Source organism: Saccopteryx bilineata, chromosome 8 (assembly GCF_036850765.1).
Source record: "Saccopteryx bilineata isolate mSacBil1 chromosome 8, mSacBil1_pri_phased_curated, whole genome shotgun sequence".
NCBI classification, from domain to species: Eukaryota; Metazoa; Chordata; class Mammalia; order Chiroptera; family Emballonuridae; genus Saccopteryx; species Saccopteryx bilineata.
The window spans coordinates 1,737,047-1,880,011 of record NC_089497.1 but is presented as its reverse complement, the minus strand read 5'-3'; the positions used below and the strand labels follow the sequence as shown (position 1 = coordinate 1,880,011).

The window sequence follows — 142,965 nt, the reverse complement described above, 5'->3', positions numbered from 1 at the left end:
TAAACTGTATATCCGTGATGAGTGGCCCGTGAGGTGTGGAGTGTCCGGGACAGCTGGCTGGGCCTCTGAGCGCAGCTGTCCCCGCGCTGAAGGGCCCGTCGTGGGGCACACGTGCTGAAGAGGGACAAGCTCGCAGAATGGAAATACCGCCCAGCCCACGCTCTCCGTGGCTCCGACCGCGGGAGTCTCCAGCGTGGGGGCCACAAAGCGTCATTCAGCCGAACGTTTCAAACCAGCGGCTCGCTGTGTTCTTCCTGAGCGTCCTCGTTTTCACCGACCGAAACCGTTCTCTGCTGACTCTCCGTCTCTGGGTCCGGGGCTTGGATCGGGGAGGCGGGGAAGGGGAATAAAGTCCGCCCTGGGGACTTCATAAACGGTCCAGATAACGAGCTCGGCTCTGCACGGAAACAGAAGTCATTCCTCTCCACACGGCTGTTCTTCGACCAGAAATAATGAAGGGAAACTGCGCTGCACCACGCCGTGCGGCTCTTGATGGCGTTTTAATAGCTTGAATTAGGAGCAAAAGGCTTCTCAGGACGCGGTTGTGCATAAACATCGCCCCTCTGTGATAGTAATTGGGGTGAGGAGAGACTTCAGAGGGCTGGCCTCGAGCCTGGCTCCCTCGGTGAGGGGGGCGCCCAGGGCACAGACTCCTCAAGGCCCTCAGAAGAGGCAGTGGGACCCCGAGTGTCACAGGAAAGCAAATGCTCTCTGCACCCCCCCCCCCCCCCCGTGATGGCGTGACTTACAGTGTGAAGTACATGTCACACACAGCTGACGGCTCGCTGGCCTGCATACCTGAACTGTGCTTAACTTCCAGAATGTTGACAGTAAGAGGAGAATGACTCTTCCCCTGCCACGCCCAAGTCATCTTTACTAATCTCTACAAAGAAGGTGATCGTAACAACGAAATTCCAAAAGACGGCCACAAGGGCAGGCGGAGTAACAATTTGGTGACGTACCTGAAGGCCACACCGGTGAAGGAGCCACATTGTCTCTAGTGAACGTGGATCCCTCTACATACACTTGACCCTGAGAAGACTACACCAGCCAGAAAGGACTCCGTGTGGCTCACTGGGCAGAGTCTAACCACCATTATTTGCAGAGAGGTCCCTCCTACACTGTGCTCTTGCCATCTGAGTCCATTTTTATAAGCGAGCTCCTAGGATCAAAAATCGACCAATAGGACTGAGATTTGCCCCCATCCAATCAGAGCTGCACAGCTATAGTCTCATTTGCATCTCCACTGACCAATCTTAGCGGCTCCATTCTGACCAATCAGGATGGTGCTATTTGGACCAATCAAACTGTGAGGATTTGGAGTCCTTATTTGTGTGTAGAAATTGACCAATCTGTGAAGGGGGGGGCGATCCTCTTCTATATATAAGTCAGCTGCACCCTCAGCCTAACCCAAGCACACTTCCAGCTTCCCTGGCTGGAGGGCAGTACTGGCCTCCTCTCTCTCTTTGCCCAAGAGACCTCACAACTGGGCTGATTCACTGTTGAGCTGCTTGCACTGAATAAAGTCTTCCCCCCCCTCTCAGTACCCCAAAGTGGGTCCTCCTGTTGGCCACTGAATTGGCAGCAATGACCTTTCGTCCACAGCATGAGTGGACACAGGCAATGACAAATGCTTTGAAGAAATAAAGCAGGGAAATGGGAAAGAGTGCCTGTGTGGAGAGGGGACACTCTCTGAGGAGGGTCGAGTTAAGCTGAGGCCTGGATGGTGACAGCCATATGAAGGACTCAGGAAATCGCCTTGGAGGCAGAAAGTCCGTCAAGGTCAAAGGCCCTGGGGTCCGTCAAGGAAGGACTGTGTCCTGTCTGGTCTTCTCCCTGCAGCATTCCTTGGGCCTGGCTCTCCTAGGCAGAACAGAGGCGTGTTTCTGATACAAGAAAACGACCACTTTATTGGAAAAGGGACTGTGGAGCTAGGGGACCATAAAGGCTCCGAATGCCAAGAGAGGGAGAAACTGTAAGTGCTGTTCTCTAAGTGTCAGAACTGGTTGGTAGAGCCCCCCTGGGAGCCCCCCTGGGAGCTCTCTGGGGCAATTAACAGGAGCAACAACACATGGAGTCAGAGTGGGGCATGGGGAGCGTCCTGAGAAGGTGTTGGAAGAACACCAGGGTATTCATTAGGCTTTTAAGAAATTCCGAGGGATAACATACTCTGCGGCCACGCCAGCCGAGCTGGGGCAGTCACGGGGCTTCCTCTGCTGTTCTCGCGATGGCCACAACACCAGCGCCGCGGGATCATCCACAAAGGAGGGTTGGAAGTGAGAACCGGCCACTGGAGCCGCAGGAACCCACAGGAAGACACGTCCGGTCTCTTGGGCGCTGGGATGAGAGAAGTTGGCTTTCTCCCCATCGGGAGCTCCGATGGAACAGAACACGTGACGCTCCCAAGTGGCATCAACATTATATCGTGTTGTGGCTCTGGAGGCGAGGATGGAAGGCTTGAATGGGTCTCATTTCTTCAGACTATAATCAGAAGAGATGAACTACTCATAGGAAGCACTCTACGGTTGAAATCGCCCCCTGAACCTCCCCAGGAAGGAACAGCGATATCTAGAGGTCCCCTCCAAGCCAGTTGGGGTGTCCTTCTCTCTGGAAGGTCGGTGCCCTTGTAAATTCTCGTACACATCTTACTCAGATGTAGCTCTTGAACAGTAACTCCTTTTATACTAGCAACCCACGTGTGATCATATCAGGAAATGCTCATCTTTGAAGGAATTGGCTCTGGGGAACAGCAACCCAAAAAAAAAAAAAAAGCATTTTTATGAGAAGAGTAGGTGAAATTCCTCCTCGTTTCTCTCTGGAAATCTTACCGTGTTTCCTCCCTAATCTATCATTTGCTACCCAATGCATCAACTACAATGGAGAAAAGTCTTTGACATTCCAGATAAGAAGAATGGGGTGTTTTGATTTATACGATTGCTCTAACAGCATTACCCAGGTAGGAAACTGTTGGCTAAATCGACATGATTGAATTGTGTGCCAAGGTTTCTTCATTGCCGTCCTGTTTGATCTATAGAGTAAATTTGATAAGAAAACCATAGAAAATGAAATAAAGACATTCTTCACCAAAACAGAGCAGATCAGCTCCTGCGACAGGGTTATTTGGCTTGAAGTTCATCAATTGCCTGTGGGCTATGCATATAATTCTACAGCATCCTCCGGGGAAAGAGGTGTTCCAGAGTGTCAGGTATGCGAAGACTCGATATGATTCAACCATCTTGGCAAATGCAGTAACAAACTGGGAAACTGAATTTCTACTAAATTTGTATCTGCACAATAGCACAGTTGTTTTTTAAAAATGGAAAAAAATGTAGTTAAATAGTACCTAAAAATGCTAAACAACTAGCCAAGCTGATTTTTGCTCCACTAAGTGGATCAGTAGCATGAGCTAGTAAGCTGAGGTAACCAGATGATAAGTAATTAAACATAGGCCCTGTCCAGTTGGCTCAGTGGATAGAGCGTCAGCCTGGTGTATGGACGTCCCAGGTTCGATTCCCAGTTAGGGCACATAAGAAAAGCAACCATCTGCTTATCTCCCCCTTCTCTCCCTCCTTTCCTCCTGCAGCCAGTGGCTCAATTGGTTCCAGCATTGGCCCTAGGCGCTAAGAAAAGCTCAGTTGGTTCCAGTGTGTTGGCCTCAGGCACTAAAAATAGTTAAATTGATTCAAGCATTGGACCCAGAGAGGGGTTGCTGGGTGGATCCTGGTTGGGACGCATGCAGGAGTGTATCTCATTATCTCCCCTCCTCTCACTTAAAAAAAAATAAAATAAAAAAGGATATCAGATTGAGGGAGAAAAGTGAGTAGATGTCTAGATTGTACAAGTGTTGTGTCAATGTTAATTTCCTGGTCTTTATCATTTTACCATGGCTATGTGACACATTAACCTTAGGAGAGTCTGGGTGAAAGAGGTACCAAAATTCTTTGTGTATTCTTGCAACATTGTTTAAGTCTGAAATTATTTGAAAATTAAGCATTAAAAATAATTAAGCAAATGTTTGTTATGGTTTTTGGTTGGGATAGTGGTTAGAGTTGGCAAGTATGGGGGGGCACCAGCTTTGTGGAGACCCAACGATGTGTGGGGTCTGTCAGAGAGCTAAGAAGTCAGCCACCAGCAGGAGGCAGCGGTGATCTGGAAGTGCATGGGTCAGTTCAAGCCTGAACCCTGCACTAACCTACTAACCTACTAACCTTAACCTAAACCTTAACTACAGTGTGTCTGTAAAGTCATGGTCAAAAGTGCACCATGACTTTAGGGACACACTGTATTAACACCCACGGATGCTTCCAAGGCCATCCTGCTCCTGACCCTTCTCAAAGTGGAGAACAAACTCCTTAAGGGGGTTTTGGACGAGTTACTTCACCTTTTCCTTCTTCTTCTGTGGAACGAGGCCGAAACAGCAATAATTCATAGGGTGGTTGTAAGGGTGGCATGAAAAAAAAAAAAACCCAAAGAAAAACGTGGAAAGTCCTCGACGTGGTGTCTGACACGGAGAAAGCTTGCGGTGCTCTGACCATTATCTTCTTCATCATCATCATTACCTTCTTTTGTTTACAAAGCCCTGAAAACTGCCTCACTGGAGTCTAGTTCCCGGGAAATGGGGCGCCATCTCGGTCCCCCGCGCAAACCCCAGCACGTCACCCAGTTCCTCGGACAGAGCGGGTGCGTGGTTAGCACGTGACTGAAACGGGAGGAAGAAACCTCTGGCTCCCGTTTACCTCTTGAATTATTTTGAACAAAAAAATATATAGCTGCTGGAACAGAGACCCGAGTCACCAGAAGGTGGCTTTTCTTCCCCGTCACCATCTGTGCATTTGCAGCCCAGGACTGCAATGTGTCCCCCAGGAACAGGTCACAGATCCTCTCCTGGGGGGCACCATCCCCGGCAGGCTCATGTTCCCGCCCACAGGAAGCAGGGCCGGCCAGGAGGGAGGAAGGACACACCCTCTCAGGGCGCTGCCCAGAGGACATGCACGTCACTCCGGTCTCCTCACGGGCCACAATCCCGTGGCAAGGGAGGCTGGGAAATGCGGTCTTTACTCCGGACAGCCACTGTACCTCGCTGAAATTTGGTGGTTCTGTTACTATAGGTGAAGTGGGGAATGCTCTTGGAAAGCCACCAGGGGTCCTGCTGACCTCCTCGGCCTCCTCGCCCACCTGCTGTCCGCCCGCCCTCCTGCCCTTCTCCGGGTTTTTACACCCACTGCCCCCTCGGCCGGGCGCCCTGATTGGGCTCAACCCCGCCTCTCAGACCCCAGGAGAGACCTCACCCACTTCCTATGAAGCCCTCTTCAGCACCCTACTCCCATCCAGTGGCGACTATGTCCTCCCTCCCTGCCAGTCCTCTCTCCCTGCACATGCCCCACAGTGTCACTTGTCACACGGCATCGGAACTGTCTCTCCAATCACCACGCACCCGCCGAGAGGGCAGAGGCTCCGCCTCTGTGTCCCCTGCCTGTGAGCACCCTTTATATTTCTGCTGAACGACTCAGACACGCTTCTGAGAAGCTCTTATTGAATTTCCAAGCCCCTGCTGTGTTGCCCAGTGGAAGAATGTTCTTCACATCAACACGACCACCTTGCCCTGGACCCAGGCGGAGAGTGGAGACCGGACCGGCGAGCTCCGACCCAAAGCTCAGCGGAGAAGGGAACCCGGAACCCCCCGGGGGACGCTTGTCCTGCTCCTGACTGTGTGGGCACGTGGCCTTGGTGAGCGGGAGGACAACGGAGCCCCATCAACAGCACACACACTCCCCGCCAGACTGGGGGGGCGAGTCTGGACTCGGGGCAGAGCACGCGGGCTTCCTGGGCAAGGAGAGCTGTTGTGGCAACATCAGGACCCCGCTGGCTGAAGTCGCAGCCCAGATGGCGTAGGAACATGAAAGGGCTGTTTCATGTGAAAAAGCCTTTGATTTCTTTTTTTCATTTTCCAGATTAATTCCTTTGGTGCCCTGTGAGTTTGTAGGCACCACTGTGTGAGCCAAGGAGAAAGGGCATTTCAACCAAAACACGCAATGTTCTTGCTTAAAAATCCTGTCCGGGAGTTCCAAGTCCGAGTCTTAAACGTCTGTTTGTGGATTCAGGGTTGTTTGTTTGTTTGTTTGGGGAGAGAGTGAAGGATAGGGCTTTAAACTGTTTTTTCATTGTTATTTTTGTTGTTGTTTTGCTTTGTTTTGTTTTTTCTTTGCTCGCCCGAGTTTCAGCAAAGAGGAAGAGAGAAAAATATCAGGTTCAGACGGGAAAAGTTACCATTTGCTAAGGATGTTCTACAAAAGGAAACTTAACCTTTAAAGCTCACCCTTGATTCCTGGGGTGAGAATTCCTGTTTTGGCCCCTGGGCTCACGTGACACCATGTTGCTCCCTCCCTTCCAAGTCAGAGTTTTAAACAAGAGCTCATGGATCCAGGGTTTGCTTTTTCTGTTGTCGTTTGCAGAAGAAAAGAGTGCTTTCGACATCAGACCGCGATGCCCTCTGAGCATGGGGCTTTACGAGGCTTCATCTCATTTCGTCCTCTTGCCAGCTCTATGAAGTCAGTAAGAGCTGGGGTTCAGAGCAGTCAGTCCCCAGCTGGTCAGTGCCAGAGCCTTGCCGTCGGAGACCAGCACCAGAAGAAAGAAGCCAGGGGTGCAGTGTTCTCTCTATCTACTTGGGGGGAGGGACCCAAGGGCTCTTTCACGAGGAATTTAATAAGCCACAGATCTTTCCAGGTCCTTGGCCCATACTTGGCCGTGGCGTCACCAGCTGATCACACCACTTGCCATCAAAGACTCCCTGACTCTTGCCTCTTTCTGGGTGCTGACCCGGCCAGAGTGGCTTGTGTGTGTGTCCTGGAAAACCAGGATGCAGTTCAGCCATCATCTCTGTCAGGGGACATGGCGACATGCAACACATGTGACAGTTGTCACACACACACACAATGTCTTGAGTCTTAGATTCAAGCACATAGCGCTTGTGGAAGGTGACAGGTTCAAGGGTTCTCTTCTCAACTCACTCTGAACATCACAGGATATCGTCACAGAAACTTGACAGCCCAGTCTCTCAAAAAACCAATCTCCGCGTGTGACTAAGTGGTAAAGATGTGTCTTCATTAACAGCGGGGTCACCGAGGTCCCCTGCTTGCACTCCTGGTTAAGAGAGCACGTCAGCAAGTCCCCCTAACTCGTTATGTGTGCACTAATTCTAAGCGCCACCAAATCAGACTTAACTGCTTTCCTCCTGCACCCGGATAGGACACGGCCATTAAAACCGTTCATTGGATCCAAAATAGGGACGATGCCTAATAATGATTCAATCCAGAAATTAGATCCTCATTGGGCCTCTAGATCAGGGGTAGTCAACCTTTTTATACCCACCGCCCACTTCTGTATCTCTGTTAGTAGTAAAATTTTCTAACCACCCACCGGTTCCACAGTCATGGTGATTTATAAAGTAGGGAAGTAACTTTACTTTATAACATTTATAAAGCAGAGTTACAGCAAGTTAAAGCATATAATAATAATTACTTACCAAGTACTTTACGTTGGATTTTTGCTAAGTTTGGCAGAATAAATCTTTATAAAACAACTCACTATAGTTAAATCTATCCTTTTATTTATACTTTGGTTGCTCCGCTACCGCCCACCATGAAAGCTGAACGCCCCCCTAGTGGGCAGTAGGGACCAGGTTGACTACCACTGCTATAGATTAAAAAACTTGAAGCTTTCTTTGAAAAAAATAAAATAAACCTGAAAAAGTGAAAAACCAAGACTCCTCGGTGATGACCCACAGCTAAGGAAGGAGGTGGTGTGAGGATGTTGTCCCCTTCTTGGCAAATCTGACCTGTTCTAGGCTTTGAACTTGGCAGAAAGTAGCCCTTTCGGTCTAAAATCAGAGAAGACCAGCGAACTCCTTGACTGGGAAAAGGAGCTGAATGCCGAGACCGTGGGGTCGGGCGTGAGACCGCTGGCTCTACCCACCACTCTCTGGGGTCTTGGCAGTCACATCTTTGAGCCTCATCTGTGAAGAGGGTTATGACCCACCGCAGGGGGTCTCTGCGTGCATGGAGTACACGCACAGCACAGCGGCTGGGACGGTACGTCAGTCAAGGTCAGTCGATTCCCGTCCTCTGGAGGTCAGAGGACGGGGGGTCTTTTCTAGCCATTCATTGCAAATGTCCAGTTGCTTTGGAAAAGTGAGCCAACAACCCCAATTCGGTAAATCTAAGAGGAGAAGGCAAGCTCTGCACCAGCTGTCTGTTGGGTGCACACACACAAGCTCTAACCTGTTAGGTTAGGGACCACCTGCCAGGTGCACTCAAGCCCAAGGTGGGGTGTCCACCATACCTTGCTCAGCTCTGATATGTTGAAATGCTACTTGTCCATGAAGTAGCTTCCTGAAAAATACACACAAACATGGATGGATGAGTGGATGGATGGATGGGTGGGTGGATGGATGGATGGAAATGATAGAGATAGAGATGATAGATAGATATAGATAGATAGATAGATAGATAGATAGATAGATAGATAGATAGATGATAGATAATTCATAGTGACCCATTGCCATGTTCTGATTTTCCCAGGCTCCGAGTTTGGTCCTCAGCCTCAGAGCCAGGGTGGCCAACAGCACAGACCGCTTGCCTAGTGCATGTCCTCCAGGTGAGTGCAGGTTGAATGTGTCCCACCCGGTGTCTTCTCTGGTCTGGGGAGGGGTTTGGTTCTCCACCACTTACTCCACTGGAGTTGCAAACCAAGCCGGGTGTCAAAATTGTGTGAATGAAGACACCCAACCCGCCACAGACAACAGCTGAGTGACACGTCGGCTATGGAAGCGCAAGCTGTCACATGGGGACATGCTTGTCAGCGAGGCGAGGTGACATGCTACAGGCAGCTGGACGCTCTCCAAAGTCCTCTCCTACGGTCGGTCGTCCGGCATCATCACATCCCTGCAACCCCGAGACGTGATCCACAACCAGCTCAGAACCGCGGACCAGAGACCGGGGATGACGGCCAGGGTCTGGAATCATCTCAGGTGGCTGGAGAAGCCGCCCACGGCAACGCCAGCAGCACATGGCCATCGGGGTGGACGTGAGTCTGTCCCTGCCTCCTCCCAGGAGGGCGGACCACAGCGAGGGGTAGCCGTGAGTCCATCCCTGCCCCCTCCCAGGAGGGCGGACCACAGCGAGGGGTAGCTGTGAGTCCATCCCTGCCCCCTCCCAGGAGGGCGGACCACGGCAAGGGGCGGATGGTTGTGTGTCCCCCACCCCCACCCCTGCCTGGCATCTCCTGACAAACAAATGCTTAAGTTACAGAGAAGAAATGACTCATTCTTTCTGCCCTGCGTTACTCAAAAGTTATGCAAATCACATCACTGGGGCACGTGTATAAAACACACATGTAAGATCCTCGGACCAGACCCTGTCTGTACAAAGTCATGCAAGATGCATGTTCTGGCTGGGTGTGAAACTCTTACAGTAGAAGCAGAGTCTCACTAAATGGGGCAAGAAAAAAAAAAACAGGAGGAAAAAAAAGGGGGGGCGGGCAAGACCCGCTTGGTGATTCAGGGCTAACACGTAACTTTCAGGGGGTCTGGCAAGCCGGACTTCCTCATGACCTAACACGAGCCCAAAAACGAGAAGAGTCATCGTTTTTGTTTGTTTGTTTATTTACACAAGGATTGTTTACCTTTCAGTTCTGCTCATAATCCGTGCTCAAGGTGACTCCAGAAATCAAATCCGTGAGCCAGGCATAGGGCAAACTTGCTGTGGGCTGGGAGCCCAGGTCAGAGTCCCCCCGACTGCGACAGACCCAGGCTTCCATTAGCCTTCACCCAGCTCCCCCAAATCAAGAAAAACCTCGTGAGTTGTTGGCATATTCCTAAGTAAGCAGATGCTCCGTTCCTGCGCCAGGCTGCCAGGCTGTGGTGCCGGAGAGGGGGCGCCCCGGGCGGGCACCCATGGCCAAGCCTGGGGGCTCACTCACCTTCCTCGCTCTGTGGGTTCGGACCTGCAGCAGAGCCTCTCCCGTCACCCTGAGCGTCTCCGTCTGTGCCTCCCTGGAACCCCGTGAGGAGCCTGGAACCCCGTGAGGAGCCTGGAACCCCGTGAGGAGCCTGGAACCCCGTGAGGAGCCTGGAACTCCGTGAGGAGCCTGGAACCCCGTGAGGAGCCTGGAACTCCGTGAGGAGCCTGGAACCCCGTGAGGAGCCTGGAACCCCGTTGAGGAGCCTGGAACCCCGTGAGGAGGGTGCCCGGCGACAGGGTCCCTGAGCTGAGGGGCGCTGGCTCCTCCTGCAGGACCTCTCTGGGGCTGGGGGTCTGCACACACACGAGTGTGCACACGGGTCCCCCCGGGGTCCCTATTCACCCGCATGTCCCGACCTGGCGGGACCGTGAGGGGCTAGTGCTGCCCGTCTGCGGCCCCCACTCGGAGTGGCACCGCTGTTCAGTGAGCTCAAGGCCCTCCCATTCACAATTAGACAGTTATTGGAGGCGTCCCCGGCCCCGGGCGCTGTCCCTGCTGCGGACAGAGCCCAGGAAGGACGGCCCCGGTGTTGAGGACCTTGGCGGACGGGAGAACCCGTAACACGCGGGGTGAGTCCAGCGGGTGTTTGGATTCTCTGCACCACCGGGAGGAAACGCCCCTCCAAAGCGGCTGACACACGTTGGGGCTGTACCCGGTCCCTGTGAGGGCCACACGGGGTATGGTGACTTCGGCGGCGGCAGTTGGAAGCAGGGCTAAAATGGTGTCTCCAGGGCCTGGTTTCTCCCCGTGGCCTTGGCTCTGCGTCCCGTGGCCGCTCCCTCCTCCTGGAGGCAGCAGGACACCAGCCCCCACGTCTTCTCCCGCTGACTGAGGGTAGCGCCCGCTGGTCCCCCAGGTCTCAGTGGAAACCTCCCGGTGGCACCTCAGGCCCTCTAAGCAGGTCATGGGCTCAGCCTGTCACCAACCGCCGTGTCCTGGGAAGTCGGTCAGACTTCCAGTGTGGCAAACCCGAGAGTTAGGGGTGAGCTGTGTGCCCTGCGCTGTGCCTGATGTCCCCGTGACCATGTTGTCACTGCCCATCTGTGCCACTTAACCCCTCCCCCTTTCTGCCCGCCCCCGCCCCCCTCTTCCCCCTCTCCGCCCGCCCCCACCCCCCTCTTCCCCCTCTCCGCCCGCCCCCCCCGCCCCCCTCTTCCCCCTCTCCGCCCGCCCCCTCGCCCCCCTCCTCCCCCTCTCCACCCGCCCCCCCGTCCTCCCCCTCCTCCCCCTCCCCGCCCCCTCCCTCCTCCCCTTCCCCGCTCCCCCTCCGCCTTCCCTTCTCCCCCTCCCCGCTCCCCCTCCTCCCCCTCCTCCCCCTCCCCGCCCCCTCCCTCCTCCCCTTCCCCGCTCCCCCTCCGCCTTCCCTCCTCCCCCTCCCCGCCCCTGCCCTCCCTCTTCCGGCCGTGTTCTGTCCGTTTATTCTGCTCTTCAGGCTCCACATATAAGTGACATCGCAGGGTTACTTGTCTTCCTCTGTCCGACGTGTTTCATTGAGCATGCTGGTCCGTCCATGCTGTCACAAATTCCATCCTTTTTTATGACAGAGTAGTATTCCGAGGTATAGACGTACACCACAGCTTTTTTTAGTCACTCGTCTATTGACGGGCACTTGGGCTGCTGGTGTGTCTTATGTGGTAAATCGAGCCCCAGTGAACACAGGTGCAGATAGTCTTTTGAATTGGCGTTCTGGGTTTCTGAGGATATATTCCCAGAAGTGGAATTTCTGGGCCATAACGCAATGCCATTCTCAATTTTTGGCGGACCCTCCGTGCTGTTTTCCACAGCGGCTGCACCAGGCCGCATTCCCTGGAGCAGGTCATGGGGGTTCCCTTTTCTCCACAGCCTCACCGGCACTTGTCTGGGGATTTATTGATGACAGCCATTCTGACAGGTGTGAGGTGACACTCACTGTGGTGTTAATGTGCCTTGCTCTGATGATTAGTGCCATTGACTGTCTTTTCATATGTCTATTGGCCATCTGTGTGTCCTCTTCAGAGCAGTGTCTACTCAGTAAATGGTCCTCTGCTCGTTTTCTAACTGGATGGTTTGTATTACGGTGTTGAGTTGTATGAGTCCTTAATAAAGTTTGGATCCTAACCCCTTAGGGCAAATACGTTCCCCCATCAGTGAGTCATCTTCTCCTGCTGTTGATGGTTTCCTTGGCTGTGCAGGAGATGTTTCAGTTTGATGGAGTTCTATTTGTTTAGCTTCCCTTTTGTTTCCTTTTGCCTGAGGAGCAAGGCCAGAAAAAAGCTTTGCGAAGAGAAATGCCAGAGACTCTGTTGCCTCTGTTTTCTTTTAGGAAATTTACAGTTTCCTGTCCAACATTTAAGTCTCTAATTCATTTTTTAGTTTATCCTTCTGTTTGGTATAAGAAGATGGTCTCAAGGAATTCCAGGCACGGTCAGGGGGTGCCAAAGATACCCCGAGAGAGACGGGGTTTTGTGGCTTCCGCACGAGGGCCATTTTTCCCGTGTGCCCGGCCAGCGCCACCATCCCCGTTGGGCTGGCCCCCTCCCTGTCGCAGCGTTAGCCGGGGGGACTGCACTCGCTGAACCCCTGAAGCCCCACCATGCCAAGCTCAGACGGAGCTGTGGGATCTGTTGGCAGCGGTCAGCCTGAGTCCACATTACAGTCTTTCTTTAAAAAAAACTGCAGAAATAGTGCGCAAGCCCAGGAGATGCCCGAGAAACACAGGGAGAGACTGAGTTGTGTGGCCTTTTCCTCCTGCACCTGACAGGTAGGTACCACCTTCCCTGGACAGAGCCCTCCTTCTGCATGGCCAGATCATCTGCTTCAGCCTCATGAACTCTGCTGGCTCCCTTCTGAGACCCCACCACACCACGAAGCTCCACCCTGGCAGGCAGCTGGCCTTGGTATCCAGGGAGTACTCTTCCAGGGTTTTGAATTCTAAATGAGTGAAGCAAAGGGGGGGAAGGAGAGGAGAAGAAGAGAGAGAGGGAGGAAGAAGAAGAAGAAGGAAGGGAGGGAGGAAGGAAGGAAGGAAGGAAGGAAGGAAGGAAGGAAGGAAGGAAGGAGGGAGGGAGGGAGGGAGGGAGGGAAGGAAGGAAGGAAGGAAGAGGGAGGGAAGGAAGGAAGGAAGGAAGGAAGGAAGGAAGGAAGGAAGGAAGGAAGGAAGGGGGAGGGAGAGAATAACAGGAGAAGGAGGGAAGGAAGGAAGGAAGGAAGGGAGGGAGGGAGGGAGGGAGGGAAGGAGGGAGGGGAGAGAGGGAACCAGAGCTCCCCACCTTGCTCTTTAGCTGTTCTTTGATTCTGTGGCCTCGCCCTACCTGTTTATTCCAGTTAACTTCCTGTTTTGCTCAATGTACTTGAGTCCCTTTTACAGCCAAAGAACCTTGACAGATGCCAGATAGAATCACACTTACAGACCACCCAGGAACTCAGCTGTCTGCTTTGGTTTCAACCTCTCGTCCGACTGAAGACTGACCGGAGTCCCAGTGGGCACTCCTTTGATCCCCAGCCACTCTATAAAGACACTGAGAAATACTGTCGTGGCCACAACACTGCTCGGAATCAAGGAAATAAGAAAGGTCTTGGGGTGAGAATGGACCCGAGAGCCCCAAGAGGGAACCGGGAGCTGTGATATCTAGCCTGTGCTCTTCCTCTAACTAAGCACCGATGGCATCTTCGGCCTTTCTGCGTCTCTGTTTCCACACTTGTAAATGACCGAGCTGACTCTTGTCACACAAAATTTTAGAACATGCCAATATTTCTTAACTAGGCTAGGTCTCCGCTCGCCCACTGGAGTGCCTGCCTGCATGGCGTGATATTGGAGCCAGAGATCAGCCTCCTCCACAACTCTGACCTATTCCCTGAGCCGCACTCTGACCACCTCTTCATCAAGATCTCAATTGCACTGCCTAGAAGCCCCGTCGCTCAGTTGAAGAGAAATTTCTCTCCCTCCAAACACCTCCGGGGACTCCTGAGAAAAGCCAGCACTTCCTCTGGTCAACGTCCAGTTCTCGCTTTCACTAAATCTGCAGCGGGCCCTCCTACCCTTTGCCTCCTGTGGTTTTAGCCCCGTGCCGTCCTGGCTAGCAGAGCTCCGATCCCTTCAGCCTGTACCACCTGCTCACGGCGAAGCGTGTAGCAGCCTTTCTAGAGGTTCGGGCAACTCGACCGAACAAAACAGCTCCAAGCTGAACACTGTTCTTCCTGTCCCTGGCCACTGTCGCCCCTTCTGGGGAGCATTCCAGGGGTGTCTCCTCCCGGGGCTCCAGCACCCTGTCACGTTGCTTATCTCTGATTATTTCTCCCTGTACCTCTTCCCCTCTCCTTTCAAACTCTCTCCTTTCCAATCCCCACATTTCCTGTTCAATCTTTTAGACAGAGCTTCTTCCTCCCACCAAAATGGCCTATTACGTGTTTTGCTAAACAAAGGTCATCCTAAGAAGAATTTTGACCAAAAGTATTTATGCCAACAATTATTTTTTTCTTTCTGAAAAAAAAAAATGCAGAGGTGATCCAAGATGGTGGTGGTGTAGTTGGAAAAGCTATGCTCACCTCCTCCCAGGAGCCAACTGGAATTACAACTAAATTATAGAACAATCACCCTGAATAACCAACTGAAGACTTATAATGAAGGATTTACAGAAGAAGACACATCAAGACTGGTGGGAAGGGCAGAGAGATAAAAGAAGTGGTGGCTAAGACTCCAGAGAGATAGCTCAGCTGTGGGGGTGGGGGGCTCCCCCTGAGAAGTACTACTCAAAGCAATCTATAGATTCAATGCAATTACTGTCAAGATACCAATGGTGACTCTCACAGAACTAGAACAAATATTCCAAAAATGTAATATAAAACCACAAAAGACCCCCAAATAGCCACAGCAATCTTAAGAAGAACAAAGTTGGAGAAACAACACTACCTAATATAAAACCATCCTACAAGGCCATAGTAATCCAGACAGTGTGATGCTGGCACAGAAACAGACGTGTAGATCAGTGGAACAGGGCACCTTTACAGTCAATTACTACTTGACAAAGGAGGCAAAAACAAACAATGGGGTAAAGACAGTCTATTCAATAAATGTTGGAAAAATCGGTCAGATATGTGCAAAAAATACTTGGCCATCTTCTTACACCACACACAAGAATAAACTCAAAATGGATTAAAGACTTAAATGTAAGATTGGAACCCATAAAACTCCTAGAAGAAAACATGGGCAGTAAAATCTCTGACATTTCTCATACCAGTGATTTTCCTGATGTAGCACCTCTTGGAAAGGAAACAAAAGAAACAATAAACAAGTGGGACTTTGTCAAACTAAAATGGTTTTTCTCAACAAAATGAAAAGACAACAACCCCTTTATGGTAGAACATAGTCACCAGTGATACATCTGATAAGGGGTTAATATCCAAAATTTATAAGAAACATATAAAACTCAACACACACACACACACACACAAGGCAATCCAATTAACACAAATGGCAAGGGGCTGCATAGACACTTCTCCAGCCAGGACACACAGGTCAACAGACACATGAAAGGATGCTCAACACCACTAATCATAAGAGAAAAGCAAATAAAAACCACCATGAGATATCACACCTGTCAGAATGGCCATCATCGATAAATCAGCAAGCGAGTGTTGGCAAAGCTGTGGAGAAAAGGGAACCCCATGCACTGTGGTGGGAATCCGGACTGGTGCAGCCACTGTGGAAAGAAGGATGGAGTTTCCTCAAAAAAAAAAAAAATTAAAACTGGGTATGACCCAGTGATTCCACTTCTGGAAATACATCTGAAGAATCCCGAAACACTCATCGGAAAGCAGATACGCACGCCGTGTTCACCGCAGCATTGTTGACAGCAGCCAAGATCTGGAAGCAGCAGCCCCAGTGCCGTCAGCAGAGGAGAGAATTCAAAAGCAGGGCTGCATTCACACAAGGGAGCACTACTCAGCTGTGAAAAAGGAGGGCAGCTCACCCTTTGCGGCAGCGTGGGTGGTCCCGGAGGGCACGATGCCGAGCGAGACAAGCCAGAGAACAGCAAACAACAAATTTCGTATGAGCTCACTTATGTGCGGACTCTGCTGAACAGAACGAACAAACGAAATACAAAATACGCACAGACGTGTAACCAGAGAGCAGGCTGACAGCCGTCGGGCGGAAGGGGGTGGCGAGGCTCGGCGAAAACGGTGAAGGGGCCAAGCAGAGGGAACACCCACAGACACAGAGTACAGGACGGTGGTTCCGGGAGGGGGAGGGCGTGGGGAGGTCGGAGAGGGTCCAGGGGGTGTTGTGGAGCTGTGCACCTGAAACCTAGGTCATCTTATTAACCAGTGTCGCCCCCCATAAATTCAATAAGGAAAATAATAAAACAAAATAAAACCAGGAGCATAAATGAAAAAAAGCTTTAAATGCACCTCTAAAGGTACGGAGAACACGTGTTCCCGGCTGAGAGAAGACTGCCTCAAACATTCAGGATGCGCTTCTCAGAAAGAGAATGGCACTGGGAGGGGGGGGAGGTTGCTATTTTATCAGTATCCCTTAAGTGGAAACAGTGTCGTCTCCTGATGCTCCAAGCAACGAGAAAGAGGCTTTCTCCCTTCCTAGCTGCCTGACCTCAGGAAAACTGCCACGAGGTGTGGTCATCAGCCACATTAGCCCTCTGCCCGTGTGTTTCCTTTCTATAAAATGGGGACAAGAATAACAATACCGACTCCAAAGGACTGTTATGAGAATCGGAATTACAGACCCAACATGCTTTGTGCAGGGAGAAGCACACCATGGCTGTTCTGCAAAGGGTCAATGGCAGTCCGATGGCCGCCACCATCATCGTCACCGCTGCTGAGGACACTCGGAAGTGAGCATTTAAAATGGTGATAGTGACAGAGCACACAGCACATCAAGCAGTCACTTGGGAAATGTGAAGATACGAATGAGAAACCAGGGATGGCCCAGAGTGACCCTCAGCCCCTCCCCTGCCCCCGCCCCCCCGAGCTCCTGTCTCACCAGCCAGGAGGGCTGGATAATTAACAGACCCCAAAAGCTATAAATGTGAATGCCATTATCTCGGAAAGAAAATGTGTCTCGTTTCTATTTTTATTTTTTAAATGAATAACAGAATACCCCTTTTTTCATCTGAAGATCACTGAGCGGCACTCTGAGAACAAATCTTTTCATGCCTCCCAGGAACTAGTTCAGTCCTAGAGAGAATAGGCGTCGACCACAGTAAGTAGGACGCCTGGACATGGAAGTGTCATCGTCAAGACTGCTGCGGAGGCGTCTCTTGGAAATGTTCCAGTCCTCCTCCAAAAAAGGTGGAGAGAGAACCATACTGGGAGCCAGCTCCCCACGCCAAAAACAAATACAACAGCCTCCCCTGAAGTTACAGTAACACATTATTACATTTTTCTATGGGGACCCTTTAAAAAAATTGTATCACTTCTGCTTGACTGCCCTTCGGCTGTTACCTTCCTTTTGGAGGGCTCTGATTGCTTCTGTTTCAAGCCTTCATCTGGAAAGACCACGTCTGGGGCCTTCCCCGGGCATGATTTGGGTGGTGTTGTTGTCTACAGGAATCTCTGCCTGCTTTTTACAGCTTGTCCGCCACACAGACGGAGTTGAGGACACTGTGGGCTGTCGCTGCAAGCGAGGTCTAAAAAAGCCTCTTGGACAAAGTGCCCGCCCCTGAATCCCTTCAGCTCCGGCTTCTGGGATTCTATCTTTTCGTTAGCAGCCCCCTGGGAAAGACCAAGCCAGGTGCCCCCACCGCCACGGTATTTGGGGAGACCCCGTCCTTTCCCGCCTGGGAGACAGATGTCAGCTCTATACAAAGGACCCCAATCCCGGGGTCACTGTCCCCAGGAGACCTACGCGTGAGGCAGGAAAGGGGGAGTTGGGGGCAGAGATGGGACTGAGTCTTGGAGCTGGCCTGACAAATAAAAGCTTGAGAAAGATCCGAGGTCTCTTCACAAAGTACAGAAGGCCTGGGAGCTGAGGCAGGGAGGTGTAGACAGGATGGAGAACAGTCTCCCAGAGGAGAGGGGCAGCGGATGGGGGGGTCACACCAATAATACAAACCAACCTAGCTGACCCTGAGGGGCACCCCGAGGGCGCACGCCCATTGGCTTAGCCCACCCCGCCCTGTGGTGTGGTCCTTGCGTTGGTTGTGACGTGGCCTTCTGCTTGTCCACACACAGGCCCGCTCTCTCTGTTCAGCACAGCACCAACAGAATCCCACGGTGGGGACATTAGCACCGGCAGGCCTGGCCGGCGTCCACCCGCTGAGGACCAGGGGGTGGTGCCCTCCGCCCTCAGGCAGAGACGTCTGGACTGTCCCTGGGAGAGGGATTCCCACAAAATCTCAGGCTGTCTGCATCCCCTGACCAGGATCCAGGCCCAGCAGTGGCTCGGAGGACGCTGCCCCTCACCCGCCACACTCACCGCCTCCGCATCCCGTCACGCAGAGCACCCTGGTCTTGCTCGCCTGTCTCTGCTTGGATGAGGGTCACACACAAGCGTTCGTCCTTTGATACCCACTCTCCAGTCACCTCTAGAGACCGGTGTTTCCTCCCTCCTGGACCAAGGCATTGCAGAATCTGCCTCTGGATGCAGGACGGCCCCCACCGTGTGCAGCCCCTGCCCAGGGCAGGCCCCATGCTCAGAAGGGCCCCGCTCGGGTAATTCCCTGCTGTTGCCAAGTTGAAGCACTTAGTGACTTTTGAACAAGGGGTTCCCCTTTCCATTGGGCACCGAGCCCGCCACCAGTCATGCAGCTGGGCCTGTCAGAGGAATGACCGCTTGAAGGTGCCTTCCCCTACACCGGGGACAGGAGCCATGGCCCAACGGCTCCAGCGTGGCTCTGGGTTACCGCGATCATTTCCACCCTCACTCGCTTGGCAGGGTGACCGTCTCAATCCTGAAAAACTCAAGCGATCCAAAAACACTTTGACATCTGATTACAAGCAACCGGTTCAACCCAACGTGAAGCGCCAGTGTGGGCCACACTTTGTCACCTGCACAGACAGGCTCCCGCCCCTCCATGCCACCTCCTCCGAAGTTTAGAAACTATACTGGCCCCAAACTCTGGTTCATAAGGTCTCCTGTTCTGTGAACGTAAAGTGTTACTCGAAATGTAACAATTTCCCTGGCGTTGTTTCTTTAAGGGTGTGTGGCATCAACTCGGAGGTAATAAAAGTCAAGCCTTGTACCTTCAATTATACACTGGGGAACAATTATTTTTTTCATTTTCTGTTGCATGAGGTTTTAGAACTGTCTCTATATATTTCTGAATCGCTAATTCCAAGTCTGAAATCCGTTTTTTGGTGCATGCTCTAGTTTTTATGCAATTTTAATTTCTTTTTGTTACAGTTAATGGCATGCATTGGTTTTTAAATTGGAGTTAAAGGGCAATGACTCTTGGATTGAACATAACCACAAGGCAAAAAATGTTTTACAAACATCACTTTTACATAATTGTATTTCTTTTTAACTGTAAAAAATTATTTTCTGATAAAGACACCCTCTTATTTTAAGATTGAATCATGGCTTCTTCAAGTAGGCATAAACGTAAGAATAGTCCTGACACCTTCTGTTATATATGTGGCTATTACACACTTCAACGTCAAAGGTGCAATATTTCATCATTTGTGACATGTGCATATATTGCCTATTTTCAGTGGTTCCAATTGGTTATTCAACTCACTTGCGAGATTATAATGACATAAAAATTGTCCTCCACTTTCTGAAGTATGAGGAGCATAACTGGATCATTTGTGTGGATCTTAAAATGGTAAATTTCCTGCTAGGACAACAGGGAGGTTTCACGAAGTATCCTTTCTTTCTGTGTTTGTGGGACAGCAGAGCTCGGAAGAAACACTGGACACAGAAGGAGTGGCCAAAACATGAAGCTCGGGAAGTAGGGATGCAAAATATTGTGAATGAACCTGTAGTTAATTAAGACAGAATCATTTTCCCCCCACTTCACATCAAACTTGACTTCATGAAGTAGTTTGTTCAGGCTTTGAATAGAGAAAGTGAATGTTTTCAACATATTATTTCTGCTTTTCCTGCCTTGTCTTTCAAGAAGATAAAAGCAGGTGTATTTGATGGACCTCAAATTCAAACCCTCATACATGACAGAGAATTTGCCAGGAAGATGAATAAGGATGAGAAAGCAGCATGGCAGTCTTTTGTGGCAGTTACAAAGAACTTCCTTGGCAACAAAAAAGCAGAAAACTATGAACTTCTGGTTCAAAGGATGCTGTTGGCTTTCTGCGACATTGGATGTAACATGAGCGTTAAGATTCACTTCCTGAACAGTCACCTTGATCAGATTCCCGAAAATCTTGGAGCTGTCAGTGATGAGCAGACTACTGCTGGAGCATCAAACGAGATTGTCCTCAACAAGTACACAAACACGAGAGCTACAAATGCAAATTTTTACCTGAATAGAATTTAAATAAGTTTTGCACAAATTTTATGATTAAAATAAGTGTTTTAATATGTTCTATTTCAAAATTGTAGACAAATTCTGATGCAATCATATCTTTTAGTGTGTTTACTGCATTATATAAATTATTATATTTTCACAAAGATGATGCTCAAGAAGACATTCTACTTCATTATGTTAAACTAAATGTTGAAACTTTTACAATAAGATGAAAACCTAAAATCTTGAATTGCAAAAGAACTGTAGCTTACAGAGAAAAACTAATGTCAGATTTGAGATCAGCACACTCGAATTAGGTAAGAACAAGTGTTTTTGTGGATGCAACAAAAATTTTGTTTCCCCGTGTTATTAAACACTGGTGCCAGAGCCTGTACCCACGCAGCTCTGGGGCTCTACCTGAACCACCAAAGTCGCAGCTGGGATGCCCGGCAAGGAGGGACACTAGCCGTGACAGATTTAAAGGGCCTTCCCTCCTCAAGGTGAGTGACACCTTGGCACACCCCAGCCCGCACCTCAATCCCTCCTCACATTGCGTCATCACTGTCTACCTGTCCGCCGCAGACCCGGACAGAACTGTCACGGGCCACCTGCTCTCCAGAGGCCTGAGACCCAAAAGTGTCCATCGCCACATACTCACTCACTGTCTGGACTCTGGAACCACAGTGTGTTTTCCAGACCCGCGGACAGTTCCGACACTCAACCACGTGGGCAGGTATGCAGGTGGGCTGTGCGCAGGGAGGGGAGGGGAGGGGCGCTGGGGGATGTGGTGACGTGTCACTTCCCTCCGGGTCCTTCTGAAGTCACCTGTAGAGACCGGGCTTCAGACATCATCACCCTTATCTGTCATGGCTCAGGCCCAGAGAACACGAATCCTGCAACAGGCCTCGTTCAAACTCACGCTCATTTCACACCCACAGCCTGACCCAGCCGCAGCAGCGGTGTGTGCCACCGAAATCCTGGCCGGAGCTGGCCACGGCAGGCAGGCAGGGGCGGCCTGGGAATGGGCAGCCCTGGCCTCACCCGGCGCCCACACCAGCGCCAACTCCTGGGAGCCACCGTGCCTACGCCCCCAGCGGTCACCGTGCCTACGCCCCCAGCGGTCACCGTGCCTATGCCCCCAGCGGTCACTGTGCCTGCGCCCCCAGCGGTCACCGTGCCTACGCCCCGCCCCGGGCGAAATCCACCTCCCAGACCTTCCAACTGCGCGTTCACGGCACCCAAAACAATAACTAAGTATCGCGTGGCTTCCGCGATAAGGAACAGCTTTCTTGCCCTCCCTGAGGCACCGGGGCCGCCTCCTTCCTTGTGCGGGTGAACCCACTCTGGTTCCTGCTTTTACTTTGTTCCTGCAAACTGGGAAAAAGATACTGCGCCTCCAGCCCCTCCCCCGGACACTGTACCCCTCCACGCTCAGAAAAACCCGACTTTCGGCTTCTGGCTCATCAGTGGGAGATACCGGTCTCTACCAAGTCGCCCTGGAACCGCTGAAGATGTTTCCATGGCCCACCCCCACCCCTACATCCGAACAGAACCCAAGACCCACTTGCGTCTGCAAGTTTCGGGGGACGGCCTGGCACGCTCTCCCCAGAGATCACACGTTCTTCCTCTTTCCCTTAGGAGAGCTTCCAAATGTTGATAGTTACCTATTTCATTCACTGGTGTAATCAATAGCCGTCCAGCATTCACTCTGGGGCAGACACAGCAGGGTACAGGGTTTGCCCAGCCCCTGCCTGCCAGGTACCCCCCGGGGCCGGTATGAATGAGGCCTTTGAGTGCCTCTGAGCTCCCTGAAACTCAAGCACCCAGCCTGTGCCCACGGTCTTGTTCCAAATGCATATTTGTTGGCCAAATGCAATGGTGAGCCTTCGTTTGTTTTTTGGGGGGGGTTTTATAAACAGAGCTTTCTAATTAACAAAGGCATTCCAGGGTCAGAGGGAAAAGCCGGGCTTGCTATCAACTGAGCAGAGTTTGAAAATAAAAATCACTCTGATGACCTGCTCTGAAAAATATTTCCCCCCCTCCCCGCCAACAGACATATTGCCAAGTTGGGGGGGGGGGGCACAGAAGGCTCTCTCTTTCACGTCTGCTGCCTCAGAAATGGTCACCGGCTCTGTTGCCATTTGTTGAGACACGGGGCTCCTTGTACCAAGGGCTCCACAGACGCTTAGGAATGCCAAAAAAAAAAAAAAATGCTTCTCTTTTCAACCCTGTGCACGCCGACATGTCACTGATGTGACTCTCTTGGCTGGGAGTGGGAACTACACCTATCTCACCTTCCTAGAATGCAGCTAGGGACATACACGTCTCCAGGAGTGACAGTTCACCTTTTCCACCCACAGAGCCCAGGAGTGGCAGAGTGGTGAAGAGCACACAGCTGCCGCAGGAGAGACCCACAGGTGAACACCCCCCCCAGCGCAGCAGCAAGGGGGGGGGGGGCTGGGGGCTGTTTTGCTCAAACATTGCATCTGAGCAAGAGCTCGAGGCAGCGTCGGATGTCGTTTTAAATGCGAGGCCCCAAAAACGTTGTACTTCCACTTGAATGCAATCCAAGTCCTTCCGTATACCAAGGGATGAACCACTCAGCCGCTGAGGAATCCTCCGCTCAGAAGCTGGCCATGACTTCTACTGCGATGAAGTGAGGGGGGCCGAGTGCCCCGCGAAATAAATGTGTCTGTGAATGGTTATTCTTGCCCAGTGTGGTCGCTCCGTAATGATGCTGTTTTCATTCCCTCGTAAACCTGTTTCATCTCTGCTCCTCCAACATTAGTATTTGTTTTAATGGTTCACTTAAAAGTATTCTTAAATTACAGCTACCGCAAATATTCTGCTGCAGATAATTTCTCTACCATGAACATACCGTAGAAAACATGACCCGTGAGACAGCTGTGCCAGGGCTTTAATAAAAACACGATACTGTTAACACCAGTTTAGTCAATTAACAGTCAACCACTCTGTAATGTCTTATAAAGGTCACTGCTAACGACGTGTTTTTAAAACCCCTGTGCTTGTTTACCTTGGAATTCTTCACAGCGTGGATTCCACGCAGTCCATGAGAACTCGACTTCAAGAGTCATCTCGTGTTAACGTATCTCCCACGTATTCTTGTTTTACCATTCTTGCCCTAAAATCAGATCCTCAGCATTTGCCTTACACGACGTTAGCCTGCCCAGACCTGCCAGTACCTGATTAACAGTCTTTTATACTGAACTTGTATCCCACTTCACGTACTATGTTACCACATGGTCTCCTGCTTTTTTTTTTAGGCTTCCTACGTTGCTGCTGTAAGATGACATTCTGCAGCGCTGTGCCCATACATAACCACGGGCTCAGAACAGCAGCAACACGCCCTGACCGCTGCAGGGAAAATCTCAGCAGGTTCCTCCCTGGGCTCCGCTCGCAAAATCCAACACGCTCTCCCCTCAGTCATTCTCACGTCTAAAAGAAGCTCTCAGCTGGAGCGTCCCACTGTCCGCACCTGGGATAGCTCCTTTGCACCTTTAGGAAACCCAACAAAGAAAAAGCAACATGCCCTAACAGGCACCCCAGGTAAATAACCATTCTCTTTCTGCACAAATCTGGGGGGCGGAGTGGGGAAGAGAAAAGTCTGGGAGCGCCCTGAGAGTTCCCAGGTTTCGCAGGCTCTGTCCCAGGCAGGGAGACTCTCCGGACACGCACCGACTTCTCTCTTTTCTGACCCAAGATGTTCACGCCCCTGCCAACTGTCTTTTCAGACAAATACTTAAGGTTTGTGTGCTCATCGTCTGAAGTCTTTTTTTTAACAGCATACTTTCCTTTAAATAAAAAATAAAAATCCTGTCTCTAAACTAACCTCAGGACCCAAACACGGCTTCTCTGCTTCCAGGTGCCCCTGGTTTTAACTCCGTAATCAAAACCGAAGGCCCCTGGGTTCTCCAGGGGCGGCCTCTTCCTTTCTGAGCGCAAGAACAGCAAGAGCGGTGTGCTTTCCGCTCCTCTGCCCGGCTCGGCTTTGAACTTGGAGGACTGGTTCCCTTCCCCAGGCACCCGACAGGTTGCGATTCACTCCTGAGAAAACAGCTCCCAGGTGCTTACCAAGGATTCAGAAGCACCCCCCCCCCAGCTGTCCTCTGGGAAACACAGGGTGGGAGGTGGGAGAGGGATAGAAAGCAGATTCTGTCTGAAACTACACAGGTAAACCCAAAGTAATGGAGGCGACTATAAAAAAAAAGAATATTATTTATTACCTTCTTTATTAATACTCACATATAACTTTTTGGGTTTTTGTTGTTGTTTTTTTTACAAGAAAAGTCTACTTTGAAAGAACGCCTCTTCAGTGTATGGTGCCCAGCAGAGCCATCTGCTCCCGGACCAGGTCCCCTTTCCTTTCCCCACCCCCACCCTCCACATCCAAATGACTCTAGGACACGTTCACAGATACCACAAAAAATTTTGTAAACAAGATTTTGGGTTACTGGATCCTGACTTCATCAGCATCCCACTTCCAACCGAAGGGCAGGTGAGGGGGGGGGGGACAGGGGAGAAGGCAAAAAAAAAAAAAGAGAGAGAGGAGAGGCAGAGGAGAGGAGGGGAGGGCAGCTGGTCAGAACTTTTCAAGTCTTGCCTTTTCTGAGATGGGTGTATGGACTGACTGTTCCTGGAAATTCAAAGACTCAGAACACTGACAGCGAGCGTCCCGGTGGTTATTTATATTATAGGTCTATAATAGGATACGTGAGCTTCCTCAGTTTGGGTCCCGGCTGTGTTTGTTTACACGCACCACAATCTTCCCGTGGGTGTCTCCCCCCTGGAGCCAGGTCTCCCGGGAAGCGCGCTCAGAGCCTGGGCTTGCGGAGCAAGGTCTTGCTGAGGTCTTTGACCTCCTCCGGGCTGTTCACCCGCTCGTAGCCGAGCACAGCCATAGGCTGATAGCAAAACTCCTCCACTTGTTTGATCTGCTGAAAGGTGAGGGCAGTCCGCCACGCGTTGGCGGCCTGTGTGGCGTTGCGAGCGGACACCACGAAAGGCTTGGAGGAGGAGCCGGAACCACTGGTCATATTCAAGGCAAACTGCTCCATTTCGGGGCTCACCAGCAGCCCCACGAAGTCGTACACCCTCCGGAGGGTCTTGACGGGGTCTCCCACCAGGTCCTCGTACCGAACCACCAGGTAGTGACCTTGCAGCCAGTCAGGGGGCTGCAAAGCCGTCTGCAGCGTCTTGGCCATGCTGTTGCAGATGACCTCCATAGCGCCAAGCGCATGGTAGTCCGCTGGGCCGCCCACACCCTCCTTCTTGGCACCCAGCTTGTGGCCAGCGGCCTCCAGGAAGGGCATGCGATGGGCTCGCGGGTCCCGGCTCCGCACCACCTGCAGGCTCTCCCGGATGAGACCGTGGCGCGAGCGGATCCGTGAGCTGGCCACAGCGCGGGGATCGCGCACCAGGTGGATGACCTTGAGGTCCAGGGACGGATCGCGCAGCAGCGGCGCCAGCACGGCCACATCGAAGACACGCACGCCCTTGATAACCAGCGTGCGGTACTTGCGACACTCCTCCTCGAAACGCGCCAGGCGCTGCGGTGGACACTTCTTGCACACGCGATCGTCCACCAACCCCACGACCTCCTTGCGATAGGCCGGGCAGAGCGGAGACGAGCACACGACCTTGTTGGTAGCGGCGCCAAAAATGCCCAGCGTGGTGAGGTTGCGCCCCCCGCTGCCGGCGGGGCTGTAGAGTTGGAAGACCGACAGGTCGCAGCGATAGAGAGCGCTCAGCATGTCCCGCGCCGCCCCTTGCAGGGACACGGCGTCGCCGGGGTACAGTTTTTGCCACACGTGCCACACCGGCTCGTAGAGGAAGAACACCTCGGGGTTCTGGTTGAAGAGTTCGCCGAAGAAGGACGAGCCCGAGCGCCACGTGGTGAACACGTACACCAACTGCCGCTTGTCCTCGCCACCCCTGGTGCTCCGGGTGCTGTTGCCAAAAGGGGCTGCGGCCCCGGCCGCGGCTGCCGGAGCCGCCCCGACGGCGACAGCGGCGGGAGGACGGTACGGAGCGCGGGTGTCCAAGCGGGTGTGTGCACGGCGCGACACGGCCGGCGGAGGCCCCGGGCGCCCCCAGGCGTCCCCAGCCGCCCCCGCCGCGGCCCCTAGCGGCCCGTCGGGGCTGCACGGCTGTAGCGGCTCCTTGTGCCACTTGTAGTCCAGGAGGTTGAGCATGGTGAGCACAAGCAGCAGCGCGTAGCCCGCGCACAGCACCAGCGCCTTCCTACGGAACACCTTCATTCCGAGCGGCGACGCGGGCCAGCGGCGGCCGGGGCGCCGGGGCCACGGCGGGAGCAGGGCGCGCGCTGAGGCGGGAGGCGCGGCCGGGAGCAGCCGGGGAAGCTCGCCTGGGGGCAGGGCTCCCAGCGGGCTGCGGCTCATCACAGGCACAGCCCGGGCCCGCGCCGCGGCGGAGGCGGCCCTGCCACCCGGGACGGGGACGCAGCGGGCCGGCTTCGGGCGCGAGGGCAGGGGCCGCGGCTCCGAGGCGGGCGCGGCGGCAGCGGCGGCTGGTCCCCGACGCCCAGGACTGGCTCTCCCATGGCAGCGGCTCCAAGAAGGACCTGCGAGGGTAAAGCGGAGGGAGCCGGTGAGACTCAATCCTCCTCCCGGCCGCCGCCTCCGCCTAAGAAACTCCCACCCTCCGGTCTGCCTGGCTCCCCGGCTCACCTGGAGCCGCGGGCGCGACCCGGAGCGGCGCCGGATCGCGGCCCGGTGTTCTGTCCCGCTGCTCCTCGTTCCTCGATTTCTCGCGCGCTGCCTTCCGCTGGGGGTCCCCGTGCCTCCGAGGGAACCAGGGGACTCGGCAGCCGAAGCCGCGGGCAGAGTTTCCGGGCAGCGGGCGCCCTGCGGCCGGGGAAGGGAAACTTTCACCCGGCCAGGAGCTCTGCTGGGCGCTCCGCGGAGCCCAGGGCGCCCGGCTCCAGCTGCGTATCCCCCGCCTTCTCCAGACCGCAGCTTCCTTCCTCGCTCCGGGGGCCGAAGCCCGCTGGGGGAGGTTGGGGGGAGGGGGCTTAGACGAGACCTAGCTCTCGGCACAGCGGCTCCGCCTCTCTCGCGCTCGGCCTCCGCGCCCTGGGTCGGCCCATCTCTCCGGCGGCGGCGGATGGGGCGCACCGCGACCTGCAGCGGCGGCGGCTTCTTCCATCACTCGGAGGATGCTCGGGCGGGCATGGCCGGCAGCCCCCGCCGCTCAGCCTCCGACTAGCCCGGAAGGACCCTCCACGCGCTGCTCTCGGCTCAGGACGCCCCGGCCTGCAGCGCTCCCCTGCCTGCCCCGCTCGCGGCACCCGGCGCTGCTGGCCGACGAGGTCTCGGGGCAGGAGAAACCCCCACGGCCGCCGCCGCGCGAAAGCGGAGCCCGGGAGGACGATGCTCGCAGACTCCCCTACGCCGAGCGGCTGCAGCGGCGCGGGACCAGCCTCTGCGCGGCTCCTGCCAGGCGGCGCCGGGTTGGTGCGCGCCGCCGTCCGTCGCCGCGGCTCCGCCCCTCCGCGCGCTCCCCTCCCCCGCCGCGCGCCCCGCGCCCGCCCCCTCGCAACCCGGGCTCCCGCCGCCGCCGCCGCTGCCGGGGACTAGAGGGCCCTGAGCCGCGGAGCCGGGTTCCTCGCGTGCCGCTCGGGCCGCTCTCCGCGCGCCGGGGCTGCAGCAATGCGTGCGCAGCGCCCGGCGCGCGGGGTGCAGTGGTGGCGGGGCACCGGGGCGCCCCGAGCTCTGTGTAACCTGGATCCTGTCGGGCTCGGCCGCACGTCTTTTCTCTCGGAAAAAGGAGGGGATGAAAGTTTGGCCAGAAATCCCCCCGGTGGCCGCCCACTCGGCTCTTTCCCCAGGGGGGTCGCAGCCGCGCGGCCGGTCGGGAAACCGAGGACGCAGCACCCGCGGCCGGGAGGGCGCCGCGCGCTGCTCGCGGGGCTTTTTGACCCTCGCCTTTCGGATTCCAGCCGGCCTGAGGTTTTCCTTTTCCCCCGTCACCGAGGAAGTCGTAAATCTTCCCGACCCCGGGGTCCAGGGAGAGGTTTTTCCAGGGACTGCGCCGCGGGGCGTCTTCCCAGGCTTTCCTCCAGCGCTGGGCAGGGCCGCTCGGGCTTAGCGCGCCCCCAGCAGGTGCTTCTCTTCCCGGCTCGGCCGCCGCCGCCTGACGTCCTCGGGAATGGGGCTGCGGGGAGGTGACCCTTTGTTTCCACTGTCAAGACATTTGCCTTGCCTCTTGGTTTCCGAGATGAGATCAAACGATTTGACCCTAAAGGAAACACCGTGGTTGAAGTCGATCATTTTTGAGTTGTTTTAATACTTTCTTTAAAGATAACGAGGAAAAGTTTCTCTCTCTCTCTCCATCTCTCCCTCTCTTTCTCTCTCTCTCTCTCCCCAAAGAAGACTAAGCCATAACCTCAATTTCATCCGTAAAATGGGACAATTCTAATAGCCTCCAGTACCCAGTGGTGGTAAGGTGTTAGATTAAACCCCCGGCCTGACCAGGCGGTGGCGCAGTGGATAGAGCGTCGGACTGGGATGAGGAAGGACCCAGGTTCGAGACCCCGGGGGTTGCCAGCTTGAGCACAGGCTCATCTGCTTTGAGCAGAAAGCTCACTAGCATGGACCCAAGGTCACTGGCTCGAGCAGGGGTTGCTCAGTCTGCTGAAGGCCCGCGGTCATGGCACATATGAGAAAGCAATCAATGAACAACTACAGTATCGCAAAAAAAAAACCGATGATTGATGCTTCTCATCTCTCTCCGTTCCTGTCTATCCCTATCTATCCCTCTATCTGACTCTCTCTCTGTCCTGAAAAAAAAAATTAAAAAAAATAATAATAATAATAATAAACCCCCGTGGGGAGGCGTTGGCTGCATCACCCGGCTTCTTGAATGTAAATACGGCAATCTGGAGACACTGTGTTGGCCTCCTGTCCCAAGGAGTTCTGGGGGAAGTTTGACTGGAGTTCATGCAAATTTATTTTTGTGTCATTTTGGACAGCCTTTCTCAGCCGGAAGAGCCTGCTAAATTTAATTTTTTTTTCTTTTTTAGCGTTTGTGCCATTCTTCTTCAGTGAGCCTCACAGAATCTTCTAAATGCCGGAGCTCTGGAAAGTGCCCTCATGGGGGTGTCCGGGTAGCACAATGTGCAGAGAACTTGACTTCACCCCATTTTCCGGAAAATTCCATGATGTCGCCAGGCAGTGTTGATAATCCTTTGTACCCCCTGGGTGGTCCCTGATCGCATGAAGGAGGAGGCCTTCCTGAGACAGGTTGTATGCAGGTAGAGAGAGAGTGGAGCTGGAGATTTATACACAGCGCTCTCCAGTGGCCGGGCATTACCTCCTGAAGCAGGTCAGCACACACACATTTCTTCATCCCTGGGTACAGATGAAGGTGGTGGTACCCTTTGAGTGACTGCCCACCTCTTCCTGTCCGGACCCACCTGCCACCCTCCCTACACTGCCTCTTCTTCCCCCTACCCTTTTTCTTTTTTTTTTTTCTGTTTTTTTTTATAAATAAATTTTTATTTTAATGGGGTGACATCAATAAATCAGGGTACATATATTCAAAGAAAACATGTCCAGGTTATCTTGTCATTCAATTCTGTTGCATACCCATCACCCAAAGTCAGATTGTCCTCCGTCACCTTCTATATAGTTTTCTTTGTGCCCCTCCCCCTCCCCTTCTCCCTCCTTCCCCTCCTCCACCCTCCCCAACCAGCACACTCTTGTCCATGTCTCTTAGTCTCGTTTTTATGTCCCACCAATGTATGAAATCCTGCAGTTCTTGGTTTTATTTTTTCTGATTTACTTATTTCACTCCGTATAATGTTATCAAGATCCCATTTTGTTGTAAGTGATCCGATGTCATCATTTCTTATGGCTGAATAGTATACCATGGTGTATATGTGCCACATATTCTTTATCTAGTCTTCTATTCTTTTTTTTTTTTTTTTTTACAGTGATTAAAGCCTTTAAGCAAACTCTTGGCCAATTCAGCAAGAATCCATAAAAGAGTAGTGTCCTTAACATGTTCACCAAGTCCAAGTTGGCCCCAATGCAACCCAACCCCAGTCCCCTACCCTTTTTCCACAAACACTAAAGTTCTGTCGGGGGAACATCTCAGTCTTACTCTTCCGCGTGACCCTAGAAAAATCACATCTCATGTTTTTAAGTTAGTCTCTGGCTGTGTGATTACTTGAAAAGCACATGAATTTAAGTTCTTTGATGTAAGGACACCCCCCCCCCCATTTTTTTAAATGATTGTTTGCATAGAAACAGTTTTGTGGCAGTTCTGTAACCCTGGATCACAGCTGGCAAACTAGTAAATCCACTTGCTAGGCGCCCCCACCGCAAGGGCTCACCTGACGTAAATCTGCAGGTTCCCCTGTCCCCACCCTCCCCGGGGCTGGCAGACCTCTCACCTCCTTTGTTCATAAACCCCTTTCGTGTTCCCGCCCTCCTCCTCTGGGCACCGCCCTCCTCCTCTGGGCACCTTAAGGACCCAGACCTCTATTAAGTCCCTTCATCATTGCATCAGCCAGGAGCCGGTCACACCCCAGGGCCGTCCTTAATTTTCAGCTCCCTTCTCCCATGTCTGTGATGTAGACAGGAAACTGCTGTTGGGGGGGGGGGGCGTTCTGGGGCTTTTTCCAAATCCGACACAAACAGGGAACCTAACACCTTGGGGTGCTGCAGGCCCGGGCCCCGGCCTGTTGGGGGGCAGCAGAGTGGTCTTTCAAGGCCTTCCCAGTCGGAATTGGGACAAGGTGCGAGGCTGAGAGGCTTGGGCAGTTGTCATCTCAGCCTGTCTGTGTGGCTGGGGGCCTGCAAGGGGCACCTTTGAGGGGGGGAGGGAGGTGAGTGTGCCCCTGGCCGCCAAGATAGATTTCGTCACTTATTTCAAAAAAACAATGCATCTTCAGTGGAACTTGAGGACACAGGATTGGATTTGTCATAACCTTCGATTTATCATACGTGCTCACCACTAGTCCAGGGGTGGCCCTTCCGTGTTTCACATGATTGAACGTCGTGTAACGAATACTGATCAACCCGTGAGAGGACACAAGAACTCCAGAGACAACCACTCTACTCAATTTTGTTTAAAAACTCCAGTGAGGCCTGACCTGTGGTGGCGCAGTGGATAAAGCGTTGACCCAGAACACTGAGGGTGCTGGTTCAAAACCCTGGGCTTGCCTGGTCAAGGCACATATGGGAGTTGATGCTTCCTGCTCCTCCCCCCTTCTCTCTCTCTCTCTCTCTCTCTCTCTCTCTCTCTCTCTCCCCTCTCATAATGAATAAATAAAATCTTTAAAAAAAATAAAAACAGTGAAATGGTCAAGTTCCGAGGGGGTGGGGGAGAAAACTTTCCTTACCTGTCAGGAGGAGAAGTCGCCTGCACAGTCTTATGGTTTTATTAAGGAAAAGAAGCCGTCCTTTAAAACCTTCCCATAAAGGAAAAAACGGCCGGCCCGGGGGGCTCTGCAGAGGGCTCCTCCAGATTCGACGGTCTGATCATTTCTATCTGACAAACTCTTCCAGAGTGAAGAAAACAAAGGACCACGTCCCCAACTCACGGGGACTGGACAGGTAGGAAATAGGTCCTTTACACTGATTAATATAGACACAAAACTCCTGGACAAAAGACCAGCAAAACCAATCTCATTGAGTGTGGGAATAAGAGAGCACGCCACCACCACCAAGCTGGTTTATCCCAGGAATAGAATAAGGGTCACTGAACACTAAGAAATACTAACTGGGCGCCTACAAGGTGCTGGGTGCCGGTCTAACTCCGTGGGGTATGGAAGTGAGGCAACCAGCCTGGTCTTCCCCCCCCCCCACCCCCGTTCATGGCATTGACACTCAAACGTGGGAGACACTCAGTACAATAGGTTTGAACGGATGAGGTTATTTTACAGAGGGGGTAGGGCAGAGCGAGAAGTATCATCAGCTCATTACTGCTTCACTTCAGTTGTTCATTGATTGCTTATCCTATGTGCCTTGACCGGGTAAGCCCGGGGTTTTGAACTGGCGACCTCAGCCTTCCAGGTTGACGCTCTGTCCACTGCACCGCCACGGGTCAGGCTATTTTTCTTTAGATTGTTGTGAGCTACTCCAGATGCATCCACAAATCCCTCCCTCCTCCCCATGAAATCTGTCAGTCCATTTCTGTGGCTCACGAGGAAAATTCCCTGGTTGACGCGGTGGCTTACCGCCTAATTACAGATGTGGTTTCACACATGCGCGCTGTCATGGGCGCCTTCATCCTCCATCTGCCCTCAAAGCAGGGCTTTCTTTCCTCGGTTTCCACCCTGACGGTCTAGCAGCCAACCAGCCAGTGAACCCCCGGGCACCCCAGCCCGGCCCCCCACTTCCGCACCAGCGACCTCACCATGCACACCTTGGCCAGGCCCTGTTGCTTACCAGCCCTGGCTGGGCTGCTCGCTCTTAACCCCTGACCCCGTTACCCACACAGCCGGGACACCGCGCTCCCACGCTAATCACTCTTCCTTCTTAGTCAAGACGGCTAATGAAAGACCGCATCTGATCATGAAGATCTTCTAACTTCTGGTCCCAGGAACCAGCTGGGCTCTTTTATGATTGTTTAAATATAGCTTCCTCCCCTACTTAAATACATAAATAGACCTATAGCTATAGAGATACAGAGCGAGATATATATGTATTGGAATGGGAGGTGGCGCACAAAAATAAATACAAGAAAATGATTCAAAGGAAAAATAACATGAAGCCAGGGGTATGTGTAACCACTCATATTCCATGAGGTCCTGGGAAAGTGCTAAAGGTGAGTCAAAAAGGAAAAAAAAAAGATGGTGGGGGCTCCAAGCTTCCTAGCAGCAAGAGGTAAGAAGGAAAGTTGCTCAGAGGATCGACAGCTTTGCCTGCCATAGAGAAGTTAAGAAAAAAAACTGTGCCCTCGATTTTAAGCTCAATCTATGTTGATTTCTTTGTTCACTACTTTATTCACACTACGAGCACAGTGTACAGTATCTGGCACGTAAGTGCCCGGTTAATATTTCAGCTGGTTTTCTGTGGGTCCTTATAAAAAGAATTAAGTAGTATAGGAAATGGACTCTAGAGTCCTTAAATACGTCTCCACAGTTTAGGATAAAAGCAACGACACAGTTGGAGCAGAAGGTGCCGGTTCTCAGAACCCCGGCCAGTGCACCCTCGTGTCACAGTGCCGAAACTCGGTCCACTGAGAGCAGCTTTTGTGTGGGCTCCATCCGGCACTCGGATGGGCCGGCCTGGTAGGCTCCTCCCAGCCAGCGGCCTGAAGCTCCGTATTGTGTCCAAGTGCACAGGGATGAGTAACTTCTGGGGAAAGGCTTCTTGGACGTACTTGCTGGGGAACAACAACAAAACAGAACAGAAGCAGCTTCCGCGCCCCTCCCCACCTCCCTGTGCAGTGAAACGTCTCCGCCCCACACTGAAGGCCGTCCGCGGGCTCCTCGGCTGGACAGTGGGCCCTACGGCACCTGGGGACTCCTCTCCCGTCCCCCGGAGCTCCCCGAAGAGCCCTGGCTCTCATAGGTCCTACGGACACTGAACTGGGGTTGAAGCTGGGAGCGTCCCTTTGCTCTGACCGCGGCCCCCTCATCCCAGTCTGGAGTTCAGCTTCCAGGAATTCCTGGAATTACCCCCAGGGGTAAACCCATTCTCTTCACGCAGGGCCTGTCTCCTGACAGGGGCTTAGAAGTCATGGCCCTGTGCCCGCTGAGACGGCCACCCCCTCCCTCTGCGGACCTGCTGGACACGTCTCCCACCTCGGCCTGATCAGTCAGGAGACGGGACTCGTGCTGTATTTTGAAACAGCGCTTGACATAATCAACCCTGGCCGCGGGCGGTTGGCTCAGACGTAGAGCATCGGCCAGGCATGTGGAAGTCAAGGCACACAGGAAAAGTGCCCATCTGCTTCTCCACACCTCCCCCTTCTCTCTCTCTCTCTCTCTCTCTCTCTCTCTCAATCCTGCACCCATGGCTCCGTTGGAACGAGTTGGGCCCTGGCACTGAGGATGGCCTCATCTCAGGCACTAAGAGCATGGTTGCTGAGCAAAGCAGCAACGCCCCAGATGTGCAGAGCATCGCCCCCTGGTGGGCATGTCAGGTGGATTCTGGTCAGGGGCATGCGGAAGTCTCTCTCTCTGCCTCCCTGTCTCCCACTGAATTAAAATAAAAATATATATATATATTTTCATATATATATATAATCATCAACCCTGTCACAAGGCAGCTGTCTCATGAGGATGTGGAGATAACATTACATTACTGGACACTCTACAGGACATCGCATGACTCAGCAGTAATGGAGTTCTGTTTAAAACAGATAAAGGGTGCCTCGTGTGGGACCCCCGTGCCTCCAAGGTGACTTCTCCCTCAGTCACCACAGCACCTGACGATAACAGGCTGTCAGCTGCCACATCCTCCCAGTATTGACGGGAGGAATGAAGTCCCTGAGATTTAGGAACGAGATACGGTCAGTGGCTCATCTGCAGGATTCGGAATGGGCGCCAGACTCCACGTCCTGCAAGTTCACTTCCTCGTTCTGGGCTCTTGGACAAGATGGTCAGTCTCCTGAGCCCTTGTTTCCCGCTTGCCACTCAGGGGTCACAGTCGCCGTCCCAGAGAACGGCTAGAAAAATAAAAGCCAGGCTGAGTGACGGGTGAGGCCCAGGGCGTGGCCCGGCGTGGCCCGGGGAGGCTGACCCCTGCTCCCACACCGGGGGAGAGGCTCGCCCCTGAGGGAGCGGTGACTCCAGGGAAAAGAACTCGGGGTCCTCAAGGAAGAGGGGGGCCCGTCGCTTTCTTTACCCCGTTTATGTTCCGGGCACTTGGGGATTTTGTTTGGTGAGGGCTTTTGATTTTCCTAGATGAGGGTTTAGGTTGAGGTTTGTGGGGACAGAGACAGGGGGAGGGGGTTCAGGGAGAACGGGGCTCATCCCAGCGGGAGTTCCATGGTCCCCGACGCCGGCTGGGCCTTGCCCCTCAAAGTGTGGTCAGCGGGTCAGCTGAGTGGAGGTTCCTAAGAGCTTGTTAGGGACGCGGAGTTTCAGGCCCCAGAACCTGCACTTTACAAATCCAAATCAAGTCAGCCGTTATCCACAGAGCTCTCTCCCCTGAGTCATCAGCCAGGTGTTAGAGCGTAACGATCAATAAAGGAACTGTAGGCAGAGTCCCTGGGCCTGAGGTGCTCAGCTGTGGAGGCAGAGAGAGAGAAGAAACAAAAGAGGTGACTCGTTTAACTCTGAAACTAGACAACCATAGAAACACACAGAACTTCAAGGCAGTGCAATATTCCCTCTTAAACGGAAAGAAGCCTACTTCTCAATATCAATTTCCTGCCTTCCAGGTGAGTGACCCAAGACTGGACACTTGATCAGAACAACATCTAGACAGGAGACATACTGAGAACCGAGGACAGTCCTTAAAGAGAAAGAAAAGTCCAGTAGGATCTTGGCCCAGCAGGAGCACGGAGATTGGCTCAGGAATGTTGACAACCACACACACACACACACACACCGGCATTGTAACAAGATTCCCCGGGAACTGGTCTGCGTGTCAGGTTAGGGAAGCATAGTAGCACACCCTGGTGGGTGAGTATCTACAATAAGTCACTCAGGGTGACCGGGGGGGGGGGGTGCTGGACACTGGTCCCCACCACCACCCTTTCTGTCGCATCAGGTCATCAGGTGGCTAACAGAGTCACTTTCTGAGTGGCTGCTAGCCCTCACGGTGTCGATTCAAAAGCGACCCCTGCCTCCCTCCTTCTGTCCCTGGTGCAGCCCCGTGCCAGGTGGCACAGCTACCACCCCCACTAACACAGGAGGGCACAAAAATCAACTACAATAACACATATTTCCAGAACCGGTCCATCACTCTCCACTCCGGTATTGACCAAGAACAAATAAAAAAGAGCTGTTCTGCTTGGATTACACAGAAGGAGAAGGAAATTATGGCCACACACTGCTCGGTGACCTCAGTCCTTCCCGAAGGAGGACGGGTGCCCCGGGCATGTCCTGAGTCTTACCGTTACAATGTTGCCGCGCACGGAAGCACGTTCCACTCCAAGGCAATGTTATCCCATCCCGGCAGCTTCTAGGAGACTAGGGTGCAGAAGACGCCCAGCCATCTTCCCCCGTGACCTCTGTGCCCATGAATTTCACTCCCACGGCGCGTTGGGGAAGGGCGTGGCCTGGGACAGCTTTCTGCTTGCGTAACTTTGATGAGTGTAAGAGAGGAAACCCAACAAGGATGGGGGAGGAGGGAGTCAGAGGAAGACCTGAATTAGCTCTCAACCTGAAGAGTTTCATCCTGCGTCTTCTCTGCTCCATGGGTCGCCCTCCCCTCCCCAATGTGTTACATCGACTCTTTTTATCTGTTGGCTCAGACCCTGCCTCCTTCCATGCTGAAAAGCTGGACAAAATTTTGGCTCAAAATGTAACACTTCTTACTTTTTTTATTTTTGGACGACATGTCCTTGTCCTTTCACAGATTTCTGCCTTCCCAGTCACGACGAAACGTGTGGTTTTACTTACTTCAAAGGAGTGACCTTTTCCATTCAAGCATGCATGGTGGTTGCCACGTCCGTTTCTAGAGCATAAATTGTTTTGTTGATTTTGTCGAACTGGGGTATTCTCCTCCGCCTTGTGGGCTGTCTATTTTTAATGCAATCTTTCCACTGTGAGGACACAACGTATTAGGTGAAAAAGTCTCTTCTGCAAATCCCTGCCTGGCTTAGTTTTGGCGAAGCAATCTGCACATTCATGTCCCAGGTTAAATTCCAATCCCATCCCTAGCTAAACTCTTCGTCTTCCTATGGAAATACATTGTTTTTTCTTCCTCTGAAGACAATGCCCCCCCAACCTGTCAGGTATTTCAGCATCTAAGGGACTTGGTGAAATTTTGGTACAACATAACAAATTAAAATGTTATTGTCCTGAGCTGTCTTGATTTTTTTCAACCAACACCTGGGTTAGTCCAGATCTATCTTATCATCTTTATTTTAATGATGGATATTTTGTTTCATTTTCCCCGCCCAAAACATTGTCTGTCCAGAGCGTAGTAGGAGACTGGCAGGCTTTGGACCTGCTGTTGGGGTTCACAGCTTTATAGTCAGGATGGAGAAGCGTTGTCCAGCCACGGCCACCGGCTGGACCCTGTGCCCAGAGAATGAAGGTTGTTCAGAGCATCAGAGCACATGGTGTTCTGCTTGACAAAATGGCAGCGTCACCAGAGTTAGAGTCACAGTCCCTAGTGACAGAAGGAAGCCATCTCCCCCAGTGCAAAGTAATTCTTCAAAGTTCTGTTAATGGAAAAAAAAAAGAATGTCCAGCCTAAGAAAAAGTCTTATAAGAGTTTGTTTGAGCCAAACTGACAACAGCTGCTGGGAAGCAAAAATCTCAACAGATGGAAAGAATAGCAGTTTTACAGCAGATTTCATGCACTAGACTCAGAGCAGGAGACACAGAGAGGGTGACATGGACTCCATTGGTGGTCGGTCAGGAGGCGGGAGGAGCAACGGGGGAAATCTCTGGGATTGGGTGAAAAGTAAAACGGACAGACACATCCTTCTTTCCCCTTGGTGGGCACGGGGTAGTTAGAAACGAGCATTCACAGCAGGTGGAGATGGTGGGCGGGAGAACAAGGTAACAGTGGGGGGTCCGTGGGCTCCGTTCTGCTGGGAGGCTGTGCCCTGAGGGGGTCTGGGAAAAGGGGGTTACCCTGACATCCTGAAGATGTGCTATGTTAGAGGCACGAGGACAGTAGACGGACTCAGTTAAGGTAAAGATTGATCTTGGTCAAGGAAGGCACAAGCCTAGGATATGACTACCTGCCAATGACTCAATTTTTAAATTATTTTTATTTTATTTTTTAAGTGAGGTGGGGAGATAGACAGACAGACTCTTGCATGCACCCCAATCAGGATTCACCCAGCAAGCCCACTAGGGGGTGATGCTCAAATCACTGAGCTCTCTCCAAGCACCCGGGGCTGACAATCGAGCCACTGGCTGCAGGAGGAGGACGGGAAGAGAAGCAGAGGGTCGCTTCTCGTGTGCCCTGACTGGATATCGAATTCAGGATATAGCACATGGGGCCGGCACTCGATCCACGGAGCCAACCAGCCAGGGCTTAAGTTTTTATTTTAATTAATTAATTAATTTGTTAGAGAGAGAGAAGAAGAAGGAAGAGAGAGAGAGAGAGAGAGAGAGAAGCATTAATTTGTTGCCCCACTTAGTTGTACATTGATTACTTCTCATACGTGCCTTGACCTGGGAATAGACAGGCGACCTGTTTCAAGTGGAGTCAGCAACCTCTTGCTCAAGTTCTTGACCTTCAGTTCAGGACAGTGACCTGGGATCCTAGCAACAATCCTCTGCTTGAGCCGGTGACCCCACGCTCAAGCCGGCAACCTCAGTTTTCTAACAGGTTATTTCAGACCATCCTGTGTGGTCACTTTCAGTCTCTGAGTTTGTGAGGTCACCATGCAGGCCTCCCCTGAGCTGGCCCAGTCTAGTATGTGGCCCCTTCTTCACACACAATTCACATGCATGTCACTGTCTGGAAGCTCTGTATCCATTTAACCTTGTCCATGATGAGGTGGAGGCTACAACATCTTCACGTACTTGTAGCATTTTTACTGGTTTCACTGAGAGACCATGGGTATCCATCTCTCAAGTTGTTGGGGTTTTTCTTGTTGTTGTTTTGTATTTTTCTGAAGTTGGAAGCGGGGAGGCAGTCAGACAGACTCCCACATGCGCCCGACCGGAATCCACCCAGCATGCCCTCCAGGGGGCGATGCTCTGCCCATCTGGGGTGTTGCTTCATTGCAACCGGAGCCATTCTAGCACCTGAGGCAGAGGCCACAGAGCCATCCTCAGTGCCTGGGCCAACTTTGCTCCAGTGGAGCCTTGGCTGCAGGAGGGGAAGAGAGAGACAGAGAGGAAGGAGAGGGGGAGGGGTGGAGAAGCAGATGGGCGCTTCTCCTGTGTGCCCTGGCCGGGAATTGAACCCAGGACTTCCACAGGCCGGGCTGACGCTCTACCGCTGAGCCAACTGGCCAGGGCCCATCTCTCAAGTTTTGATCTCCTGCGTGACGTACCGTGATGGAGAAGAACCCAGGAGGGACGGTGCCATTTGATGTGTCTTGGCTGAGTGGCATTGTTTCCATAAACAGCTGGATTTGTCCAACCATTGTGGCCATCAGCTCAAATGTTGATGGCCCTTACGAAAGTCCTCTATCACGTAAGCAGGCGACTGCTTCCTTAGCTCTGCTGGGAACCCTGAGAAATACGTACGTGGTCCGTAACTACAGATATGCCTACAGCCCACCCACAACCCAAGCCTAGACCAGCTACCTTTTATAGCTCTCTAAATAACAGAAAATACCCCCTAACAACTGTGTATCCATCTGCTAGTTCTAGGCAGAGCGCTGGGTAGGCCCTGCATGCCTTTGGGGCTCACGTGCAGTCTAATCCTCCGGCCTCTCCTGATTCAAAGTCTTTATTTACCGACAAGACTCCCACGTAGCTGATTCCTGCTGTCGGTGAAAAGTAAATAATGTCGTCTGCTTTCACAATCATGGTTCCCTGTCAAAACAGTTTACAGAAGTTTGTGTTTAGACTCTCCCATCAGAGAAGGAAAGAAATTTCAAAAAGACTGGCCACAAGACACGAAACGTGCCCATGAATAATAATAGCCAGGTCCTATAGAATTCTAGCAAACTTACTGCATGGTGTTCCCCGAGGACCCCTGAATGCCTGGCCCCGTAGGAGGCTTATACAGAAAGTATGAACTGAGAACACAGCCGGGGGGGGGGGGGTCTCCTCTCTTCCCCCTCCCACCCATGCAAGCATTCCCTCCCAATCTCTCTCTTGCAAGACCACCACCTCACTGGTAGCCAACAGGCACTCAGACTTGTGGGCAACGTGAAACTGTGCATGTGCCGAAACTGATCTCAGCCGTGGTGGCAGGGAACAGCAGAAGAAAGTGGACGTTTTGCAAATCCACGACCACACAAAAGAAATGCTACCAGGCGGTGTGACCCACAGCTCTGGGTTTATGCTCCAGGTCTGCAGGCCTTCTCATAGTGTGGTCCGAGGACCCTCTCGAGATGAGGCTTCCACACGCCCCCCTCCCCCTACCCACGGAATGACTACCCCCAAGGGCAGGTCCTGGGAGAGCCTCCAGCTTAGCTTACATTGGGGAACCCCTGTCACACGCCTTGACCCTCAGGCCTTCACAGTCATCTTCCCGTTTGCAAGGCTCCTCACTCCACTCCCTGTCTCCACGGGCTGAAAGCCTCCTCCAGGGAGCACTCCGTGATTACTACAGGAAGAAGAGGCAGCCCGTGCCCGGAGCTCCTGCCGTGACTCAGCCCGCACCGCAGACTCAGGCGAGTGGAGGGGTGTGTGTGTGTGTGTGTGTGTGTGTGTGTGCATGCGTGTCTCCTTGGGCCAAGTTTCCCAGATCCGCTCAGTCCCCCACCCCCTTTCCTGTCAGGGGGCCAGAACCACTTGTTCTATTGTTTCCTTTAAGATTTTCTTGCATCGCCTGACCAGGCGGTGGCGCAGTGGATGGGGCGTCGAACTGGGATGTGGAGGACCCAGGTTCAAGACTCCGAGGTTGCCAGCTTGAATGAGGGCTCATCTGGTTTGAGCAAAAGCTCACCAGCTTGAGCCCAAGGTCGCTGGCTCGAGCAAGAGGTCACTCGGTTTGCTGAAGGCCCGCGGTCGAAACACATATGAGAAAGCAATCAATGAACAACTAAGGTGTTGCATCGCGCAACGAAAAACTAATGATTGATGCTTCTCATCTCTCTCCGTTCCTGTCTGTCTGTCCCTGTCTATCCCTCTCTCTGACTCTCTGTCTCTGTAAAAAAATAAAAAAAATAAAAATAAATAAAAAAGATTTTCTTGCATCTGGCTCATGGTTTAAGACCGAACTTACCTTTATTTTAGATAGAAATTGTGTATCACCACCACCAGTGGGAAAAAAACAAACAAACAAACAAATAAAATACCATTATCATGTTCCAGAAATGGAAAGGAACAAAAATAAATAAATGTTAAGAAATTAACGCATGCCAGCTAGATTATAGCCTATAAAAAGGCTTAGACGTGCTAAACAGTGGGGAAAGGTGAGGAAGATGAGTAAGAAGTAAGAAGTGTTACAGACAGACCAGCCCCTGACGAAAACTGAAGACCATTCCTCACTCTCCTGAAAACCATCGGACATACTGTGAGGGGAGGGGTCCCCAGTGTGGAGGAAACAGGGCCCCAGAAACTGAGCTTCTCAAAGACAAAGACGGTATTTCGTGAGCAGGTGCCCCAGTGCCAAGGCAGACAGACTGCCCCTTAAGACGTCAGCCTAAATGCCTGCTAATAGCATCACGTCCATCTCTAAAGCCGCTTAAGAGGTCAGCACAGGTTGCTGGCCGATGGATTACTGCACTAGACGCACATCTGTTGGGCGAAGGCATGAAGGAGTGTACAGCGTGCCGGGGGGAACGTGGCTGTTGCAGCGTTCCTGGGTGTAACGGCCTCGTGAACCTTCCGCGGGTCAGTCCACGATCTCCCCGGTGCCCGCAGACGCGCCCCCTTCCCCGGTGTGGCGAGTCCCGGTGACACAGCTCGGGCAGACGCGCCCGGTCTGCCTGGGACCCGATTGGCGTCGGCGCGTCCAGCGACAGCAGCGGAAGTGGGGGTTTCTCGGCTTGTTGACTCCGTTCTCCACCTTGCGTGTCTCCCTCAGGCTGGGTCGGGAGCCACACGGTGTGTCTGGTGTCAGGCCGCCAGGCACTGGGGTGTCCGGGCCCCTCGGGGAGTGTCTCTCACCGCACCTGCGCTGTGGCTCGGGCTCAGGCTCCCTGAACGCTGTCTTCCTGCTGTTTTCTTGTTCATGGAAAGGTGGACGTCTCTCTTCCTGGCCTGTGAGCCTTGCAAAAGGCGGTAGCCGACCCCAGGCCCCCAAATCTAACACAGTCATGCCTTCAACATGCTTCTGTAAACGATTCCCAGTTTGCTTTTGCTGGTAAAGTCTCCAGTTTTGAAAAGAGCTTTGAAAACACTCGGGTTTCTGTTGAGCGTATCCAGGCCTACTTTTCAGGATAGTATAGAATCCGTCATTCGCCAACGTCAGGGCATGTGGGTGCCACACAGGCAGGGACAAGAATAAGGGCCATGCGTTCCACTTACCACTCCACTCGCTGTTGTCACTCGTCCAGAGACCCATACGTTAGACTCACACTTTTTTTTTTTTTTTTTTTGTGACAGAGATGAGAAACACAGACAGGAAGGGAGAGAGATGAGAAGCATCAATCCTTTGTTGTGGCTCCGTAGTTGCTCATTGATTGATTTCTCACATGTGCCTGACTGGGGGCTACAGCAGAGCGAGTGACCCCTTGCTCAAGCCAGCAACCTTGGGCTCAAGCTGGTGAGCTTTGCTCAAACCAGATGAGCCTGCGCTCAAGCTGACGACCTCGGGGTCTCAAACCTGGGTCCTCCACATCCCAGTCCGACGCTTTATCCACTGTGCCACCGCCTGGTCAGGCAGGACTTACACTTCTTAAGCAGCTACTAGAGGCAGGAGGTCAACAACAATGGTCTATCGTCAACCCAAACTAAAATCAGAAAACGTATCGTCTGGTCCTCTTCTGTTAGAAATCTTGTTGGGGTCCTGGCCGGTTAGCTCAGTGGTAGAGCGCCAGCCTGGCGTGCAGGAGTCCCAGGTTCGATTCCCGGCCAGGGCACACAGGAGAAGCACCCATCTGCTTTTCCACCCCTTCCCCTCTCCTTCCTCTCTGTCTCTCTCTTCCCCTCCCGCAGTCAAGGCTCCATTGGAGCAAAGATGGCCCGGGCACTGAGGATGGATCTATGGCCTCTGCCTCAGGCGCTAGAATGGCTCTGGTTGCAGCAGAGCGATGCCCTAGATGGGCAGAGCGTTGCCCCCTGGTGGGCGTGCCGGGTGGATCCTGGTCGGGCGCATGCAGGAATCTGACTGCCTCCCCGTTTCCAACTTCAGAAAAATACGAAAAAAAAAAGAAATCTTGTTATGACCTGCTTGTGGACAGACACACAGGCATCGCTTTTTCCAGGGTGCTGACTGCTATGACACACCCCAGTCCTCAAAAGTGTTCTATGCGGACGCTACTGCTTCCACAAACGTATCCACACACCCACGAACTGTACGAGTCGGTGGAGCCACAAGGTGGAGGGGCCGAGACAAGGAGAAAAAGAAGAAAGGCCCGCTCCCGCAGACAGCAAAACCTGGTTTTATAAAGTTCTCCTTGTAAGGCCCTGTGACATCAGTGCAGCCACAGAGAAACGGGACCACGGACTAGAACAGGCCAGGCAGCTCTGTTGGCAACTCAGGCACGTATGGACCCTGAGCCGTGACGAAGAACGTAAGAGAGATAGGAGGCTGAAAGACACACGCTCTGATTATCGTAAGACTTGTGCCACAAAATATGAGAAGCTTGGGTGTAAAGTTGTAGCTAAGCAACGTCACTACGGTATCGTTTTGAACAGCAAACACAGGGGAACAATCTGAAAGTGCCCAAAGAAGGAAGCACGAGTACCGAGTACCATGTGCCGTTATGACGTATCCGCATGGAACTGTTACCGATGACGTTGCAGAAACGCATTTGCTGACACGGTGGATGGTGCCTTGTGGTGGACGCAGTGATGGGAGGAAGGAGTGGCCGCCCGCCTGCGGGGAGGCTGTGGGCAGACCCCGCTCGCTGACAGTTACCGAGAGCCCCTGGGACAGGGACAGCGACTCCACCCTCAGGGACCGCAGAACAACAAAGGGGAGGAGCCTTGTCTGAGTGAGTGTGTGGAGCACAGAGGTCCCTCCACTCCCGACCCCTGCCCCACTGTCTTCTTAGAGCCGCTAGATTTTGAAGTGTTTCTGTTACAGAAACGTTGCCTTCTACCCTAACTGATACAGTGGTCTACATTGCAGACCAGGGCATTCCACATGCAAGTTCCAATTTCTGTTAAAAAAAAAAATCTGAAAACCTGGCTCCTCCTCCAGAGCTGGGCGGTGGCTGCCCCCTCCCAGAGGAGCCGTGGGTGGGGAGCTCACCATGCATGGCCCCCCGCCTGTGTGTCACCCTCCCAAGCCTGGGCTCCTGGACTCCTACCTCCGTGCCTTTGCTCATGCTGGTCCCCGTGCCCAGAAAATATGGCCACCTCTCTGCTCAGGCGAAAAGCACCCGCCCCCCCCCCCGCCCCCCCAGGAAAAGCTCCTCGGTGCCCAGTGATGCTCTCTCACCTGCAGGGACAAAGATTGCTCTCCTGCGCTTTCTCAAAGGAGCGTAGCGGTCCAGAGCTGGGAAGAACCGTAAGGAAAGGCGACAGACAGGGAGAGAGTGTGTCTGAAATGACGAAACTAGTGAATGGTCCGTTTCTGGAGACACTTGGACTCCCAACACCCACCCCTTCTCACCTCATCTCATTCATGAACCCCCAAACCAGAGTTTTAGAAACTTTTTTTTAATCACAACACACAGCAGAAAGCCAGGTTTTACACACACACTTCACAAAACACGAAATATATGCCGATATTTTCTGGTCTATTCTGTTTCTTTCACGCTGTCCAGAACCCCTGAGTTATTTTCAGGGCCCATTCCTGGTTCCCAGCCCCCCGGAGGTGAAGTGCAGCCTGCTCCCCTCTCCGTTGGGGTGTGACCGGACAGACGGCAGGGGCTCTGTCGTCGCTAACGGGGCCCGGCCGCGTGGGGGCTCGGACGGAGGCCGGGAAGAAGGCCCTGACCACTGTGGGTCTTGGGGTCCCATCTACAACACGGGGTAACGAGGCCCCCTCACCAGGCTGCGGTAGGGACTCGGGACAGAGGGCTGGCGGGCGGGGCTCGTCAGTCCTCCTGGGCAGCTCTGTCTCACGTTCCTCCACCACGAGGCGGTTCCTTCAGCCGGCCTGGTGCGCAGAAGACAGGCGCTGTGGACCCCGGTCCGTCCGTCAGGGACAGAGGGTCCTGCCACCTCGAGGACTCGGCTTCAGGAGTCGCTGACAGAGTCCGGACGGGAGTGGGGTGCAGGGAGGAGGCAGAGGTCTAGCTCCCCCGAGCCTGCGCGCACCCACCGTCCCGTCCTCCTGAGCTTCCGTTCGGAGGGAGTCGGAACCACAACCCGTCTTCAGAAAGCAAAACCAACAAAGGTGATCAGAACACACTCTGAATGTGGGGTCCAAAGGGAACACCACCTGGCGGGTTAGATCAGCGGTGCTCTAACCCACCAGGGGAGGGGACGTGTTTTGGAGGGCGGCTGGTAAAAATTACACACACACAAATACAGATGCACACACACACACACACAAATACAGACACACACACACACAAATACAGACGCACACACACAAATACAGATGCACACACACACACACAAATACAGACACACACACAAATACAGATGCACACACACACACAAATACAGACACACACACACAAATACAGACACACACAAATACAGATGCACACACACACAAATACAGATGCACACACACACACAAATACAGACGCACACACACACAAATACAGACACACACACACAAATACAGATGCACACACACACACAAATACAGACACACACACACAAATACAGACACACACACAAATACAGATGCACACACAGACACAAATACAGACGCACACACAAATATAGACACACACAAATACAGACACACACACAAATACACACACACACACAAATACAGACACACACACACAAATACAGATGCACACACACACAAATACAGACACACACACACACAAATACACACACACGCACACACACCAGGGTGGCCGGGGATGGGGACAGTATGAGGCCATCCACAGCCCTTCTGGCCGGGTGAGGGAACTCAAGTCCACAGAGCGGCAGGCTGAAGGTCGCAGGCGAACCCAGGCCTGGCCCAGGGCACAGCTCCCGAACCCAGCCAGTGCCTCTGCCCCCGCAGGCTCAGCCCACGCTTCCAAAGGCCCGCAGGTGCCCCGGGCCTCACAGGTGCCCACAGGTGCCCTGGATGCGGCCAGGTTTCCTACTGGTTTTGGAAAGCCATGGGCTCCTAACCTTCTGTTCTTATTTTTACAAGAACAAAGGTTGGTTTTCGGAGGGGGGGGGGTTAATTTGTGTTCCTAAATCTCTGGGGACATTAACGTCGATTATAAGATGCTGCAGGTAGAGCCACACCACTGGCCTCTTGGGCAGCAGCCCCCCCCCCACGCCTGGCTGGGGAGCGTCTCCAGCAGCGTGCTTCCCCGAAGGCTCCGCGGTGGTGGTGAGACCGCGCCTCTTCCATCCACAGGGGTGAGACCGCGCCTCCTCCACCCGCGCGGGTGAGACCGCACCTCTTCCATCCACAGGGGTGAGACCGCGCCTCTTCCATCCACAGGGGTGAGACCGCGCCTCCTCCACCCGCACCGGCGAGACCGCGCCTCTTCCATCGACACGGGTGAGACCGCGCCTCTTCCACCCGCGCGGGTGAGACCGCACCTCTTCCATCCACAGGGGTGAGACCGCGCCTCTTCCATCCACAGGGGTGAGACCGCGCCTCTTCCACCCGCGCGGGTGAGACCGCACCTCTTCCATCCACAGGGGTGAGACCGCGCCTCTTCCATCCACAGGGGCGAGACCGCGCCTCCTCCACCCGTGCGGGTGAGACCGCGCCTCTTCCATCCACGGGGGCGAGACCGCGCCTCTTCCACCCGTGCGGGTGAGACCGCGCCTCTTCCATCCACAGGGGTGAGACCGCGCCTCTTCCACCCGTGCGGGTGAGACCGCGCCTCTTCCATCCACGGGGGCGAGACCGCGCCTCTTCCACCCGCGCGGGTGAGACCGCGCCTCTTCCATCCACAGGGGTGAGACCGCGCCTCTTCCATCCACAGGGGTGAGACTGCGCCTCTTCCATCCACAGGGGTGAGACCGCGCCTCCTCCACCCGCACCGGCGAGACCGCGCCTCTTCCATCGACATGGGTGAGACCGCGCCTCTTCCACCCTCGCGGGTGAGACCGCACCTCTTCCATCCACAGGGGTGAGACCGCGCCTCTTCCATCCACAGGGGTGAGACCGCGCCTCTTCCATCCACAGGGGTGAGACTGCGCCTCTTCCACCCGTGCGGGTGAGACCGCGCCTCTTCCATCCACAGGGGTGAGACCGCGCCACTTCCATCCACAGGGGCGAGACCGCGCCTCTTCCACCCGCGCCTCTTCCACCCGCGCGGGTGAGACCGCGCCTCCTCCACCCGCACGGGCGAGACCGCGCCTCTTCCATCCACAGGGGTGACCGCACCTCTTCCACCCGCGCGGGTGAGACCGCGCCTCCTCCACCCGCACGGGCGAGACCGCACCTCTTCCATCCACAGGGGTGAGACCGCGCCTCTTCCACTCGCACATCTCCCGCGTGCATCCCAGCAATCGGGAGGAAACGCTGAAGCATTCAAAGTCTGTCCGCTCCCTGATCGACGGGAGACCAGGTAATGTCTGTCTGTCCTCGGCAGCTTGCCTGGCTGGCTTTCCGCCCAGCCTGGGAGGTGCAGACAACGTTCGGGCTGGGCCGGATCCAGGGGGTCGACAGACGCAGAACTTCTGTAGACGGGAGGCCCAACCACAGTGGCCGCTCAGGCTCCATCTAAGCCTCTCAGCCTCTGTCCGTTTCACTTAGTGCTCTAACGCCATGTTCGTGGGTAGTGATGTTATTCTGACCTCGTGAGATCCACGGAGCGTGAAAACGGACTCCAGAATTTGGAAGGCAATGAGTCTGCTCAGGGGGGCGGCAGCCCAGTCTGGGGACTAGGGGCTGGGGGTGCAGCAGTTCAGGCAGGAAGAACAGAAGGCCGGGAAGAGGCCCGGTCATCATTACAGCGGCCAGTGGTCAGATGGGCGGTTTCACCGTAGATCTAAGTAAGCAAGGACCGTGAGGCAGCGCACCTCCTTCCTGCGAGTGAGCTCCGAGAGGAGGCAGGTCAGCACCCTTAGGAGTGCGGCACGCAGACACGCGAGGGACGCTGTGTGGAAAGGTGTTCCACGCCAGGGATTTGTTTTGGGGGTTTTTATGAACAGAATTCTGAACAACAGAAGACAGACACTTGCCAGCCTGACATCTGATGTTGGGCCAGGGACGCCCGTCGATCTCTCTCTTTCTCCAGCGCCGGGAAGGCGGCGAGACCGCTGGCGGCACCTGGAGGGAACGAGGGTGGAGGAGGAGGCCGTGTCCACGACGAGGGTGGAGGAGGAGGCAGTGTCTCCGACGAGGGTGGAGGAGGAGGCAGTGTCCCCGACGACGAGGGTGGACGAGGAGGCAGTGTCCCCGACGACGAGGGTGGACGAGGAGGCAGTGTCCCCGACGAGGGTGGACGAGGAGGCAGTGTCCCCGACGAGGGTGGACGAGGAGGCAGTGTCTCCGACGAGGGTGGAGGAGGAGGCAGTGTCCCCGACAAGGGTGGAGGAGGAGGCCGTGTCCCCGACGACGAGGGTGGAGGAGGAGGCAGTGTCCCCGACGACGAGGGTGGAGGAGGAGGCAGTGTCCCCGACGAGGGTGGACGAGGAGGCAGTGTCCCCGACGAGGGTGGAGGAGGAGGCAGTGTCCCCGAAGAGGGTGGACGAGGAGGCAGTGTCCCCGACGAGGGTGGACGAGGAGGCAGTGTCCCCGACGAGGGTGGACGAGGAGGCCGTGTCCCCGACGACGAGGGTGGACGAGGAGGCAGTGTCCCCGACGAGGGTGGAGGAGGAGGCAGTGTCCCCGACGACGAGGGTGGAGGAGGAGGCAGTGTCCCCGACGAGGATGGAGGAGGAGGCAGTGTCCCCGACGAGGGTGGAGGAGGAGGCAGTGTCCCCGACGAGAGTGGACGAGGAGGCAGTGTCCCCGACGAGGGTGGAGGAGGAGGCAGTGTCCCCGACGAGGGTGGAGGAGGAGGCAGTGTCCCCGACGACGAGGGTGGAGGAGGAGGCAGTGTCCCCGACGAGGGTGGAGGAGGAGGCAGTGTCCCCGACGACGAGGGTGGAGGAGGAGGCAGTGTCCCCGACGAGGGTGGAGGAGGAGGCCGTGTCCCCGACGACGAGGGTGGAGGAGGAGGCAGTGTCCACGATGAGGGTGGAGGAGGAGGCAGTGTCCCCGACGAGGGTGGAGGAGGAGGCAGTGTCCACGACGAGATGACCTGTGGGGCGCAGGTCCGCCTAAGGGAGCCCTGGGGGGGCTGCAAGTCGGGCCGCACACCCAGAGGCGTCCCGAGGCCAAGCGTCCACTCACAAAGAATGCCGAGGTCAGCGGGGCCCCCGAAGTGCCCGCTCAGATGGAGCCACGACACTGACCACACCGAAGCCTGCACCCCAGGAAGAAAATTCCTAACGCTGGTTTCCCGGGCCACCCGCCTGCCTTGACTGGTCACCGCACCGGTGGGGCTGGCCTTTCGATGTGGCCCAGGCAGGTAAAGGAAAACGCTGGGCTCCTGCGGTCAGGAAAGGCCCCCTGCACAGGAGAGCGGTCAGTCAGGAGACCGGCAGAGGGCTGGTGACAAACATGACCACCAATACGGAAGAAGAGAGGGACCATGGAAAAGATCGAGGAAGATGTTGTTTATTTTAAAGGGCAGAGTCAAAATATCTCCCAGAATGCGTGGAGTAAAAAGACACAGAAACACACAATATATCACAGAAAAGTGGAGAAGAACATCTTCGAGGGTGACCTACGTCTCAGTCATTCTGGGGGGGTGGGGGGTCCAGTCCTGCCCGAGAGAAATAATGACCGAACTGGCAATAGGACAAGATGCCCCTGGACCGAAAGATGGGAATGTTCCGGCCGAGAGGGGTCCCCTCTTTCCACATAAGTCTAAAGCAAAGGGCCCTCATCTGGACACATTCTGCTAACACATCCTGGCTCCCAGGATAAAGACAAAGTCCAAACAGCTTCTGGGGCAGGGGGATGGTGGTCGTAGCGGATAAAAATCAGAGTGCCGAGAAGAAACAAACATCGGACTTAAGCAACGCCGGATTCCAGACGGTCATGCAGTTTGTTGAATTCTCTCCTACAAAATTATTTTCTACCGAGAATTTGACACCCTGGCAAATCAGTAAAACACTAGAGTAAAAGAACACTGGCAGCCTCACAGGTACTAAAAGATGGATCACCTCCCTACCCAACGTGAAAGAACTGAACAGGCAAAATTAAACGGAATAAAATACATCTACCTTATGTCAAGAAGAGTGGCCGGTGAACAGGATTTCAGAGAAGTGAAGGGCAGAGGGAGGACTTAAGGGAAACTCCATTCGGATGAGAGGCTTGAGAAATTCTTCGAGGCCCTGGCAGGGTGGCTCAATGGATAGAGCGCCTTCCCAGCACGCCGAGGTTGCAGGTTCGATCCCCAGTCAGGGCACGTATGAGAAGCAACCAATGAGTGCACAGCTAAATGAAACAACTAAGTGGAACAAGGAGTTGATGCTTCTCTCATCAATGGAAAAAAAGAATTTTTTTAAGAAAAATGCTTCCATGAAGAAAGTTTGTTTGTTTTTTTAAAAAGGATTATATTTTCCACCACATGGCTCGAATCTAAGCTGGCTCTCTAATGAGCAGCACTTACCTAACCACCTTATTGCAAATGCTGCTAATAGGTTTCTGGCTTTTAGAATGAACCTGAAGACAGGATTGGAGACTTAGATACAGTTACATGAACAGAATGTAGCTGTGGTTAAGCTGACACAGTAACTGTAACAATCTCAAACCAGGAGGTGGAGCAGGGGGCCCAAGAAGAGCGATGGAGGAGGAGGGAGTGAGGAAGGCATCTCTCCACAAGGGGAAACAACCGCTTGAAGAATGAGCAGCCCTAGCAGGTTGGCTCAGTGGATAGAGCATTGGCTTGGTGTACGGACGTCCCAGGTTCAATCCCTGGTCAGGGCACACAGGAGAAGCGACCATTCTCTCTCTCTCTTCCTTTCCCACAGCCAGTGGCTCATTGTTCTGGGCCTCCACCTCAGGCATTAAAAATAGCAGGGTTGACTCAAGCATCAGCCCCAGGTAGGGGTTGCTGGGTGGATCCCAGTCAGGGCCCATGCAAGAGACTGTCTATCTCCCCTCCTCTCACTTAAAATAAAAAAAAAAAAGAAGAAGGCAACATGACAGGCAGCAGGCCGCCCGTGTGGAGAGTGGCAGGGGCAGTCGTGTGAGAGGGCGGAAGTCTTCTTCCTCAACTGAGGGGAGGTAGAGACGCCACATAAAGATGGTGACTAAGGAACAGAGGAACAAGCACATGGCATGAGGCTATGGTGGCAAGTGCCGGAATGTATGACAGATGCTGCTCTCTGGAGCTGGGGGTTTCAGTTCCATTTTCCATTCTCCTGGGCTCGGAATTCACCATGAGGCAGGTGTTTTCATGGACTCTTTAAAATAAAAGGTGAATGTTCCCGTTGGGGCCGCTGTCACCTTCCACCCTGTTCTCCCCGCGCAGTGAGGAGGGACGGACTAATTTGAATAGCTCCGTGGCCTTCGGCGGATTTAAAAAACCCACTTATCTCTGAAGAAATTGATTTAGCTGGATGTTAAAGATCAAAATGAAATCTTAGGAATTTTCTTTTTCATGTGAAGAGAAAAAAAAAAGGAGTAGCTGTCTTATGAGAATGATGGAAACACACACACACACACACACACACAAATACACAGGTTTAGACTAATTTATCAGTCAGTCTATGGCTCCAAAACCTCCTGTTGCCCCGAAATGCGTCCCGCTGACATGAAGGGAAGCGTGTGCGATGTTCCATTCTTTCTTTGTGAGTGGTAAGCTCTTCAGGAGCTCAGTGGCGATCATGCGTCCTATGTAACATACAACGTGTGTGTGTGTGTGTGTGTGTGTGTGTGTGTGTGTGTGTGTGTGTCTCCTGACCGGGGTTGCTGAGGGTCTTGGAGACCATGGAGAATCCTAAAGACGCCCTCAACCCTGTGGTTTCTGGGGTCTCTGCAGCCAGCACGCCAGAAGCCCCTTCCCATGTTTCTCTGGATGAAATCGTGGGAGGCCGTTTCTTCTCCTTGGCCTCTACTGTCACCCCGGCACCATGGAGGGCCGGCGATGATGAAAATGGCTCGCTCTGCCTCCCGAGAAGGCTCTCTCGTCTCCCCGGTGTCAGATGGTTTTGGAGCCTTTCAAAACCTCAGCTCTGAAACCGCTCCCGGCCCCAAAGCTGGAGGCGTATATCCATTGCTCCCGCCCTGTCGGAAGGCATCGATCGATCGATCGATCGGTCGATCAGACCGGGGAGGGTTTGGCCGGGGAGGGAGTTACCGACATGGCTCGGCCGTCCGCCTGAGGAACTCACACACGGGCAGGGAACCCATCCGGTGTGCGCAGCACGGTTAGGAACACTCTGGTCTTGTCTTCTTCTTGGCAGCGAGGACCAGCCTCTGAGCGGCTGACCTCTGCTGTGGCCCCCATCGTGGCCCCAGAGGGCTGCCACGTTCTATTGTCTGAAACCCAGACAGACACGGAAAACCTCCCTGGGGACGCCTACCGCTCCCGGCACGCGGGCACCATAGTCCCACGGCCCCATGAAGCAGGTGTCTCTGGTAGGTGAGGTCACTGAGAGACAGAGAAGGAGAGCAGCTTCCTCGAGGTCACACAGCTAGAAAGCCATGGATTTGAGATTTGAACCCCCTTCCCTCTTAAGCTCTGCTCCCCCACCCCCCCAGAAGCAGGGCTGTTGTTCTCGCAATAGTGTTAAGTGCAACTGCTTTGGAGAATCACCGTGTGCACGAGAAGGAGGTTTAGCGAGCGGGCAGACTGTCACCATGATGCCCTCCCTCGGCCCCGCGATTCCCAGCCCCTGGGTCCACGTCCCTCTGCAACGCCAGTCAGACAACCCCGTCCTGAGCAGCGGTCCATCTCCCCACGATGTGCGTCCGGGCTGACCAGCTCCATCGCGGTCACCACGAGAACGCAGGGGAGGTCATTGTCACAGGACGTCAGAGCCGAAGCTTCCAGGGGTCCTGCAGCTTCCAGCACTGTCCTCTCCCAGGACCCTGGGGTCAGCACGGTGAGCAGCAGCTAGAATGAAAGGTCGTGCAGGGAGCAAGGACAGTGTCCCGGACGTCCCCGCTGGACGACGCGCCCCCTGAGCACGGCCTGTGAGCACATGTGGCTGAGACCAGCCAACGGCAGCCCGGTGAGCCCGCAGCACTGAGAAACCACCGTGTGGGGTCTGCAGGCATAAACGACGAGGGCACAGAGGCCAGAGAGCACGGCCCAGGAACGTCACACCGCGGAGCCAGAGGTAAGTGACGTACTGGGTCCGTAACAGCAGAGCTGGGATGGAGTCCCTGTGAACCCCGGCTGGCTGGGAACTAGGAAGTCACGAGGTGTCCCGGGGTTCGCACCCACCAGGCCCTGGGAGGGTGGGCCGTTGGGGGGACCGGAGCCCACAGGGGAGGAGACCCTCGCCTTACCCGCCGTGGCCAAGCCCCAGAAATCCTCCAGACCAGCGTGTGGGTGGGGGGTGAGGGCCGAAGGGAATGGGCACCGCCCGTGGGTGCTGGCAGGCCCCGACTCCGTCCATGGAACCGGGCGTCAGGCTGGCCAGTGGGGAGAACGTCAGGAATCCGAGGGGCCTGGCCTCAGCCGAGTCTGCAGAGCTGGGATTCCACTGCACATCCATCCGCTCGTGGGGCACAAGGGGCCTGGGAAGTCCCCACTCCCCACAGCTGCCATCCTGGGCTGCTTGGCCAGCCAGCCAGAGAGCCCCAAGCTTGCTGTCGGGGCATCAGGGGACACGGATTGGGGGCAGGGAGGGAGGGGGAACTGAGATAGAGGAGAAAGCCACACAGCGCTCCCACCTGCCCCAGCTGGTGTCTGCACCTGTGGGCCAGCGGCCAGCGCGGGGAGGGCCGAGGGGCAGTGGGCAGTCTCAGAGCAGGCCAGCCCCTCCTCCAGCCGGGCCGGGCCATGTGCCACCCCAGGTCTGTCTCCCTGGGGCCAGGACAGGAGCCCTCTCCTCACCTCAGCCCCCCCCCCCATAGCGGCACAGCAGCAACTCCCCAGAACTCAGATCTGCTGTCCCCTTTTCCAATAGAAACGTGACAGGCCGTCCGCACAACACTTTGGAGGCCCCCCACCGCCACCCCCACCCCACAGCCACAGAGACCTGTGCCGTCACCAGGTCGCGCCTGCCTTTCCCGTGACCCACCCTCTGACTTCCCTCAGCACATTCTCATTCTGAGCCATGACACCTGTCACACTGTGCTTTTGCTGTGCTGATTACAGTTTCCCCCAATACGCATTAAAATAATTACATGACTGGGCCCTGGCTGGTTGGCTCAGCGGTAGAGCGTCGGCCTAGCCTGCGGAGGACCCAGGTTCGATTCCCGGCCAGGGCACATAGGAGAAGCGCCCATTTGCTTCTCCACCCCTCCGCCGCACTTTCCCTCTCTGTCTCTCTCTTCCCCTCCCGCAGCCAAGGCTCCATTGGAGCAAAGATGGCCCGGGCACTGGGGATGGCTCTGTGGCCTCTGCCCCAGGCGCTAGAGTGGCTCTGGTTGCAACATGGCGACGCCCAGGATGGGCAGAGCATCGCCCCCTGGTGGGCGTGCCGGGTGATCCAGGTCGGGCGCATGCGGGAGTCTGACTGTCTCTCCCTGTTTCCAGCTTCAGAAAAATGAAAAATAAATAAATAAATAAATAAATAATTACATGACTGAAAATCTTCCGTTTTCCTCAGTCAGACAGGGACTGAGTCTGACCACTAGAAAAAAAAAAGGATTTTATTAGAAAGTTGTGGGGTGTGGGGGTGAGAGGGGCAGTATCCAGGACAGGGAGGGAGGCAGAGTGCCTCGCTCACAATGGACAGGGCCAGCAGGTCCGGTCAGTGGGTAGAGGTGCCCCAGGGTCTGGACAGCAGCCCCATCCTGCTCAGCCACTGGGGTGAGTGACAGCCAAGCACTTTCGATCTGTAAGTCACTCTGTGGTTCAAATGCCAGGTAAGGCTTTGGTGGGACCGACCGCCCAGTTGGGAAGAGAAGCGTCCCGAAGTAGAGGTTGCCGGTTCAATCCCTGGTCAGGGCACATACAGGAACAGATCGATGTTCCTGTCTGTCTGTCTCTCTCTCTCTCTTTCTCTCTCTGTCTTGCTAAAATCAATAAATGAAAAAAAATTATTTAAAATTCCAGGTAGATAGTGCCCATAAGCCTGCATGGGTCTTTGCCCACCAATAAGAGGGACAGTTACAGAATGGATGACACACCATCAAATCCCCCACCCCAACTGATCCCTTAACTGACAGTTGTCCCTGCAGCCGAGTGTCTCACCAGTGTCACACTAAAGGGAGAGCCAGTTTCGTCTGTTTAGGGCAGATTTGGTTTGGGGCGGGGGGCGTGTGTGTGGCATTTTTACGTTGTTGATTTGTTTGATGCTGAAGCTTTTTAGGGAGCAGAGTGGGATACAGGGGAGCATTCACAGCACTATAATCGTCTAGTGTTTAAAAATAAAGCCTGCTTCAACTAGGTTTAAAGTATCTTAATGATCATAATGGGCCGATGATCTGGGCTCCATGAAAGAAATTCTTCCTGGTTCACATTCCAAGCCCAGGCGGGCCCCTCCTGGTTCAACTAGAAAGCCGGACGTCCAGTTCTGACCAACAGAGAGCAACTGAGTGAGACTTCCCCCATAGCCACACTTGTTTTTTTCTTCTTTTCCATCCGTTCTTCCTGCACTCCGCCCACTTTCTTTTAGGCAATATATATATTATATATGTTGCATATATTGTACTGTATATATATTGTGTGTGACAGGCAGCCCAGTCCAGCTGCCCTTCTGCGGGCCCCTGGCCCTTATTGTGAACCCCACCACTACCCTCAAGTGTCCCATCTGCCCTGGATGGGCCCTGGGTCCGTTCCCTTTGACCTCGGAACCAAGGGCGGCCCACGCAGCAACTCCCGTGCCACGAGGTCCAGTGCCCACCGGTTCCAGCCGCTCTGCCCGCTGCCAGGATCAGCCGCAGCATTGATGGGGCCCCTGCTGAAAGACTATTAAAGAGTTTCAGGACCGCAGGGCATCAAACCCGGCAGACACGGACCTTCCCGAGCTCGGCCTCCCCCCCCCACACTCCACTCCCATCCGAACCAGCGAGGTATGGCGCCTCCTGGTGTCCTCACGCGAGAGCCCACCCTCCCTCCACGCCACGCCTCCTGGGCTCCACAAACCCCGCTCCTTGAAAAGGAGGCATCGGTCTGTTGTCGAAGGAAAATGTAAAAAACCCGTCCGAGTCATAAAGCGCAGTATTTTTATTACATTGTTTGATGCAGCATTTTCTCCCCAGGAGACGCTCAGTGTCCTCCAGGGACAGGTTCCCTCCAGAGCTCGCAGAGCACCCAGAGGGCGTTTGCGGAGACGGTGTTTGTAATTAAAAAAATACAAATGGGCACAGCTCTATCGTCTCGAGGGCACTGGTGCTGACAAGGAAGCGAACCTGGGAGCCGAGCAGGACGACGTTCAGGAAATCTGAACAACACACTCCTGGCCGTTCCCACCGGGGGTTCTGATTTTAGAATGCATGCGCTCGACATTAAAATTTTTTTTCTTTTATGATTTCTGAATATCCATAGAGCTAGAAACACTTAAGACCCCCACCCACACCAAGTTTCCACCCCGAAACCTGGGCCACCAGACGGGCGGCTCTGCCCAGCACCCCCTTTGCGCCCCGCCCCTCCTGCACGGGTCCCTGTCCCATCCCTGGAATGTCCACCCCGTTTCCCCTCTGCCCCTCCTGCACGGGTCCCTGTCCCATCCCTGGAATGTCCACCCCGTTTCCCCTCTGCCCCTCCTGCACGGGTCCCTGTCCCATCCCTGGAATGTCCACCCCGTTTCCCCTCTGCCCCTCCTGCACGGGTCCCTGTCCCATCCCTGGAATGTCCACCCCGGGCGCCCCTGTGAGAAGCAGCTGCGTCTGCTCATTCGCACCGTGAGCCCCCGTGGGAGACTTGTAACCCTGCCCTAAGAGACCAGGTGCAGCAGGTCCAGGAAACGGGCAATGTCAGACCTGCAGAATTTCTCAGTATGCGCCCCCTTGACTTTGGGGAAGGGAATAGTTGGGGGAAGGGGAAGGTAGAGAGAAGTCCTTCTGGCTATCACGTTGAGGTTTGTCACTTAAACCACTTCAGTCCGCACATGTTGACATGGCGTCACACACACACACAGTTTGCATCTGGCCACAGCGCCCTCCCAGGCATCATTTACTGGTCTCGTAATGGTCCTTCCTTCCAGTAAATTCTCTGCAATCTTACCAAACTCTGCTCCTACTTTTGGATGTTCTAGCTATGTCTAATTTTCTAATTTGCAAGTAAATTTTAATGTCTGCATCTTTCTCCATTTTAAAAAACAACCACACACATTTCCTAGCCTGACCAGGTGGGGGCGCAGTGGATAGAGCATCAACCTGGAACACTGAGAACCCAGGTCCAAAACCCTGAGGTCACCGGTTTGAGCATGCAATCATAGACATGACCCCATGGTCACTGGCTTGAGCCCAAGGTCGCTGGTTTGAACAAGGGGTCACTAGCTCTGCTGTAGCCCCCACGGTCAAGACATATAGGAGAAAGTAATCAATGAACATGTAAGGTGCTACATGAAAAATTGATGCTTCTCATCTCTCTCCCTTCCTGTCTGTCTCTCTTGCTTAAAAACAAACAAACAAACAAAAACACCCTTTCCTTCAACCAGGTTTCTAAAAGTGGGATTTCTGAGCCGGTGTACAAAAATATATAGGGAATGATACATTTGGTAAAAACTGCATTTTAAAAAGCTGCAACAATTTCAAGTGCAGCAAACAAAGGAAAAGAGTATCAAGTATACCGGAACATATTCCCGTTTCACATAAATACTTAAAAATCATTTCTGATACATCTTTGCTACTGTAACTGGCAAGGAAAGAGAGAACAGTATTTTGGAGTTGGGAATCCAACACGGCTGATCCCGGGCTGGACGTTCAGAATGACCTGAGCCATCCTTTAATTAAAGCTGGAGTAAAAACTGGACCAGATGAGCCCGCAGGGTGGAGACCCCGTCATCTCAGAGAACAAGGTGCTGTGGGAGACCAAGGTTAGGGGCCAGGGGCCGACCTGAGGAAGCTCCCACCGGCCAGAGAGGCATTCTAAGGGTGAGAACTGGGACGGATCACAGCATGTCGGAAACGCTAAGACCCACGAAGTTATGATGACAGTCAATGTAACAGAACTTCACGGGTCACTCTGGAGGATGAGTGACAGCTCTGCGTCAGAATGCTTTTGGAACCCGAGTGACCTGCGGGCCAGTTCCCCTGTCTGAGCCAGCCGTGCAGAGGGCTGCCCCTGGACCGACCACCTGGACTGACCGTGACAAGGGAACAGCACAGACCACAGTGAGTTCACGGAGGGGCAGCGACCATCGACGGCTGCCCAGGTCACGGACAGCAGCACCGCTGGACTCCGAGGGCCCCTCAGGGAGGTGCACACCACCCACCCTAGGAAGTGTTCCTGCCGAAACGTCTGAGCCCAGCTCAGGTCAGGTCACGGCTCTACAGAGCATCCACACTGGAGGGCAGGCGGGGGGCCGTTGGCCGGATCCAGACGGTGGTGAGGTCCTCAAGACCAAAAAAGGCTTCTTCGACAAAAGACTTAAAGGGGGAAAAAATTAAGCTGAGGGGCACCAGTGAATTAAGTTATTTAAGAGCCATATTAACCAATCATAATGTGGGACCCTTCTTGTTGTTCTTGTTGTTAGTTATTTTACCACTGACTGGGGGTGGGGGAGAGAAGTAAGGCAGAGAGAGAGGAAAAAAAGCATCAACTTACTGTTCCATTGAGTTGCTGCACCCAGCTGTGCACTCACAGGTTGCTTCTCACGTGTGTGTGCCTGATCGGGCATCAGCCCTGGGACCTCGGTGCACCAGGACAACATTGTATCCACGGAGCCTCAAGGCCACGGCCTGGGATGCTTTATCTGGATTTCAATTTAAACAAAGTTTTTTTAAAAGAGTCATTTTAATAAGACAACTGTGGATTTGTGAGCAATGACAGGATTTCTTTAGGATAGTAAGGAATCACTTCACTTCTTTCTGGCACACAGTGGTTGGTGGACCTTTTAAAAGTCTGTACCTTGTAGCGAAACATACTAAAAAGTGTACAATTACAATAATGTCTGGAATGTATCCAGATTCGAGTGGCCACGAAGGCAGGGATGGAAGCTGAGGGACGTATTCGACGGGGTTCATCATACGAACACTCCTAATTTTTGTATGTTTGAATTCTTTCTTTAAAAGGAATGTCCTGTTTTGGACCGGAGGCCCCGCCCAGACCTGCCAAACCGGGCTCTCCAAGGTGGGCACTGGAGCCGGGCGTGCCCAGGAGACTCGGACGTTGCTTGTCTGTGGGCTGCCGTCCGGGAAGCAGTGACTCGGCGGACTCCCAGGGAAACCGAGGCACAAGGACAGAACACGTCCTGCTCGAGCTCATGCACATTCCTGGAAGAACTCAAGCTGTCTGACTCCGGCCGGGGGTCCTTTCTCAAGACCACAGGCAGCCCCCCGAGAGCCAACGCCCTGGCTCACCAACCATTCCCCTATCAGGCACCTGGGTGCTCTGACCCGGGCCGTCCAGGTCCGCCCCCTCCCTGAAATCACCACCCTATCGGGCTACCCGACCTGTGAGGCCCTTGGTGTCTATGATGGCCAAGAAGGAGACCTGCGCGCACCTGCACGTGGGAACTCCACACTGAAGACCTCCGGGGACTGACAACCGAGGTTGTACACGAAGACCACAACCCCTACCCCCCTGGCCGTCCCTCAGAACTCACATCCCAACAGAGTCCCCTATGTCCTCAGCCACTTTCTGGCATGTTCCTCCCCCCTGCCCCCAAGGAGACCAGGACGCCCAATGCTGGCTGGCGAAGGCGCGCCGAGAAGCTCACTCCCCGTGACAGAAAAGTCTAAAACGGTGCGATTTTTGGAAAAGAAAGCTGGCAACGTGCATCCTATGAGCTTTAAAATGTTGACACCCTTGGACCCAATAATGACATGTCTGAGAATAATCCAAACATTTTTTTAAATGAACATGAAAATGTTATGCATCATGACGCTCTTCACGGCACAGTAATAGGCAGAACAGCCCAGGTTTCTAACAGGGTTCTCTGCAAACTCGAGTCAATGACTGCTGGTAGCCACTCAAGTTGCAGTTTCTAAAGGTCTGTAACCTGGAAAGGCAGGGCCATTGGTCCAGAGAGTTGATTTTCCCAGAAACAAATGAAGAATTTAACAAATCCTTAAAAAAATAAAAGGTCAGCATGGCCAAAAACCACCTGAAAAGGATTTCCCTAAACACTCTTATTATAAATCAACTGCGCACACCCGAGCGGCACTGACGCGCAGTCACACGGAGCATGCGCACAGGGAGCCCTGCGAGCGCGCGCGCCCCAGGGAGCGAGGCCCGTGCGCCCAGGGCAGGGCCGCCCCTCTCCAGCCGCCTGGCTCCCGGGTGGGCCAGAGGGAAGACCGAGTCCTGCGGGGACGTGTCTGCAAAGCCATCACTCCTGAGAACTGAACGTGCGATGCCCATGGCGAGTCCCGTCTGCCAGCGCTCCGCACGAGGTCGGAGGGGCACCGCCTTACTTCCGTGCGAGCTGGAGAGGAAGTCGGCTCGCCCCCACGGCCAGAACCCACGCTCAGCCACACGTTGTTAAACCCCTTGCGCCCCTTCTCCGGACACCATGCCCTGTCCTGTCCACGCACGCTGCCGCCCGGCTCTCATCACGCGGACACATTTTTTTCCTTTTTCATGTTGAACTCGAACCAGAAAGACCCCAGCGTGTCGTACTTGATACTGCATCCCAGCTCTTCCCACAGACCCGGTGTAGGCTTTTCATGCTGAGATCTGCTTTTATGGACTTCCTTTCAGGAACTGTGGTTTATGCAATTCTACAATAATAAAGGACAAGCAATGAAACGTTTCTTAAAAACCCACTTAAAATGTTTTTTATTCCCCAAGGATATTAAGAATTAAACGTCAGCTAGGAGACTGGGGCGGCGGGTTATCAAGTGGCATTCAGTGTGTAATAAACCACAATCGTCCCAAACATAAGTCTGTAAAACCTGTCACCTAAATACAAATCGAGCACGTACAAGGAAACCCTTCCAAGGTGCTAGTGCTGTGAGACTGCAGTGTTAGTTCTATTTATTGATGGGAGGGAGGGAGGGAAACATGGATTCCGTTGGCCCACCTGCTCATGCTGTCCTTGGGCGACTCTTGGCCGTGCCCCACTGGGAATCAAACCCACAGCGTTGGTGTCAGGACGATGCTCCAACCAACCAAGCTACCTAGCCAGGGGCTAGTGTTACCATGCTTCATTTACATGCATACTGCCAGTTTGTGAGTTCTGAACACCGCCGCAGGACAGCCACCCTGCCAGGGACTTCCACGTGACTTCACCCTCACACGGAACACACAGCGAGAACAGACGGTCCCACAGCTCACGCAGTGGGGTTGAGAGCCAGTTTCTAGTCCACACATGACTCCACGGCAAAAGGAGCATTTAATCCAAACAGTGAGCTGACTACATGCCAAAATTCTACTTCCCTTTCCAACAGACAATAAATAAAACTGCGAAAGCATTTGTGGGGTAGTCACGACGGAGGCCGCACAACTGCAAACCAGTCTGCGTCGAAAACACCTCTGTACCCCACGCAACGGGGTAAAATCCCGCCGCGGTTAAATCCCGTCATCGTAACCGCTCAGGAGAACGCGGCATCAGGGTCTTCAGAGGGCAGAGAACGTGGGGAGTCGGCAAGTGTGCGCTTGGTGTTCCTTTGTTTTCTACTGAAGATTTCACTAGAAGAGAGATACTGATGTGCCGTTTGGGAAAAGGCCTTTTCAAATTCTCTAAGTCTAAGGAAACACACGCTTCAAAGAGAAAGGGGGCTGGAAAAAGAACCCAGGCACAGGACCCCACGGACGCACCCGGAGCACACTGCGCCCCGTGAAACACACCAGTCCCCGAAAGACCAAGGCTCCTATGAATGACGCCCCTTATTCGAGGGACTTGGGACAGTCAAACTCACAGAAAGCAGAATGGGGTGGCCAACAATGGGCACATGGGGAGTTATTCTTAGAATAACATGATAAGGATGCTGTGGTTTTGCTTTCAATACGTGCAGACGGGTTGCTGCCCGCGGGCGGGTGAGCGCTCACCCCATACAGTATCTGAGGTCCCTCCCTGAAACAAAATGGGACAAAGGAGCTCCTCAAAAAAGAAGAACCAGTGAGGGAATAAAAGTTCCTACATCAAGAGAATAATCTATCAGGAAAATACTTCATTGAAGCTGAAACGTGTGACCTGCAGGAGCCCTTCAGCCACGACCAGGAGAGGGGACGCGTCACCTTCTTCTCCCCGAAGACGCTGCCAAGAACCAGACAGAGTTACTACGCTGGCATGGGGAGCCGTGCAGAACTCTGCGTGAAGTTGGGTTTGCCATGAAAACACTGTTTTTATTAAAGAAATTAAAAGTGAGAAGGCAACAGGAGACCCTACACCGCTGCTCGTGACTATGTCATCCCCGCGTGGAAAACAAGGGAGCAACAGCCCGGAGAGCAGCCCACGGCGTCCGTGGGCCCGGAGGACGCGCAGCACGGCCACACGCGGACACCGGCGAGGACGCCCCGGAGGACGCGCAGCACGGCCACACGCGGACACCGGCGAGGACGCCCCGGAGGACGCGCAGCACGGCCACACGCGGACACCGGCGAGGACGCCCCGGAGGACGCGCAGCACGGCCACACGCGGACACCGGCGAGGACGCCCCGGAGGACGCGCAGCACGGCCACACGCGGACACCGGCGAGGACGCTTCACCGCCAAGTCCACAAATGACAGGAGCATGTGGCTTGTGACCTGTCACCGCCCCCTGGCTGCGGGATGGGGCTCCGGGCCGCAGAGGTCCCCACTGGGAGCTTCCTGCACCGCCCCGGGGTGTGCACCTGTGTATTCGCTAAGTCCTGAGAGGGCACTAACAAAACTACAGGAAAAAAGCCAAAGGGATGATGAACGAAAGCCCCGGTACTCGACTCAGCAACACGCGTGTGAAATGGGAAGAACCCACACTCTGGGAGGCCTCCCTCACGCGGTCCCTCACACTCACATCACTGCCTCACCAGGGTCTGCATTTCTGTGATTCCCCTGTCACAGGGTCCCTCACCAGGGTCTGCATTTCTGTGATTCCCCTGTCACAGGGTCCCTCACCAGGGTCTGCATTTCTGTGATTCCCCTGTCACAGGGTCCCTCACCAGGGTCTGCATTTCTGTGATTCCCCTGTCACAGGGTCCCTCACCAGGGTCTGCATTTCTGTGATTCCCCTGTCACAGGGTCCCTCACCAGGGTCTGCATTTCTGTGATTCCCCCGTCACAGGGTCCCTCACCAGGGTCTGCATTTCTGTGATTCCCCCGTCACATGGTCCCTCACCAGGGTCTGCATTTCTGTGATTCCCCCGTCACAGGGTCCCTCACCAGGGTCTGCATTTCTGTGATTCCCCTGTCACAGGGTCCCTCACCAGGGTCTGCATTTCTGTGATTCCCTGTCACAGGGTCCCTCACCAGGGTCTGCATTTCTGTAATTCCCCTGTCACAGGGTCCCTCACCAGGGTCTGCATTTCTGTAATTCCCCTGTCACAGGGTCCCTCACCAGGATCTGCATTTCTGTGATTCCCCTGTCACAGGGTCCCTCACCAGGGTCTGCATTTCTGTAATTCCCCTGTCACAGGGTCCCTCACCAGGATCTGCATTTCTGTGATTCCCCTGTCACAGGGTCCCTCACCAGGATCTGCATTTCTGTGATTCCCTGTCACAGGGTCCCTCACCAGGGTCTGCATTTCTGTAATTCCCCTGTCACAGGGTCCCTCACCAGGGTCTGCATTTCTGTGATTCCCCTGTCACAGGGTCCCTCACCAGGGTCTGCATTTCTGTGATTCCCCCGTCACAGGGTCCCTCACCAGGGTCTGCATTTCTGTGATTCCCTGTCACAGGGTCCCTCACCAGGATCTGCATTTCTGTGATTCCCCTGTCACATAGTCCCTCACCAGGGTCTGCATTTCTGTGATTCCCCTGTCACGTGGTCCCTCACCAGGGTCTGCATTTCTGTGATTCCCCCGTCACAGGGTCCCTCACCAGGGTCTGCATTTCTGTGATTCCCCCGTCACAGGGTCCCTCACCAGGGTCTGCATTTCTGTGATTCCCTGTCACATGGTCCCTCACCAGGATCTGCATTTCTGTGATTCCCCCGTCACAGGGTCCCTCACCAGGGTCTGCATTTCTGTGATTCCCCTGTCACATGGTCCCTCACCAGGGTCTGCATTTCTGTGATTCCCCCGTCACAGGGTCCCTCACCAGGGTCTGCATTTCTGTGATTCCCCTGTCACAGGGTCCCTCACCAGGGTCTGCATTTCTGTGATTCCCCTGTCACAGGGTCCCTCACCAGGGTCTGCATTTCTGTGATTCCCCCGTCACAGGGTCCCTCACCAGGGTCTGCATTTCTGTGATTCCCCTGTCACAGGGTCCCTCACCAGGGTCTGCATTTCTGTGATTCCCCTGTCACAGGGTCCCTCACCAGGGTCTGCATTTCTGTGATTCCCCTGTCACAGGGTCCCTCACCAGGGTCTGCATTTCTGTGATTCCCTGTCACAGGGTCCCTCACCAGGGTCTGCATTTCTGTGATTCCCCCGTCACATGGTCCCTCACCAGGGTCTGCATTTCTGTGATTCCCCCGTCACAGGGTCCCTCACCAGGGTCTGCATTTCTGTGATTCCCCTGTCACAGGGTCCCTCACCAGGGTCTGCATTTCTGTGATTCCCCTGTCACAGGGTCCCTCACCAGGATCTGCATTTCTGTGATTCCCTGTCACAGGGTCCCTCACCAGGGTCTGCATTTCTGTAATTCCCCTGTCACAGGGTCCCTCACCAGGGTCTGCATTTCTGTGATTCCCTGTCACATGGTCCCTCACCAGGGTCTGCATTTCTGTAATTCCCCTGTCACAGGGTCCCTCACCAGGATCTGCATTTCTGTGATTCCCCTGTCACAGGGTCCCTCACCAGGATCTGCATTTCTGTGATTCCCTGTCACAGGGTCCCTCACCAGGGTCTGCATTTCTGTAATTCCCCTGTCACAGGGTCCCTCACCAGGGTCTGCATTTCTGTGATTCCCCTGTCACAGGGTCCCTCACCAGGATCTGCATTTCTGTGATTCCCCCGTCACAGGGTCCCTCACCAGGGTCTGCATTTCTGTGATTCCCCTGTCACATGGTCCCTCACCAGGGTCTGCATTTCTGTGATTCCCCCGTCACAGGGTCCCTCACCAGGATCTGCATTTCTGTGATTCCCCTGTCACAGGGTCCCTCACCAGGATCTGCATTTCTGTGATTCCCCTGTCACGTGGTCCCTCACCAGGGTCTGCATTTCTGTGATTCCCCTGTCACGTGGTCCCTCACCAGGGTCTGCATTTCTGTGATTCCCCCGTCACAGGGTCCCTCACCAGGGTCTGCATTTCTGTGATTCCCCCGTCACAGGGTCCCTCACCAGGGTCTGCATTTCTGTGATTCCCTGTCACATGGTCCCTCACCAGGATCTGCATTTCTGTGATTCCCCCGTCACAGGGTCCCTCACCAGGGTCTGCATTTCTGTGATTCCCCTGTCACATGGTCCCTCACCAGGGTCTGCATTTCTGTGATTCCCCCGTCACAGGGTCCCTCACCAGGGTCTGCATTTCTGTGATTCCCCTGTCACAGGGTCCCTCACCAGGGTCTGCATTTCTGTGATTCCCCTGTCACAGGGTCCCTCACCAGGGTCTGCATTTCTGTGATTCCCCCGTCACAGGGTCCCTCACCAGGGTCTGCATTTCTGTGATTCCCCTGTCACAGGGTCCCTCACCAGGGTCTGCATTTCTGTGATTCCCCTGTCACAGGGTCCCTCACCAGGGTCTGCATTTCTGTGATTCCCCTGTCACAGGGTCCCTCACCAGGGTCTGCATTTCTGTGATTCCCTGTCACAGGGTCCCTCACCAGGGTCTGCATTTCTGTGATTCCCCCGTCACATGGTCCCTCACCAGGGTCTGCATTTCTGTGATTCCCCCGTCACAGGGTCCCTCACCAGGGTCTGCATTTCTGTGATTCCCCTGTCACAGGGTCCCTCACCAGGGTCTGCATTTCTGTGATTCCCCTGTCACAGGGTCCCTCACCAGGGTCTGCATTTCTGTAATTCCCCTGTCACAGGGTCCCTCACCAGGATCTGCATTTCTGTGATTCCCCTGTCACAGGGTCCCTCACCAGGATCTGCATTTCTGTGATTCCCTGTCACAGGGTCCCTCACCAGGGTCTGCATTTCTGTAATTCCCCTGTCACAGGGTCCCTCACCAGGGTCTGCATTTCTGTGATTCCATGTCACATGGTCCCTCACCAGGGTCTGCATTTCTGTAATTCCCCTGTCACAGGGTCCCTCACCAGGATCTGCATTTCTGTGATTCCCCTGTCACAGGGTCCCTCACCAGGATCTGCATTTCTGTGATTCCCTGTCACAGGGTCCCTCACCAGGGTCTGCATTTCTGTAATTCCCCTGTCACAGGGTCCCTCACCAGGGTCTGCATTTCTGTGATTCCCCTGTCACAGGGTCCCTCACCAGGATCTGCATTTCTGTGATTCCCCCGTCACAGGGTCCCTCACCAGGGTCTGCATTTCTGTGATTCCCCTGTCACATGGTCCCTCACCAGGGTCTGCATTTCTGTGATTCCCCCGTCACAGGGTCCCTCACCAGGATCTGCATTTCTGTGATTCCCCTGTCACAGGGTCCCTCACCAGGATCTGCATTTCTGTGATTCCCCTGTCACGTGGTCCCTCACCAGGGTCTGCATTTCTGTGATTCCCCCGTCACAGGGTCCCTCACCAGGGTCTGCATTTCTGTGATTCCCTGTCACAGGGTCCCTCACCAGGGTCTGCATTTCTGTGATTCCCTGTCACATGGTCCCTCACCAGGGTCTGCATTTCTGTGATTCCCCTGTCACAGGGTCCCTCACCAGGATCTGCATTTCTGTGATTCCCCCGTCACAGGGTCCCTCACCAGGGTCTGCATTTCTGTGATTCCCCTGTCACGTGGTCCCTCACCAGGATCTGCATTTCTGTGATTCCCTGTCACGTGGTCCCTCACCAGGATCTGCATTTCTGTAATTCCCCTGTCACAGGGTCCCTCACCAGGATCTGCATTTCTGTGATTCCCCTGTCACAGGGTCCCTCACCAGGGTCTGCATTTCTGTAATCCCCCTGTCACAGGGTCCCTCACCAGGGTCTGCATTTCTGTGATTCCCCTGTCACAGGGTCCCTCACCAGGGTCTGCATTTCTGTGATTCCCTGTCACGTGGTCCCTCACCAGGGTCTGCATTTCTGTGATTCCCTGTCACATGGTCCCTCACCAGGGTCTGCATTTCTGTGATTCCCCTGTCACAGGGTCCCTCACCAGGGTCTGCATTTCTGTGATTCCCGTCACAGGGTCCCTCACCAGGGTCTGCATTTGTCATTCCCCTGTCACAGGGTCCCTCACCAGGATCTGCATTTCTGTGATTCCCTGTCACGTGGTCCCTCACCAGGGTCTGCATTTCTGTGATTCCCCTGTCACAGGGTCCCTCACCAGGATCTGCATTTCTGTGATTCCCCTGTCACATGGTCTGCATTTCTGTGATTCCCCTGTCACAGGGTCCCTCACCAGGGTCTGCATTTCTGTGATTCCCCTGTCACAGGGTCCCTCACCAGGGTCTGCATTTCTGTGATTCCCGTCACAGGGTCCCTCACCAGGGTCTGCATTTCTGTGATTCCCCTGTCACGTGGTCCCTCACCAGGGTCTGCATTTCTGTGATTCCCCCGTCACAGGGTCCCTCACCAGGGTCTGCATTTCTGTGATTCCCCTGTCACAGGGTCCCTCACCAGGCTCTGCATTTCTGTAATTCCCCTGTCACGTGGTCCCTCACCAGGGTCTGCATTTCTGTAATTCTCCTGTCACAGGGTCCCTCACCAGGGTCTGCATTTGTCTCCCATCCAAGTACTAACCAGGCCCGACCCTGCTTAGCTTCCGAGATCAGACGAGATCGGGCGCGTTCAGGGTGGTATGGCCGTAGACGGTCTGCATTTGTCATTTCCCTGTCACAGGGTCCCTCACCAGGGTCTGCATTTCTGTGATTCCCTGTCACATGGTCCCTAACCAGGGTCTGCATTTCTGTGATTCCCTGTCACATGGTCCCTAACCAGGGTCTGCATTTCTGTGATTCCCCCGTCACAGGGTCCCTCACCAGGGTCTGCATTTCTGTGATTCCCTGTCACAGGGTCCCTCACCAGGGTCTGCATTTCTGTTATTCCCCTGTCACAGGGTCCCTCACCAGGGTCTGCATTTCTGTGATTCCCCCGTCACAGGGTCCCTCACCAGGGTCTGCATTTCTGTAATTCCCCTGTCACGTGGTCCCTCACCAGGGTCTGCATTTCTGTGATTCCCCTGTCACAGGGTCCCTCACCAGGGTCTGCATTTCTGTGATTCCCCTGTCACAGGGTCCCTCACCAGGGTCTGCATTTCTGTGATTCCCTGTCACAGGGTCCCTCACCAGGGTCTGCATTTCTGTGATTCCCCTGTCACAGGGTCCCTCACCAGGGTCTGCATTTCTGTGATTCCCCCGTCACAGGGTCCCTCACCAGGGTCTGCATTTCTGTGATTCCCCCGTCACAGGGTCCCTCACCAGGATCTGCATTTCTGTGATTCCCCCGTCACAGGGTCCCTCACCAGGGTCTGCATTTCTGTGATTCCCCCGTCACAGGGTCCCTCACCAGGGTCTGCATTTCTGTGATTCCCTGTCACAGAGTCCCTCACCAGGGTCTGCATTTCTGTGATTCCCCCGTCACAGGGTCCCTCACCAGGGTCTGCATTTCTGTGATTCCCCCGTCACAGGGTCCCTCACCAGGGTCTGCATTTCTGTGATTCCCCTGTCACAGAGTCCCTCACCAGGGTCTGCATTTCTGTAATTCCCCTGTCACAGGGTCCCTCACCAGGATCTGCATTTCTGTGATTCCCCTGTCACAGGGTCCCTCACCAGGGTCTGCATTTCTGTGATTCCCCTGTCACAGGGTCCCTCACCAGGGTCTGCATTTCTGTGATTCCCCCGTCACAGGGTCCCTCACCAGGGTCTGCATTTCTGTGATTCCCTGTCACAGAGTCCCTCACCAGGGTCTGCATTTCTGTAATTCCCCTGTCACTGGGTCCCTCACCAGGATCTGCATTTCTGTGATTCCCTGTCACAGGGTCCCTCACCAGGGTCTGCATTTCTGTGATTCCCCCATCACAGGGTCCCTCACCAGGGTCTGCATTTCTGTGATTCCCCTGTCACAGGGTCCCTCACCAGGGTCTGCATTTCTGTGATTCCCCTGTCACAGGGTCCCTCACCAGGGTCTGCATTTCTGTGATTCCCCTGTCACAGGGTCCCTCACCAGGGTCTGCATTTCTGTGATTCCCCTGTCACAGGGTCCTTCACCAGGGTCTGCATTTCTGTGATTCCCCTGTCACAGGGTCCCTCACCAGGGTCTGCATTTCTGTGATTCCCCTGTCACAGGGTCCCTCACCAGGGTCTGCATTTCTGTGATTCCCCTGTCACAGGGTCCCTAACCAGGGTCTGCATTTCTGTAATTAGCTATTCCACTGAAATGAAACAGAAAATAACAACAAGAAAGGAAAAAAGCTCTCGTGTTAAATGCACAAAAGGGGAATTATCTTTTTTAAAGCACTTTTCTCTGCTCAGGAAACACACTATCATGGTCATGAGAAGAGGTTGAAAAGTCAGTTTGGCAAACAGATTAATCTGCTCTCATTTTTAATAATCAAAATAGTACACTCTTTTCATGGGCATATAATTTTTCAGAACTTACACCACCACGAGGTCAAGAATTATTTCTCATCAACTAAATTAGATCACAACAGGAACTTCTTTTAAAAAAAAATTTTTTTTTTTCAAGTGCTCAAGAAAATTCAAGTTTGGGGGGAAAATTACGGAAGTGCTAAGCAGTGTCTGCTCCCTCAGAGACTCTAACTGGGATAAGTCTCAGGGTAAGCCACAGGAAGTCTGCAATAAGGAGAAATGAGGTCAGTGTACAATCACTTCTGCACAACTTGAGCTGAAAAGCCAAAAGCATTGAGCCAAATAAGAGCCTCCTTCGGGGTCAGGGCTCTTTTGTTCAGTTCTTTAATCCCTAAATTCTCATCACATGACAGCTCAGAAAAGCCCATGCTCTTACCGACAGTAATAAATAGTGTGCAAAAACATCCCAAACCTGGTTCTTTCCATCACCGCCACCTCATGTATGTCCTCCCTCTCACCTGAGGAAGAGGGGAGACAGAAGGGCACTAACCTGGTAAGGAGCCCGTTTATAAACGTCAGGCTGGAGGGGAAATGGTCACGCCCTGCCCTGCCCTCTGTAAGGCAAGTGGACGACAGGATTTCTGCCCATAGGCAGCTCTGGCCGGAACGGGTAACTGACCAGCAGAGCCGGACGGGGACACTTCCTCCAACCAGAAGGCCCTGCTACTGATCTGAGTGCTCTTATATAGGAAACACGAACACTATGCAATTATAACATGGCAGACTACCTCCCCTTACTATTCACCAATTTCTCAACCCATTCAACTTTCACAGAATCTAAGGAGAATATTTTAGATATTTTCTCATTAAATAAAACTACAACTCCAGAAAAAGAAAAAATAATGCCCATAAAACAATCTAACACACACATTACCCAACCTGAGAGAATACCCCTTCTGTCCACCCCGCAGGAAGCCACTATCCCCACTGGGGGACTCTCACTGCTCCGGGTCGGGTCGCCCGGCAGAACAGCCAGACCTCATGGCAGCAGCCAACACGCCCTGGACCCGCACCTGCCCTCAGAGCCCCCTCACCCGCTCCTCCTGTGCGTCCTGAGACAGAGCAGGCTCTCCCTGCCCCCTGCTGCAGGGCCCCTCACGCCCTCTGACCCGCACCTGCCCTCAGCGCCCCCTCACCCGCTCCTCCTGCGTCCTGAGACAGAGCAGGCTCTCCCTGCCCCCTGCTGCAGGGCCCCTCACGCGCTCTGACCCGCACCTGCCCTCAGCGCCCCCTCGCCCGCTCCTCCGGCCGTCCTGAGACAGAGCAGGCTCTCCCTGCCCCCTGCTGCAGGGCCCGTGCCACCCTCTGACCCGCACCTGCCCTCAGCAGCAGCAGGTGCTCCACACGCGTGATGTGCAAAGAAAAGGTCATGATGTAAAAGTCCCTTCTCCCAGCAATAAACAGAAAAATAAACGTATTAACTTCAAAAATGACTGTTTGTGGGTTGTAAAAGCCCAGCACCAAACATCCACGGTTATTCCGAGCCACACTGAGAAATGACCACTCCGACACTGTGGATAAGAGAGTAACTTCCAAGCAGTGTCGCACGGTGGGAAGGCCCACGGGGTGACCCTGTCTGACCGCTCCCTCTACAGCAGGGGTCGGGAACCTTTGTGGCTAAAAGAGCCATGAACGCCACTTATTTTAAAATGTAATTCCATGAGAGCCATACGACGACCCGTGTACATTACGCATTATCCAATAAAAATTTGGCGTCCTGGAGGACAGCTGTGATTGGCTCCAGCCCTCCCCCCACCATGAACATGAGCGGCAGGAAATGGATTGTAATACATGAGAATGCTTTATATTTTTTAACATTATTTTTTTCATTAAAGATGTATTTGCGAGCCAGATGCAGCCATCAAAAGAGCCACATCTGGCTCGCTAGCCATAGGTTCCCGACCCCTGCTCTACAGCGACTGCAGGCTCGCCAGCCGGGTGGGCACACGCCTCCTGCTCAGCGACCCCCCCGACAGTGCAGCCCCTCTTACTCTGTGGCAGGGCAAGATTAAGTAAAACAACTTGAAAAAAAAATTTAAAAGCAAGCTATCACTGGAACAGTTTTCTACTCTCTCTTTTAAGAGGGGGACCCATAAATCAAGTGAAAAATGCCTGAATGAGAGACAGTGGCAGATTCAGAAAGAGCAGCGTCAGCTGGAGTCTTCACCGCCCTGTCACATGACACTCCAGCAGCGCTGGGACAGTGGTCAGAGGGTTCCGCCTCCGCAGACACAGCCATGGTTCCCGCTGCGAAACACATTTCAACTCCGTAAGTGGCTTCAATCAACCTTCTGCACCGCAAACTGACACACCATTGGACGCCGTTTCCTCAAAATGACTTTATTTTTAAAATTTACTTAAAGCTAAAAACGTTCTTTTTAAAAAATACAACAACAAAACAAAACTCTAAGGTGCCTGAACAGAACCTTGTGGAAAGGACACCACAGCCAGGGTTAAAAAGGCCTGCAGGGGGCACACGGCAGCTCCAAGTGTCCGTAGCTAGTTCTTGCTGGAAAACGTCTTGATCGAATACACTTGTTCCGTAACAGGTGACGTCAGGCCAGAGAGCTAATCTTTCCCTAGTAAGTACTTGCTCAGGACATAGGTGAGTGCACTGAAATTATATTGCTTCTTTAAAAAACCACAAAAACATCAGCCTGGCATTCCATGAAGAGAAGACCACGCCCAACGCACTCATCTTTTGACCTCCGGGGACTAGGAGCACCCTAAGTCTCATCGAAGACCCCGCTCCGCACACCTACCGGGCAGAGGCGTCTCGGCACCGTGACTTCCACGTCGTCTGAGAAAATGCAGAACTCCAGCTGCTTGGACGAGGGAGCCTGGAAGTGTGTCAGGTTCACAAACACAACAGACGGTGCAACTACTCAGAGGAGCTTTGAGGGACTTGATCTCACCAACAGGGCAAAAAACAACATTGTGGTTTTCTCTTCAGATTTTATTTGAAATCTAATTCCAATTGTCAAAACTACAAAACGGGGAAGACATGAACAGGCTTCGCGAGGCCTCGCATCCTGAGATGAGGCCGCTGCCCGGCAGGCCCGCTCTCCAGCTTCCGGTGGAGTTCACAGCAGAGTCCATGGTGGACAGGGCCACAAGGAGAGCTGCCGACACGGCATAGAACATAACAGGTCTACAGAGGAGTTACTCATGAGCTCACCATGCGTTCACAAACAGATAAACAAAACCCCAGGAATGCTTTCATTTGATTAAAAAAACAAAACAAAACAAAAAAAACCCCAGACCGTTCAGGCACAAAACAAAATCGCATTTCCAATAAGTGACAGCATCTTAAAACTCTATGTCAGTGTTTGTTTTTCTTAGACTTTTTGTGAGACCTGTGTGGTGACCGGGACTGGGATCTGGATTTCTTCCCTGATTTTTTGGGGGATCGAGACCGCGACCGCCTAGACCTTTTGGGTGTCCTTGAACCAGACGGTGATCTGAGGAAACAAACAGAAACACGTTATCGCAGCTCTCAGGGTGGCAGGGGTCCTGACAGTGTCTGCAGCGAGCTCGTCGGCGGACTCGACCCAGCAGCACACACAGGCCGCACGCTTCCTTCCCAGACTCAGGCTCGCCCGGCGCGCACACAGGGCCTGGGCACCCCGCCCGCTCAGCACAGACCCCTGATCTTCCTGCCGCCCTGCCCCGCGGAGCCACACTGCAGGCGGGCACTGGGGTGGGGTCTGCAGTCTTAGCAAGCCCCTCACTCACTGCCTGCGTTCCTCAGGCTCCCGCCTCCACAACCACGAGGTCAAGTTCAACATGGCCTCTCACACCAATCACAAAACTAGAACCACAGGCAGCTCTGCAGCCTCTCTTCCTGAGGGAAGAGGCCCCACTGCCCAGGGCCACGCAGGGGAACCGCTAACTAGCCAGCGCTGTTCTGTGAGTGCTGTTCAGAAGGCTAAACCAAACACAGGCACCCATGTGTGTGAACACACATGTAATTACTTATCTAGTCATAGAGATTTTACTACAAACGGTGACAATATGAAGTTTTAGCTCTCAGGAAAATAGCACCAGATAAGAAAAATTTCGGAACCACTTTTCTGGGACTACAAGGAAAAAAGCAGAGACTAAAATTATAGACTGAAGAGACATTTATTTTTACAAGTCTCTACCCAAGAACTTGCTGTCAGGACTGCTGGAGGAGGGGAGTGTGCTCTTCCCTCAGCCCAGACCTGAACAGACTGCCTGGAACCCTGAGCGGAGCGCAAAGGGAGGTGGAGCCGCAAGGGAGCCTGGGCCGTGAGCCCGCGGGCCTCTCTGCGCTGTGCGGGGCTTCCAAGGCTCGGCCGCAGGGCCCACCCCTATAACGACAGGGTCTCTGTTCTGTTTTCTAAACCCTTTCAAAAATGGCTACCAATCAAATTTTCAAAAGCTGGTGGAATGACAAGGAACACAGGAAACAGCGTGCGCTTACCTCTTGGCCTTCTTGCTCACGTCCCTAGGAGAGTCTTTGTGAGACGACCGGGACCGGGAGCTCTCCTTATGGGACCGCTCTGACCGCTCCGAGCGCTCCGACTTCGGAGAGGGGGACTTGGCCCGCCGGCCGCTGCTGCGCGAGGGACTCGGGGACGCACTGTGCCGCCTCTTCCTGCGGGCAGAGCCCCGCCAGGCAGTGAGCAAGGCTGGCACTGCGCTCTGAGCCCGACCCCACCAGCCTGCCAGCCCACACGGCCCTCCCCTCACTGTCCCACCACACCCACAGCCCTGCACAAGGACCAGGCGCGTTAAGGGACAGACTGATCGGGCCCAAAGCTGAGCCCAGTGACCGGGCCTCTCCTCGGCTGTGAGATGACCAAGACAACCGCACTTGCACTAAGCTCCAATCAGGGAAGTTTTCTTATGTTAATGTCACTGCCCTGAAACCGGAATTGTGGTTTACATATGAAAACGGGGCCCGTGTGGCAGGTCCCTCTCCAGCGGTGAGGAGAGGGGGGAGAGAGGGGAGGAGCAAGGCCATTTAACATTTGGGGAACACGCATGGAAGACCATCTGGAATTCTTTACACTAGTCTTGCAACTTTCCTGTAAAGCTGAAATTATATCAAAACAATAATAAAAAAAGAAGTAACATTTATTATTTATGCAAAAACTATGCTACCTGTAACTATCTGCAGTGACTAAGCCAGACTTTTTTATCCGCATTCACTTGGTTTTTACCAGGTTCACTGAAGCAACGTCCTCCACTAAACCAGAGTTAGAGACTCGAGTCGGTGACACTGACTAGAATAAAGACCAAGGGAGGGGCACGTCCTCACAGGCTGGGGAGGGGCTCAGCAGGAGAAATGCTTCTGCTGGAGACAAGGAGAACCGGCCAGCTGTGCGGTCACTTGGGCCGAGGTCTGACACTCGGCATGGTCACTGCATTCTCGGCTGCGCCACCACTAAGGCGCCGGCACAGGCAAAGGGGAAGACAGGGGGTCCTGGACTCCACGCTGACCCCCGCCTGTGCCTCCGCCAACCCTGCCTCTACCAGGGAGCCAGACGCGCTCACCAGGGGAAACACTCAGGCTTGTGGGAGTGTTGTAAAGAGGACCCCCAGAGCACCCCAGCACAGGGGAGGGGACAGAAACGCCTACCTCTCTTTCCTTGTTGGGGTGCACTCATCCTTCTCCTTCTTGTCTTTGGACCGGGATTCCAGTTTCTCTTTATCCTTCTTATCTCTTTCTCGTTCTCTTTCTAATTCTTTCTCTTTTTCCTGTTGTTTTTTAAAGAAAGAACAGTCATTTAAAAACATGAATCTTGGTTAATCGCATTTGTGTGTGTACTAACATTCTCTCCTCTACCTCACTAACTTTTAAACTACGACAGAAGAAATAACACCATGTAAGAAACACCACCTCATCTTCCAGGAAAACCAGCCACTTCTGTCCTGTGGCCAGCGAGCACACCCTGTGCCCCCCCCCAGGCAGCAGCCCCCATACCTCTCCTGCCCCCCAGACAGCAGCCCCCACACCTCTCCTGCCCCCCCCAGGCAGCAGCCCCCACACCTCTCCTGCCCCCCCCAGGCAGCGGCCCCCACACCTCTCCTGCCCCCTCAGGCAGCGGCCCCCACACCTCTCCTGCCCCCCCCAGGCAGCGGCCCCCACACCTCTCCTGCCCCCTCTGTCTCCCCAGGCAGCGCCCCCCACACCTCTCCTGCCCCCCCACCCCCACACCTCTCCTGCCCCCCGTCTCCCCAGGCAGCGGCCCCCACACCTCTCCTGCCCCCCCCTCCTGCCGCCCCCCCGCCCCCACAGGAACAGCACTTCTACACTTCTGCCCTCACGCTGCAGGGGACAAGGAGACGCAGAAGGCCCTGTGCCTCGCCCAGGGGGTCACAGAGCAGTTGGGGCTGAGGCCTCCCTGTGGGGGCTGTCCCTCTCCAACACAGCTGGACAAAGCCAGCGCCACACTGACCTGGCCACCCCACCCCCCACGGTGAGACTGCAGGGTCACTAGTCAGTCAGCAAGCTGACTTAATCAGCACAGAGCTGTTACCAAGGCAATAGGATAAAAAGGAAAAAGAGCTATTCACAATAATTGTCCATCAGAAAATCTTACTAGTTAGAGACACAAGTACCAGCTCTACAGGAAAGTTTAAATCCTAATTTATGGGCCCTGGCTGGTTGGCTCAGCGGTAGAGCGTCGGCCTGGCGTGCGGGGGACCCGAGTTCGATTCCCGGCCAGGGCACACAGGAGAAGCACCCATTTGCTTCTCCACCCCTCCCCCTCTCCTTCCTCTCTGTCTCTCTCTTCCCCTCCCGCAGCCAAGGCTCCATTGGAGCAAAGATGGCCCGGGCGCTGGGGATGGCTCCTTGGCCTCTGCCCCAGGCACTGAAGTGGCTCTGGTCGCGGCAGAGCGACGCCCCGAGGGGCAGAGCATCGCCCCCTGGTGGGCAGAGCTTCGCCCCTGGTGGGCGTGCCGGGTGGATCCCGGTCGGGCGCATGCGGGAGTCTGTCTGACTGTCTCTCCCCGTTTCCAGCTTCAGAAAAATACAAAAAAAAAATCCTAATTTATGAAAAGAACTGACTCTGTGGCTATGCAATTATATAAACCAGAAAACTTATTAGTCTGTCCTCAGATGTGACAATCGCCACTTCTGACTGAAGGAGCCCACAGAGCCAGCTCCCCACCAGCAAGAACCCGCTGCTCTCCGATGGGCATGCCCCTGGCGAGCACCCCGAGGGCTGGGGGGGTCACAGGCTGGCACGTACTTCCTGCCAGTGCCCAGACAGGAGACACTTTCTGCTCTGTGGCCAGTGACTGTCGGGCGTGTTCGGCTCTGCCACTGGCGTGACCCACAAGCTCATTCACAGCAATGAGGCGGTGGCTACCCTCTGCCGACCATCATACACTCAACCAGCACCCCGCCTGCCTGACAATCACATGGTGACACACGCCACCACCAAGGAACAGGGGGCGTTCTGATGGGGTCTTCTGTGCAGATCTGACCCCTGCCACCATCTCCAGGAGGTCCGTGTGGCACGGACACAGAGCGTGTTTCTCCATCAGCGCGCCAGCCCCAACGCCACCCTGTCTCTGGGCCACTCCTTGGGGCCGCCCGCCTCTCAGGCTCACCAGCCCTCTCCCGACTGGGTCCCCTGTGGGGGCAGATCTCAGCAGGCCCTCCCTCGGGGCCGCCTCTCAGGCTCACCAGCCCTCTCCCGACTGGGTCCCCTGTGGGGGCAGATCCCAGCAGGCCCTCCCTCGCTACAGGCGGTGCCTGTGGTAAAACACCCTTTTCCCAGTGGAAATTATACAACATCAAACTTCAAATGTTCCTCATTGTCCTCCGTACCCAGCATTCGTACACCAAGGATGCAGTCTGGAATCTATTTTCCTTACCACACAATACATCAGTATTCAAGGTAACCACACAAACAACTCCAGGACACAGTCGCTGCCGAGCACTCGCACTGCTTACTCGTTGAAGAAGTTTATCTCTGTAGTGTTCTACTTGCTCCTGAAAGCTCTGGCCTGGTTTTTTAGGTCTTTTTCCAGATTCCAATTCATCCTGAAACTTCATAACTTTGAGCTGTGAAGTAAGACATTCATATAATAAATTTCTTCATCACTAGCTTTTCAAGTATTGCTTACCTCTTTTATGTAATTCTTTTCTTTGCAACAAGTATGTAAAACAGAAGGGCAAACACAGCAAGCAGCAACAGCTAAGGGCATGGCAAGCAGAACCCCACACAGAACTCCGTGCGGGAGCACCACTGGGCAGACGGGCCGGCACTGTGAGCTCCAGGCCCAGCCCCCGGGAGGCCAGAGACCGTGAGAGTATCTCCTGCCCTGAGGAACTCGCCCTCTCAGCACAACGACACCTCTGGGGGGGTCTGGTTCCCGCACAGGCCCGGTATGGGGGCCCACAGGAGCAGCAGACAGCAGCGCGAAGACCCCACAGCGAGCACGGAAGCTGGGCTGTGTGGACAGAGGGGGAGCGTGTGCGTGTGCATGTGTGTGTGCGTGTGCGTGCAGGAAGAAGCAGAGACCACGGAGAAGGGGCAGCAGGCGAGGGCCTGAAGGAAGTGGCCGCGGGGACGTCCAGCGTGGCGGGATGTGCACGGGGAGGAGCCAGGGAATCCGGCGCAGGGGGATGGGAGGGCGAGGGGCTGGCAGGGCGCCCGGGCGAGGCCCACCTCGATCTCCCGCAGCTTGGCCCGCTTCTCCTCGCTCAGCTCCGAGTACTTGGAGAACTTGGCCTCCGCCGTCTCCTCCCGGATGGGGTTCGAGTACAGGTGGTGCTCCTCGGACTTGGAGCTCTGCGTGTCCTCCTCATCCTCACTCTCCTCCTCCTGACTGTGGGGACGAGCGGAACACACTGCGTCAGCGTCGGACAGTCCAGCGCAAATGGCCGGCAGTTTAAATAACGCTGACAAGATGTACGAGAACAGTGCAGCACTAAGCCTTTTTTTTAAACAAAATATATGTTTAATTAAATAAGAGACAATTGTACAAAACTCTATGTTTCCTCCACAGAAAAAGTCGGGGCTCCAACACCATCACCCTCTAAAAACTCTGCTTATGCTGACGCTGTGTGTGCCTTCTGCACTGCGACAAGCTTCACAGCAGTTCCGTGAGACCGCAGGGCAGAGAGCTCCCTGCGGCTTCCCGTGTCCCCTGCAGCAGGGCCTGGGGCCGAGAAGACACCCAGACAGGGTCAGTGCAGCACGCAGCCGGTCCGATCCACACACGCCCCTCGATACAGAGAGCAGCATGCAGATTTTAAATACTGGCACACTGAACGGTTCTGAAAGCTGAGCTGGCTCTTTGCAGATAAGAGGAAAGACCAGGTGCCTGGCTGGGGAAGGATACAAAGTAAAAATTTCCCCTGCATCCCAGAACCGTCCGGTGGGAACAGACAGGTGGGCAGCTATGTGGAGAGCGGGTCAGGCTAACGGAATGTTCCTGAAGGGCATAGAAAGCAGTTGTGAGCTGCAGGACTGGGCTGTGTGTGTGTGTGTGTGTGTGTATAAAACCACCCATAACAATATACAAGCAGTTAAAACCTAATTCTTCCTGAGTATTTTAGAGTCTGATAAAACTTGCACATAAAGAGAGAAAAACTTTAGCAAGACAGTTAATAGTCAAGTGCTGGGCACTTAGACTCAGGACACACTACTAAGAAGACTCATTTAATTTCTCACCCAGACGTCCCTTCCAGAACATTGCTAAAGCACCGTACAAACCCCATACTCCAGAGCCCACGGGCATCAGTACCACATACAGATAGAGGACAATACAACTTAGGGAAGGAGAAGAAGTCAAAATCAACTATTAAAAACAAAACAAAAAACTGTTATTTTTAGAAATAAACTTTTCACTTAATAGTTCGTTCATTTGTCAGAAAGCTCCTAAATGCACTTTTTAGTTAATATTTGAAACACAAGAATTTGTTTTATGGTGCATAAAATTTTTACAGGCGTTTCAGATGCTCTTAAACAGTTAGATGCATGTGTGCATGTGTGTGTAATAAGGCAGGTGTCTGCTGAAGGACCCCTCTGGAAAGGGTCAATCGGTAAGGACTAACAGCTCATTAAATCGTGGGACCTACGTGATGGGAATCACTTTCATTCCAGCCTGCTGCTTACGTTTGTTTCAATGTGTTTTTTTGTTATTTCTGACGTTCCCTGGTAAACTTCCTGTGAACTCATCAGGATGACTGTGTCCAAACACAGATGACCACAGAGCAGATCGCCGCGCGCTGACCGGGACTAACACCCACGGCACTGGTGACAAACGTGGGTCACAGGACGGTCTGTGTTCAGGAGACACACCTGTCCCTCTCTATGCACCAAGGGCCTCAAGGGCCGCACACTCCACACTGAGCCTGTCACTTCAAGTGAGCGGCTGCTCTGCAGCAGTTTAAACACAGTTGTTTAAACGACAACGCTGTGTCCGTGTGAAGGCCCCGGCAGTGTCCCCACTGGCTTGGACCTCAGCTCTCAAGGTGCCAGTTCTAGGCCAGATCTCATCACAACTCCACCTTGCTCTTCTCACAGAAATGGAAGTCAGGACTCTAAACCCACAGAACTCGTTACAGAGGAAGTTATATTATTAGCTGGAACTTTTCTCCAAAGTGGTCAAGGTGCTACGTATTTTTTAAATCACATTTCTGCCACAAATAATAATTCCTAGTTTGAAAAAACAGCTCCTTAGTAAAAAGGCACTTTGGATTCAGCCACTAGTGAGCAGTAGTGAAACAGAGAAAAATTTCAAGGACAAGAAAGCTGTATGTGAAAATCTTTCCTCCTTGCTGTGTGCTTTCATAAAATCATTTTTATGCTTTATTTAGAGCTCTTAGTAAAGTCAGAAAATGTAAATTGTATTTTCGGTGCTCCATGCTTTAACGTATGAATGAACGTATGAGTCTTCTACTCTCCACAGTAAAATGCATTCCCATTCCAAACAGTAACAGATACCAAACTTACGCAAAAAAAATCAGCCATTACCTTTAGCAACAAAACCAGCTGAGCAATAATACTGAAGCTCGGCGAGGGCTTCTGCCCATGCCTCTCCCTAAAGCAAACGGCCACAGTGCAGGTGCACACGCTCACACCACGGCATGGCTCTGCAGGGTAGGAGGTGTCAGTAACGGGACTGTGGATGTAAAAGGGTTGAGCACACCACTGTGTGAAAGCATAACTGTTCCCAGCGCCTACCCTCCTGACAGGCTCAAATCGCCTTTTCCATCAGCAGAACACAGCCATGTTCTGGAAACATGCCACAAGATGTGGACACGCTCCGCTCACACCGACAATTACAGAAAGGCCCCAGTGCTGTCACCTGTCCTCGTCAGACTGTGTCCCCACAAAGACTGGACATCTCAGCAACCTGCCTGCGGCCACCACCCATCCCCTGACCGCACGCAGACAACGCCCAGTCGTGCTGGGACCGTCCTTCCGCGCCCCCTGCGTCTGAGAGCAACGGCGCACGAGGCCCAGAGAGCAGGAGCCTGCCTGTGCGTCTCACGCCACCTCTTCTCCCGCTGGGGGAAACTAGCTTCCTTCGCTGCGACTTAAAAAGGTGTCTGATGCTATCTAAAAACTACAAATGTAAACTTGCAGGGGAGTTTGGGAGGAGGGATCCCTTTGATTCCATTTGGCGTTAATCGCAAGAACAACTTTGGGGTGATTACCGAAGAGCAAACTTCAAAATTCTAATTTCTTCATTGGTTAAAGGAAACGTCCTCCCTCTAGTGCTGGGTCTTTGGAGATTGTCACATTAAATGACACACAGTGGTCGCAACGTGGCGTGTACTGTCCAGCAGGAAAGAGGCAGGTCCTTCCCGTTCGCATTGTAATAACCACGCTCTGTGACACCACAGTAGAGATTTAAGACAAACACAGGGAACTGCTGAGTAGCTGCTGGGCTAGAACCTAACACCCGGCACAGAAAAATAAGCCCAAAGGGGGAGAGAAGCCAGACACAGCGGGCCAGGAGCCGCAAGCTCTCGCCTCCCGGGGGACAGCGGAGAGCTGGAATGACCCCACACAGCGCTGACACGGGAGGTCCCCTTCTCCGGGTGGAACGACCCCTCCACAGTGCTGACACGGGAGGTCCCTTCTCCGGGTGGAACGACCCCTCCACAGCACTGACACGGGAGGTCCCTTCTCCGGGTGGAACGACCCCTCCACAGTGCTGACACGGGAGGTCCCTTCTCTGGGTGGAACGACCCTCCACAGCGCTGACACGGGAGGTCCCTTCTCTGGGTGGAACGACCCTCCACAGTGCTGACACGGGAGGTCCCTTCTCCGGGTGGAACGACCCTCCACAGCGCTGACACGGGAGGTCCCTTCTCCGGGTGGAACGACCCCTCCACAGCGCTGACACGGGAGGTCCCTTCTCCGGGTGGAATGACCCCTCCACAGTGCTGACACGGGAGGTACCCTTCTCTGGGTGGAACGACCCTCCACAGTGCTGACACGGGAGGTCCCTTCTCCGGGTGGAACGACCCTCCACAGCGCTGACACGGGAGGTCCCTCCTCCGGGTGGAACGACCCCTCCACAGTGCTGACACGGGAGGTCCCTTCTCCGGGTGGAACGACCCCTCCACAGCGCTGACACGGGAGGTCCCTTCTCCGGGTGGAACGACCCCTCCACAGTGCTGACACGGGAGGTCCCTTCTCCGGGTGGAATGACCCCTCCACAGTGCTGACACGGGAGGTCCCCTTCTCTGGGTGGAACGACCCCTCCACAGCGCTGACACGGGAGGTCCCTTCTCCGGGTGGAATGACCCCTCCACAGTGCTGACACGGGAGGTCCCCTTCTCTGGGTGGAACGACCCTCCACAGCGCTGACACGGGAGGTCCCTTCTCCGGGTGGAACGACCCCTCCACAGTGCTGACACGGGAGGTCCCTTCTCTGGGTGGAACGACCCCTCCACAGTGCTGACACGGGAGGTCCCTTCTCCGGGTGGAACGACCCCTCCACAGTGCTGACACGGGAGGTCCCTTCTCTGGGTGGAACGACCCTCCACAGTGCTGACACGGGAGGTCCCTTCCCCAGGTGGAACGACCCTCCACAGTGCTGACACGGGAGGTCCCCTTCTCCGGGTGGAACGACCCCTCCACAGTGCTGACACGGGAGGTCCCTTCCCCAGGTGGAACAACCCCTCCACAGTGCTGACACGGGAGGTCCCTTCCCCAGGTGGAACGACCCTCCACAGTGCTGACACGGGAGGTCCCTTCCCCAGGTGGAACGACCCTCCACAGCGCTGACACGGGAGGTCCCTTCCCCAGGTGGAACGACCCCTCCACAGTGCTGACACGGGAGGTCCCTTCTCCGGGTGGAACGACCCCTCCACAGTGCTGACACGGGAGGTCCCTTCTCCGGGTGGAACGACCCCTCCACAGTGCTGACACGGGAGGTCCCTTCCCCAGGTGGAACGACCCTCCACAGCGCTGACACGGGAGGTCCCTTCCCCGGGCTGCCGAGTCCCCGAGTGGATGAGGGAGAGTGTGCAGTAAGGGACTGAGAAGGCTCAAAACTTAGACTCTTACTTTTGATTTTCTTCCTCTTCTGATTCTTCGTGCTGGTCAAACAGCTCCCACTTAGACGTCGTCACAGCTGAGTGGGGGGAGAGAAGACGTTATCCAGAGGTGAGGCAGCGTGCCCGCAGCAGCGCGGGACAACCGAGCTTGAGAACTGACACTGTGCTCTCGTCTGACCGAGCTTCTCTACGGCTATGCTGATCTAACCTCTGCACGGCCCTTCCACACTCGCTCCAGCTCCTCCCTCCCCGTCTGCACTGAGTGTGTGGGGGGACAGGACTGTGTTCCGCATCCCTGTGCTGTGACAGATGGCGCGCCCGTGGACGCACGTCCCAGGAAGTAGGAAAGGCAAACGCAGAAGTCACCCGCTATGAGAGGGTCAACGCTGGGCTTCCCTGAGCCCAACCCCCACTACACTTCCAAGAGGCTGCAGCTGCCCCATCGCTTTCTACGGGACACCTGAGCCCGAGCGGCGCCCAGTGACTTCTCTAACTGCCGTCTCAGCACGACACCCGCACAACCTAAGAAAACCCCGACAACAGCCGCAGACACCGGCCCCCAGATGTGAAATACGGCAGCACAATCCCACGGGCGAGCCATGCAACACGTGACAGGAAAACGCACGCGCACACACACACACACCAGTGAGGAGTATCCTGCATGCACACGCATGTGCACACACACACACTAGTGAGGATTATACTGCACACGTGTGTGCGCACACACACACACACACACCAGTGAGGAGTATCCTACATGCACATGCACACACACACCAATGAAGAGCATCTTGCATACACACACACACACCAGTGAGGAGTATCCTGCATGCACACGTGTGTGCACACACACACACTAGTGAGGAGTATCCTGCATACACATGCACGCACACACCAAAGAAGAACATCTTGCATACACACACACACACCAGTGAGGAGTATCCTGCATGCACACGCGTGTGCACACACACACACACCAGTGAGGAGTATCCTGCACACACACACACCAGTGAGCGGTTTTCTGCATGTGCACACACACACCAGTGAGGAGTATGCTGCACACGCGTGTGCACACACACACCAGTGAGGAGTATCCTACATGCACACGCACACACACACCAATGAAGAGCATCTTACATACACACACACACCAGTGAGGAGTATCCTGCATGCACACGCGTGTGCACACACACACACACACACCAGTGAGGAGTATCCTGCATGCACACGCGTACACACCAGTGAGGAGTATCCTGCACACACACACACCAGTGAGCAGTTTCCTGCATGTGTACACACACACACTAGTGAGGAGTATCCTGCACACACACACACCAGTGAGCAGTTTCCTGCATGTGCGCACACACACACACACGCACACACACCAGTGAGGAGTATGCTGCACACACACACCAGTGAGCAGTTTCCTGCATGTGCACACACACACACTAGTGAGGAGTATGCTGCACACACACACACCTGTGAGCAGTTCCCTGCATGTGTACACACACACACACACACACACACACATGCACACACCAGTGAGAAGCGCCCTGAAGCTCAGCGCTTGCTTTACTCACCCTGTGCCTCCAGCTCAGACTCATCCACAGCCTCCCACTTGGAGGGCGCGACCTTGAATATGGGCTCGTTCTTCTTGGAGTCATCGGTGGCGTCCACTGTCGAGGAGAGACAAGCCGTCAGTCCTGGTTTCCAGGGGCCTACATTCAAGAGTTGATGGGCGTTCAACCAGCGTGCATAAGGATTTTAAAACATGCAAACCCGAGTCGTTAGCAAGACCTCTTTCCCCATACACGTGTCAAAAAGGTGACAACAGCCAACACAACAATAGCTGTCCGATGTGAATGAAATCAAAATTATACTTTTTCTTTTTTTGGCCAGATTAGCAAAATACATACTGCTCACAAAGACTAGGGAATATTTTATTACTTCATATTCATTTTGAAATACCCCCTAATTTTTGTGAGCAATATATTTCTTGGGTGTGCCACAGAATTTTAGAGATTAACTTCTGTGTACCATGAGATGAAAAGGTTGAAATTGTTGCACTGTATTATTAAAAAGTAAAATAAAATAAGGTCACAGAGAGACTAATAATTCTGGTGTCAACTAATCCAAATCTCTGCATGTGGAATCCGATTTTTAAATAGTGTATAAATCAACACAGAACATAGATGTTGTTATTATTTCAAGCAAATGGAGAAGTAAAAGAATCTTTAATACCTTCACTTAATTGCTGTTTAAACCAGAGACTGTATAGACTGCTCAGTGTTTTAATATGATTCAAATGCAGTGAAGAGCTTAATTCCTATTTCCAAAACTGATGTTCGGCAGCCAGGAAACGGAATGTGTCAGGAATACTCACAATAAAAACAACTGATAAAACCAGACACCTGGGATTATGAACCTGACTGTGCACAAGATTTCACCTCTAGTTTCCTGACAGCTGAGATAGAGAGACATGCTCCTGGATGAGGCTAACTGTCCCAACAGAGGGGCATGACCAGAGAGGAACCCCTTTCTGGCCCAGTCAAATGTATTACTGGGTATCTGAATTCTGAAAAAGCAGAAATAAAAAACAGATAAGCTAACAAATGACACCTTACTCAGAAATTATAACCTTTATCCATATCTGCTTGTGTGGAAATTATAACCTTTATCCATATCTGCTTGTGTGGAAATTATAACCTTTATCCATATCTGCTTGTGTGGAAATTAAACAGTTTTAGGACCAAAGTTATTAGCGAGACAGAGCTAATCAGTCTGAAGCCCAAACTCACAAGGCACTCCATCAAGATCATCATCAAAACTCTTTATGGGGACCCCGTCGAGGTCGTCAATGGGAGCAGCGTCGATGGGAATCCCATCCACGTCTTCTAGAGGGGCCCCGTCGAGCTCCTCCTCAATGGGGGCCCCGTCAAGGTCATCTGGGACATCCTGTGGAAACACACACACTGGTATCCTGTCTCCAACTTCCTCATGTCCATCACGCTGCACAAGACGAGGGTGCCATCGAGGCAAGCCCACCGGCTGGACACCCACATCCCAGGCCCACGGGGAGCACAGAGACAGCCTGACAGGGCAGCAGCCGTGGGCCCCACATTATCGACCAAATGGTTACTAAGTGCTCACTGGCACCAGGCACCAGGGGAGGCACCGGAGAGGCAATGAGCAGAAACATGGCTGGCCTCCCGGTCCCTTGTCACAGGCTTAGAATAGGGCGGGACAATCAGATCGTCACCACCACACCCGTGTAACTAACTGCCTCTAGAAGCCGTCACCACGCATGCTGCTAGAGTGTGTCACCAGCAGGTCTCCCCAAGGGGCAGAGGAGACAGAAGTGACGCGCACACTGAGGTCTGAAGGATCGGGCAGACAAGAGAGGTTCTGGGAAGAGGGACACGCCCCAGGGCCGGGAGCCAGTTAGGAGGCGCTCGTGAGGGTGGGACTGGAAACACAGCCGGGTCAGTTACGGGGTTGAGATGGACCGAGGCGCCCTGAGGAGGGGAAAAGCCCCAGGACGGGGAGGAGCGACCCCTGCACAGCACTGTGGCGTGTCCTCTGCACGCGGGACCTTCAGTCTGACCGAGGGAGATCGTGCCACACTCCGGCTACCAGCTCTTATCTAATATGTTACAAACCTCTTCATGTCAGCTAATGAAACACGAGTCACCAACTCTCACAGAAGGAAACAAAATGGACAGTTTGTCACACGTCACTTCAATGCCTGTAACCCAGCAACCCAGTAACAAATCCACTACACGGTGGTCAAGTAGTGTCCTCACGAGGAAATGTCACACCTGGGATGTGTCCCACCTCCACAGCACCCCCAGAGATAAATTTTAAAACAATCAGACAAGGACACTGAGTACCTACCTCCGTTTCCTTTTCTTCAATAATATTTACAAGTCCTAAGAAAATATTTTGAAGCTTGATCAAAAATGGTTCTGGATAAATCGCCCAATCTTCCCAAGCCCTGAAGCAGGTCATTACCCGTTGCTAAACAAACAGGGGAAAGACAATGAATTATGATTTAGAACAAGATATCTCAAACTTCAACTCACAAGAACAAACATCACAATTTGCTGGATTTCATTCTTTTTAAGTTTAAAGAAAATAACATCACTGCCATGTTCTTAAATAAATCAATGTCACTTTTTAATTAAAAAATAAAACTCCAAATAAATATAATGAAAAAGAAACAGTAACTCTTTGCTCTTGACCACCCAAGATCAACTTCCCACACGTACCACTGTACCACGAGAGATTGGCCACACTCCGGAAAAGTTATCTCAGACACTTAGGAAGCTTGGATATCAGAGTAGGCAAGTTTTGACCCAAATTCCTTTCCAGGTCAATGAAACACTTCGTAATTCTGGCTAACACTTGTTTCTGTCCCACCCCTAAGCCTGTCAGTATAAACTCTGACTTATGGTCAGAGTTCAAGGTAGAGGATTTGTAAGTGGAGCTGTTTATTTGGATCCCCTAAATGGTGGGGTCACTGGGCATCTTCCCACACTGATAATCTTCCTTACAAAATAGTCTTCTTTCTATAAAAGTATATCTATTCAATTTTAAGGTAGTTTGTTCGGCTTTTCTTAACCTTGGTTTACAGCATAAGGTTATAAAAATTAGTAATGCATATATTTGGTAAACCTGAGTAACTACAATGTGTGTTCCTAACCCAGCCAAATTATAAAAGTCAGGGGCCGCGTGACAACAGGGCCACATTCTGGGAAAGGCTGCAGAGCAGCTCCATCACCGTGCGGGCGTCACAGAGCACTCACACAGCCTCAACGTGACAGCTGGCGACCACACACTGAGGCGGCACGGTGCTGCCTGCTGGCCGGGCCACAAGCCTGTACACAACAGGAGACTAAGCCAAACACAAGGCAAAATGACAATCAGGAGATTCATGAGGCTGCAGTCGGTGAGATGACAGACCATTTTGCAGCAAACTTTTACAGTAAAAGTACAATAATCACATAAACCAATAACATGGTGCTTTATTATAGTTATCAAGTATTACGGACTATCTCGTACTTTCATATGCTGACAGTAGGCTGGTTCACACTAGCATTGTTAGTCATGAGGATGTGCTGCACTACCACATGACGATGGTTACGACGTCACTAGCCTAGGAATTTTTCAACTGCACTGTGACCTTCCAGAACCACCGTCTTTTACCGACACGTCGCTCTGCAGTGCATCAGTGTGTATGCTACAGAACAAGGATCGTTTGTGGTTTGTGAAAAGAGAAGACTAACAGTCAAATATTTAAACAAATCACTTAAAACTAAAACGCTTGACAAAATAACATTAGATAATAAATTTTAAATTTGGGAGTATGGCCCTGGCCGGTTGGCTCAGTGGTAGAGCGTCGGCCTGGCGTGCAGAAGTCCCGGGTTCGATTCCCGGTCAGGGCACACAGGAGAAGCGCCCATCTGCTTCTCCACCCCTTCCCCTCTCCTTCCTCTCTGTCTCTCTCTTCCCCTCCCGCAGCAAGTTGGCCCGGGAGCTGAGGATGGCTCTGTGGCCTCTGCCTCAGGTGCTAGAATGGCTCTGGTTGCAGCAGAGCAACACCCCTGATGGGCATGCCGGGCGGATCCCGGTCTGGCGCATGCGGGAGTCTGTCTGACTGCCTCCTCGTTTCCAGGTTCAGAAAAATTTAAAAAAACAAAACAAAACTGGGAGTAGGTTTTGATAATGAAGGCAGCGCTGCAGTCCATTCCAGAACAGTAACTCCTGAAAGGTGCCGGTACGTGTTGTGCTTGCCTCACGAACCCCCAGCCCCCACATGCACCACAAGGCAAAAAGAATAAAGCAGCAAACATACCTTGAAGTTCTCCGACTGTAAATGGCCTTGAATTGTACGATAGGTGGCATTGAGGTCTGAAAATATCTGACATAACTTTGTTTCAAAACTGAAATTGAAATAATACATTCTTTATCATAGCAGTTGTTTTAAAATCCTCCGTCTACTTCAGCATGTTATGGGCCAAACCCCTCCCAGACTTAAAAAAAAAACAAAACCCCAAAAACGTATGAATAAATTAATCAAGTAATCTCCTAACAATCAAGAGCTAGGTAAACCCTAGAACCGTAACTGAACTGCTCTACCTCCTAGTGTTCTGAGCATTTCCCTGCGAAAGCCCGGAAGAGTCTGAAGGAGACCCTGTGAGTAGCAAGGAACCTTCCCCCAGACACTGAGCCACCCAGTCTGATCACTTTGTTTTATGAAAATGGAACCGGAAAAGTCAAGTGACTTGTCTAAGGAAAAACAGCTAACAGCACAGCTCAGCTTAGAGCCCAGGTCTCCAAATGTCCATTCGGAGTCAGTCCCTAGAGAACAGTGTCCTTAATTCATAAACCCCAAATGGGGACTCTGGGAACTCAGGAAGAGTTAGGTACATTTTCATCCCAGCGAGCAACACGCCTCCCGCTGACTGGGGACACTACCCAGGGACGCGTGGTGATGACCTAAATGGCACACCCCGTAGTGAGTGACTGCTGTCCTGCGTTTCTTTATGCCTACAATTACTGCTATTGTTTCAGCTTACTTATTACACAAGTGCCTGAATGGTCAATAAAAAGTTACTTTTTAAACTGTTCCTAGTTGTTCTATTACCAAGTTAATCAAGAAACTGATATAAAAACTTAAAAAATAACTGCTAATTTAGCTTAAAGTGGTTTAGTTCAATGAATGCAATCCAACTTTAGAAAATTCTATGATTATGAAGAAATTCAAATTACTTATTACTGAAAGGTGTTAACAAAACCTCTCTTCTGAGCTCCTTACCCTTAAATGTTTACATCAAGACTATCACCTGACATCATCATACTTACAATTTTCTATAATACGAAGCATTGGCGACTTTTGCAGACGAGTTGTACAGCACATCAGACACCAGATACAACCTGGCAATCTGGAACACCAAAGACAGACAGCCCATCAGCAAACAGCACGCCTGGAGAGAGACTGCTCACTGCATGTGCTGGAGTCGGTGCTGTAGGGCGAACGCTTCCTTGCGACTCAGTGACCACTACCTCCGAGACTGGACACAGGACGCGTGGCATCGCCCCACCAGGACCTGCAGAGACAAGGGCCCCGCCGTACCTTCTTGGGCAGCGGTGTCTTGAGGATGGACAAGGACTCGGTGATGCAGTCCACGATCTCCTCGGCGGCCTCCGCGTTGTTGAGGCAGAAGACCATGGCGTCGCCGATGTCATTCTTGCGGGGGGTGAGCCCCCGCAGGATCTCCTCCAGCTTGTCCCTCTGCCTGAACGCACGTTCCGAGAGCTTATCAATACTTATCAGCACAACACTCGGACCCGTTACAGTTCCTGCTCACAAACTAATCTCTTTAAAGCCCAACCAGTAAAATAACTGACGATTAAACTGTGTTTAGTCTGAGTTGTAGAAGTCCCCCAAATATTCCATTTTCTGAAGAACTTGGATAAGGATGACTTAATTTTCCTGGCCTTAAACTAATAAGTGATTCCAGTGATTTTTAGATACAAATTAAATAAATTCAAATTTATGGGCATTTTTAGCGCATATCTGAGAGTATCCCAGTCCTATCATCCCACTGCACTGATCCAGAGAGCCCTCCTGTCCCTCACTCTGAAGGAGGGCCGCTGTCTGAGCACCACCACAGAGCACGAAACAGGCTGGGGCAGGGGACAGGCAACCATTACAGCAGCTGTTCTGAGCACAGGACAGAAGGGAAGAGCTTACTCTTCCTTCAGCGCTCCCTTTTTGCTGGGCTCCTCCACGAAAGCCTCCGTTTCCTGCTCCTCCGACATCCCATGCAGGTATGGATTCAACGGGGGCGGCCTCCAGAAGGACCCATTCTTGAACATACGGAAATCTTCCGTCCGCCACTTGGTTGGCGAGTCCCCCTAGAAGAGACACAGCACGTCAGCCGTCGTGCCGACAGTGCAGCCAGGAGGGACAGCAGGAGGGACAGTGAGGGTTGTGCCGACAGTGCAGCCGGGAGGGACAGCAGAAGGGACAGTGAGGGTCGTGCCGACAGTGCGGCCGGGAGGGACAGCGAGGGTCGTGCCGACAGTGCGGCCGGGAGGGACAGCAGAAGGGACAGTGAGGGTCGTGCCGACAGTGCGGCCAGGAGGGACAGTGAGGGACAGTGAGGGTCGTGCCGACAGTGCGGCTGGGAGGGACAGCAGAAGGGACAGTAAGGGTCGTGCCGACAGTGCGGCCGGGAGGGACAGCAGAAGGGACAGTGAGGGTTGTGCCGACAGTGCAGCCAGGAGGGACAGAAGGGACAGTGAGGGTTGTGCCGACAGTGCGGCCAGGAGGGACAGCAGGAGGGACAGTGAGGGTCGTGCCGACAGTGCGGCCGGGAGGGACAGCAGGAGGGACAGTGAGGGTCGTGCCGACAGTGCGGCCGGGAGGGACAGCAGAAGGGACAGTGAGGGCGGGACTTGCCTGCAGGATGGAGTACAGCTTCCACCTGTAGTACACGTGGGCCGGCGTCTGGTTTTCAAACAGGAACCTGCGAGCAAACAAAGGACACATCACGCTTTCTGGTGAAGAACCATCCTGAGTACACGACCGAGAAACACCACTTGCCTCTTTAGTTCTAAACGGAACCAAATGTGAAGGCCAAGCGGAAGCCTCCCCGTGTCCCGCGTGCCCCAGCTGTCCCCTCGCCTGCCCGGGACCCCTGGGCCCTGACGTGAACACTGCAGCACAGGGGCCTCACTGACACCCACGTGTCAGGTGCTGTGTCTGACAAGGAAGAGATTTTCCCAAGATACCACTTCAAACACTGTATTTAAACTACTTAGAATACTAAGTGAGTACCTCAGGCATCATACTTATTCAGAAGAATAAGAAATTTTCTAGGAGTCTCACTTGTTCTAAATCGCATTTATGAAAGACTCTCACTGAAAAGCACAGGAAATGGATTTCCCACTAAAGAATGCTCAAAGCAATGCTATCACTCAACTCAATCCAGCTCAGAAGAACTGACCAAGGACCATTCTAGCCCCGTTCCTAAAGCTGCCTTCTCCTCCCACTGCAAAGATAACCTGATACTTTCAGAATTTTATTCTTGGAAATACCTTTCATTCTAAAAATGAAGCAGAGTATTTTTAAAATTCACACTTGGTGACAAATGAAATGTGGTACGCACATGCAATGAAATATTTTTCAGACTTAAAAGTAACAGATTGTTGACAAATGACAAATGCCAAACCACAGACGCCCCTTGATGACACGGTGCTAAGTGAAATAAAGCAGTCATGGAAGTACCATCACTGCATGATTCCAGTTACAGGAAGCACCCGCAGTAATCTCCGTCAGAGACAGAGCTGAATGGGGCTGCCGGGGCCTGGGGACCAAGGGGCCCGGGAACGGGGGGTCGCTAAGTTGTGGGAGACTGCAAGTGGCAAGGCCCGGGAACGGGGGGCCCGGGAACGGGGGGTCGCTAAGTTGTGGGAGACTGCAAGTGGCGGGGCCCGGGAACGGGGGGGGGGCCCGGGAACGGGGTGGTCGCTAAGTTGTGGGAGACTGCAAGTGGCAAGGCCCGGGAACGGGGGGCCCGGGAATGGGGGGTCACTAAGTTGTAGGAGACTGCAAGTGGCAAGGCCCGGGAATGGGGGGCCCGGGAACAGGGGGTCGCTAAGTTGTGGGAGACTGCAAGTGACAAGGCCCCAGCACTAAGTGGTACAGTTTCAGCCATGGAAGACGAGGGAAGTCCTGGAGGTGGACAACTGTGAGGCCACACAACAACCTGAGTGCCCTCGATGCCAGTGAACCGGTCATATAGAAGTGGTAAAAACGGTCAATTTTATGTCATGTGTATTTTAGCACAATCAAAAACATGCAGACCTGAACATGGGATTGTTGATCTCTCTGTTCATGATCATAGCTTCAAACATGGGCCCTTCACGTACAACAAACTCTATCATTCGATGTATCAGGGCGAGCAAATTCCTACAACAACAACACAGTTAAAGAAAATGGATTCAGACCTACCACTAACACAACTACACTCGACCTAAGTTACTACATTGTGCAGAAATAATTACTCTGATGACTAATACAGAATTTTATACCAAACACGTAACCTGGAGCACGTTAATGCCTTGCGCATTAGGAGGGCGGGGACAGGGGGAATGGGCAGTGAGGGGGGGGAGGGGAAAGGAGGGGGAAATCACAACACGGCTTCACAGTAATAAAGGCTTAATTCTCTAAATGCCACTTAACTGCATTTTCCAAATGCAATAATTAACTTATGAATCACAACTAATTAGAAAGCTGCAAATACATAATATCAGTAACTTAGAGCTTATTACATGTTATCATACCCATCTAAAAACTTACACACTACCTCAGTTTTAAAAGAAAATATCCCTAAGCCAAGCACTTCTGTGGTGGTACTGAAATATTATACACATGACTACCGTATATAAAAATGCACAACAATGAACAGACTTAAGGCCTGATTGGTAAAAACTCCCCCGGCTCCTGTGCTGTTCCGGCACACGCAGGGCAGACGGGAGTTTTTACCGACTGACCTCTGACGAGGCAACATCCCTTTGGGCCACACTTCCAGCGAGAGCACTGTTCACAGCGTGTCTGATTCTGCCCGGTGCTACAGATCAACGAAGCAATTATACTGCCAAAGCCCTCCACGAATGGAGCCCCCTTCTGAAAATATCCCAGAATAAGGGACATGGTGGGATGCCGTTCACATCCCTCATAACAATCACTTTCCAGCAGTTCAGCCGAAAATAAACATGTAACTTTTTAATACTTTTTTTATTTTACGGGGCTGGGCTCATAGCAACTATTTTTAACTTCTGAAACTGGGTCCTAAAATCACAGCTTACTGGACTCCAAACAGAATTTTAGGCATTGACCCTGATGTCAGGCAAAATGCTCAACTTATTCCATGCTGCTGCTGCCTTCTCATCTCACCAGTCCCCAGCAGAGCTGGCAAGTAGAGACTGTGAAAAGCAAAAGGATGTTGGCTCGTGGTACAGGCACACACTCAACTGCACCTCTAGCATTCCCAGCTCAAACCAAGTTTATAAAACTGCTACAATATAAATAAGTATATAGTTACAGAATCAGACAGACATTTTTGGCTCTAGAATGCCTGCTTCAGAGTACATGAACAGCAGAAATAACTTATGCTGATTATAGTTATTTTCTCACATTTTTCAAACAAAGCTACTTAAGTGGACACTAAAATTTCTACATAGTAAAAAAAAATGAAATTTTCTTGGCCTCCTAAAAGGGGTCCTAAAAGAGGTCAAGAAAATTATAGGAAGGTTTAAATCTTTACAAATGGAAAACTACATTTTTTAAAACTACTGACTCAACTTCGCACTGTTAAACCAAAAACCAAAACCAAAAAGCATTACTTAATTTTAAATCTAAAAATTATTTTTCTTTCAGAGTAGTAATTTCTCTGCAAATTTGCAGTTCTTGATTTCCAAATATTAATGTTTTTAGGTCCGTAGTTAATGACATTATTTTGAATGAAGGGATGGACACAGTGTGAGGTTACGATTCAGTTCCAAAACTCACACTGGTATGTGTCAAAGAACAGTGAAAGGAAATTTCATGTATCATAAAAAGTAACATCAATTTCTAGGTGGGTAAATACTATAAATTCGGAAACTGGTAGGGATTAAGTCAAAAGCAACTTGACTTAGGCATGAAGGGTACAGAAAAAACAGTTTAGCAAGTTTAAAACAAAGGAGTCATTCTCATGGCAAGTCAAGGTTTTTTAAGCAAAATGTACTCAAAATTTTATTTAGATAGAAGCTGAGCCACTACTAGTTGATATATGCTTTTTCAAAGCTAGAAATAGTTCCCTGAGAAGGATTTATCAGTGGAAAAAAAACCCACTCTAGTTTTAAACAGGCTTGTAACTGATAAAATCTATTTTTTTTTTTACAAAATTTTAAGTTCAAAAGAAGTTTTAAAATGTTGCATATGATTATTTAAAATCAGAATCTGACAATTAGTAGTTGCTAACTTGAGTTCAACATGATTAAATAATTGTAAGCACACTCTTTTTCCTAAAGCATTGTGTGTCTATTTTTAAAAGGGTGACTTTTCTACCAGAAGAAACAGTGTAATACAAAAAGGTGATATATTTTAAGTGTGCTATTACATTTTAAAATGGTAATTATCTTACTCTGGGCAACAACAACAAAAAATAAAAAACCAAAAATATTTTTCTCAGTTATAATAAAACCACATCATTTATTGGAGTCGATCGTACCAATGTCTGGTCAAAAACTGTATACTTTCCCAATCCATCCCATGATGCTTTCCTGGTCCCGCTGCCGCAGACAGCTCAGCTGGTGCTGCTCACCAAGGCCAATGTCAAAGAGAATTTGGTATTCTTTTGTGTTCATTTATTATTCAACCAGTGTTGTGTTCCTGTGTTTGGGAAAAGGCTTAGCTTGACTGAGCAAGAGCACACCTACGGCATGAATTCCTCGACTTCAACATTATGTTGAAAAAAAAAAAAGAAGGAAAATAAAAAAATTCCAAACACCTTTGTTATTGTTTTTTAAAGCTTCTAATATGTTCAATGTTCATGAAAATAATAGAAATTCCATCTCAAATTAAAAAAAAAAAAAGCAAAGCTATGCCTTCAATCAAGAAACTCAAACTAAGGTGGCACATTAAACATAAACAATTCAGAAACAAAGAAAAAAACTGGGTCAAGGTATAATGTTATCTAAAATTTAAGATATATTCAAAACACTTCCTTTCCCATCACAATAATCTAATATGATTAGACTAATAGCACCAAATTAAATCTATTAAACACATTCTAACTAGTAAAGCTATAAAATTCCCTACAACAGTAACAATAAAAACAAAACCAATGATAACATAAAATTGCACAGTATATACTGAAGTTAGTTAAATTTCACATATCCCCCAAAAAAGTCCTGGGAAGGAACCATTGCTCAGTCAAGATATCACCTTTCCCTCAACACCACGTTTTTTTAATTCAGAGGGGATATTGTCTATACTTAGATCAGTAATAATAAAGAAAAACATGTACCTTTCTGTTGGGATAACCACTTTGACTATGGCTTGCGACAGAGTCTGTATATGAAGTCACATCAGATAATAAACATAGAATATGTGAGTATTGTTAACAAGTAACAAGCAAAAATATACATATGCATTGAAAATACTACACATCTAATCACAAGTTTTGCAGGCAATCACTGCTTTTGAAGTAATCATACACTAAGCAATTACATAAAAGCAAAACGGATGTGTCCAGTGAACAGTAGACGTTCACCCAATGCAGACTCAGACCACTCCCGCCAGAGTGCACCTCAGCGCACTGGAACAGGGGCCACACCGACAATTATCAGATCAAGATTTTAATTTGTGCAATAATTAACTGTTTGCTTCTGACCATAATACAGTTCGCTACTTTGTTCCCAAGCCTTTAAAACCAGCCCTGTCATTTTAAGTGTAATTAATTCATAATTCAACCAACAAATTCTTGTAACTTGAAATTAAGTTGGTTTTATGTTTAATTTTAATAAAAAGAAAATACTCACCCTTTGCTCTTACTAGAGTAGTCAAATGTTTTTAGAAAAACCACATATGCCCTCAAATAGTCAAATATCTCAGATCTTGAGAACTAAATTATTAGCTAGCTGCTATCCAAACAGTTTAACTATTTAGGAGGTCTTTCTAACTGAAAAGTCATCTAGCTAAATACAAAGTATCAGTTTCCCAGATTATTAGATACTGTACTTAAGCAAAGCAGGATACACCAGTGGACCAATGGGGGCGGGGGAGGGACTTAATAATAAGTGGTCAACAAGGAGCAGGAGCCACAATCAAACAGGGTTTCCATTGGCTAAGGCAGGGAACACATCTATTTCAGAGTTGCCAAACAGAATTACACATTTTCTATAAAATTGTTGAAAAGAAATACTACCACAGATTTAGTATTTACAAATATATGCGGCCCTATGTACACTTTTAAAATTACCTTCTCAAAATCCTCCTTGTTTTTAGGTGGCGGCAACATAGGGGCATTGGGGTTCTTCAAGCGCTCCCTGGGCTGCGCGTTGAAGGGCAGTCCTGACGGGGGCGGGGGCAGCGTGTGCTCCATCATGGAGGGCGGGATGTAGATGGGGTGTGGGGGGATAGGCACCGCTTTGCCCCAGCCCAACTTCATTTCAAATGACATTATCATCTTTCCTACGAGAGACAGCCGGAAAGAAAGGTCACCTGGGCAGTAACAACTTGCAACAGGGAAGGTTTCTGGGATCTAAATTCATTTTTGTTTTGTTTTTTTACAGAGACAGAGAGAGTCAGAGAGAGGGACAGACAGGGACAGAGAGACAGGAAGGGAGAGAGATGAGAAGCATCAATCCTCAGTTTTTCATTGCGACACCTTAGTTGTTCATTGATTGCTTTCTCATATGTGCCCAGACCACGGGCTCAGCAGACCGAGTAACTTCTTGCTTGAGCCAGCGACCTTGGGTCCAAGCTGGTGAGCTTTGCTCAAACCAGATGAGCCTGCGCTCAAGCTGGCAACCTCGGGGTCTCGAACCTGGGTCCTCTGTGTCCCAGTCCAACGCTCTATCCACTGCGCCACTGCCCGGTCAGGCTGAATTTGTTATTAACCTCTCCAATTCTGGTCCATTTCTTTATCTCTAAAGCTTTTATAAATACACCTGGCTTAGCATGGTGCAGTGGAGGAAGCGTCGACCTGGAATGCTGAGGTCACCAGTTCGAAACCCTGGGTCGGTCAAGACTATGAGCTGATGTTTCCCATCCCTCCCCTCCTATCTCTAAAAAAAATCAATAAATAAAGTCTTAAAAAAATTCCTTTAAAGTTTTTACAAATACTTTCCAGAACCAAAGAAACAAAAAACCACCAACCACCTCTGAACTCTGCAATGGACAATACAAACTCTCTTACCATTTAAATTCTTCAAAGCTCTTTCGGCATCTCTTCTGTTCATGAAGGCCACGAAGCCACAGTTTCTCTCTCGCGCCCGCTCCTCGTCCGTCCGGGGCCACATGATCTTCACGCTGGCCAGCGGGCCGAACCTCCCGAACTCCTGGCAGAGCATTTCCTCGTTCATCTAGGAAAAGGTGTAAGAGGTTTTTGTATGCCAAAAAAAGGGGGAAGAAAGCATCCTGTGTCACAGTAAACAAACTAGCTTTTGCAAAATGAAGAGAGAGAGATCAGTGCTACGTCTGCCCATTCAAGCACTAAACCTCCAGGGCCTGGCCGTGCAGCTCAGCTGGTTAGAGCGTCGTCCCAACACGCCAAGGTCACAGGTTCCACCCCCAGGCAGGGCACGTGTACGAATTCACCAGTGAACGCATGAGTAAGTGGAACAGCAAACCAATGTTTCACTGTTTCTCTCTCTCTTAAATCAAACAAATAAGAGAGTGCTACCAGCACTATATTCCACAACAGAACTCGCCCTCGTGTGGCATTCCACACTTTTACACCAGAAACAACTGCTTCACACCAACCAGGGGGCAGGGTGAAGAGGCTGGAGGCTGGAGGAGCACAAGCACACCTCCCCTGGCCTCTCTGCCCTCTGAGACCCCGCCCCTAAGGCCAGTCTCTACAGGCACTCGGCAGTGCTGTCCAGGCAGCAGTGACCGCCACATCTGAGTTCGGAGGGAGTACTTGTTGGCGATGAAAGCTTAGGAAGGATCTGATCACCCTTCCTTTCCCAGCACCCAGCTACAGGTGCAATCAAGAATGGGGGAAATGGGCCCTGGCCGGTTGGCTCAGTGGTAGAGCGTCGGCCTGGCGTGCGGGGGACCCGGGTTCGATTCCCGGCCAAGGCACATAGGAGAAGCGCCCATTTGCTTCTCCACCACCCCCCCTCCTTCCTCTCTGTCTCTCTTCCCCTCCCGCAGCCAAGGCTCCATTGGAGCAAAGATGGCCCGGACTCTGGGGATGGCTCCTTGGCCTCTGCCCCAGGCACTAGAGTGGCTCTGGTCGCAGCAGAGCGACACCCCGGAGGGGCAGAGCATCGCCCCCTGGTGGGCGTGCCAAGTGGATCCCAGTCGGGCGTATGCGGGAGCCTGTCTGTCTTTCCCCATTTCCAGCTTCAGAAAAGAAAAAAAAAAAAAAAAAAAAGAATGGGGGAAACGGTGAACACGCAATGAGGTCCAAAACAGATCTAATTTTTAGAGAGTACACTGTATAACAACAACCACTACATTCCACATAAAACAACACTGATGTGGGGCAAACAAATACTCCTTTGCTGTTAAGAGGAGAAAGGAAACCCGTAAGGAACCACACTGTGGCACCAGGAGGGAGTCTCAGAAGTGTGTCGTCCACTACTGGCCATGCCCACGTGACCAATAACAAAGTTAGCAGCTAGTGGACCACTGCAAATTCAAAATGCGCACAGTGCAGCTACAGAAAGAGGGGACAAGGCCCTGAGGATGGCTCCCAGGAGCCTCCACCTAAGGTGCTAAAAATAGCTTGGTTGTAAGCATCAGCCCCAGATCGGCAGAGCATTGGCCACAGATGGGAGTTGCTGGGTGTTGCCAGGTCGGGGTGCATGTGAGAATCTATCTCCCCTCCTCTCACTTAAATAAAAAAATTTTAAAAAGGAAAAAAAAAAAAGAAAGAAGGGACAAGCCCTTAAGAAGTTTATCAAGACAATTCAGCCCACAGAAACGCTCTAGTTCCATCCCATTTACTGACTTCAGATTCCTGACTTAATTTTTCTGCTGACTGACGGGGCGGTTTTCTCCCTAAGCACAGCAGTCTACAGGCAGCCCTCCGTCCCACTGTCCCGTCATCACCTGTGGGTTAATGTTTCCCAGGTACAAGTTTGTGGTGCTTGGATCTCCCACGTCATGCGACCCGGGTGCATAATCATCCAGAACTAAAAAAAGAGAGAGAAATTATAACCTGGATAATACAAAATCAACACAATTTCTATTCATTAAAGAAGCAAAAACACGGTATTACCACCAGATGATCTATTTCTTCTGGAAGGCGCGTCCACTGAAAAGAAGGAGAGAGCGGTCAGTGCTCGGCCCAGGCGCCCACGTGGGGGAGCGAGAACACGGGCACTTACTGGAGCGCCGCTGCCCGTCCGAGTCAGACTGCGGGGGCTCGAAGCGACTCAGCCTGCCCTTCGTCTTGTGTCTCTCGTCGCGCTCCTCTTGAATTCTGTTGGAAACATTACAGTCACTAATAATGAGCCCAAATGTGTTTGCTCACCCTTAATGAAAATAAAACTTAAACAGGCATCACCTTCAAATAAGATGACCATCCTCAGCTATAAGAAGCACGAGAGCATTTCCGGTGCCTTGTGCAATCAATGAGAGGCAAGGCCCACGTGGAGGGTGAGGGAGAAATTCAACATGAAAACTGAGACTCTGTTCCTCCCCGCTAAGCCTGACCATTCCTCAGCTGACACTGCAGTGACTACACTGTTTCCACTGCAAACAGGACTCCGGCCATTAGTCAACTAAACTGCACCGCGTAAGGCCAGCAGCCTCCATGCTGGCTGGGACGCTGACATGCTTCCGAGCACACAGCACAGAGAGCGCCACCGTGTCCAGAAATCGTCACGGGAGGCCAGTGTGCTCGCTCTCCACACCCGCGTGTGTCAGGGCCACACACTGAGAGCCGTTCTCAGTGCCAGGGAACTTACTGTTTCAATTCTTCTTTGAAGAGCTCCAAATTGCTTTTTTTCTTCTCTTTCTCCCCTTTCTTCAGTGGCTATAAAGAATATGACAAGTTATACTTCAAACAAAAGAAGATTAAGCAAAACTAAGGGTTCAATAATCATTTAAAATTTTTATTTTAGTGTCAATTACATTCTAATGATTTAAATTAAAAAGAATGAATGCTTCTGTTATCAGTTTCCCTTCCTATTCTCTCAAATTAAGAATTAAACAATTTTTAAAACAACTAAACAAAATGACAACCAGCAGTTGTAAAGGAGCTACTAACATTAGCCCCCAAAGCCTGCACGACTGAGCCCTGAACACTGTTGGAGAGAACAAGGGACAAAAATTAATGAACATAAAGTCACTGAACCACCACGTAAATAACAGAACGAACAGCTACCAAGAGCATGCACTTTTCAAACAGCCACCTTGAGAAGACGAGCCACTGAACAATCGGTAGGTAGCTCCTTTGGAACTTGTACAAAATTACTTCCAAAACTGCTTTTGGAAGGACCTTTTGAAAGTGCCAAAATTACTTAAAAGAGGGGACAGTCTTTTTAACAAGTTCCAGGACAACTGGACCTCCTCGTGGAAAAGGATGAAGCTGGAACCCTAGTTTGCAGCTACAGGAGTGGGCCAAGTCCTTTTACAGTGGTCATACAAATAAACACTGGTAAACAGTAACACAGAAATAAACTCGGTTTTGCACACTCACAACTGTCAACCTAGTTTTGCCCACCCTGTATAAAAAAACTTCATTCAAATGGTTCATATACCTAAACAAAGAAGCTAAAACTATAAATTCTTAGAGAAAAGCACAGGAGTGAATCCTCATGACCTTGAATTAGGCAACAATTTCTTAAATATGATGCCAAAAGTACAGGTGACAAAAGAAAAGAATTTATAAACTGAACATCAAACTTTTGTGCTTCAAAGGACACTAGTGAAAAAAGGGCAAAGATAACCCCACAGAACAGGAGAACACCTCTCTGCAAGCCACACAGCTGATAAAAAAAACTTGACTCCAGAAGGCGTAAAATCTTTTTTTTTTTTTACAGAGACAGAGAGAGGGATAGACAGGGACAGACAGACAGGAACAGAGAGAGATGAGAAGCATCAATTCTTTGTTGCGACACCTTAGTTGTTCAGTAGTTCAGATTGCTTTCTCATATGTGCCTTGACCGAGGGCCTTCAGCAGACTGAGTAACCCCTTACTCGAGCCAGCAACTTTGGGTCCAAGCTGGTGAGCTTTGCTCAAACCAGATGAGCCCGTGCTCAAGCCGATGACCTCAAGGTCTCAAACCTGGGTCCTCTGCATCCAGGTCTGACACTCTATCCACTGCACCACCGCCTGGTCAGGCTACATGCAAGTGTTTACAGCAGCATTATTCTATTATAATGGACAGAGTGCAAACAGCCCAAACGTCCATGCAGTGTGGTAAATGGACAGACATGCACACACATCACACAGACGAGCGAACCCCAGACAGAAACGAGGACAGACACAGGGCACCAGACGGAGGAGCCCTGAGACAGGACGCTGAGGAGCCGGACACAAATGTCCATGCAGTGTGGTAAATGGACAGACATGCACACACATCACACAGATGAGCCAACCCCAGACAGAAATGAGGACAGACACAGGGCACCAGACGGAGGAGCCCTGAGACAGGACGCTGAGGAGCCGGACACAAACGTCCATGCAGTGTGGTAAATGGACAGACATGCACACACATCACACAGATGAGCCAACCCCAGACAGAAATGAGGACAGACACAGGGCACCAGACGGAGGAGCCCTGAGACAGGACGCTGAGGAGCCGGACACAAATGTCCATGCAGTGTGGTAAATGGACAGACATGCACACACATCACACAGATGAGCCAACCCCAGACAGAAACGAGGACAGACACAGGGCACCAGACGGAGGAGCCCTGAGACAGGACGCTGAGGAGCCGGACACAAACGTCCATGCAGTGTGGTAAATGGACAGACATGCACACACATCACACAGACGAGCCAACCCCAGACAGAAATGAGGACAGACACAGGGCACCAGACGGAGGAGCCCTGAGACAGGACGCTGAGGAGCCGGACACAAACGTCCATGCAGTGTGGTAAATGGACAGACATGCACACACATCACACAGATGAGCCAACCCCAGACAGAAATGAGGACAGACACAGGGCACCAGACGGAGGAGCCCTGAGACAGGACGCTGAGGAGACAGGACGCTGAGGAGCCGGACACAAAAGGCACATGCTGCACGATCCCATCTGCACAAAACACCCAGTCGCCCAATCCAGAGAGACATAGAGTAGGCTAGTGGTTGCCAGGGGCTGGCTATGACTAAACACAGGTGTGAGATTTCTTTCTGGAATAATAAAAAATGTTCTGAAATTGGACATCCGCGATAGCTGCACAACTGTCAAGGTACTAAAAAAAATCCCCTATTTTATATGGATGGATTTTATGGCATGTGAATTGCATCTCAATGAAGCTGCTACTATTTTTCAAAATTGCTTTCAGGACTACTTCAAGTCACATGAGAGAAATCAGCCATTATCCAATGTCGCCCTATCTCTTCACCAAACCTGAATCTATCTACCTTTCCACATAAAAACGTCACCCTCAGAAAATAAAAGTTTCTTAGTAATTCTCAAAGGGTCACCAGTTCTGACAATAATTCCAAATCAATTCCAACACACTGCAGGTGCTGGGGCACACCGCTGGAGCCCGTCGGTCCCAGGTACCGACACGGCATGCACGTGCACCTCAGACTTAACCAGCTCGGGTCAGCATCGCCTCAGAACACAGCCACCGCTTGGGAGCCCGAGACGCTCTCTGCAGAAGAACCCCCCAACAATCTGCACGGCCCACTGACTCACTCTCGTCTAAGATTAGGCATCAAAACCCAACCTCTGCTCCCAAAACAGTGACAAAGGATGGAAGTCCTGCTTCCAGCGGAGGACGGACAGCACCAGGCAGGGCCCCCCGCATGGCACGGCCCAGGGCCACTTCTCTGCACGGGACTTACCGGCTTTTTGGTCTCTATCACAAGAAGAGACGGCGGTCTCTCATTGGATGACTGACTGGGAGGGTTTTTCTGATCAGCAAATCTTGACGATGGCTTATAGATTTTGCCTCGTTTTTCATCTGTTTCATGTTCTTCTGAAATTTAAAATGTTAAATTTCAATACTACTTTTATATTACTTAGGTTTTATTTACTTGCTATTTTTATTCAGAAATAAAAATTAATAAATGCTTTTACTACTAAAAGATCGATCACTATTGACCAAAAATGAAGTTAAATTCAAATATCACTAAATTACTCTCAAAAAATACTAATTTAGTAGTTTTATAGTAAAATTATAAGAAACATTAAAATTTTCTGAAAGCGTTCTGCTGTCTTAAAACTTGAAAGAGGACATATTTCTAAACCTCCTCTGGATCCAGGGTCTCCCTGATCAGCACCTGGCCGCTTGCCTGGCTGACCACTGCCCCCACTAGAGGGCGCTGACAGACAGGAGCCGCTGTCCCACAGCAGCCAGGCTCCCGCCCTGCGGCCCTGCGCCCGGCTCCATCCACTCAAGGCTGCAGCGCCCCTACCTTTGGCAGCGTTCACAACACCCCCGCGCACAAACGTCTTCACTTTGTTGCCATCGCTTCCTTCAAATGCAGCAAGAAATTCCTCGTAGATCTCAGCAGCGGCCTTCTCATCCTCCTAAACACAGAGGAGTGTGTGAGCATCGCTGCACATGAAGACCACCGCACACAGATGTGAGCTAATCACAGAAGGATGGTAACGGGGCCCTCCCTTCACCAGGAAAGCAGGTTAAGCAGTCCTAATAGGCCGTATCTAATCCTTAATAAACACTATTATTAACACTGAAACTAAGAGAGGTTTTTTGAGTAAAATTTACTTAGAAACAATTCAAGGATCAAACTATATGACAACTGACTACATAATAGATGTTATTCTATTAATGTTTGCATTGTTCTCAAGGTACAATGATTTACCTCAATAAATACAAAAGCTTCCTTTACGAACCACTGGACATAAACACTGGAAACGGAACTAGCGTTGAACTAGCGTTGGGCCCTGGCCTGGTGACTGTGGGTAAAGCCTCTCCCGGCACGGAGGGGTGCAGGTCTGACCCCAGTCAGGGCACCTGTGGGAGCAGCCAGTGTGTGCCCAGCTAAATGGAGCAGTGACATCAGACAAGGCACTGATGCTTCTCTCTCTCAAATCAATGGAAATTTCTTTTAAAAAAGAAAGAAAGAAATTGAACCAGAATTATCTCTGAACAGCGGGCATGAAACAAACAGCTCAGAACCGTGACAAGTTCCATTATAACTATGCCAAATGTTCTCAAAATGTGTAAGAAAGGCCAATGGAACAGGATAGAAAGTAAATCCAAGAGCAGGTGAAAATTTAGTGTTCAGTAAAAGTGGCGTCTCACATCAGTGAGGAGCAGATGGATTTTTCAATGAGTGATGGTGGGGAACACCTTCACAGCTATTTAAAAAAGATTAAATGAACCAATCCTTCACATTTTGACACAAATACAAGTTACAAATATATCAGATTTAATTTAAAAAAAATAAAACCGGCCCTGGCCGGTTGGCTCAGTGGTAGAGCGTCGGCCTGGCGTGCAGGAGTCCCGAGTTCGATTCCCGGCCAGGGCACACAGGAGAAGCGCCCTTCTGCTTCTCCACCCCTCCCCCTCTCCTTCCTCTCTGTCTCTCTCTTCCCCTCCCACAGCCAAGGCTCCATTGGAGCAAAGTTGGCCCCGGGCGCTGGGGATGGCTCTGTGGCCTCTGCCTCAGGCGCTAGACTGGCTCTGGTTGCAACAGAGCAACGCCCCAGATGGGCAGAGCATTGCCCCCTGGTGGGCGTGCCAGGTGGATCCCGGTCAGGCACATGCGGAAGTCTGTTTGACTGCCTCCCAGTTTCCAGCTTCAGAAAAATACCAAAAAAAAAAAAAAAAATTCTTTACTAGGTGAGAGTTAAGAGAAACTTCACTGAAAAAACAGAACCCCTAAGACAGGACTGGAAATTCTGATTACATAATAATACTTTCTACACGAAAAAAAACAACAGGAGCAAAATACACTTGATCTTAGCCAAAAGGCCGAGAAGCGATACCAGGAGCAAAATAGATAGGCAATGGAGGAACTGAGACAAACACTGCCGTGTGTCACAGACACAGGGTCCCACACCTGACACACAAAGTGTACAAATATACAGATAACCCACCGACTCACAGAAAGTTAAGTTTAGTGATGAACAGATCGTTCAGAGAAACAAACACAAGAGAAACTGCACATGGGAATGTGAAACTACACTGAGATACTCCATCCTTTCTCGGAGCAGATGGGCAGAACCTCACTGATAACGTCCTCTGCAGACAGGATGTGGGAAATCACCTCTCAGGAACTGCTGCCAGGAATGCAGAACGGCCCTGCCCGTGCAGAGCAACCTGACAATATCCAGCCCAGCTATACTTAGTACTTACCACCAACCCAGTCACCTCACTTAAGGGAATATCTATGATACAGAATCTCTCTCAGTGATACAGTAGCAAAATAAACCGTCTGTACAGTACTATCCAATAACAGCACTACTTGCAATGACCAAAGACCAAAACATAAATGCCCTCAAGAGAATTTTAGTTGAAGAAACTACTGCATTCTACACAGCCATTTAACCTCCCCCCAAAAAACCCACCTCAATCTCTCATACACAATGTACAATGAAAAAAAGCAACAAGGAGAACAGTGTGCTGGACACAGCGTGCTTCCTGTGCCTCTAAGAAGACTGGGCACAATTTACATGTACACACTTGCTGATGCAAAAGAATAGGCCAGAAGTGACCCAGACCGCTCCCTTCCAGAGCAGGGAGGGAACGGGGAGAGGACCGAGGTGGAAGCTGCCCCCACTACGCTCGCATCACAGACGTGGCCTGAGGTGGCGGCTGAGTCTCTGAGCAGCGTCTCTACGGCCTCCCCGGACGTGTCTACCCCCTTTAGGCGCCTTTGTTTCCAGGGACAACTCAAAGTCCAGGTAAAACATTACCTTCTTCTTCAGTTCTTCCTGCTCCTTCTTACTTAAAGTTCTCTTGGCTGTACTCATTTTTCCAATACTGAATGCTTTCAGCTTGTTTTCCAGGAGCGGCTGTGAAAAGAAAGAAGCAGCATTCATATACACACCCTCAACGTGTCCATAACAAGTCTTCAGGAGAGACAGCTCGTTAGAAAAGTAACTCAGGGTAAAGAAGAGCGGAGGTGCTCTAAGCACCAGGGCTGCCTCCTTCAGCTCAGCGCTGACGGGAAGCGGTCAGACAGTCTTCACTTCCCAGCCAAAGGTCACACACAAAAGCCACCTTTTAGAAAAAGATTAAAAAAAAACAGGTTTGAACTCATTCAACTCACTTGCGGGCAGCGAGAATAAAAACGCTTGAGGAGGGAAAGAGCGCGGTCTGAGCCAGGGCAGCGCAGGGGGCAGCCGCTGACCGGGAGGGAGGGAGGAGGGGCAAGCGCCCAGTCTGAGCCAGGGCAGCGCAGGGGGCAGCCGCTGACCGGGAGGGAGGGAGGAGGAGCAAGCACCCGGTCTGAGCCAGGGCAGCGCAGGGGACAGCCGCTGACCGGGAGGGAGGGAGGAGGGGCAAGCGCCCGGTCTGAGCCAGGGCAGCGCAGGGGGAAGCCGCTGACCGGGAGGGAGGGAGGAGGGGCAAGCGCCCGGTCTGAGCCAGGGCAGCACAGGGGGCAGCCGCTGACCGGGAGGGAGGGAGGAGGGGCAAGCGCCCGGTCTGAGCCAGGGCAGCGCAGGGGGCAGCCGCTGACTGGGAGGGAGGGAGGAAGGGCAAGCGCCCGGTCTGAGCCAGGGCAGCGCAGGGGGCAGCCGCTGACCGGGAGGGAGGGAGGAGGGGCAAGCGCCCGGTCTGAGCCAGGGCAGCGCAGGGGGCAGCCGCTGACCAGGAGGGAGGGAGGAAGGGCAAGCGCCCGCTGGGCTCTGCAGCAGGAAGGGAAGTGCCCTCCACCCCGCGGGCCCAGGTGCCGGCGACCACGCATCGTGTCCCTACAACCCCGCCGGCCCCTCAGCTTCCTCGTCCTCTCTGCTTTCAGTGCTTCCCCACTTCCTTTCCTATTTGTCATTTACACTTTGCAGAAGTTCCGTGTTGCTTCTTGTGAGTTTCTGGTGCACAGCCTTTAGAGTCATATTGTTTTCCAGTTTTTGTTTTTATTTAGTGAGAGGCGAGGAGGCAGAGACAAACTCCAGCATGCACACCGACCAGAATCCACTCGGCAAGCCCACTAGGGGACAATGCTCTGTCAGGCTGGGCCGCATCTCTGTTGCTCTGCAACCATGCTATTTTAGCAACTGAGGCCAAGGCCTTGGACCCATCCTCAGCACCAAGGGCCAACTTTGCTCAAACCAACTAAGCCAGGGTTGTGGGACGAGGGCAGGTGGGTGGAGAAGCAGATGGGCACTTCTCCTGTGTGCCCTGACCGGGAACCAAACCCGGGACTTCTATACACAGGACAGATGCTCTACTGCTGAGCCAATTGGTCAGGGCTGGTTACATTCTTTACAAAGTGCCCCCACCGTTTCTGGTCCCCACCAGGCGCCACACGTCGTCACCACACTGTTACTGACTCTGTTCTCTCTGCTGTACTTCACATCCTCTGACTATTCTCAACAGCAGCTTGCACGTGTCGGCCCCTGCACCCGGCCCCTGCCCTCTGGTGACCAGCAGTCTGCTCTCTGTGTCTATGGGTCTGTTTCTCGGACCCTGCACCTGGCCCCTGCCCTCTGGTGACCAGCAGTCTGCTCTCTGTGTCTATGGGTCTGTTTCTCGGACCCTTCACCTGGCCCCTGCCCTCTGGTGACCAGCAGTCTGCTCTCTGTGTCTATGGGTCTCTTTCTCGGTCCCTTCACCCGGCCCCTGCCCTCTGGTGACCAGCAGTCTGCTCTCTGTGTCTATGGGTCTGTTTCTCGGTCCCTTCACCCGGCCCCTGCCCTCTGGTGACCAGCAGTCTGCTCTCTGTGTCTATGGGTCTGTTTCTCGGTCCCTGCACCCGGCCCCTGCCCTCTGGTGACCAGCAGTCTGCTCTCTGTGTCTACGGGTCTGTTTCTCAGACCCTTCACCTGGCCCCTGCCCTCTGGTGACCAGCAGTCTGCTCTCTGTGTCTATGGGTCTCTTTCTCGGTCCCTTCACCCGGCCCCTGCCCTCTGGTGACCAGCAGTCTGCTCTCTGTGTCTATGGGTCTGTTTCTCGGTCCCTGCACCCGGCCCCTGCCCTCTGGTGACCAGCAGTCTGCTCTCTGTGTCTACGGGTCTGTTTCTCGGACCCTTCACCTGGCCCCTGCCCTCTGGTGACCAGCAGTCTGCTCTCTGTGTCTATGGGTCTCTTTCTCGGTCCCTTCACCCGGCCCCTGCCCTCTGGTGACCAGCAGTCTGCTCTCTGTGTGTATGGGTCTGTTTCTCGGTCCCTTCACCCGGCCCCTGCCCTCTGGTGACCAGCAGTCTGCTCTCTGTGTCTACAGGTCTATTTCAATGTTGCTTGTTCGTTTATTTTGTTCTTTAGATTCCACGGAGAGGTGAAGGCATGTGTATTTGCTTCTCTGACAGACTTGTTTCACTTTGTATGTTCTGGGTCCAATGTACTGTCACAAAGAACACTTCACTCTGTCATGACTCAGCACTGTTCCACAGTGTGGTGCACCACAATGTTTTGTCCACTCATCTACTGAAAGGCACCTGAAGTCACCTCGTTCTTCGTCAGCGACACTGCTGTTTATGAAGGTCACTTCATCCCGTCACTGGGAGCACATTACAGAGAGCCAGGGTGGTGAGTGCCAGACCAGCAGGCAGAGCCGCTGATGTACAGCAGGTTAAGGTTCTGCACAAGTCAGCATTCATCAATTAATTCTGAGTATGAGAAAATGGTACCTCAGAGAACTCTTCATTTAGTAACTCAGAAGCACTTTCCTTCCGAAATGTGGCTTGAATAAACTGTAGACCTTCAGATGTTGTTATTCATTTAACTATTAGATTGTGATCCATAACTCAAAAGAAATGCTGATCAAATACAACCTAAAATATTAATCTGTAACTGACATCTGAAAGTTTCTCCAGCACCTATGAAAAAGAGATGTTAACCAATTGCAAAATTAGACCTGATCAGTCCCATTACCATAAAGGCTTGCCTGGAAATATGCAGAATGAAGAAATAAAACTGCTGCAAACTATTGTAAAGCTGCATTAAAATCTGTTCAAAAAAGCAGAGCAGTTTTTAACCTAAACATCAACATTGGGTTTCAGGAACAAATTCAAAATAATTTCCCCTCAAATAGAAGGAAATATGTTTCACCATCATCCAGTCGGCACCTTTATTTCAACTTCACAAGTTTATACAAATTGTAAAATCACATATAAATTCCGTGAAAGACATAATTTTCAAAACAAAATGTTTGGGCTCAAATTTTATTTCTATCCTAAGAGCTAAGCCCGAATGGAAATGGTCATGGGAATTAAGGCAACTGTACGCAAAGAAATACAACCATCCACTTAAAAATTTATTTATAGAACTTTTGCAAAAATTTTAAAAATTAGAACTGAAAACAGTATTTTTAAGTGTTCCTGGAAAATGGATCTCAGCAAAGTAAAAGTATTTTTATACAGAGAAATACTAAATAGGAAAATTAGTGTTACCAGTCAGTGTTAATACTGGCTAGTGCTGACAGTCTGTATTTATTGTATTTTCCAGATTTAATCATAAGAAAACATTATTTTAACAGAAGAGCACGTTTCAGACCCAAGCAGTAAAGAAACCCCTTCCACAAGTTCCCGAAGTGCCCGGGCCAGGGCACCCAGCAGGACGGAGGCCTCTGTGGCTCCCCATCCAGGGCAGCCCCCAGAACTGGGCACTGGCAGGAGCAGAGAGCCGCTCTGCTGCTTCCCGGCAGGACAACGGGCTCCCTGAGGACCTGGGCTTCCACCACCTGAGCGCCTCCAGTGACTGGCACTGGGTTCAGTCAACATTTGATAGAGGGGATAATAAATCTGACCATTAACCATCTGCCACTCAAACCCTCCTTGGTTTCTGAACTAAGATTTAAAGTTCTGAATAAAACATTCCTCACTTATAAGTGAAAACACATTGCCTTGAGTGAACTTAAGTTTGTCAATAACCCAAAGACAATGAAGTGTGCTGTCTTGAATAAGACAGGATGCAACAACGAGCACAAAACCGGGGTGTGCAGCCAGCAGCCTCCGGGCGACACAGAGCCCAGCATGCTGTCTCACCTGCGCAGCACTCACTTTGGAGAGGTTCTGGTGAGGGGGGTCACCAGGGCCTTCGCGGGCGCTCTCGCTCCTGTAGCTGTGTTTCCTGGGGCTCTTAGCGCGCGTCCGACTGGGCGCATCCCCGTCTGAGGGCCCGGATGCCTCCATCTTCAGGGAGAGGAAAACAAGTGTTTAAAATCACACGGGCAGTACTGAAAACCAGACATAGCCCCGATGGCCAAATACTGACAGATTTAGGTACACACTATCAAAACTCACATTCCCTACTGTCATCATCAATTGCAGATCAATGTCAGAGGTCTGGAGAGAGGGGGCAAGTTCTCACTGTTCTTACTTGCTACTGAAAACTCAAATTCTGTATCAGTAACAAAGAGCTGTTTACTTTGAAGTAACAGGTCCACTGGCCTTCACTTTCAAGAAAGTATCTGCCTTGTACCACCAGAGTGTGATTAACCTTACCGTGTCAGTTGCTCCTCAAATCAAAATAGTATTCCACGAAAGAAGCCAGTTCATTCCTCAACTTAAACAAGAAAGCCAGATCTAACATCAGAACTCCGCAGCTCAGAAGAACTGTGTGGAGAAATGGGCCTGCTCTGGCTGTGCCGTGGGAAGGACATTTGGCAATGCTGCCTTGATTCAGGTGCCAGCATTTCACCCATCAGTTGCTTTTTTGCCGTAAGTGCCAATGTCAACACAGTGAAAAAGGAAAATGACGCCTTTGTGTTATTACAAAATTGTTTTGAACTCACCAACCCCGACAGTCTCAGTGACTCCTGGGGTCTGCAGGCCACACTTCTGAGGACTGCTGTAGGAACTTATGTAAAGAATGTTCACTGCAGTACTACTTGAAATGTCACAACCTTGTAAACAAGAAGTATATGCCCATTCCTGGAGAAACACCTTCACAAGTGACTGGACCTCCCTTGTGGGACATTAGGACGCCATCAGAAAGATTAGGGGAGGGCTCGGCAGGAGAGGGCAGGGTTTCCGCACAATGAGAACAGCATGAGCAAGCACAACACCACGCCACAGCCCACAGACAGTGCGCACATGTGTCTGTGCACACAGCTGTATGAGCACAGTCAAGGTAAAAGGAGACATACAAAACAGGTTCTTAACATGGTGTGACAGACCAACCATGGGACTAGAACAAACAGAGGGCACCTAACAAAGATGGCGGAAGAAAAAAGGGCACATACATGAAAACTGTTTATATTAAGTGAAATGACACGGACTGTCTTTCTACTCACGTGTGCATCTGAAGATCCAGATGAATGCGCATCTGACGATCTGGTCTGTGAGTATGAAAAAAAGAGGCAATATTAAATGATGAGAAAATGTCTTACCATGCTAACAAGTGTTTCCCATACTCAATTTTTCCAAACTTGCAGCAATTTCATCTCAGCTAGTAAAACCACACAGGGGCAACATCTGACTTACAAAACCGTTGGGATCCAAACTTTATAAGTCCATTCTTTAAAATTCAGAATGTGTATTTCCCAAAATATGATAGAAATGAGTGAAGACACACTGGCCTGGCAGCAAGTCACACTACTACACAGCAGAGAAGCACCATCTCCGACCACCCAAAGCCACACCAGAGGATTCTGATACCCAGACACCCACGTCTAAACCCTTGATGTCGAACAAAAGGTACAAATCCCACTGCAGAAATAGTTCAAGAAACACAAAACCCTGTTATCCAATCCCGGACAGGCCCTGTTGGCAACCTGCTTTCAGGGCCTCTCTCCTCTGGCCGGCCACCACTGCCAGCCACTGCTCCAGAGCTCAGTCTCCCAGCCCTGGCCCTTCATAACGATGTCACTCCCAAATATCATCTCATTTTTTCTTAACTGGTCGACAGTTCAGATTATGTCCAGCATACATCTCACGGGTATCTCGCTGTGCACCCAAGAACAAAGCTCCGAGCTACAGGCTATTTAAGCCAGACGTCTATGGATCCACAGTGTTACTCCATCTTATCTAAACCTGAAGCTAGGGACAGCTGGTCAGACTTGCAGACTGAATCAGTTTGTGCCTCTGAACTCCACGTACTGGGCCCCAGCCAAACTGGCCCAGAACCCCCAGCAGGGCGACACCCCACCTCCACTCTCCCGTCCTCGTCACTGTCCTGCCTCAGCTTTTCCTGTGCGTCTCCTCACTCCCTTCCGTCTCCTACTGACCTTCCTTAGAAGGTGACTGGTACAGAAGAAGTGCTCTTATATTTAAATTAACTAGAACAGTGAAAGAATTTTTAAAACGCAATTGTAAATGTGCCCATTTGCAGACACTTAAAAATGAGAAAATCTGCCCTGGCAGGTTGGCTCAGTGGTAAAGCGTCGGTCTGCCATGCAGGAGTCCCGGGTTCGATTCCCGGCCAGGGCACACAGGAGAAGTGCCCATCTGCTTCTCCACTCTCCCTCTCCTTCCTCTCTGTCTCTCTCTTCCCCTCCCGCAGCCAAGGCTCCATTGGAGCAAAGTTGGCCCGGGAGCTGAGGATGGCTCTGTGGCCTCTGCCTCAGCCGCTAGAATGGCTCTGACTGCGGCAGAGCAACGCCCCAAGATGGGCAGAGCATCGCCCCCTGGTGGGCATGCCGGGTGGATCCCAGTCGGGCGCATGCGGGAGTCTGTCTGACTGCCTCCCTGTTTCCAACTTCAGAAAAATTTTAAAAAAAATTAAAAAATTAGAAAATCCTCGAGAATAAATCATTTCTCTTAGAAAAGAAAAAGAATTCAGTCAAAAGACTGAATGGTCTGGGGGTAAAGAGCAACTGCATTCCAATGTAGCAGTGTTAACCTGCTAGGTAACAAAAACAATATCCTAATCACACACTAACAAGAACATCAAACACCCAGAAACCAGACAGACAAAACACACACAACCTGTGTGAAGAAAACACAAACTTTAACGAAGGATTCGGCTATTCAGGTCACCACCATGCCCAAATGTATTTACTTATCTAACACAATTTCATTCAACAGCTCATGAATCTGCCAAGAACTGTGGGAATAAAAGGTTCTCCAGTGTCATGTCTTGGTTATCTGTTCCCTCCTCAGGGGTCCAGGCAAATCTTTGGAAGCTGGCATGTAGCATTAGCCAGTTTCTTGTGAATTCTCTAAAAGAAAAATGCTCTCCTCACAAAGATTTACATATCACTTATTTGTTCTCACCCGTGTTTATTTATGTGTTGATTACCAATGTGCCAGAGACTATGCTAGGTTTAACAGGGCCTAAAAACATACAAGCGCCCTGTCCACAGGAAGCTTACAGCATAATAACAAACAACTCTCAATGACACAAATGTAAAATTAGAATTATAACAAGTGCTAAGAAGTAGGCATACTAAATACATTCAACAGCTCATAATCCCAAGGGGGCATGGAGGGTTGCCAAAAATAACTCTAAAGTTCACCCAGAAGAATAAGCACAGAAGAGTAGCTAAGAATTTAATTTCCTATGCCACCACATTCAAATCATTTCTAGGATTTAAAAATAACAGCATGGCTTAGGAAGATGAATCAGCTGATCTCAATTAAACCTAAGATGGCACTGGTCATGTTTACTGCAAACCAGACACTTTCCCCTGATACATAATTACAGCTATACAGCATGCAGAATGGAAATGTTTTTAGGCTTAAGAAGTTATATTCAAACAGTAGTTAATAAGTTTTTTTATTTTTGGTTTTGTTTCTGTTTTTAGGTGAGAGGAGGGGAGAGGGTGAGACAGACTTCCACATGGGCCTGGAGCAGGCTCCAACCTGCAACCCCATCTGGGTCCAATGCTCAAGTGCTGAATTCTTTTTAGCACCTGAGGCTGATGCGCTCCAAGGGATACTCAGCACCCTGGGCCACACTTGAACCAATCGAGCTGCAGGAGGGAAAGAGAAAGGGGAGAGAGGCAGAGAGATGCACACTTCTCCTGTGTGCCTTACCCAGGAATCAAAACAAGGACATCCATAAGCTGGGCTGAAGCTCTATCCACTGAGCCACTTGCCAGGGCCAATAAGACTTTAGAAGAGTAGCTAACTTCCAAAGCTGGTGGCTCAGGTAAACAGTCAACACAATACTATTTTATAAAAAGCTGAGCCTCTCCCTCTTCTTAACCTGGAACTAAATGACATTGTCTTGGACTTGGGTTTTTACTTTTTAACTTAAAAGCAACAAATTAATGCTTAAAGATCTTCTGAAGTCTGCAGCACAACTGTTCATCCAAATGATAAGACCCAAAAGCAAGAAACGGAAAAGCAGAGTAAGGGTGGTTTGAGGAAGTGAAGAGGCAGACAGGAGAGAAACGTGTCTCAGGGTAAACTGCTGGCACAGCAGGAAAATCCAAGAGGAAAAGGACTCTTCTGAAAGCTGCTGAGCTGAGATCAGGGCCAACCCAACCACACTCACGATCCTAAAACTTGGGGGGCGGGGAATAAAGACTTTTCTTCCCAGTGGGTCCCGCTTTACCTCAGGTGAAGCACTACCCCCAGAGTGTCTCTCCAGCTCGGCCACGCCCCGGCTCAGCCAGCTCTCCAAGCCCCCGCCTCTTCTCCACGCCCCCTCCTCCACCGTCCAGCTCTCCACACTCCCTCCCCCTCCCCCTCCTCTCCTCTCCCGCAGGAAGCCACCAGCACCTTTGTGCAGAGATGACCCCCACTCCATCTCCACCCTCACCCTGTTCCTCCTGGGCATGTGCACCACGCGTCTGCACGCTGCTCACGTGCAACACACCTAAGACTCCCCGTCCTCTGGACCTCACTCCTGACACTGGGTGAGGGCTCTTGATCGCTCACTCTGGAAGAAGTGACAAGTTAAGAGCACAAACTCTGGAATCAGCCCCCCCCCCACTTGTAGCCGTGTGTACAGCGGAAGAGCACCTGCCCGGGGCGCGAGCAGTGACAGGTGGACACGGTAAAGGATGGCGATCTGTGCCTGTAAGGAACGACCCCCTGCTGAGTGCCAGCCAGCAGCTGGCTCTTCCTGGGCTCCTTCCCTATCAACCAAGTAGAACTCTGCTCATCCTGCCTCCAAGGACACCGCTGTGGCCACCTCCTCCTTTCAGCCAACCATCTAATGGTGCTGTGCTTTCCAAGAGACATACAGTAAAATAAGACACAACTCCCTCCCGTCATTAGGAGCTAATAAGAGACAAGAAAAACGTGGCTCTGTCACAAGAGCACAGGCAAATCCCAGCGGGAGTGAGAAAAGCTTCCCAGAAAGGATCTGCAAGGAGGTCTTCCACACAGGTCTCAGCATTACATCCCGTTAACTTCACACTGGTCAGCACCTCCAAGTCCCTCCTAAACCACACCCCAGAAAGGCCTTCCTAAAGGACTCTCCTGCCTCAAATGTGCCATGGCTCTGTCCTTTTACTCTCTAGCATTCAAAGAGCACCACTTACCTTTCCGTCCCAACCCCTTCCTGTCATAGGCAAGCACCCCCTGTGCTAGTAAACCACCTCCATCACCAATCCATTGCCCAGCCACTGCTCTCCCTCCTCGCCCACCTCTAGCCTTCATGCCTGACCAGGCAGTGGCACAGTGGATAGAGCATAGGACTGGGACACAGAGGACCCAGGTTCAAGACCCCGAGGTCATCAGCTTGAGCACATGGTCACTGACTTGAGTGTGGGATCACAGACATGACCCCATGGTCGCTGGCTTGAGCCCAAAGGCCACTGGCTTGAAGCCCAAGGTCGCTGGCTTAAGCAAGGGGTCACTTGCTCTGCTGTAGTGTCCCCCCTCCCACATCAAGGCACTATGAGAAAGCAACCAATGAACTAAGGTGCCTTAACAAAGAATTGATGTTTCTCATCTCTCTCCCTTCCTGTCTGTCCCTATCTATCCCCACACACAAAAAAACAAACAAAAACAAACCCCAAAAACCTCTACTCTACTCAGAAGGACTAATCATGTCCTTCCATGCTGTTGAAGGTCCCACCCTCCACTCCCAGCTGCCACTTCTTTGCTAAACTTTCAGGTACTTCTGATAGCTCCGTCTTGTACTGTTATGTGTCAACTCATTCCACTAGACAGCACGGCCCCCAAAAGTGAGTAGTCTCATTTAATGTTTTTTCCCTCAATTTAAAGCACATCTGGCAAGTGACAGAGCCTCAATATACCTGTTGACTTAACCTGTTCCAACAAATACACAACAAAAGTGAGTGCCACACGTTAACTCACATGCTGTCCACTCACGGGGCAGCTACCTAGCTTAATGCCACTCTCCAAGCCAAGGTCACCGCTCAAAAAAATAAACTATCCGATCACTGAAAAGAAACCATATATACATAACACATACATAGGCAACAGGGAAGCAACAGCGGAGAAAGAAGGTAGAAGGAGTGGAGGAGGGGGAGGTAGGGGGCAAAAGGAGGGAACAGGGGTGGAAAACACTTTGCATGGGGTGGGGGCACAATGCCATGTGTAGAGAGTGTTATACTGAGGACACTTGAAACCACGTCTACACAATAAATTTAAAATTTTTTTAAAAAGGATCACTGAGACACTCACTATGTATAATCAAGTTAAACAACAAACCTGAAATGACCTTTAAAATTACATCCAAAACACTACCAATACATGAAAAGTTGTAACGTATGTTGAACGTCCTAGAATTTATTTAAACTGAGCAAGGGACTACTGAAAAAAAAATTAACTCCTCAAAGAGACATATAACAGTACCTAATAGTCTCAAGTGCTACAGGCAAATGTATCTTGCTTTCAAACAAATTACTTCACTGAAATATCTAGCACATGGCTGGTGCATAACAAAATGTTAAAGCTACTTAATAATAGCATAAGAAGCAAATTATTTGTCATATCAATATTTTTTAGTTTACTGTCCTATAGCAAGTTTTTATTTTTATTTCAAAATTGATGCTTTTAAGCAAAAAGGGAAAGAGAGGCAGGAGTCTTCAACTTGCATCCCAAGTGGAACGCAGGAAGACAAATGGGTATCTTTATAGGGTTACTTTCAAGGAAAAACCCAGCAGAGGGGAAAGGAGGGGAAGGGAGGGGCGGGGAGGACTTTCAGAAAACTATCAATTCAATCCAGTAAGACAGCCTGACCAGGCAGTGGCACAGTGGATCGAGCCTCAGACTGGGACATGGAGGACCCAGGTTCGAAATCCCAAGGTCACTGGCTTGAGCATGGGTTCATCTGGTCTGAGCAAGGCTCACCAGCTTGAGCCCAAGGTCACTCAGTCTGCTTTAGCCCCGCCCCCCCTTCAAGGCACCTGAGAAAGCAATCACTGAACTAAGGTGCCACGATGAAGAACTGATGCTTCTCATCTCTCTCCCTTCCTGTCTGTCTGTCCCTCTCTCTGACTCTGTTACAAAAAAAAAAAAAAAAAATCAGTAAGACATGAATTTTTACCCATCTCAGCTGTCATATTCAGGCACCAATGCTGCAAATACTCACGTTTCTTAAAAGCACTGATTAAGAAAATTGAAGTTCATAATTCCACTCTCCACCCAAAAACACAACCTTCTACACATAAAACTAACCACTACATATTTTAAGATAAGACTACAACCATATTGAAATAAAGATTCAGTTTAAACTAAAACTGAAAACTATGAAGAGCCCAATTTTCAAGGTTGTGTTTTGTTTGTGGAGATTTTCACATTTAAATCTTACATATCTTCAGGCACTCAAAAACAGAAACGAAGAATCCTGTCCATGGCAGGAACAAATACCCAGGGATCACGACAAGCCCTGGGGGGACCCTCATTTTACTTCTTTTCCCCATTTAAGATTTTCCTTTGATTTGAGGGAGGGAGGGAGGGAGACAGAGAAGGGTTGGAGGAGGACAGAGAGAGAAGCGGTGGCTCCTTGCTTCACTGAGCTGCTCCTTCCAGCTGTGCACCCCTGGCTGCTCCTCCCCGGCCCCAACCGCAGGCAATCCACGTGGGGGCACAGGGACAACACTCTGTCTGCTGAAGGTAAAGGCCTGCCAGGATCTTACTTGTTTGGGGTTTTTTAAGATTTTATTTATTTTATTGATTTGAGAGAGAGAGAGGGAGAGAGATCATAGTAGCTTCACTTTAGTTGTTCACTGACTGGTTCTCATATGTGCCTTAACCCGGCAAGTCCAGGGATTTCCAACCGCGACCTCAGCACTCCAGGTCAATGCCCTCTCCCTCCCAGATCAGGTTCTTCACTTATTCCTACCAGTGAAATACTTGGGTTAATCAGCAGTTCATCAAAATTGTTCCCAAACCAACTTCACTGGATGTCAAGGAAGCCAGAAGTACTTTATTTATCTATCTAACCCAGTTTTGGACAATAGGGCAAAAAATCAGCATTGTCAGAGAGCAATAACAGGGCACATAATTTAATATTAGTACTGTTCCCAGCAGAAGGAAAGAAAATATCACATTCTCTTCATGTCATTTTTGTCAGCCAGCAAATAAAACAAAAAGAACTATTAAAATCAAAATATAATTTGATAAACTAAAGTCTAAGGAAATAGGTTTAACAAGTTTATAAGCAAATAACCATAGGCTCTGTGACCCACCTCCCAAAATCAGAGCCACACAGGCATCATCAGCACCTCTCCCCCAAAGTGACACCTTAGTCCAACGCTCACAGGAGTGCTGCGCAGGAAAACCTGTCTAGCTCATTCCTCACTTCTGTACTTGCCAGGCTTTAGAATGAAGAGTATAGCACAATCACACAGAAAATAAAAGGGCACAGGATCAGTTTACCCAGGACAACCACACATAAAAGTTGTCATATTACTATGCATATATAAAATGGAACTTAAAAATCTTGTGTACTGTACATTTTTAAATTCAAGTTTTCCTCAATGCCTAGAAATACGATTTACAAACATCTCTCTCTACACCAATGGGAATTTAAGCACTAAAGAAGGAGCATGAGACAATCTTTTCACACCATCTGTACCCTAGACTGTCCCTCATCTGCTCTCACCAGAAGAAGGGAAATCATCCGGAGGTCAAAGGCTAGAAATGACAACCACGGTTGTGTTAGCCAAAATGACCCCATACTTTCCCCAGTGATTTCTGGATTTGTGTTAAAAATAAAAAGCAACAATCTGGACAGTCATTACGACAGTCAATGACTTAGCTTCTAAATCTCAGGATTAGACTTTATCCTAACATTCTGAAAAGTACTTTTAATTTCCTCCACGATAAAAAGGGAAAAGAACTATTATTATGTGCTTTATAGACATTAAATCATTTAATCCTTACCTCAACCCTGTAAAAAAAAAAAAAAGGAATTATATCCATATTACACAAGAGGAAATGAAGGCTCAACAGCTTATGCAGTCTGCCTTAAAATTGTAAATATAATTAATTACCAAAGCAGGGTTCGGAATCCGAATCTAGTTTATTTGTTAACAAAAAGATATGTCAATTACCATCTGCACCCTGAGCTAGTCTGATTCCTTTCACAGACACCAGGAGAAGAACCTCTTAGTGGCATCCCTGGATAACCTAAAGCAATTATACTTTCAAAGATCACTGGAAGACCCGACACTTGAACTACAGACAGGTCACGGCCTCACACCACCGGGTGAAGGACTCTTGTAGAAAGGAAGACTGCCCGCAGACAGGGCAATGTTCTCCATGCATCCAAGACCTCAGGACAGGAGACACCTGCACACGTTACTGGGAGGAGAACCCGGAACCGCCATGCTTCCGCGCGCGTAGTTGCGAGACGCAGCCGGCTTCAGTAACAGGAACACCCCCGGGAGGAGCAAGCAGGCACGGCGGTGGTCGCCCTGGGTCGGCGGCCAGAAAGCGAGCAGGGGGCGGGGCCCGACGACTCCACGACCCACGCGGGAGATGCACATGGCTGAGGGGAGAACACGATCCAGTCCACGCAAAGCCACCGCGTCTCCGCAACTAACGGGCGTCCGGGGGAGCCGGTGCTCAGCTCAGGCATCATGCACCGGACGGCGCGAGCGAGGGTCGCGCTTTCTGGGACACCGGGCACCACGCCCCGACTTCCCGGGAACACGCCTTCCCATCACACCCTCCCCGCGCTGTAACAGCCCCGCTCCGGGCGCCGCGCGCCCTCCTCCGTGCCCATCGCGGAGCGCGACAAACCCCGCCACTTTTACCCGGAGTCCGCGGCGGGCCCTTCCGAGGAGCCGCGATTTCATGACCCGCCCAACGTGGCCATGGAGCCCCGCGCCGCCCGGCACAGCCAGGGCCCCCAGGCCCGGGCAGCGCCGCCCGCGCCCCCGGAGCCGCCGCCCCGGGGAGACACCGAGCCCAAGATGGACCCGGACACCGGCGCCCGCCCGGCCCCGCGAGCGAGGAAGGGAGGCGCGACCACGTGCAGCGCGCAGCCCCAACCGCGCCGCGTCCCTCCCCGGAGGTCGTCCCCGCGCGCCCGGCGGGCTCGGCGCGGTGCGTTCCCGGCGCGGGGGACGCGGAGGGCGGCCGGACGCCGAGCTCGCCGACCCCCGGCACCGGGGACCAGACGCGGGGAAGCCGCGGCTGGCGCTCCAGGAAGCGCTTCCCACCGGAGACGCGAGGCCGCGTCGGCGCCGCTCCCGACGCTCCCAGGGCCCCCGGTCACTGCGAGGCCGAGCGCGGGCCGCGCTGCGCCCGGCGGCCGCGAGCCAGAGCCGGGCGGGACGGAGCGGGGAGCAGGCCTCTCCGCCTGCGCAGCACGGCGCGTCGGCGCCCCGGCCGGCCCCCTGTTCCCGGCTGCGGGCTCCCGCCCGGCCTGCGCCCCCGGCCGGAAGCGCCCGTGAGACCCCGACGACGACGACGAGAGGCCCCCCGGCCGCCCGAGCCCACGCAGAAATACCTTTGAACTGGCCTTCTGAGACCCGCCTGGCGTCTTGTCCGCCATCTTGAGCTTCGCCCCTCCTTCCGCGGCGGCGGCGGCGGCGGCGACGACGGCAGCAGCGCGGGCGAGTCGAGCGCCGAAGCGGCGGATCGCAGCAGAGTTCGTCGGAACGCCTGCCAGGCTGGCTAATCAACTGCCGAGACGCGGAAGTCGCGCTCGAGTCGCGCACGTGACTTCCGGTGCCGCCATTTCTCTTTCGGCCCCGCCCATCACGCCGGTGTTTCCGGTCGCTGGGAGGCGGGGCTTGTTCCTGGACCCCAAAGCGGACTCCAAGCGTCATCGTCTCGTTCTGGCTGTCGGGGGCCCGCAGATGCCGCGCTGTTTTCGGGCGGCGGATCGGGGCGACCGGTGGCGTCCCCGGGGATAGAGAGGCGCTGATGAGCGGGACGGGGTTCGACCAGTCCGGGGCGAACGCGGGGCCGGCGCTGCGTGGACCGGGCGGCGTGGGCACGGGCTCGCGGGCGCGGCGTGGAGGGAAGCCGGCCTCCACCCCGGGTGCTCCGATGCAGAGGAGTGCCCTGAGGGCGGGGGACAGGCGCGCTGGGCCAGCCGTGTGCCTGAGGTCCTGGCGGCGGGGCGCCCCCGCGGGGGCCGGACCCGGTTGTAAAGCCGGCGTGCGTGGGCAGTGCCGCCCAAGCCCCACACCCCTCGGGTGGGCGGGAGCGCGGCTCCACGGCCCCCGGCGCCCGGAGCGCTACGGGGGGCAGGTTCTGCCCCGAGGGCGCTGCGGGCCCTCTGCGGGCTGGGGGAAGGCGAGGTGGGGAGAGGACAAGGTCAAGGCCTTCCTCCCTCCCTCGTTTCTGCAGAATGACCCCAGCCCTTCCGGAGTCTCACCGCCTGCCCAGAGGGCCGAGGCTTACAGGGACGAGTGATCGCGCCCTGTCTTGACGTGACTTAAAGCCTGATGAGGCGTGGGCGGGAGGGGCCCAGCAAACACGCTGGTGCACAAACTGAGGCTGCCCGGAGGGACCAGTGGGGGTGGGACATTTCACAGAGAAGGGAGCATTGGAGCCCAGTCTGAAGAAGTCCAGTTTTGTCTGTTGGACGGTGTGTGTGTGGGGGGGGGGGGGGGATGATGGGAGGTTGTCTGCAGTCGGAGCCTTGTCACCCTTTCTCAATTCTGTGCCTCTTACTCCACCCCCTATCCTGGCCACTAACTGAAGGCCTCTCAGTGTTCTCTTATTGAAGGTGGTACTTCCTCCAGGACCCTAGGGACCTCCGTCCCCCATCTAAATTAGAGATGGCCTCCGATCCCCAGAAAGGGCCCTTTCCCAATCAAGATGCTCATCAGACAGATCTTCAGCATCCGTGCGTGCGCAGTCGGGGATTAGGAAGTGAAATCATCAGCCACAGTGGATGGAGGGGTGGCTAGCTGTGCCTGGTCTTGGCTGGGCCCTGCTGCAGGCCGGTTTTGTCTGGAAAGTGAATGAATATATGCATGCTCTTCAATTCAAATCCCTACTGCTAAAGCCCCACTGCTCATAAAAATGTTTTACTAAATGTTTACCCCTAAAGCAGGGTTCGGGAACCTATGGCTCGCAAGCCAGATGTGGCTCTTTTGATGGCTGCATCTGGCTCGCAGACAAATCTTTAATAAAAAAAATAATAACGTTAAAAATATAAAACATTCTCATGTATTACAATTCATTTATTTCCTACCACTCATGTTCATGGTTGCGGGTGGCTGGAGCCAATCACAGCTGTCCTGGACAACACCAAATTCTTATTGGATAATGCGTAATGTACACAGGTTGTTGTATGACTCTCACGGAATTATATTTTAAAATATGTGGTGTTCATGGCTCTCTCAGCCAAAAAGGTTCCCAACCCCTGCCCTAAAGAGTTAAAAACAAAGCTAATGCAGACTTCCTTCTCTTTTTCATTCAATAAAGCCCCAGTAGAACTCAAACAAATGTGACCTGACCAAAAGTGATGCATAAGCCTTTAAGGTCTAGTTAAGTGTACTTTTAAAAACTCACAATCACGGCAATGAGCAGAGTTCTCCTGAATACATATGTCATGAGATCTTTGCCCTATTACTGAAAATTAAAGAGGAGGAAATAGCATGAATAGACAAGTGGAATCTCACAGAACCTGAAGTTTTTCCTTCGACTCACAATTCCTGTGGCCAAGGGACTACACATGCATAGTTCGAAAATCATACAATTTACTGCAGTTAGTATTACTTTCTCACAATCACGCTAATATCAGGCTATTTTTCTGTCCCACACCTCTCACCTGTTGGTCACGGTTCTCCCTGCAGCTGGCTCAGCGGTGACCACAGAGCAGTGCCAGTTGCAGCCCACGGAGGGGTCTTGCTTGGCTCCAAAAGGGAGGTTTTTGTTTCTTTGAAATTTGTGTCAGCATTTTAAAATCGGGGGAGTTGACATTTTTATACTCAGATTTACAGCTTTTCTCTGAAACAAGGGGAAGTCTAGCAACAAGCCACAGCAACCTCTTTGAAAGGGTGCTGGGCTCGGGTTCACCAGGCCTTCACCACACACGCGTGTGCTCAGAACTAGTAAATGCACCATAGTTAGACATAGAAGGCCTTTGAATTTCCTACTTGTCAGTTTAAGAAACATCCCAACCTGTAGAGAATTTTTATGAGCTTATTTGAGCCAAACTGATGCCATATGCCGGGGAGCAGGATCTCAGATGCTCTTGGGAATAAGTTTTGCAGCTGCTTTTACGCATTTAGAGTCAAGGAGGTGAGATAAGGAAGGTTGCATGGAAGCGGGTGAAAGCCAGGCAGGAACTGGGTCACAGGACGGTTAATAAGACTCAGCACTTTCTGGAGAGTGTTCTGATGTTTCACTGGTGTGTTCATCTAGACTGGCAATTTTCAACCAGTGTGCTGCCGGAACTTTTAAAACGCAGTACCTGACTATGCAGCTGGGCACTGACCTTTTGTTAGGTTGTCAAAAAAAAACACACACAAAAAAAACACCCAACACAACAATAGTGGTCTAGTGTAAATGAATCAAAATTATACCAACTTTTTTGTCAAATCAGAAAAAAATAAAATTGTTGGTGTGCAGCAGGATTTTAGTAGTTTGCGTGTGCCATGAGATGAAGAGGTTGAAAAATCACTGATCAAATGCACAAGAACAGCCCTGGTCAGCCGGTTAAGAGCATCGTCCCAAAACAACAAGGTTGCGGGTTCGATCCCCGGTCAGGGAACACTTGGGACGCAACCAAAAAATGCACAACTGAGTGGGACAGTGGATGCTTCGCTTCCCTTCCCTCTCCCCTCACCCTTCCTCTAAAAATAATAAAAATAAAACCTGGTGGAGAGCTCAGTTGGTTGGAGCATCACCTCAGAGCACAGAGGTTGCCAGTTCGATTCCTCCGGTCAGAGCACATACAGGAACAGCTCAACATTCCTGTCTCTCTCCCTGCTCATAAATAAGTAAAAAATTAATAAAGGCACAAGAATGGGCAGGGATGACTTAAAACCTTTCACTGAGTAAGTTTTAAGCTGGAGTGTGACCCTACCATGTCTGCCCAGTTAGAAATTTGTGAGGCGATCACTCTGTGAGGTTGCTTTCCATAGGACTCACCCCCCTTTCTTTTTCATCCACATGCTTATCGTATGCAAATTTAAGTCTTACTCAGGGTGATGATCAAAACATTTCGCCGTCAGCCTCCCTAGCACCAAGGAGAACGCTGGGCAAGGCAGGTTCTGAGCTTAGGGCGCACACAGAGACTCACGGTTTTCCCAAATACATTCATTTCCTCTTAAGATATGCGAGAGAGGAAAAAAAAGACATAGACAAAAGCAGCATTTCACAAGATACGCAACAAAAGAGAGACCTTAAACACGACGGCGTCTCCGGTGGCATGCCTGAGACGCAGGGGCGGTGGCGCTGGGGTGCTCCCGGAATTCTAAGTGGCTCCTCCCTGCTCTCCAGGCTTGAGGATGCAGGCGGGTGACAGCACAGTCCCATCCGCGTGTGCACTTGGCAGTAACGGAACTACTGTCCTGCGCCAGGTTTTAAGGAAGGAAGGCGGATGGGGAGGGACAGTCGCAAAGCAGATTTGGCTCCTCTGCTAAAGGTGCCTGGTGGCTTCCAGGAAGAGGCAGGGACCCTCGGAGGAGGAGGGTGTGGTCTGTGTGGCATGGGAGGGTCTTCGGAACTGGATTGCCCAGCCCAGCCTACCCCGCAAAGCGAGCCCAACAAGGGCTTCAGTGGCGAAGCCAGCCTCCCCTCCCTACCCTCCCCCACCCAAAAAGTGCCCGACTGACTTACTGATGCTATCCAGAGTTCTTTCGACAGTAGTAATTAGCAGTGGCATTTTGTTGTTGTTGTTAAACTACAGATGCCTGGGAAATAACACAAGTTAAAAATGATGTCAAAAAGCATATAGCCCGAAGAAGGGGTCATAGAGCTATAGGGACCTGTTGGGGATAATAAAGATTGCTACTGTGGCCATGATCCTGATGGGAAGGTTACCGTCACTGTGCCGCAGCTGTTGTGTCTGTAGGACGAGACAAAGCGTGGTCCCGGTGGAGTATGGGGAGAGGGGTATTCCCGAGTGAGCAGGTAGAATGTGGGGTGTGTGTGTGTGTGTGTGTGACAATGGAGGACTGAAGTTGCCCGTGGAAGGTCATCACAACTAGCAGAAGGCAACGTCTCCAGACTTCTCACTTGCTGTGGCCTGGCAGTCCAAAGGTGGGCTTGATGTGGACCACCCAAAGGTCAGGCCTCACTTAACCGGTGACTTGCCTTCTGCCAGTGGGGAGCCTGCCTATCCCCATGAAGCCTGAAACTCTTAAGACAAGACCAGGTGATACAAAAGTCTGGGTGGTAAAGAGAAAATGCCCCAAGACCATTTCTTTATCAATTTCATCTGGTTGCCAATTAACAGAAGTCCAACTCTAGTGGGTCTTACACATATAAGGTGGTTGGCGAGTGGCTCAGTGGATAGAGCGTCAGCCCCATGTATAGACATTTCAGGTTCGATCCCCGGTCAGGGCACACAGGAGAAGTGACCATCTGCTTTTCTCCCTCTTCCCCTCCCACAGCCAGTGGCTGGGTTGGTTCGAGCATGGCCATGGGTACTGAGGATAGCTGGTTGGTCCAACTGTGTCAGCCTCAGGCACTAAAAATAGCTTGGTACTGGAGCCTTGGCCCCAGAAGGGGTTGCCAGGTGGATCTGGTTGGGGCACATGCCGGAGTCTGCCTCACTATCTCCCCTCCTCTCACCTGAAAAACAAAACAAAACAACAAACAAAAAACCCACATAACGCTTTATTTTCACATTGCCATCATTGTCTTTTTATCAAAGAATGTGGCATAATTTTCATTTTCAAGCTTTATTTATTGCTTTCACATTGATGTTGCATATTTCTTGTTACCTTTTATCATTTCTGTTAGAATAGAATAAAGCTTTCCCATTATTGATGTGCCCTAAATAATTGTTTATATAGGCTGATTACTAGACACTAGTGTTATGCCCAACCATTTTGCTGAATTCTTCTTTGTATAGTTTTTTTTTTCTCTTGGGCTTTTCAGGTATACAATTATATCATTTGCAATTAACCACAGATTTACATCCTCTTGCCCCATTTTTGTTTCCCCTCTCTTTTGCCGAAGAATGCTGAAGGTTAGTCAACCCTGCTAGATAGTCACAGTGATAGTTTCGTGCTCAGAAAAACCAGGACAACTCCATGACTTGGGAAAACAGGAACAAGTTAGAAATGTACTGCTCTGTGCACCAAGGAGAATGAATGGGTCGTGGGGAGGGCTGACGGGGAGGACAGGTAGAAATCTGTGTTAGTGTCCTGCTGTGACAAGCGCCAAACTAGTGGCTTATGGCACACTGACATATACACATAAAACATTTACATATATACTATGCAATATATACTGCTCACAAAAATGAGGGGATATTTCAAAATGAACATGAAGTGATAAAATGCCCCCTAATTTTTGTGAGCAGTGTATGTGCATGACATTTCAACATGCTGGTCTCGGTTCTGGAGGTCAGAAGCCCAGAGTGCCGCGGGCCTGTTGCTTTTGAAGGCTCCCAAGAAGGACCCGTTTTCTTGCCTTTTCAGGCTTCCCAAACTCTCCGGTTCGTGGCCCTTTCTCTGTCTTTGGAGCCAGCAACGTAACATCTTCTGTCCTCTCTGAGCTCCGCTTCCGTCCCTGTCTCTGCTGTCTTAACTCCGCTCCCTCTTAGAGAGGACCTTGTGATTAATTACACAGGGCTCGCCATGGCAATCCGGGATAATCTCCCCGTCACAAGAGCCTTAACTTAATCACACCCACAAAGTCCCCTTGCCACACGAAGCAACGTATCCCACAGGTCCTGGGGATTAGGGTGTGGGCGCCTTTGGAGGGCTATTATCTATTTACCTACACCGCGGGATCGCAAATGAACTTTCTGCGTCTGCCTGCATTTGGTCACTGGCTGGCAGGCAGAGCAGGGATCCCGCCGGGAAACTGAGATGGGAACAGTCCTAACAGATGCTGAGTGCTGAAGAATTCAGTGGGAAGGTGACGTGGTCCCAGGGAGGATGGGAAGAAACGGTCTCTCTTCAGACGACTTACAGGGCACAAAGGGGACGGAAGTGTCACCATCGGAGTGTCACCAGCGAAGACAGATTTCAGTCCAATTTGTTCACGCCACACCTGCGGTGCCTACAACACAGCAAGCCCCGGAAGGCGCTCAGTTAAGTCCTTGTTAATGAAAAAGTCTACTTGCAAGGCCGGTTTTGGGGGGGGGGGGTCTAGGAGGAGCTCAGGAGGATGCTGTGCAGTTGTTTTTTTTGGGGGGGGGTGCGTTCTGCTCACAAGAGTTTGCGGCTGGGGCTAACTCCCTGTAATCACCAGAAGCTGCTCAGAGAGCAGGGTGCAGACCTTTTCTCAACGTCCTCTCTTTGTTTTAAGGAAATGCAAACCTCTTGCTAATTTTCAACAGATGTGAAAGTCTCCCATCAGTATAAAGTTAGAAATGATATGAATCTCCCGTTCCCAATTTAAAAAAAATTTATTTTTGGGGGGGCAAGAATTGTACACAATTGGAGAAGCGCCCTTCTCATTGTGAGATTGGGAGGCAACCCAAGTCATGAATCACTTTTAATGAAGGCAATGAAGACCTTCAAATTAAAAGAAAGAAAGAAAAAAAGAGAGAAAGAAAAATAGAGAGAGAAAAAGAAAAAGAGAAAGAGAGAGAGGGAAGGAAGAAAGGAAGGAAGGAAGGAGGGAGGGAGGGAGGGAAGGAAGGAAGGAAGGGAGGGAGGGAGGGAGGGAGGGAGGGAAGGAGGGAGGGAGGGAAGGAGGGAGGGAAAAAAAATTGTGTGACCTCGACCCAGGCGAGCTCCAGGGGCTGCAGTGTCATTGTGTCACTCGGCCGCATGGTGGCGCTGCTGCCGCCGGCAAACAGCACAGCCGCCTGCTTCACCGGTGACAGGTGAACACAGGGGAACTCCTGTGAGTGATCCCGGGGCTGCGGTCCCGTTTAGGTTACAATTAACAATCTACTCTCCTGTCCTCGTCAACCAGGCTTTCGCTGAACAATGGTGCTGATGCTGAAAGAATAATTTAGAAGGGGAAGTTCAATATGGAACAAACAAACAAAGTGGTATACCGTGTTGCTCATTTAGAACAGTCCATAAAATATTAGTGACAGTAATAAAACTATTAGGGGTGACACCTTTGCCCTCAGGCTTGCTCTGCTTCTCCAGGGCGGGGCGGGGCTGAACCCCCCGGGAGGGGGAGGGGAAGGGGAAGAGGAAACATTTGTGAAACAAACGGTAAACACACAGGAGGTGGCAACCTTGCCACTCCTGAACTGCTCAGAACCACCCAGACACTAACTAGAAGTTCCTGAGACCGAATTCCAAAACCCCTGCCGGGAATTTCCACAGAACCCAGCTCAGGTTAGCTCCATTCTTGGGCTGACCCAGTGCGCCCAGGGACACGACTCCCAGGGGCTACGTGGGTCAAGGAAGATTTCGGGGAGACAGGGTGTGAGCAGAAACTAACTGTATAGTACCAAGGGATCTCGTGATAGGGTATAATTTGTTTTTATTGTGGTAAAATACAGATAATATCAAATTGGCCATTTGAACCATTTTTTAAATGTTTATTTTATATATTTTAGAGAGGAAGAGGGAGAGAGAGAGAGAAAGAGAGGAACATCAATCTGTTCCTGTATGTGCCCTGACCGAGGATAGAATCAGCAGCCTCTGTGCTTTGGGACGATGCTCTCACCAACTGAGCTCACCGGCAGGGGCATTTGAACCAGCTGTAAGGGTACAGTTTAGTGGCATTAAGTTCATTCACTACCATTCATCTCCAGAAGCTCATCTTCCCCAGCTGACACTCTGTCCCTGTTAAGCACTGACTCCCCCCATTCTCCCCCAGGCCCCTGGCCCACAGCCCCGGGGAAAACACCATCCTCACTTTCCGTCCCTACGAACCTGACTCCTCTCTACGTCTCAGGTAAGTGCAATCGTCCAGCATCGGTCATTTTTGTGACTGGCTTATTTCAGGTGACCTGCTGTTTTCAAGGCTGATCTGTGACGGAGCAGGTTTGAGAATTTCCTTGCACGTTAAGGTTCAGTAACATCCCACCATCCGTCTGTCTTGTGGATCCATTCACACGTGGAACATGGGGATTGCTTCCGGCTCTCGGCTAGTGTGAGTCGTGCTGCTGTGCCTATCGTCAACGCAGTTTTGAAATCACAGCAAACTCTCCACCCGCTGTCCTGAAAGCACCTCCCGTAGGGTGGGAGTCAGCAGACAAGCCAGCACCACGGATACGCCCGTGTTTGAGGTCTTCGGCTCTTCAGATAGGAGTGTTCGGTGTGGGGGGAGAGATGTCACTGTGACCAACAACGGGAGAACGTCTGAGGCAGGGGTCGGGAACCCTCTTGGCTGAGAGAGCCATGAACGCCACACATTTTAAAATGTAATTCCGTGAGAGCCATACAACGACCCGTGTACATTATGCATTATCCAATAAAATTTGGTGTTCTCCCGGAGGACAGCTGGTGCTTGGCTCCAGCCACTCGCAACCATGAACATGAGCGGTAGGAAATGAATGGATTGTAACACAGGAGAATGTTTTATATTTTTAACGTTATTATTTTTTTAATTAAAGATTTGTCTGCAAGCCAGATGCAGCCATCAAAAGAGTCACATCTGGCTTGCGAGCCATAGGTTCCCGACCCCTGGTCTGAAGGCAATCACTGTGCATTTCCACTTGGAAAAAGTGGGAATCGGTCACTACTGGGATCTCACAAACAGGCCACCAGCAATGACCCTCATTTGTGTGACGTCATTGAGACTTTCTACCTGCATGAGCAGGTGAGATCCATCAGACAACTGGGTGACCACGTAACAACTCACGCAGGTCAGGGCCCCCGAAACAGGCACGGCCAAGTATCTGCAGAGCTCACCCTGGGGGGCCACGGAGAGAACTAAGCCCCAGGCTGGCTTCCCACAGCCTCGGGGGTGACGTCCCTGGTCACCTATGCAGCATATGCATGTTGGGGTCACCTTGACCTCTTCTGTAACTTGTACCAAATCATCCACTATGTCCTTTCATTTGTACCATTCCATCACATAAAGTAATTTAGTACCCCTCCCCAAAGTGAAATCACATAAAATAAAGACAGAGTGTTGAGGTGAAAGGAGTCTTAGAGCCCAAGCATAGCTCCCCTCCAACTCCCCTTCGAATTCTGGAATCTTCTCTACAATCAGTGAGCTTCTGCCTGCACATGTCCACGGAGAAGTACTTATCTCATTCAGGTAGATTATTCCACTGTGATCCAGTGTGGATGGCAGGAGGGTGAGGTGACTGTGGTTGGCTTATATACGGAGCACCTGGCTGACTAGGGGCCACACTATCTGCATAGAATCTGAGTTCTGCTAACAAGAGGAAGGAGGGTGGGTAATAACACTGTCTCCTACGCTGTGAGCACCTAAGCACTTTTTAAAAAAAACTATTGATCTTAGTGGCATATATTAGAAAACACTACATTGGTTGCAGCACCTGGAGACCTATTTTTTAAAAACTTTCACACATGTAACCTAAATCTAACTCAGAACAAGGATTCCTAAAACTCTGAGTGTTGGTCATAGATCTGGAAAAGACACAACGAGCCCGAGTAAAGCAGGTAAGGCAGCGGCACCGACAGCCACGCCCGCGCCTAGAACCATGCTGGTGCTCACCGAGAGTCAGAGAGGCAGGGACAGGGCTCAGCCGGTTGGCACCAGTTCCATAGAACTGATACCTAACTTTTTGTTGAGTTCAGCGGACTGGTTGTTACAATGGCACTTGTCATCAGGGCTCTCTCTCAAGGGGGCGCCTGGGCAGCCGCCCAATGTGGAAATCACACATTGACATTCCTCACTCTTTTCTAATGTTCATCTGCGCAACGGCGTGTTCTAAGTGCCCGTAGTCGTGTTCATTCCGTCCACAGGTGAAAGAGATTGCGAGTGAGGACGCCAACCAAGAAGCAATATGGAAATACCTTAAATAACGGTTCTCTTGTTTTTTTGTCAAGTATTACTATTTTTTCCATGAATATTTTAACTCTTTCTTATAATATAATCTAGTTTGGTGTCCCTCTTTTATTGTTCTTATTTAAGTATTCAATGCATGAAATAATAAACTGCCTTTCAGTATATCGTTTTTGGTTTTGTGTTTTTTATTCTTAAAACGGTCATTTGGGCAGAGAACCGATGGTTAAATTACTTGTGTCCCACCCCTGACTTTACACTCACAGCACATCTCACTCCCGGCTAAAGTGTGCCACTAGACCTGTCGTGTCCAGCAGAACTTCCCGTGACCATGGAGACGTTACATCCGTGTTCCCAGTGGTGCCCTCTGCCCTCCTGGGCATGCAGTCTTTGTCTGGAGCGCTTCTCCCGGCTGCCACCAGGAAGAGGAAGTCCGGGCCCTCTCCTGAGGTCACTGCCCCAGCCTCGGGCGTTTCTACGGGGGGCCCCGGATTCTCCCGTGACCCGCACCTCCACCGTGCACAGGGGTGTCTGTAGGGTGCACTTCCGGAGGGGAAAATGCAGGGCTAGACAGTCTTCACATTGCTAACTGTGATAGGTATTTTCCAGTTGTCCCTCGAGAGGTGGTCTCTGTCCCAATTCATATTCCCAGCAGGGCATCTGTCCAGTGTTTTGGGCTGCTATTGTAGTATCCTGAAGGTGACATTAGGTTGTTTTCAATTGGGGTCATTACAAACAATGTTGCAATCCTCCGGGCCTGTGCTTCTCTAGGATAATTAAAGAAAATAGGGAGAAACCCAGGAGGCAGCTGCAGCACAAAGGCTACAAGGAGGAGAGAGCCCCCTGGTCCCCAGAACACAGGGGCAGGCGGAAGACCAGAGGGCACAGGTGGGCGGCTAGCTCCCTACTAGGGCCGTGGCCATTGGTAAGGATTTGGATTTGACTCCAAGATCAAGATCGTCTGCTCTGCAGTTTGAAAAGATCCTTCACCCTGCAGCATGGAAAATGGTTTTGAGGGGTCCTGGCCAGTTGGCTCAGCAGTAGAGTGTCAGCCCAGTGTGTGGAAGTCCTGGGTACCATTCTTGGTCAGGGCACACAGGAGACGCAACCATCTGCTTCTCCACCCCTCCTCCCATATATTTCTTCCTCCCTCTCTCTCTCTCTCTCTCTCTCTCTCTCTTCCCCTCCTGCAGCCATGGCTCAATTGGAGGGAGTTGGCCCCAGGCACTGAGGATGGCTTCACAGCCTCCACCTCAGGTGCTAAAAATAGCTTGGTTGCCAAGCAATGGAGCTGCGACTCCAGATGGGCAGAGAGCATCACCCCCTACTGGGCTTGCCGGGTGGATCCGGGTCAGGGCACTTGTGGGAGTCTGTCTCTGCCTTCCCTCCTCTCATTGAATAAAAAATAAAATAATAAAATGAAAATGGTTTTGAGGGAAAGACTGGAAGCAGGAGGCCAGACGATGACCAACAGTAGGAAGAGGTCCCGAAGGCCTGGCCAACGTGACGGGCACAGTCCTCCACAGGTTGCGCCACACGGAGAGGAAGTGGAGCAGGCCCTGTGCTGCGCCCGGCAGAGGGGTCCACGGAGTGCAGTGCGGGACACGTGGACCCACGGGCCTCTGTCCTCAAGGATCTGACTCCCCAGCGAGGGATCCAGAGACGACGCAAACAACAACTTCCACCCGCGTGGACGACAGTCCCGTGTGACAGAGAACGGTGTACACAGGCTTTGAACCCTGCCCTTCGCTTACTGTGTTCCAGTGCTCCAATCTCCCTCCCCCTCTCTATTTCTCTCTTTCTCTCTCTCCTGCAAGTGTTCACGAGAGGGCTAAAGGAGATCATTTTTTTAAAAAAGCACCAAACACCAGTAAAAAGGAGCGACTGAATTATATTTAGTGGATGAACGGGGGTGGGGGGTGGGGAATTCCCTTTCTCAGCCCTCTGTCTCCCTGTGCCTCTGCCGGCCTCTCCGGGCAATCACTCTGGTTCTTAATTCCTGCTACTCCCCCCCCCACACACACACACCCACACACACTCCGTCCATTCTCTCGACCCAGCTTAGTGACACTTGGCGGGCGCTTTCTGCCAGCATGCGTTGCCAGGCAAGGCCAATTCATTTCTTCCACTCCCTCAGGGTTAACCTTTTCCAAAGTTACCCTTTCTTTAAAAGTAAAGCAAATCCCCCCCACGCCTTTTTCCTCCCCCTTTTATCATCAGGGAATTTAAACTACACTCCAGACAGTGAATGTATCTGGTTAACGAACACCAAAAGGACTGTGGCCGAGTTTATTGTTTCAGACCGAGCTTCATGGGGAGACCAGTAAATGCGATGGCGTTTGCTCGACCCTCAGTTACTCTTAGTTAATCCGGCGGTTCAGCATGCTGCTCAGGGAACACGCTGTCCCACCGGCTCCGGATGACGGTGCCCCACTGGCGAGCAGAGAGTCAAAGAAGAGGATTCTATGCAAGTGGGCAGGTTGAGAAGACGGAGGTCGTTTGAAAAGCCCCTACGCTCTCAGCACGAGTCGCAGGTATCCGCTTAAATGGAATTTCCTTTTAGCGTCTGTTTTCCTCTTCAGATCTTCTCACGTTTTTAAATGGAACTCCGAGGAACCCTGCTCTTAAGCTCCTGAAACCACATCAGGTGTTTTAAAGGGCTTTCTCTGGCGTGGAGGCCCTCACGAAGATGATTTGTTTTGGCAGTTATGGGACTTTTGCCTTCCTTGTCAGTAAATAATTGAAAACTGACAAAGTAGGACGATGATAAAATATAGCAGCTTGCTGATTCAGGTCACAGCCACCGTGGCAGAGGGAAAATAACGTTGTTTTTACAAAGTCACGTCACCAGAGCTTTGCACTCAAAGACACCAGATCGTCAAGGTGGCAAATCAAATGTTAATGCTCATGTGTACCCTGTCATGTCTTCCTCTGCTCTCATACAAATTTCATATATCATACATACAGACACATATATATTAGTATATACTATAAATGCATGCATATGCAAGGCCGTTGTTTCCCTATGTCTTGTATAACAACATGAACTCAAAAGCTTCCGGTTTAAGCCTGGCCAGGTGGTGACGCAGTGGATAGAGCATTCACCTGGGATGCAGAGGACCCAGGTTCGAAACACCGAGGTCGCAGGCCTGAGCGTGGGCTCATAGACATGACCCCAAGGTTGCTGGTTTGAGCCCAAGGTTGATGGCTTGAGCAGGGCGTCACTGGCTTAGCTGGAACCCCCTGGTCAAGGCACATATGAGAAAGCAATCAATGAACAACTAAGGCAGGGGTCCCCAAACTTTTTACACAGGGGACCAGTTCACTGTCCCTCAGACCATTGGAGGGCCGGACTATAAAAAAAACTATGGATAAATCCCTATGCACACTGCACATATCTTATTTTAAAGTAAAAAAACAAAATGAGAACAAATATTCAATACAATATTTAAAATAAAGAACAAGTAAATTTAAATCAACAAACTGACCAGTATTTCCATGGGAACTAGGCTCCTCTCACTGACCACCAATGAAAGAGGTGCCTCTTCCAGAAGTGTGGCGGAGGCCGGATAAATGGCCTCAGGGGGCCGCATGTGGCCCGCAGGCCGCAGTTTGGGGACCCCTGAACTAAGGTGCCATAACTATGAGTTGATGCTTCTGATCTCTCTCCCTTCCTGTCTGTCTGTTCCTGTCTGTCTGTCTGTCTGTCTGTCTCTCTCACTAAATTAAAAAAAAAGGAAAGAAAGGCTTCTGGTTTAAGAGATTGGACTAAACACACACTTTGGCCACCTGTTGCTCCAGAGACCATCATTATATAGATATTTTTTAAGGGGAAGAGATGGATACAGTTAAAACGACAAAGGACGCAGATATGGTGAGAGAGAACCCTGGCATGGGCAGTTAATAAAAACATCACATGTATTTATTTGCTTACTTCCTTACTTATTGTAATGCCAGTGGTCAAGGCCAGGCAGGTCCACACTGGATCCGGGCAGACGGTGGGCAGGGGAACCGCGGAGCCGGAAAGCGGTGGGTCATTCCCGTTGATCGGAGGCTCACAGAGGCAGGCGGGTGAACAAACAAAGGAAAGCAGCTTTTTGCAGTGGAGGACCAGGGATCAGGAACACCACCCCTCATGGTGGTGGCCGAGGGAACCAGGGAACCGCACCTCGCGGTGGCGGGAGAGTGATCTGGCTGAATCACCCCCGAGGGAAAACACCCCTAGGCTCTCTGCCACGGGCTTCCGCACTAACCGTGCAAAGTGCTCGCAGCCGGAAAACCAGCGAGCAAGCCTCACACAGCTCTTTGCCCCACAACTTACTCGTTTGCTTATTTGCAGTGCAAAAACGTATGCATTGTTTATCTCCGGAATTTTCCAGGTAACATTGTTGGATGGTGGCTGACTCTGGGCAACCGAGACCGTGGAAAAGTAAACCTGCATTTCCAAGGCGGACATCGGCCTGGGAACCATCTACCAGCCCCGCCCCCTGGAGAACATTGGGTGTCGCAGAAAACTAGGTCCGTGCTGCCGGTGAAAACAAGGTCAAAGATGTTCCCGTTAAGACAAATCCCTTTAGTGACGTGATTCGAGTGTTTCATATTTCCTGACAGTTTGAAAAGTCCAGGAGAGCCGGGTCCCCTGTCTCCTCTGGACTGGTGCTCAGTCTTCCTCTCTCGGCTTGGCAGAATGTTTGATGATGTCCCCGAGTGACGGCTACTCTGACTTCTTGGGCAAGCGGAGCTCTCTTTTATTTTTTTCCAATCACAGCTGTTGTACACCTGCGACTAACAGAATAGTGCACCGGCACGCCGCGCTGTAGCAAGGGGGACGCTGAGGAAGTTCTGCATCCGGTACCACCTGTGGTTTGCTGCTTCCGATCTTATTCTCACTCCTTACTGTATCAGAAGGTGGCGATGTGACGTGTGGCCTGGACAAGCGATCCTCACTGTTCCACGGCTCAACCCGGGGATCGGAACCAATGCTCTTCCTGGGGGTGGCGGTCGAGGTGGATTTTGTTTCCAAATTGTGGAAGGGATCCCAGTTTCCAACAGAACGACTCTCTGGGCCCCACGAGGCTACCACACCAGAAGACACCGCAGGGACATGGCTCAGTGCACTGTATGTGCTCTGGAAAGGTTAGCTATTTTGTCATGGCTCCGGGAAGTGGCCTTTGTCACTCTCCCAGTCACTGCACACACTCGCCACCGACTCCTTGGCAGAAAGGCACGAATGACATCCTGTAACCTGTACATCCGTTCATTCCCTTAAGAAACCTTCAAGGTTCTTTTCAGGTGCTGTTTTTGATTTTTGTTTTGTTTTGTTTTTGAGAGAGTAGTCTACAAAAAATGAGGATGCAACACATTCCCTGATACACCCATCCTTTTATTTATTTATTTATTTACTTACTTACTTACTTATTTTAAGTGAGAGGAGGAGAGATAGAGAGACATGTACCCTGACTGGGATCCACCAGGCAACCCCCCACCTCGGCCTGATGCTCAGACCAACCGAGTCATCCTCAGTGCCCAGGGTAACACTCAAACCAATTGAGCCACTGGCTGTGGGAGAGGAAGAAGGAGAGAAGGGGGGAGAGGGAGGTGAGGAGAAGCAGATGGTCGCTTCTCCTGTGTTCACTGCCCAGGAATCAAACCCTGAATGTCCACACACTAGGCCTATGCTCTATCCACTGAGCCAGCTGGCCAGGGCCAAGCTAAAATTTCTAATTGTTCTAATTGTTTTTTAATTGGAATCTTTTATATTTTCTGTAATGCAAAAGTTTGTCCTCAATTTAAATATTTATACCACTTGTTAAATTTATGGAGGAGTCTTATCACATTCGTTAAAACTTTCCAGGCCCTGGCCAATTGGCTCAGCAGTAGAGTGTCAGCCAGGTGTATGGAAGTTCCGGGTTTGATTCCCAGCCAGGGCACACAGGAGAAGCGCCCATCTGCTTCTTCACCCCTCCCCCTCTCCGTTCTCTCTACCTCTCTCTTCCCCTCCCGCAGCCAACGGCTCCATTGGAGCAAAGTTGGCCCAGCCACTGAGGATGACTCCATGCCTCCGCCTCAGGCGCTAAAATGGTTCCAGATTGCAGTGGAGCAACGCCCCAGATGGGCAGAGCATTGCCCCCTGGTGGGCATGCCAGGTGGATCCCAGTCGGGGGCATGCAGGAGTCTCTCTCTCTGCCTCCCTGCTTCTCACTTCAGAAAAATACAAAAAAACAAAAACAAAAAAACTTTCCAAACGTATTGAACGTCAAGATCGCGCCTTCGTTCCTGATTTTAATAGCCATTGCTCTGATGTCCTGCTCCGTCGGGGGCTGTTGCTAACTCTAACTCACAACCTTTTTCAGGGCTGGGTTGTTTCTGTCTGCTCCTGTAATAACTGGGATTTGGATTAGAAAACCTACTTAACTTCATCAAATGTTTTCACTTATTGCTACAATCACATAAGTTTTACCTTTCATTTCATGATTTTTCTAAGTCATGTTAACCTGTTCTCCTAAGGTTCTAACACAATCCAAGCCTGGAATGAGCCCAGCATGATTATTCCTGTGCTACTCAAACCATTCCAGACCACGGGGAAAAACGGGACAGCTCCCCCGTCCCCCGTGCATTCTGCCGTCTCCTTAGGGCCAAAACCTGCGACAGAATCTACCACACAGGCCCTGGGTGCTTGGCTCAGGCAGTTAAGAGCATCATCCCAAAACAGGGTTGCAGGTTCGATCCCTGGTTAGGGCACACATAGGATGCAACCAATAAATGTATGACTGAGTGGAACAACAAATGTTTCTCTTCCCCTTCCCCTCTCTCTCCCTCTCTCTCTCTGTCTCTCTAAAAATCAATAAAAATTAAGCCTTGGCTGTTTAGCACAGTTGGTTGGATGTTCTCTGGGAGCGCAAAAGTTGCCGGTTGGATTCCCTGGTCAGGGCACATACAGGAACAGCCTAATGTTCCTGTCTGTCCCTCTCTCTCAAAAAAAAAAAAAAAAAAAAAAAAAAAAAAATATATATATATATATATATACACACACACACATATATATACCCACACTATATATATAAATATATATACAAAAATTTTACTTAAGATACAAACAATTCTAAATAAAATATTAGCAAATTAAATCTAGCAGTATGTTAAAAGAATAACAAATGATATGAGAGAATAATTTGAAGACCTAGATATTCAATAACAACAAAGTTAACTAGTGTAAAAGAATTTCAAAAATGACTAAATATCAAAAAGCAATAATATATATATTTAAAAAAACAAATAGCTTTCCTCTACACTAACAACAAACAGAATTGGAGATGGGAAAAACATACCCTTATCCATACCATAGGTTGTTTTATATTTTTTAAACCAAATTCTTGAAAGACACATTATTTTCAGTGTTATCAATACTTGTGGACTTGGGAAACATTATCTTGAAAATGGAACGTGAACATGAGTGGGCCCCGAGTGCCGTCCGATGATTCGTTCATGCCAGGGTGGTTTAGGGCCAGGGTGGTTTAGGGCCAGGGTGGTTTAGGGCCAGGGTGCTGGGTACACTCCTGACTCACCCCACCTTCCACCAACACACGTCCACCAAGCCCCACGCACAACTGTCCCGGGGCTCCCCTGAAAATTACTGACTGAACTGCATTTCGCAGGAGAATTTCTGAAATAAATTTCTTTTCGTTTGGGCAGGTCTTTGGATCACAGGCATGGCCGATGTTCACGTTACGTCTGCTCAACATGGTCTTGTCCGTGTTCACGAGCTTAAAAAATTAAATTAAATTAAAAAATACTGCACGTGTCACTTAGAGAGAAATTCCCCTGGGAAGCAAGGACGGGGTGGTCTCATGTTTTGGAAGGCTCCTGTTTCTGGGAATACGGTGACTCCCTTACGGACGTAAGGGACATGAGTGCATGCCACTGCTGTGCCGTGTGCAGCACGACAGGTCCGGCCGCCGCCCGTGGAACGGACAGAGGAGGGGACTGAGTGAGGACAGCGCTCCGCAGAAATTGTGACAGGCTCATCACATCCCCGGGGAACAACAAACAGCACAAGAGCGGCGGGTGAGGGAGAATTCGTTATCTCCACGTCTAACTGAACAAAAGGGGGCTTTATCACCAAAAGGCCTGATAACCGGACACAGCGAAGTCCCTCCTGAGTTCAGCTCCGTCTCCAGCTCTCCTCCACCGCAGGGGGCCCGTGCTTTCTGACCAGAGAAGCAGCAGCTCCCCGCCGGCCGGCCTGCCGCCCTCTCTCTGCTGCTGGCCAGCGTGAGTCAGCTTTGGGCCGAGGCCAGCATGAGTCCGCTAGCCGGGCGGGGACTCTCCCCACGGCCTGGAGGCTGGCCCTGCTACACCCCTCGATGCACGCGTGTACAGTGAGGACCCAGGGTCCAGGACAAAGTGCGGGCACGTCCCCGGGCAACACGGGGCCTGAGACCTGTGTAGGCTCTGGGTGATGGGAAGAGACATCTCAGGTTTTTCCTCCAAAAGAAATAATTTGTTCATCGTAACACAAGCCACCAAACTGTGCATATTGTTTGGTCTCATAATTCCATGTGGGGGAGGAAATTTACATCGAGGAGGAAACAACCTGAAGGAAAAGTAAAGCGGCCAAAGGCATCCCCCTAACAGGGCCGTGGGTGATCACGACGAATTCTTAGCATCCCAAACTCGGCCAGAGCTGGAGAACAGGAACGAACGGAACCAGGACGCAGACCAAGGGGCTGAAAATGGCAGGGCGACGTACTATGCCAACGCGGAGAAACAACTACATTTAGAACAGAACAGACGATGGAATTCACACGCGGGTTATAATTATACGAAACCCCAGCAGCGTCGCAAGAAGCACTAGGGAAGAATTTAGGACATTACTGATGGTGTAGAATTTGTCTCTGTGTGTGTGTGTGTGTGTGTGTGTGTGTGTGTGTTTTAATCTGGACTTCTCTATTTAAAAAAAAAAGAAAGAAAGAAAGAAAAACACCCAGTATGCAAATAAGGATAAATGGCCACTGACATGGACCTATGGGACCTTATTCAGGTCAGGCTTAAAAGGAAACAGCAGGAGCAGTTGCTGGTGGGCTGGGATTGGTGGGGGGGGGGCTACCCCCCACCTCCCAGGGTCCTTAACAGACCCCAGGTTCTGAGGCCCCCCACCCACTCCGGGCAGATTGCTCTGATGCCAGCCAGCCTGATACACGAGCACGCGCGTCTCTGCATCTCTGGGTTTCTGGTTCAGCGCTCTGTTCCTCTTCCTTGTGACTAGCGATGCTAATTGCTCCAGGCCACCTCCCGGGAAGCTGACTTCTTGCCCAGACCACCGCGGTGTCCGTCCACCTTCATTCAGCCCTCCACGTCCTCACCCGGGCGACCCCAGCACCTTCTTCTTCACGTGCGCCTGTTCCCTCGACACCCGTGGCATTATTGCCTTTAGCGAGCTCATGCCCAGAGGTCCCCGTCTCACCGGAGTTCATCCCTTCACAGCGCAGTGGCTTTTCCGTGTTTTAAGGGTCTCTATTAAAAGACAACCGTCCCTGAAAAACGTACCATCTCAGCCGGAGCTTCGCCGTCTTGCGCGGCCGGGCGGCCCCTCCTTGGGTGGGCAGGGAAACGGGAGGAGGCCCCGGAATAACGGGGACAGCCTCCCTTTCGCGAATTCCTAGTCTGCGCCTAGCACGTTTTACCCCTCGGTGTTCGCAACAGCCTTGCGAGGAAGCCCGATGGTCTCCCTGCACGGGTCAGAGAGGTG

The 142,965-nt window shown here is 51.8% G+C and overlaps 2 protein-coding genes, 1 non-coding gene and 1 pseudogene across 9 annotated transcripts; 1 reads left to right on the top strand and 3 right to left on the bottom strand.

Moving 5' to 3' along the window:
* Positions 1-24,635: 24,635 nt before the first annotated feature.
* CHST2 (carbohydrate sulfotransferase 2) lies at positions 24,636-27,896 on the bottom strand. Its single transcript, XM_066241431.1, has 2 exons — positions 27,125-27,896; positions 24,636-27,018 (listed from the first exon to the last, which is right to left on the bottom strand). The coding sequence occupies exon 2, from the start codon at positions 26,834-26,836 to the stop codon at positions 25,250-25,252; it is 1,587 nt and encodes a 528-aa protein (XP_066097528.1). The 5' UTR covers positions 26,837-27,018; positions 27,125-27,896; the 3' UTR covers positions 24,636-25,249.
* Positions 27,897-72,702: 44,806 nt separating this feature from the next.
* On the bottom strand, positions 72,703-123,732 carry U2SURP (U2 snRNP associated SURP domain containing). Of its 7 annotated transcripts, none has more exons than XM_066240693.1 (28): positions 122,695-123,732; positions 113,165-113,209; positions 111,915-112,061; positions 107,682-107,780; positions 105,212-105,326; positions 104,639-104,772; positions 101,581-101,648; positions 100,999-101,093; positions 100,890-100,925; positions 100,721-100,803; positions 98,856-99,021; positions 97,917-98,128; positions 96,963-97,006; positions 93,755-93,859; positions 92,348-92,414; positions 91,637-91,800; positions 91,016-91,178; positions 90,745-90,824; positions 89,735-89,822; positions 87,775-87,897; positions 86,679-86,835; positions 85,461-85,598; positions 83,891-83,957; positions 79,028-79,187; positions 78,310-78,420; positions 75,982-76,100; positions 74,821-74,994; positions 72,703-73,834 (listed from the first exon to the last, which is right to left on the bottom strand). In XM_066240693.1, exons 1-28 carry the CDS (start codon positions 122,737-122,739, stop codon positions 73,696-73,698), a joined length of 3,144 nt encoding a protein of 1,047 aa, XP_066096790.1. In that variant the 5' UTR covers positions 122,740-123,732; the 3' UTR covers positions 72,703-73,695. The 7 variants fall into 7 exon arrangements, with proteins under 7 accessions (XP_066096790.1, XP_066096793.1, XP_066096791.1 ...); XM_066240696.1 differs by having other exon boundaries at positions 85,461-85,556; XM_066240694.1 differs by having other exon boundaries at positions 100,893-100,925.
* LOC136312312 (U2 spliceosomal RNA) lies at positions 106,590-106,749 on the bottom strand (annotated as a pseudogene).
* On the top strand, positions 114,224-114,299 carry TRNAG-GCC (transfer RNA glycine (anticodon GCC)). Its single transcript has one exon. It is a non-coding gene; the product is annotated as a tRNA-Gly (tRNA).
* Positions 123,733-142,965: the final 19,233 nt, after the last annotated feature.

Coding starts and splice junctions, on each gene's coding strand:
- U2SURP (XM_066240693.1), bottom strand. CDS start 122,739: ATGGCGGACAAGACGCCAGGCGGGTCTCAGAAGGCCAGTTCAAAG. Junction 101,649..104,638: donor TGATAGAGACCAAAAAGCCG/GTAAGTCCCGTG, acceptor TATTCTTTATAG/CCACTGAAGAAAGGGGAGAA. Junction 74,995..75,981: donor ACCCCAACAAGGAAAGAGAG/GTAGGCGTTTCT, acceptor CTCTGCCCGCAG/GAAGAGGCGGCACAGTGCGT.
- CHST2 (XM_066241431.1), bottom strand. CDS start 26,836: ATGAGCCGCAGCCCGCTGGGAGCCCTGCCCCCAGGCGAGCTTCCCCGG.